General features: G+C 37.9%; 4 protein-coding genes and 1 non-coding gene across 6 annotated transcripts; 3 read left to right on the top strand and 2 right to left on the bottom strand.

Moving 5' to 3' along the window:
- Positions 1 to 10,218: 10,218 nt before the first annotated feature.
- On the bottom strand, positions 10,219 to 12,337 carry GPR25 (G protein-coupled receptor 25). Its single transcript, XM_058177705.1, has one exon. It carries the CDS (start codon positions 12,297 to 12,299, stop codon positions 11,163 to 11,165), a length of 1,137 nt encoding a protein of 378 aa, XP_058033688.1. The 5' UTR covers positions 12,300 to 12,337; the 3' UTR covers positions 10,219 to 11,162.
- Positions 12,338 to 23,970: 11,633 nt separating this feature from the next.
- TMEM167B (transmembrane protein 167B) lies at positions 23,971 to 26,593 on the top strand. Its single transcript, XM_058178128.1, has 3 exons — positions 23,971 to 24,104; positions 24,391 to 24,522; positions 25,747 to 26,593. The coding sequence occupies exons 1-3, from the start codon at positions 24,095 to 24,097 to the stop codon at positions 25,827 to 25,829; spliced, it is 225 nt and encodes a 74-aa protein (XP_058034111.1). The 5' UTR covers positions 23,971 to 24,094; the 3' UTR covers positions 25,830 to 26,593.
- Positions 26,594 to 30,410: 3,817 nt separating this feature from the next.
- LOC131196482 (small Cajal body-specific RNA 2) lies at positions 30,411 to 30,788 on the top strand. The gene has a single exon (XR_009154760.1). It is a non-coding gene; the product is annotated as a small Cajal body-specific RNA 2 (non-coding RNA).
- Positions 30,789 to 32,257: 1,469 nt separating this feature from the next.
- CFAP276 (cilia and flagella associated protein 276) lies at positions 32,258 to 39,826 on the bottom strand. The gene is made up of 5 exons (XM_058178489.1): positions 39,022 to 39,826; positions 37,642 to 37,758; positions 35,832 to 35,947; positions 34,954 to 35,081; positions 32,258 to 34,467 (listed from the first exon to the last, which is right to left on the bottom strand). The coding sequence occupies exons 1-5, from the start codon at positions 39,097 to 39,099 to the stop codon at positions 34,397 to 34,399; spliced, it is 510 nt and encodes a 169-aa protein (XP_058034472.1). The 5' UTR covers positions 39,100 to 39,826; the 3' UTR covers positions 32,258 to 34,396.
- A 198-nt stretch (positions 39,827 to 40,024) lies between these two features.
- On the top strand, positions 40,025 to 109,563 carry ELAPOR1 (endosome-lysosome associated apoptosis and autophagy regulator 1). Of its 2 annotated transcripts, XM_058178170.1 has the most exons (22): positions 40,025 to 40,247; positions 70,170 to 70,290; positions 73,924 to 74,116; positions 75,295 to 75,442; positions 76,495 to 76,575; positions 76,718 to 76,823; positions 77,301 to 77,450; positions 78,997 to 79,085; positions 80,061 to 80,238; positions 81,196 to 81,324; positions 84,391 to 84,481; positions 89,530 to 89,635; positions 89,720 to 89,857; positions 90,061 to 90,318; positions 94,439 to 94,612; positions 96,610 to 96,790; positions 97,580 to 97,676; positions 98,486 to 98,587; positions 100,724 to 100,850; positions 102,101 to 102,279; positions 104,969 to 105,134; positions 107,926 to 109,563. In XM_058178170.1, the coding sequence occupies exons 1-22, from the start codon at positions 40,077 to 40,079 to the stop codon at positions 107,992 to 107,994; spliced, it is 3,054 nt and encodes a 1,017-aa protein (XP_058034153.1). In that variant the 5' UTR covers positions 40,025 to 40,076; the 3' UTR covers positions 107,995 to 109,563. The 2 variants fall into 2 exon arrangements, with proteins under 2 accessions (XP_058034153.1, XP_058034154.1); XM_058178171.1 differs by lacking the exons at positions 100,724 to 100,850; positions 102,101 to 102,279; positions 104,969 to 105,134; positions 107,926 to 109,563 and adding an exon at positions 99,554 to 100,171.
- Positions 109,564 to 110,531: the final 968 nt, after the last annotated feature.

Below are 110,531 nucleotides of genomic sequence, written 5' to 3'. Positions count from 1 at the left end.
AGCCCCTGAGTCACCACATCCCTCTAAGACATTGATTAACTAGTATTAATCGGGAATTTACTCTAAATTAGATGGTCTGAAATCTGATCTAGCTCAATATCTAGCTTTTCCCAACAATGCTAGACACAAGTTTCAAGAAAGTCATTACATTATTTTCTTTTCTTGGTTTACAAAAAAAAATCAGTCCAGATCAACAAAATTATAAAAAATGTTACAATTAAGCAAAGATTATGTGCTAACAGAATATATTAAAATATAAATATATTACTCAAATTAACAAAGTTACTAGGCTATTAAGCTTTAATTAGCATGGTGATGGAGTAGAATCCAGTGACTCTCCTAGAGATCTAAGAGGACATTTAGCTAAAAGAAAAACTTTTCTTCATCTGAACAACCTTAACTGTGAGTTAGGAGAATGTATTAGTCAACTCAGAAAGCCATACCGTATTAAAAAAGACAGGTCAAAATCTCATGGAGAATTGTTTCTACTTCCCATTTGGTATATACACCTGGCTGGAAGTCAGTAGGCAAAGCTACTGGGATTATCGCTGAACCTCTGCAGGACAGAATTCCCCTTAAACAGAATGATATCAAGGTGCCCACACACAGACAGAAAAGGAGAATTATGTCATGTATTTCATGATATCATTGCACAAATTATATGCAAGTCATTTGTGTCATGATGCAACTGACACATTATCTAATGTATGTCATTTATGTCATATTTTTGTGACTTTGATTATTAGCCCTATGTCATCCAGTGATGGTTAGCGTAGTATCTCTCTCAGTAATTGGGTTCTCTGCTCTTACATAAGGAATTTTTTCCATTTTCCATTCTATATTAGCTTCTATACTACTTGTATAATAGTTTCTACCTTCCTGAAACATAAAGTTCTTTTTCAGAATTTGGGGACAATAGGGAAAATTTCTTGGCCTTTAGTGTGACACTCCAGCTGTTTGGAAAGTTTTGTCCTAAAACAGGGGTGTCAAACTCAAGGCCCTCAGGCCAAATCCAGCCCAGTGGGTGCTTAGATTTGGCCCACGGGGCCACCCTGAAAAAAAGCGAAGGACCGGCCTGCGACGTCTCTGCCTATAAAAATAAAGCTCAGGAGGGCCCAGCTGCAACAGCCTCCTGCAACCCTCTGCCAGCAAAAACAGAGCTTGGGAGGGCTACACACAGTCCTCCCAAGCTCCATTTTCCCTGGCACAGCACTCAAGCCACCACAGGGGCTCCCAGCATGAGGGACGTTGAGCTGGCCACATCCAACCTGGCTATGCCCTCCCAAGGTCAAACACAACCCTGATGCGGCCCTCAATTAAATCGAGTTTGACACCCCTGTCCTAAAGAATCACATTCCCTCCTGTTACTCACAATTTGTAAGAAGGATCAGCATTTGGTCTAATTTATACTGTCACTAGGTGGCACTCAATGCTAATACTCTGGGTGTTGTTGCATGTATTTTAACATAGCATTTATTTTAAAAAATTAACACACACATATTTAGGGAACCAGCTAGAATAATTGTCAACATTGGGTTTTTCCAGATCTAAAACTAAAGATCATTTCAGTTCTAAGAAATATATATTATTTCTTATAATATAAAATATATATTAATGACCCACATTAAATGCAACATTTTATTTCATACATTACATCAAAGATAGTGTGCTGGCACTTTAAGGACATCTGCAGTGGGAGGAAGATCAAACAATCAGTCATGATATTACATAGTACAACAAAAACCTTGACAGAAAGAGTAAAGCTTCATTTGTGTGGTTGCAGCTGCCATGTTAACTTTTTTAATTCTCCTTTGGAAGGCTCCAATTTCTAAATATTTGCATGTGGTTTGTGAAGTGACTCTATTGAGAAACAGGTTTAAATTATTAATACATCAGTCAAGCATTAAAATTAAAACAGATAATCTGTTGTACGATAATTTTTGACTGTCCTCAGTTAAAATTTCTCTTTCTGAACGCCCTGTGGGAGGGCATAGATTGGCTCACCACCTTCAAGAGCGAAGGGTAGGGAGCTACTCTGATCTCAGGGCTCAAGCTATTCCAGAGTGAGGGAGGGCTACCACAGAGATCTCATTCTCAAGGAGCCAGATTCTTGATCTGTCTAGGGTTAGATATCTCAGCATTCTTTCTCAATTTGCATACAAAGGAAGATATCATTGCTTCTGGATTGCAGCAGTTTTCAGAATATATAATTGGAACTGGAAGGAGTGCTTAGAATTAAATATTACATTACAAGCAGTGGTGAAATCTGAACCAGTTTGTTACTGGTTTGCGGCTGCAAATGCATGCTGAGCACCAAGCATGCACACATGCACAGTTCACACCAAAATGCGCAATATACACCAAAATGAGGCTTGGGAAGGTAAGTAGAACAGCGAGGGGAGGGGAATCAGCTGCGGTGCATGATCTTAGGAACCTTTTAAAAAACTTTTTAAAAGCATTTTTTACTACCGCATTGGAAGAAAAGGTAGTAAAAATGCTTTTAAAAAGGTTTCGATGATCACAGTGTGCTGTGCGAGCCTTTTTTAATTTTTTTAAAGCATTTTTTACTACCTATTCACCTGAACCGGTAGTAAAAAAATGCTTAAAAAGTAAAAAAAAAAAAAGTTCTGACGATCACGTGTCACTCAGCTGATCATTGGATCTTTTTTTTTTTTACATTTTTTACCACCAGTTCGGTGAACCAGTAACATTTTTTACTACCGGTTTGCAAGAATTAGCCCGAACCAGTAGCATTTCACCCCTGATTACAAGCAAGGGATTTTTTACTTAATAAAGACTGGTCCACGCTGGCATTAGTTGAAGATGGCCACTCTAGGGAAATCCATTATGAGTTTGAAACAGCATGCAAAGCTAATATTTGCCTAATAACTGCAATGTTAGTTTTTCAAGTGATCAGGGTTGATTCATTTCAGAAATGGTTGCTACTAGTTCTCAGTTTCAGTAGTCTTTTGGTTGTTCTCAGATTTAATTCACTTCAGATCAGTTCAACCTTGACATCTCTTCGACTGCCATCCACCCTGGCAGTCATTTAAGGTAGAGATCTTTGTCTCTGATGACAAATAACATTTTTTTCTTCCTAACGTTTTACCTACAAATGCAATGTTCACATTTTTCAGATTAACCAAGTGTTTGTCTATTGGTTGTGACAGGAATTGACTGACCAGCTTGTAGCTCGACTCTGATATTGTGGGCTAAGACACAGTGACTGGCCCAAAGTCATCCAGCTGGCTTTCATGCCTAAGACCTTACATTCTCCTGGTTTAACTACTAGACCAGATTGATGACAAATAACCTTCAATAGGATGGAGGGAGGAAACCTTCAGGAACATTCTGCAGAAGAGAAGGGGCGTGCATAAGCGCACAAACGTGCCTACCGTTCCTGTCCTATTGTTTTTTTCTTTTCTCCTTCCTATATATATGCTTATACCTCCTTATATTTACCCATATATGTGTTTATTTACTATATAATCTTTTTGTATGATACCTACATATATTGTTGTGACAAAATAAATAAATAAATAAGAATGCACAGCATAATTTCGACAAGTTTTTTTCTCACTGTATTATATAATTTCTTAGTTACATTCCTTTTGGAATTCTGACATTTTACTACTTGGACAATCCTTAACAAATGGCATGTCTTTTGAGCTGGATTTTGCACTTTAAATTTGGAAATCATTTGCAGTAAAGCCACAAAGCATCTCCAAAATGAACAAATTTACACAGAAACTCAGCTGACTATAGAGCCCTTTTATATGAGAGGTAGCTCCAAAAATATTTTCTATGTTAAACCCCTTGAATTTGCTGCAACAGATTAGTATGATTAGCTTAGTTAAAATTCTGGAATAAAGAGATATACATTTGAGTGATACATATCTATAACTAGAGGATGATTGAAGGTGAGATTGTAGGGAATTTACTGTTTTTAAGATTGTTTCAGTTTATAGTGGGGAGCGGGAATAGCCATCATACAGATACACACACCAGAATGGAGACACTAATTTTTATTTTTATTTTATTTCTTATTTAAGAATACCTTGAGGAATAAGAAATATTCCTCAAATGAATATCTTTTCGTTCATTCCTTTCTGTCTGTCTCTCCTTCCTTCCTTCCTTTTCTCCCTCCCTCTCCGAATATATGACTTAATGTCATATTTCCATTTTGGAGTATTTCCTTTCTTCTTTATTATTTTTACCCTTTTTCAAATGCAACTTTTACGAGCGGGAGAGCGGGAAAACCCACAAGGTTGCACTTCAAACTTGCAAGTAAAATAGATTAAATAGATTAAAATCAAATTATTCCTTACTTTGGAATAAAATTACTTTTGGGATAAATAAAAAACTCTGAGAGTTTTGAGACAGGAGCAATTTTGGCGCCAACGCTTCAAGCGCCTGGACCCCGTTTCCCTCTCTTTAGCCCACTACCTTCCTTGTTGGGTCCGCCGATATCCTCCCGCCCTAGAGCTACTTGTGTCGCACTCCCGGACGCGCTAGCTACTCCCTATTTTTGCGCAACTTTCGCAAAACTTTCCGGGCTGAGATGCGGACCTGTCGGAGCCGGCGCCAACCTGGCGTCAGAGGCTGGAGCGAGGAATGGCGGGGAGACGCCTCTGCCGGAGTAGAATTCAACCTTTATAGCAGAGGTCTTCAAACTTGGCAGCTTTAAGACTTGTGGACTTTAACTCCCAGAACTGGCTGGAGATTCTGGGAGTTAAAGTCCACAAGTCTTAAAGCTGCCAAGTTTGAAGACCTCTGCTTTATATCAAGCCCATATAAAAATACCTTGCATACAACGGAAATAATTGGCGAGCGCCAATGCTTCGATAGCTCCTTTTGGTTACGCGAAGCAGCTATCACACCGCCGTGATGAAAGGACTGCGGCTTTCTGAGATTCAGAAGTGTTTTTTTCCCCTGCGATTCATCTTTATAGTAACACCGGTTTTCTTCGATTTGAATGTGTGTCCCCCTTCCAAATCTCTAGGCTTTTCTTCCTGCTGGCTGGGCGTCCTGGGAATCGTTCTTTCAAGACGTCGGGAGGGTGTCCCGTTAGGAAAAAAACGAACACTCGAATTTAAAGAATAGAATAGAATTTTTTATCGGCCAAGTGTGATTGGACACACAAGGAATTTGTCTTGGTGCATATGCTCTCAGTGTACATAAAAGAAAAGATACCTTCATCAAGAATCATGAGGTACAATACTTAATGATAGTCATAGGGTACAAATAAGCAATCAGGAAACAATATCAATATAAATCGTAAGGATACAAGCAACAAAGTTACAGTCATACAGTCATAAGTAGAAGGCGATGGGTGATGGGAACGATGAGAAGTTTAATAATAGTGTAGATTTAGTAAATAGTTTGACAGTGTTGAGGGAATTATTTGTTTAGCAGAGTGATGACCTTCAGGAAAAAACTGTTCTTTTGTCTAAGTTGTTCTGTTGTGCAATGCTCTATAGTGTTGTTTTGAGGGTAGGAGTTGAAACAGTTTATGTCCAGGATGCGAGGGGTCTGTAAATATTTTCAAAGCCCTCTTTTTGATTCATGCAGTATACAGGGTCTCAATGGAAGGTAGGCTTCCACTGACTAATTGTTTTTTTCTGCAGTTCTAATTATCCTCTGAAGTCTTCCTGTCTTGTTGGGTTGCAGAACCAAGCCAGACAGTTATAGAGAGGTGCAGATGACAGACTCAATAATTCCTCTGTAGAACTGTATAAATGCATAAAGTACATTTATGAAGTTGGGAATTTCATCTCACCATGGTTCAATCTTCTGAAGAACAAATGAAAATATCGCAGATATTAAATGTGTGCTGCTTTGGAGGTGGTGGAATTTTTTTTAAAAAGCAGCCCTTATATATTTTAAATAAATTAATACATCTTAAGTCAAAGTTCAAGTTTTCTTTCTAAGAAATGGTTCTGTCAAGCAACTCCTACTAGAGCTTCAGATCAATTTAGGTTCAGAGCAATTCTCTGAATTAGTTAAATTATATAAATATTGACTACTGTATTGGTCATGGTACAAGAATAATCTCTTATTGTCTTTTTGACTGCTATAATTTCAAAATATCTAGAAACCACAAATTAAATATTTTTAGCCCCCCTGTTACCCAATTTCCTTTAAAACAACACTGAAAACTGATTCCAAGTATATACTTTTCCAAAACTTTCATCAAATAACCTGCAAATAATATTCAATAAATAGCAGAATTACTTTAAGAAAAAACTCCTGCTCCCTTGCATCATATTTTCTTTTTAGTTTTCTTATTTACTTGCAGCATTAATAGTTTCAAGTTCCCCTAATCATTTATCAGTAGTATTCTATTCTAATTAATTCTACTGAATATCACAGAGGGCATTCTCTAAAACTTGTAGAGTATTTCTTCCCTATATAAAGTTCTAAAATACTTAATATTATTAAATAACAATTACAATACTTATGTCTTTGCATTGGTTATTGGAACTTAACAAGCTAAGGCAAGTAAAACAAATTTTCAGAATACTTGCCAAAATGTTGAATCCCCTCTATAAGATGTGACAATAAACTAGCATAGGCATCTAAATTTGTTAAAATATCACTAAGATATAAAAATCGTTTATAATCAAAACCTACCATTGTTTAATAACACTGAATGGAAACCCATATCTCTTCATAACTTGCAGAAGAAAATTAATTTGGATCAATTATGTCTTATTTCTGCATAATTATAGGACAAAAATAATAATCTGTATTGTTGTAATATCATCTTTCTGCAACCTAAGAGTTTTTTAGATGTTTGCAGTGTTCTGTGAAATCCAGAAAAATCAAATTAGAAATCATAGTGTGTGTATGGCATTAAAGATGATATATACTATCATGATCCCTGTGAGGAAAAGAAAAGATGATTCTCCTTTTTTCTCTCGATAAAAAGTTGAAACTGCTATGTTTTCACTATAAGTATAAAGGGTACGGAGCTGTTATGAATTCCTCCATTAATCTTTCACTGCTCTTTCCTGCTCACAAAATATCCCACCGTATTCCACTAATCAGCAAGCTGGCTGGGACTATAGAAAGGCAGATGTAAGGGCCACAGTGAGTCACATAGGCCTTAACAGTGAGTCACATAGGACTTAATCTTACTATGTTCTCTCAAATTATGGTTTCTTTAGATCAGGGGTGTCAAACTCAAGTTCCAGGTGCCAGATCTGGCCCGCAGGGCCGCCTGGAAACAGCGAAGGACCAGCTCGCAATGCCTCTGCCAGCAAAAACAGAGCTCAGGAGGGCAGCATGCAGCCCCCTCGAGCTTTGTTTTTGCTGGCAGAGGGTTGCAGGAGGCTGTCACAGCCGAAAACAGAGCTCAGGAGCCTGTTTCCGCTGGCAAAGTCCTCGGGCCACCATAGGCGCCACCACCGGCACCCACAAGTTATGTTGAACTGGCCACGCCCACGCTCACCCCAACCACATCCACCCTAGTCCCCCAAGGTCAAACACAACCCTGATGTGGCCCTCAATGAAATCGAGTTTGACACCCCTGCTTTATATCATTACTAATCAGTAATGAAAATGGGGGGTGGGGGAGAACCTAGAATTTGATTAAAAGTCAATAGGTCTTCTCCTTTCCCAGAATACAATGAGTTTACTCCTTTCCCAATAGTAAGTCCAAAGGTTCCTTCATACGATATTGGTTTGGTAATTTGTTACCAAACAATTACATGAGATTACAATACTTTTTCTATAGTCTCTATAGTATAGTCCTCACGCCAAACTTATTCACATCTCTCCCATGTTGGCATGTGATTTTCTGTCACTTCCACATTTACAGATACTTTTATGTACCTTGATGTCAAGATAAAGGGGGTGCTGCTGAAGTTTCTGCTGCTACTGAAAATAATGTAGTAATTTCAGAACTGCTTGTGAAAGTCTTGACTCTGTATAATCTCTCATATCAACTCGTAAAATTAGGCAAAATTAAATTAACCCTATTTCACATTTAGGGAAACTGTGTCTGGGAGTAGCACATCTTAACCAAGACCATCTACAGTACTAATTATTTAAATGTTATGAACAGTGTTATCTATTGGGGGTTTCAACTAAGTTACAATCTCACCTGTTTCAGTGACAAAGCTTTCTTAATATTGGCATCACGATTACAATATATTTCTCCTGTTTTCTCAGAGTAATATGGATTGCACAAATTAAGTCTGAGGATTCAAGTGACTGGAACAAAACACCCCATTCGTGTAGGCAGCTCAAGCTAATGCAGTGTTTCTCAGCTCTGGCAATTTTTCAGATGTATGGACTCACAGAACTCCCCAGACAGTTATGTCTACATCTGAAAGTTGTCAAGATTTAGAAGCATGTGCTAATGTCTAATAAATATACATATACAAATATAATATAAATATAAATATACATATACAAAATGCACCAGTACCGTATATGTGGTACCTTGCTCAATAGTAGTACCTGTGAGAGGGATCTTGGAGTCCTAGTGGATAACCATCTAGATATGAGCCAGCAGTGTGCAGCAGCTGTTAAAAAAGCCAACACAGTTCTGGGCTGCATAAACAGAGGGATAGAATCAAGATCACGTGAAGTGCTAGTACCACTTTATAATGCCTTGGTAAGGCCACACTTGGAATATTGCATCCAGTTTTGGTCGCCACGATGTAAAAAAGATGTTGAGACTCTAGAAAGAGTGCAGAGAAGAGCAACAAAGATGATTAGGGGACTGGAGGATAAAACATATGAAGAACGGTTGCAGGAACTGGGTATGTCTAGTTTAACAAAAAGAAGGACTAGGGGAGACATGATAGCAGTGTTCCAATATCTCAGGGGCTGCCACAGAGAAGTGGGAGTTGGGCTGTTCTCCAGAGCACCTGAGGGTAGAACAAGAAGCAATGGGTGGAAACTGATCAAGGAAAGAAGCAACTTAGAACTAAGGAGAAATTTCCTGACAGTTAGAACAATTAATAAGTGGAACGACTTGCCTTCAGAAGTTGTGAATGCTCCAACACTGGAAATTTTTAAGAAAATGTTGGATAACCATCTGACTGAGATGGTGTAGGGTTTCCTGCCTGGGCAGGGGGTTGGACTAGAAGGCCTCCAAGGTCCCTTCCAACTCTGATGTTATGTTATGTTATGTTATGTTAAATAATAAATAAATGAAGTCTAATAATCTGCTAATAATGCAGCATGTCTCTCAAATTCTGGGATAGACCAAGGGAAAAAAGAGAACAGGGAAAATCCTCCCAAAAGAATTGGGAAAGATTTCTATAAAAATTTCCATTTATTTTTTAAAGAGCTACTCCCCATTATTTCAGTTTTTCTTGTTATCTTGAAATAGATCCAGTGTTATGACGCAAGTGATTGATATTCCACTAGGATTGGGGAGATTTCCACTGAGTCATGAGCCTCATGGAGTGACTTGAGGCAATCACTTAATCTGTTTCATTCATACAGTTGTGAAAATATAAGGGTGTGTGTGTGTGCTGAGTTTCTTGGCGAAAGAATGTGATATAAATGTAGCAAATTAGTGTATTCCAGATGTTTTGGGTTATAAAATTCATAACTTCAAACCATTTGGCTATATTGGTAAAAACATATGAAAATCCCAGTTAGGAATGTGTATAGAGCAACAGATTGCCTATTAATTATTTCTTTGTAAATAATCAAAGTACGACTGAAAAAAAGGATGATATAATGTTTCCTAAGGTCCAGGGGTGGATTAAAGCCAACTGATATCCTAGGTACAACCCAGCAATGATGCCACTTGGCATTTCCATTACTTAACTGACAAGATATTTAGACACAATAAATGCTGAAAACTAAAGTTGGTTGTGACTGTGAAAGTGTTAAAGGCATGAGTGGGGAAATCTCTGTGATGCCTCTTCCTTTGGTGCACTAAACACAGGTAATTTGGCTTAAGGGTTCTTAGTAGATTAAGATTTCAACTAGGTACATTTAGAACTCATGACTCACAATTCATGTTATTTCTCAATACCAGACAATGCAAATAAAGAAAAAGAAAACCAATAGTTTCAAAAGCTGATGTGAAATCTGAATATTTCATTGAAAGTTTTGCATTCAAAACTTTCCAAACTATTTCCATTGTTTTAATGAATAAAAATCAGACCAGAGTTTTGTAATTAAAAATTTAATCAAAATCAAGAAAACTTACAGTAATTTAAACATTAGAACCACTTTTCCCCCCAGAAATATACATCTTCAACAGCTTGAGACAGGAAGACAACAGTTTCAATTATATATTCATCCTTAATTAAATATACAAAACTTAGTTTTATTATGGATTGTGGTAGTTTTGTTTGCATGGCTTATTTTTATTTATTTATTTATTTATTAAATTTTTATACCGCCCTTCTCCCGAAGGACTCAAGGCAGTGTACAGCCAAAAATAAAATACAGAATATGTACAGTTAAAAACGAATTAAAATATAGCAAAATTACGAAAACGGCTGATAATTAAAATTAAAATTTAAAATATTTAAAATATTAATAAAACCCCAATTTAAAATCAAACTATTATGCCAGTCCCGCTTGAATAAATAAGTATGTTTTTAGCTCACGACGGAAGGTCCGAAGATCAGGCACTTATTGTGTTAAAGAATACTTGTTATCAAAAGATACTCACATATCATTTCTTTTTGTAGCCATTTAAACACATTTTCAATCATCAATCAATAGTCAAATTGTAAAAGCTACCAAAATATCTAAATAAAAAGCTAAGACAGGCAGGTAAGCTTATGACTAAACATACAGTCAAATCATCTACTTTCTAGCAAAGGATATTATAAGTACTATTACAAGTCACTCCTATTCATATATGAAATATCTCTTGGTAGTTGATAAAGCTCTTATAAATCTGTGCAAGTATTAAATCTGCATTTTTATCCTACAGATCTAGGGAAAAATTATATAAACAGAATTTTATTTTATAAATGTATAGAGTATATGTAATGCATCATAAAAAATTCATTTGACACTGGATTAGAAACCACAAAGTTTAAAAAAACACCGATCAGAAATTTTAAAAGCAACATTTTTTCTTATCAAGAAAACCAATCCTGTAAGTCATCTCCTGCCTCTCTCTTCCATAACTAACCTAGCTCAACAATTCTACTGTATGGTCTCAACAATAGCAACTATATCTGTCTTTTAGAGGCATATAAATCATCCCCGCTGCTAACTGGAACAGTTGTGGCTGGTATGAACCTCTTTTTGCTGCCAAACAGAAGGCTTGATTCTGTAGATGAAAAGAACAATGTTGAGCTCTGGACATTTTCCTTTGGGTGACAAAGACCTAGGAACTTCTTCAATACCTTCTGCCGGAATTGCTGGTCCATAAAGGCATAGATGATAGGATTAATGCAGCTGTTGGTGAAAGCCAGACAAGCACTGATAATAACTCCCTTCCTGAGAGCTTTCAATGCCTCACAAGAGAAGTCGATGTTCTGTACCACACCGTAGGTGATGACAGCTGTGAAGGTATTGAAGGGCAACCAACAGCAGATGAATGCCCCAATGATGACAAAGATGATTTTAAGTGCATGGTTTGTTTTCTTGCCTACGTTGACATGACTCTGGAGCATGGAGAAGATAGAGCAGTAGCAGAATAAGATTACACCCAAGGGTAGCAAGAAAGTCAAACAAAGTACGGTGAAGATATAGATGATAGAAGGTTCTTCATCCTGGCATGCATACCTGTCTCCCACAGGGATCAGCTTTCTGTAGAGCAAAGATGGGATTCCTAAGAGAAAGGAAAACACCCAGATGCAACTGCAGGTAATGTTGGTATTTCTCTTGGTCCCGAGAGATCTGGAATCCCAGTGCTTATTCATCACAAGGAAGCGTTCCACACTCATGCCCATCAGGAACAAGATGCTTGAGCAACGGTTCACAGAAATGGCATAGCTGCTAAATTTGCAAAGCTCTTCACCAAACCACCAGGAATCAGATGCTTCTGTCAAAGCCCAGAAAAGCAAAGTACATACAAAGACAAGGTCTGCAATGGCCAGGTTAAGGACGAACTTGTCCACAAGCCTCTGGTTGCCTCGTTTCTGCACCATCACCAGGATTACAAACAGGTTCCCAAAGAAGCCAATGAAGAAAATCATGAAGTAGATGACAGAGATAAAGATAGAGGCAAATGGTAACTTTTCCATAAAGCAGAAGTCGTCACTGGTAAATCCTAAGCCAAAAAAGTCTACAGTAGATGATTCCAAATCTCTGCTCCAATTTTTGGTTATGGCCAAGTCAGTTACCAACTCAGCAAACTTCATTTTCTATCAGAAATTCTGCAAAGAGTTTTCTGCCTACAATTGCAAGAGCTAGCCAAAGCACATATGCTCTATATTTGGCTGGGTGGTATTTAAATAAAGCAGTGGTTTGCTTGTTTTTAAGCACCTGTGGTAACTTCCTCTTGTTTTTATGAAAAAATTGATGCTGAGCACTAGATAGAAGTCCTGAAACTCTATAACAATAAAGAAAACACTTAGTAATACAGTTTGGCATGGCTGAGTAGCTACATTCTTGGTACAGTCTATTGTAAAAGTTAGAGCAGGTAGTTATTTGCAAGCTGCTTTTCTCATTGGATATTTTAAGCTCTTTCTCAGAAGGCTTTGATCAACTTGGAATTACAAGTCTTAGAATTTCAGCCAACATGGGAATAGTCATAAAATTATTGGCCATGATAAATTATTAAGGAATATTTTGTCTTTTTTCCAAAGTTTTTTTCTCAATGGGCAAAATTAAGTTGTTACTTTCCAGGTAGTGTAGAGAGACTGGTAGCATCCTTATCTTGCATGACAAAGTTGTGAGGTCCACAATGGCCAGTTCCACATTCTTTTAAGCTAATTTGTTGCATTCAAATGAGATAAAACATGCTGTCCTTTCATCATGTCAATTTAAATCTTGTTCTTCATCTCAGCTACTGAATGCCTTGAGACTTCCTTGTCTTTCACACTTAAGTGTTCAGACCATTAAACTGCAAATATTGTTACAATTACCAAGCAGTGGTTTTTTCCACACCAATCCAAAGTAGTTTATATTTAAAACTTCCATAGAGGTATATGTGAAAAAATATATTTTCTAGCAAATTATGCTAGAAAACAACGACAGCAGAAGCTAGATTATACATTTTATGAATGGAAAAAAGAAATGCACATCAAGACAGTAGAGTATATTTAAATATATAATATAAGGTAATGTTTGGCATGACACAGAAAGCACTTGATTCAGAAATCAAATAAACACACTAATAAAAGATGGCTATTTTCCTCCTTCTCTCAGTTCCAGCCCAAATTGAATACAAACGTCTAACCAGTCTAGCATCTTTTTCTTTGCCTAACATCAAAAAACAAGTTGTCTTCCACTGAGGTAATACTCAGGGCATGCAAAGAATAAGATGTGGCCAAATCATCAGTTTTATAAATTGTGAACACTAGACAATCAGAAAGGCTGAACTAAAAAATACTGATCATGAATTTGCAGTTGTTATTTTAGACACATTATGTCAAGGCAAAAGTCACTGGAGAATGCTGATGCTTGAAAAAAATAGAAGTCAAACAAAAAAGTGGCGGACTAAAGATAAGGTGGCAAGATATTATCACCAATGACTTATCAGTTTTGTAAATAAGTTTTGTAACTTTACCTTCCTGATGAAAGGGGTGAAAGCACAAAAATGTGGTCACAAAAAATGACCACAGAAGCTAAGATAAGATGGCAAGGGTATATGCACAGGGCAAGAGTGATCCTATGTTTCAGCTGGAAAGATAGCAAGTCATGAGTAATGGGATAACTTTTTTCTTGTCAAAATGTGTCAAGTACTAAATTTGACAATTTTCAAAGCAGTAGAGTACCAGGGTATGACTATATTGCCTATTTGTAGTTGTGCTAATAGTTGCTTTAATCTGGCAAGAATCTGTCTATAGATGAAGAACAATAAAGGAAGCTACTTGTAAGTAACTCCGGATTTCATTCTTGGTTCTAACTGATTAACTGAAAGCAACAACAAACTATCTTCTTAGAGATACTGAAATACAATCCCAGCTGTTGCCTCCTCCTTTGCCAGTTTCTTAAGATAGCTATTCTGATATAATGCTATATTCCAGAATCTTCAGTGCTCCAGAATGATGGAATAGGAGAATTTGAAGATCACACACCTCTATCCTTGCTGGCAGCAGAAAATGGTAGATTTTGCCTGTTTTTAGAACAGCTGAGGAAACTTTTGCAGTTTTCTAAAGTCTATTTACATTTGGATAAATAATTAAAACTTAAAATTCATTCATACGAACAGGAAAGGTGAATAATTATAACATACATTTATAGATAATATAAAGCAAGTTTAAAAAGTAAAGATACAATAGTTCATAAATATTAAAAAGTTGTAAGTCTCTGTAAAATATATAGCGAAATATAGAAAAATACGGAGATAAGATGGACTATCTCTAATAAGATGTATATAGAGATGTAGATTTTAACAGAGGCAGTTTTTTATTCACAGATTAGAAAGTCTCATGTTTAAATTTTCATCTACTATTATAGTTTGCATTAACATCTAGTCTAGACCCAGATCTGGTAAGCTGACGAAAACCAAATCCTTATTGTTTTATTCCAGGAATAGGAAGAAAGGAAATGAGAGCATAAGAATCTCTTAAAATTAGGGCAATCTTTCATGCAATCAACCAGATGTTGGGAGACACCTACCAGAATTCCCAACCAGCATGGACATTGAAGCTGAAATTCACACAGAAGGACAGTGTCATGGTTAGGAAAAGCTGCCTTAGGACAGTGTTTCTCGATTTCAACAACTAAGATGTATGTACTTCAGCTCCCAGAATTCCCTAGCCAGCCATGATAGCCAGAGATTTGGGAGTTGAAGTCCATACATCTTAATGTCACTGAGATTGAGAAACAGTTTTAGGATATGGTCCATTGGCATATTAGGATATGTCTACCTTTCCTCTATCAAGGGACTATGTTCTCATTTCCTTTCTGAGAAATTGCAGGAACTGCAATAGCTGTAAATGTTCTCACTGGGCATTTTGTTTGCTGTTCAAATGCTACTGAAATAACATGCAGCATTTTAATTTAACATTACTGCACACAAAATGAAATCATTAAGTAATGGGCAGTCTGATCCAATAGATTCATTTTGGCTGCTGAGACATACATTAAGTATGTTATTAAATTAATTACATTTAATTAATTACAGCCTACAGGACCTAAACATCCCTTTGGTGGAGATAGTTCTGCTCAAATTGCACATGTGTAGCAGTTGTGAGTCAAATGAAACCCACTTTGCCATCTCTCCTTTCATGAAACATGTCCAGTGTACTTTGTCCACTTCTCTGGGTATGCTGTGATCATTGACTTTTTGGCCAACCTGCAAGATTGACAGGGTTCCTTGAGAGCACAGTAGACTATGAACCCCAAAGGGCTCCCCAGCAGTGTGCTCTTCCTCTGTTTCATTTCTTTATATTTGTGTTTTCTCCCAAGGAACTACCACCCCTCCTGACTCCTTGGTTGTCTGTCTCCTCTGAAGACACAGGACTGAACTCACCCTGCCAGTTGTTGTGTGTTCAGTGACTGAGGCAGGCCAATCCAAGCGCAAAGAGATGACATCTTGCAATTCCAGATGAGTTCCCAAATTGTCGCCCATAAAACCCAGATGCCTGGAGTTGGAAAGAACCTAGTTCTTAAATTTGAGAAACACCCTGTAGTGTCCCACTCCTCCTCCGACGGCCGGGTCGGGGAAGTCCGTATCAAGCGTGCCTCTGCAGCTCTGCCAAAGTCCTATCAGAGTCCTCAGGGCAGGCAGGAATCCAAGGTGTGACTTCAGCAATCCAGATTAGACTTTGCCTGACTCAGAGAATGCCAGAAAGCAGATCCTTTATATAGGCCATGGGGTGTGGCTCCATGACTCAGCAGTTATCCAGGCCTGCCCCTCCCTTCCTTTTGCTGACGTCGCCTCTCCATTCTCTGGAAGCGTGGATCTATCCATTGCATCGTTTCGTCTCCAGCTGTTGGTAATCCCAGCTCATGGCTGGCTTCAGGCGCACATGCTATCGGAGGGAGGTTTGTTTGTTCGGTTTGTCCGGGCATGGTGCCAGGGCTGGGGGCTGGAGGCATGCCAGGACATTTTTCTGTACTATCAGCGTCCGGCAGGAGATAAGAGGGGCCCGGCTGCAGCAGGGGGAGCGAGTGAGGCACAACACACCCAATACCATTGCAAGTAGGTTTGTTTGCCCCCTCCCATACAAACCACAATTAATTCATGCAAAGCAAAAGGCATTTTATTAAGGGGGGGAAATCAAGTCTTTATATAGAGTGCAGAAATAAATGATGCATAAATTTGATACATGTAATGCATCAGTAACTAATCAAACAATAAAAGACATTAGATTTGAGGAAAGAAAGGTACCCTTAAAATATCTTGCATCTCCTCCTTTTCAAACTGCCCTGTTTAACACTTGTAGCACTCAAGGCCTTCAAATCACATTGTTGATTGATGGTCCCTGAAAGGGCTATTTTTTGCACAACAAAGGAAATGGTTGTGGCTCAAAGGAAAACCTAAAACTCTAGGTAACATTACTTGTTAAGTTGTCCTTTGCATTGAAAGAGTACACTAAGTGGAGATTAAACTCTGAGAAGAATAGTTACAAAGATGTATTTTTAAAAAACCCACTGAAGCTGTAAACAGCCTTGTACCCCAAAAGACTGCAGTAAACCTAGGAAATGAGGAAGCTGGTGCAAACTGGTTAGGCTTCATCATGAAAAACAAAGGAATAACCTAGGCACTAGAAATATGAGTACCCAGTATTTGCAATTACCTTGTCTTGGGAAGTAGAAATGACCTTGAGGGACAGGAGGAAGAGCCACTATCAAAATAGCAATCAGGTGAGTCCAGGGCAGAACTGGACAAATCTGAACAGGGCAGAGAAAATGTCTCAGGCAAGACTTATCACAAAGATAGACGGAGACGGGGAGAAGCATTTTAAGATTCTGTTGCTATAAAGGTAAAGGTTCCCCTTGCACATATGTGCTAGTTGTTCCCGACTGTAGGGGCCGGTGCTCATCTCCGTTTCAAAGCCGAAGAGCCAGCACTGTCCAAAGACGTTTCCGTGGTCATATAGCCAGCATGACTAAACGCCAAAGGCGCATGGAATGCTTCCCACCAAAGGTGGTCCCTATTTTTCTACATGCATTTTTTTATGTGCTTTCGAACTGCTAGGTTGGCAGAAGCTGGGACAAGTAACGGGAGCTTTAGGGATTCGAACCGCCGAACTGCCGACCTTTCAATTGACAAGCTCAGCATCTGTTCCTATAGCCATATAATAAAAGTAATATTTGTCTGCAAGACTTTGGTTTCTTAATCTGATCTATTTCAAAGGGTGGACATAACCAGAGGGGGAAAATATAAGGGAAAAAGTTCGGGGAAATAAAATAATTGGATCACAGGCTGGCATAAGTGGTTTATTTACCTTAAGTGGCTTCTTGGTAAACTCTGCAAGTAAAACTGAATTGGGATTTAAATGTAATCATTAACTTTGAATATGCTAACCCTAAAGATAACATCACAGCAAGACAATTTTTGTCCTAACCTAATCCTAACTTCAGAGCACTCAAAATACCCCATATGATAGGCTATAACTAAGCATAAAAACACAATTGAGCATCAGTTTGAAGGAAGATTAAACATGACTATTCCTATTATCTAATGATTATAGAACTGAAATTCAGTTCTCCATCTCCATATGATAAATCAAGCACCACTTGTTATGCGGAAAATTAATTCCACTTCTGCTGTTACATAACTATAACTATCAATATCAAGGAATTCCAACCCAAACCTTTGACCAAACTTTGACCTACTTTGACCAAAACCAGCAATGCATACAGTATATCTAATTCTCACCCCAGCACTCACAACTATAGGGGCTAGAACCACAGTTGTTTTTTTATCAGTAGTTTATCATAAGGTGTAGAGAGAGTGCTGGATAAGAATTTGAATAAATATTTTTATTGTCCTTAAGGAAAAGATAACTACAATGAGATAATTCATTATTTCACAATAAAACTTCCAAATGTTAAAGATATTACCATATTAAACAATGCTGTATAGTAGGGGTCTCCAACCTTGGCAACTTTAAGATTTGTGGACTTCAACTTCCAGAGTTCCTCAGCCAGGAACTCTGGGAGTTGAAGTCCACAAGTCTTAAAGTTGCCAAAGTTGATGATGGCTGCTGTATAGAATACAATGCTTGATAGTACTTTTAAACTGACAAATACCTGGCTAATTGTGAGTTAGAGGACCACAAAAATTGGTTACACCTTGTGCATACGTAATAAAGTCATATCAAAAAGATACCAGAAATTATTCTGCCTCCCAAACACAGTTTGGGATAATCATGAATTGTCTTGCAGCAACTAACAAAAACTATCAATTCTTTACACAGTTTTTTTTCTTTCAATAATAAAGCTGAAGAAATATCTAGCATAATATCTTGATTGGTATTTCCTTCATTGAATGAAAACTCTGAATTCTTTTTTTTTTTTTAAATCATCATATATCTAAATATGTTCCAATTTGATTAAATTCTCAGTACCACTTGAGGCTAGTTCCTGGCACTATTAAACTCAGTTTTCTAGGTGTTATTAAATGCCCTTAGGTAATTGCCTTTGTGAACTTTCTCTAATTTGGGGGAGAAGTTTAGTTCTTTATTTTTGAATAATATTTATTCTTAGTCTTTTAATAGCTATATTGAGGTAAACCTATTAATAACTTTGCTTAAATATTGCTAAAAGCTTAAGAATATACTGTATTAAATATATGCTCTGATTACACCCATCCTGTGAAGCTAGAGTAGCTCCAGTTAACCTCAAGGGCATAGACCACTCCCTAAACCATAATGCCATTTATTGCCGGTTGAGCAGAGAGAACGTATGAGCAGCCTGCTCTAATAAGGAAGTCCCAAATTACTCAAACATGTGATGTCATCAATTTATAATTTGCACTAAATCAAATAATACATTATTTGAACTCACATTAACCATGACCTTCTGAACCCTTGTCTAAATGTTGGTCTTTTCCTGGCAGATTTTTTTTTTTTTAAATCTTTTTCTTCTCCAGTGTAGAATTCCAAGAACCCTTGTGTAAATCAGTATTTAAATCAGTTTGTTTTTCTAACATTCAATCGTGTTCAACTCTCGGAGTCTGCCTGAACAAGTCCATGTAGTTTTCTTGGCAAGATTTTCAGAAGTGGTTTGCCATTGCACTTCCCCTGGTGGAGAGAGAAATGGCTATCCCAAGGTCAGAGCTCCTATCAAAGCAATTGTCAGATAAGGAGGGCTTCAGCCTAGGCCAAGAAAATAACATGATAAAATATCCCAAACAAGCACCTCCTTAGTTCACACTAAGATAAAGTGAGGAAGAAGGATGCATACCCAGACCTGCAAGATTCTGTTGCTATAGCTGTTACAGTAAAAGTAATCCTGACCTATTTGGCATTGGTTCCCTTAGTCTGCTCTACCTTACTGGGCTGATGCTAATTCTATATAAAGGGACAAAGGAAGCAAAGTTCTAATGGTGTACAGAGTAAGGAAGATAACCTGTTTCCTAAGCAAAAGGGGCTGAAGCATTTTTTAAGTCCAAAACAACAGGATAACATTTGGAAGTAACACAGGTAGATGCCTTCTTATTTCATTGGACTATAAGGGAAGGACAGCACAGAGTTGCAAGATTTTGTTATAATAGCCAACCTCAGTAGTAGTTTTCGTCTTCCTGCGGAGTTGATTTCCTGATCTGTTTTACTGAGTGGGAATGACAAATGCTGGGAGAGAACTATCTGGGTGGAAAATGCCTAGCAATCAAAGGAGAAGGGGTATGCCTACATCTGCAACATATACCCGACTTAGTTTTTAAAATAATAACACTAAATATGAGATAGGTCATAGGTAGTGTTGGGACATGGGGGGGAAGTGTCACATTTTTACGGTACTATTAATGACCAACGTCAGCCTGACTCCCTTGTGGATGGGAGGATGAGTAAAGATAAGGTAATAGGAACAAAGTAGGAAACTGTTGTTATTGGGTTATTACTGTGCCATGTTAAGAAGCAAATGGGAACAAGTCCTAGGACATAAAGTAGCAAGTAGTGCATGATATCAGTCATTTATATCATAAAAATTCTAAGAAGTAATCTAGTCTTCTCTTTCTTTCATTAAAACACCATATTCTTTCATTCTTTAATTTGATTTTCCTCAATAGGACATCTTCCAGATGTGTGTTACAACTACAACTTTCTTTACAAATTGTTGCCTTGTATTTTAAATGTTATTCCCTAAGTCAGAAATGGAGGCTCAAGACTGCCATCTGATGGTACAACTGCTTTTACTGTACATATTATACCCAACCAGATGAAAAAAAAAATTTATTATTGATTTGTCATCTATCTTGCTGTGGGGCTACTCTAGGCAGCTTACAATAATAAAAAGGAAGAAAATGAAAGGAGCGTAAACAGAAGTAAAATAATAGTCCCTATAAAATAAACAATGAAAAAGGAACTTTAAAACGTATGGACTTCAACAACCATGGCTGGCTGAGGAATTCTGGGAGCTGAATTCCACAAGTCTTAAAAAGTTGCCCAGTTTGAAGACCCCTGTCATAGAACATTTGATTTGTAAGAATTTGAGGACTTTTAGAGTTCAGTTAATGGTTTTTAAATTTTGTTTTATGTACTTTTTTGTGACATGTATATAAACCAGCAGGAGTCATTTTGAGATGTGTGTGCGTACATGCATGCACATTTTGATGTAAATAACAATAAATACATATTTTATTACCCAGGAACACATTTATAGATGCATTAAAATTCTAAACTTCATCAAAATACTTAGAAGAGCATAGATAAGGATAATTTAGGTTAGCCAGGGAGGTTAATTATGGTCTGGATCAATTTTACTTATAGCACTGTAAAAATATACTCTTCAATTTAGCATTAGAGCATAATGCTTCATTGTTTTTAAAAATAAAAATGAACAGCAAAGTTCTTCTGTTCTGTAAATGTTTTGCTCTTGATTTTCTTTGATTGTTGGAATTTTTGTATACTCTTCTCTTCTTCTCCTTTTTCCTTCGTTACCTTCAGCCATATTCTTTGACAATGATAGACTGCATCACCACTCTACAATAAGGTGATATCTTCTTATCCGAGAGGCACAAGATAATGCTGGAGTAGAACATCACAGTAGCATAACTAAATACAATGCAATTTGCATATACCTATATAGATCAAACAAAAATGTTTAAAGGCTTTTTGGTGTGAATACAGAATAGCTACATACCTCTCTAAGCAGCAATTCTGTGTACAGGTAATAGCCACCCTTTTCTGAAAAATACATTACATTTACTGCCAATGACAATAGGTAAATTCTTAAGAAAACAGGACTCAGAAAAGTAGTCAAAACTCTACTTTTACTACTGTACCCATCAAATTGACTACTGGTTACCAGAGATATGGAAGAAACTCATGTAACACCCAGGGTCTGCCTCACAAAGCAGAGGGCAGGCTTGAGATGATCATGTTCCTTTCCTTGGAGGTAGTTTTCCTGAAAATAGCCATGAATGATCTAGTAAATAGAGAGGAAGATGTATGCTGGCAGTTTCATACAACAACCACTTTGCCACAGCAGAGAACCCCAGAGGTCAGGCTCTTGCCAGCGTAAGTTTTTTTTAAAAAACGCACTGTTTAAGCACAACAGGAAAGCACAATTGCAATCAGCCAGGCCAGGGTTAATGTTGTCAGTTCAAACCTTCTCAATTTGACTGTGTAGATTGCCTTTGGTTAGTAGCTCATCCAGAAGAGCCCCTGGTATAAGGTATTAGTTTTCTGACCAATTAGGATTCAGACCAATTTATTATATGCCATCAAGTTGTTTTCAGCTCCTACCAATCACACAGATTTTCTCCATAGCAATTTAGCCCTAACCTGTTCTTTCAAGTGCCTTAAGTGATTGTGAGGTACTATCGATTCTCTTTCATCTTTCAAAACATTTGCTATTTTTGGCTCAGGTATCCTCAGTTTTGGATCCTTCTTCTCTAGGAATCTGCCACACTCCAGGATTCTCTGTAGGGCTGAAAACACAGCTTGGTTTTTTTAGTAAGTCTATTTTTGTAACATTTTCAACTTCTGCTCTTTCTCACCTTTAGTGTGAATTGTCTCACAGTTGCTTGAGCACATCATCTTATCTAAACCTAGCACTTCCCTTGTCTTAAGGAAGAGTATTAATTTCATTTTGGTTTGACTGCTGCAGTGCCTTAGAAGACACTGGGAGCAGGGGTGAAATCCAGTAGGTTCTGACAGGTTCTGGAGAACCGGGAGTGGAAATTTTGAGTTTGGAGAACTGGCAAATACCACTTCTGGCTGGCCCCAGAGTGAGGAGGGAATGGGGATTTTGCAGTATCCTTCCCGCCACGGCCACTAAGCCACGGCCACAGAACCGATAGTAAAAAATTTTGGATTTCACCACTGATTGGGAGCCACCAATTTGCTCATGAGTGCTGAACAACCTTATATTCACAGGTTTTTAACACTATGGCTGTTCCCAAGGTGGACTCCTTGTTCAATCTGGCCACTAGAGATGTCTTGGTTGCCACACACAGCAGTTATTACAAGGCATATCAAATCACTTCTAACCTGGAGCAGTCACAATACATACAGTTGTAATTCCTAATCCAAAGTAGAAACGATTGCAAAGAGAAGTGATGATTTCCTCTTCATTAGATGTGTTCCAAGAAAGAATGGACAGACAGTTTTTATGGAAGTTCGAATTTGTGGATGGAGATTGAACTCGCGCAACTAGCACCTCCGAATTCAGATTCTTTTTAAAGTCTCCACAGCATCAATTATTTGAAAATAATGATTTATCTTTTGTTCATCTTGCTTTATAGGATCACGTAGTGCAAGTCCATATCTACGGAGCTCACGATGCAATTTTTTTTTATTTCATTTTGTCACAACAGTATACACAAACATTGTCATAAATAAAACAACATATCATGAAGAATATATATATATATATATATATATATATATATATATATATATATATATATATATATATATATATATATATATATATATATATATGTAAAAAAATATGCATCAGCTATATTAATTTGATATAATGAAGGGAACAATAGGACAGGAATGGTAGGCACTTTTGTGCTCTTATGCATGCCACTTATAGTCCTTTTAGGAATGGGGTGAGTTCCAAAAATTAACAACTCTGTTACAGAAGTCATATTTTCTGCAATCAAGTTTGAAGCGATTGACATTAAGCTTGAATCTGTTTTTTTTTAATTATTCTAGGCTAGTCAGAAGAGAAAAATCTGAATATTAATACAATAATAAATAGATAAATAATGGTTTCTATGAGTTGCTTCAAGGAAATGAGGAAGGGGCGTGCATAAGAGCACAAAAGTGCCTACCGTTCCTGTCCTATTGTTCCCTTCATTATATTAAATTAACATAGCTGTTGCATACTTTTACATATATATATATATATATATTTCTTTCTTTCTTTCTTTCTTTCATGATGTGTTGTTTTTATTTATGACGATGTTTGTGTATACTGTTGTGACAAAATAAAAAAAAAAGCTGTTTCAGTTTTCAATTTTGATTTGGCAGTGGATAAGTCTCTCCCAAATCATTATAACCATTGACTGATAATAGTCATTAACAGTCTAACATGTATCCCATCTACGAGCCGATGTTACCACTTTTATTTTAATAAAAGACAAACGTTACTTCCGAAAACAAACGGGAAATCCGATCCACAGATTTAAAATAACAACTACTGCTCGCGGGCGGGTCGCCCGACTCATCAGTTCTATCGGCCTTTGTTTTTTGCTGCCTGGAACGACGAGTCGCGCCGTTCTAGGACTCTTGGGCGATCAAGAACGCTTGGCCTATCTGAGCTCGATTAGCCTCACTTGGCGGTTCCGGTGCCGCGCTGGCCGTTCGTTCCTCCTGGAGATGCGGTGACGAGTTGGGCTTTGGCTCGTTGGGTGGCCGTCATGGCTAATGGTGAGCAGCTGGTTCTTAGTCCGGTTTTCTCTCTCTCTCTCTCTCTCTCTCTCTCCCCCACCCACCCACCCGAAACCCTCTCCTGGCCGTTCTCTCGGGTCTATATTGGGCATTCCCCACTCGCCGGCCCACCCGAGTACTTACGCTCCCGGGAATGGGGCGGTTCTCCCGTGTCAGGGTCCCCAGACCTCTGTGCGTCAGTCCCCCTTTCATGCTCCCCCCCCCCCCAGTCCTCGAAAGCAGGAACGGTCCACGTCACCGACTTTCTTTTCCTTGTTCTTCGCAGTGTATTCCCTGGACGGGCTCTTGGTCTTCGGCTTGCTCTTCGTTTGCACCTGCGCCTATTTCCGGAAGGTGCCTCGCCTGAAAACCTGGCTTCTCTCGGAGAAGAGGGGCGTCTGGGGTGTATTTTACAAAGGTAGGAATCTCGCGCAGAGCGCTAAGGGCCGATACGGTAAAGCAGAGGAAAAACTTCAGACAAGGGGGAGGAAGACCTGTCGGAGAAGAATAGGAATAGGAAGAGTAGGAGTAGGAGTAGGAATAGGAGTAGGAATAGGATAGGAATTTTTTATTGACCAAGTGTGATTGGACACACAAGGAATTTGTCTTGGTGCATATGCTCTCAGTGTACATAAAAGAAAAGATACCTTCATCAATAATCCTAAGGTACAACACTTAATGATAGTCATGGGGTACAAATAAGCAATCAGGAAACAATCTCAATATAAATCCTAAGGATACAAGCAACAAGCAGAAGTCAAGCTGATTGCATCTTTGGCAGGAAAGACAATTTAATTTAGACCAAGGGTTTCTAAACTTTTTTTTTAAATTATTTTTGCCATCACACTTCCCTTTAGTATAGAGCCTTAGCGTATACGCCTCCATTTTAAAAAATCCGAACACAAATGAACAATGAAAATAGTACAATAAAACTTTGGAATAGGTAGATTTTATTGTGACAATGAACACAAGTCCCATTTTCCCTGGGACTCTTTCTGCACTTCTCCAAGGAAGATGCCCCTTCACAGTTTGGGGAACCTTAGGTTAGATGGAAGGTAGTTTGGTGTGTAAATCGGACCTGGGTGGATAGAAGCTAATTAAGCATCTGCTATGTTTCCCTTGTGATTTAGCTTTAAATCTCTTTGCATTTATTTGATAAAGTAAGGGTGTTGACACTTTGATATGATTGGAAATGGTAGGTGTTGCTTATATAAAGCAAACATTTCATTCAGTTTTAGCCTTGGTATAGCATATATATTGAGACCGGAGGGTTTAATCATGTTTAACCTTACGTTACTCACAAAGGTGGTAGGACAATATGCTGGTGAATATCACTTTACTCTACTCGGGCAGAGGTAGACTTCTATTGTAGTGGTCTCAGCTGTGGCTCAAAAGTGCTGGCAGTGTTATAGAAGGATTCTATGCCAGTGATAAATTAAAAAACCTTGAAGAGATTCTGTGAGCAGTATGGAGAAAATTGGCTTGAAATGTTGGACCAAAAGATTTGAAATTAGCGAGACTGGCAGTGCATTCTTAGTATGCATTGCAAGAAAGCATATTTTATTTTTCTTCATTGTCAAAGAATTATATGAAATAACGTGCTTATTAGTTTGAATAATAAATGGTCTTTTATGTTTTTCAGCGGCAGTCATTGGTACCAGACTTCATTCAGCAGTGGCAATATCCTGTATTGTCATGGCTTTTTATGTCCTCTTTGTAAAATGAATCCCACTGCTTCAGATGGACAACTGTTTAAATGAAGACACTATATGCTCTTTTGCTTCAGAGGGCTGTACCTCCTAGCAGAATTCATAAGAACCTATACAGATGGCAAGAAGAAATTCTTCTGTGGCCATGTCTTGCTTGAGACCAAGGGAATGTTGTTTAGATAGAACGTCTAAGAGAGTTTCAACAAAAATCAAAGGATTGTTTTATGTGCAGATTATTAAAACTAATATTAGTCTATACAAGAGAAATATTGCAGGTTTGTGACAAGTAGAAATGAGTGATGCTTTTTCCAGAGTTTGATATAACATGAAAGTGGAAAGGTTACTCTAGTGTTTCTTTTGTCCCCAAAATGTAGTAGCATTGAAAGGCTGTAATTTTTTTTTCTTTACTATACTTTGAACCCAAACTCATAACAGGAATAACTGAAGATGAGAAACTAGCCAATGATAGAAAAAAAACATTTGTGCGTTGTGGAATTCTTGAAGAATTGAAACATAAAGGAAACAAAATACAATTTGGTGGTGTTCACTTATCTTTTCCTATAATTAATCTTGCCACCTCATATAAATTGCTGAGTATGGTTAAAATGTCATGTTATTTTGTAGAACCCAGTTTGCAAGTAAGAATTAAAAGAACTTAAAATGTTGATATGGTATAGGAGAAAACAGTGGGGGCTTATGCTGTTACATAAGATGTGAGTTGCTAACATGTTTACATTACATATAAAGATAACATGTATATTTTGAGACGTATACATATTAGAGATTTGTTCTAGTCTTTATTTTTATTATACTTTTAAATTTTCCTCATTCCACTCCTCCTCGATAGTAACCTCCTATCACCATGTGCTTGAAGTGTAGGAGATTCTCTTCTAAAATAGGAGCATGTTTGACTTGTCTTTTTAAAGTTCATAATGTTGTAAGCATATGGCTGATTCTCAAATAGTTTCAACTATTGGCCCTAAACAATTTTAATCCATTGTTTTGTATATCAGTTCAGCCTGAGAAAGCCAAGTTTCTTTTTCAACATTGTACGTTTTGTCATAGTACTAATTACATATTTATAAATCAGCAAGAACACTAAAGCCATAATTTGGCCTTTGGTATTCCAGCAATATACGTTTGAATAAATCTGTCTTTTTTTTTTATCTTCCCTGTACTTCCTACCTGATATATATTTGAATCCTTCTCTTTTCGTTCCTGAGTGATTTCTTGCTGTTAGAAACTACAGAAATAAATTTTTTGTCAGTTTGATGTAGAAATGGGAAGAAATAATAAGGTACTGCTTTGGGTAGTGGTTTATTACTTTCAGCATTTAGAGGATTTTACTTCAAGGCATGTCTCCAATAGAAATGTTAGATTTCTTTTAACAAATTGCATAAATAGTTGACCACGTTAATGATATAACTTAGCAATCAGTAAAGCAACTTTTTAAAAAGCTTTTCTATTTGAAGATACATTTTCATGTTTGCTATGAAAGCTAATTATCTAGACTGATTGGAAGAAAATATTAGAATTAGGTTTTCTGAAAAAAATCTATTAGAGATATTGTTTTTGATTATTTGTAATTTGGGGAACCTTTCTACAGATACTTTACCAATACATAATTCTGGGAAATCATAATGCTGTCAAAGATCAATGCTAGGATTATTCCATTACTGAAGATAAAAGATATAATTTATTCTTCACTGCTTTTGACAAACTTTTAGGAGCACATGAAGGAATACTAACAAGCATTTCAATACAATGTAATGATATATATCCTATTTCCCTGATGGGATTATATGAAAATCTGTGCCATGCATAAGAAATGGCTTCGTTTTAGATCTATTATTCAAAATGCTGAAGTCTGCTTAGTTTCCAGCTATCCAGAAGATACGTCAGTGATATGTTGTCCCATGATTATATATATAGTGTAGAGTTGAACTCTTATTTAAATTTCTTTTAACCATTGGAAGTGAACGTGCTTGATCCACTAAATCTTCTCTTCATTTCCTTTCTTCACCTAAAGCTGATGACCAAGTTTTGTAATGAAGTATATAGGTTTTTTTAATCTTTATATTAAACATTTCAAAATAATATGAACAATTAATATGGCATATAAAAAGAATAAAAAGATAGTTAAGTAAACTATCTGAAATATGAAAATTATTTTTAAATATATTAATTGCCCATAAAGCTATAAAATATATCATTTTTAAAGGAAAAACTAAAATTTCTATTATTGGTTAACAAAATAAAACACTCCTTGGACAAATAGGATATAATTAGATCAACATTAGAGATCAAACTTCTCATAAAATTGAAATGCAGACTCCAGTGTAGAAAAATTTGAAGTGTAGTACAGATCTATGAAAAATGGTTTCCAGTTAGAAATTGAACTCTGCATCAAGATTTATTCTTTAAAAATGAAGTTACTTTGGACATCAAGACATATTCCTATAACTTGACAGCCATTCTTCCAAGGAAGGAATCAAACATCCGTTTCAATAAAAAATATATACTTTTTCTGCAGGTAACATATATACAACTAGTTCTGTATCTTTTGATGGAATATGCAACTTGGTAAAATTCAATAAAAATATTGCAGGTTACAAAAGGGATTAAACTTTAAACACGTTTCATTCTAATATGAATAATTTTCCAAAAAGCTTGATTGTATAAGAAAAATGATCAATCTGGTTCATTACTTTTCAAAAACATTTCAGAAAATATATACCAGTTGCAAAGCATGCAAATTTTGATCACGTGACTATGGAGATGCTGCAATAGCTATATGAAAAAGCCGTCACTTTTTTCAGTGCTGTAAAATGGTCATAAGCCACTTTTTTCAATGCTGTTGTAACTTCAAACTGCCAGCAAGCAAGTTTAATACCTGTATTCCCTCTTGTTCCTGGAGTTATTTGTATGTTATTTATCTGAAAGGATTAATCAGGTAAACTAGACCCTTGTAAGAATCTGAAAACATTTTAAGTCTTGCAACCTGGGCAAATTGTTACCTTTCCTCTGGACAAATATTTTGGCTTTCTTTGTATTAAAAAAATGAAGTGAGGAGGGAAAAACCTGGACTTACTCTTTTTCTGTATTTATCCCAAATATTAAATGCCTGTACTTATTATTGCAAGATCTCTTTTAAATTGGATAGTGAGATGGGCGGCCTATAAATTTAATAAATAGTTTAGTTATATTTGTATCAATTCATACACATATGGAAGCCATCTGGAAATGCAGTGAAGCATCTCTAGATTCTAGAACACCTAATACTGAAAACACACAATTCCAATGGAGTTTAATCAATTTAGTTTTTAGTGAGACTTGCTCTGTAATTGGTTTATTTAGCTGCAAATGAACTTTCTGCTTATAATTCTTCAATTCTTTCTTAACTTACTGTATCTTCAACTTCTTTCCGTACTTCTTGTGAATATGAGACTGCACAAAAGGAATAAAAAATGTTACTGGTATATTGTCAAGCAAAATGTGAAGCTTTAATTGCAATTCTAGCATTTTACTAAGTAGTCGAGATTACTTTCTGCTTGCTTCTGTTGAATTTTTCCACTTAATTCATTAATAAATTAAAATGACTGTTAATAGCACCATTTGAAGGGTGTGCATCCCAAAGTGCATAGCTAAATGTCTAGGAAGTCCAGTTGTCTATTGAAAAAAGCACCTTTGGGACAACCATTACCTGGATGTTTGAGAATCTCCATAGACAATTAACAGTAGTTTTATTTTTATACCTTAGACCAGCATCTCTCAGCCTCAGCAACTTTTAAGATATGTGGACTTCAACTCCCAGAATTAAGTTTCATAGTTAAAATTTGCTGAGGTTATGAAAAGCTGCTTATAGATGCTTGTCACGTGGTAACCCCAAAATTTCAAATTATAGCGATGTCACTTTCAAGGAAATTTCAACTGCGATTGTTCTCGTTAGTGTAATGCAGATGATATTTATTATGAAGTACTGTGCACACATAATTAATGCATTTTATATCAGTTTTCATTGTCGATGACTATTTGATGAACACCATAGTTAAAACGTTTAGGCACACTATAAAATGCCAATAAGAAAATCATATGTTTACTGTACATCCAGAAAGAAAACGAATAGAACATACTGTTACCCTGCTAATTGCTTACTGTGCCCACTGACGGATCTGTTCAGTTCCGGTGAGCCTTTGGAAAGTGACGTGGAAATGCAGCACACAAATAATCACGGATGCGTGGAGAAGAAGAGTAAATTCAAATGAAAAGGCAATTTAAGCGAAAAGGCAACTACTTCAAGTACTTCAACTACTCTCCCCCCCACCTCCATATATTATTTTTAAACTACTACTTACCCAGCAGCCTTAAACTCTTTTCGAAATTCCGGCCATTCGAACACCGAGTAACCAATACGGCCAATCAGGCGCCGGCTTTCTTCGCGGTTCTGACGCTCAAGCGCTCCCGCCTCCCTCGTAGGATCTCACGGAAAGCCGCAGCTCGCGCGAGCCCCGCCCAGAGATCTGTGCGATACCCAGAATGCAATGCGGAGTAGTTAAACCGCGGAGGCCCCGCCGGCCGTCTTTGTGTTGGCAGGCAGGGTGGGTGATGGTGGCGTACCTGTGAGCGGGAGCAGTGAGTGTGGGTTGGAGGCTATGCTTGAACCGCGTCTGTAGCGTGTGTGTGTGTGAGATATGTGAGGCTTCGGGAGGTGTGTGTGTGTGTGTGGCCCTGCTCTGCAACAATTACATTCCTTTTTACACGTTGATCTTATTTGATCGGGGCGAGAGGTCGCCGCTTTCTCGGCCTGAAATGAAAAGACCCGCTTCTGTGAAGCCCTTGGCGCTGTACAGAGAAGCTTAGGTTTAACGAGCGTGCGGCAGTATTGTCGGAGATGATGAATTGATCAGATAGATGAGGCTGGAGGTTGGAAAGTTCCTCTTCCTAGCCAATGTGTATCGAAGCGATTCTGATCCGGCTTCAGCCGAGGAACTTATTTGTTCTCGTGGGCCTTTTATTCTTCGGCCTAGAAGCACCGACGTCCAGTAAAGTTAGGATTCGATTTTCCTTAATCAACAGCCCTGTCCTGGCAGTTGAGTGTGTTTTCTTTAAAATTTAACAAAAGGCAATGCGCCCAAGGGGCTGGCGATGCTCTAAAGTAGAGGTGTCCAACCTTAATAACTTTAGCCTGGCGGACTTCAATTCCCAGAATTCCCCAGCCAGCTTTGCTGGGAGTTCTGGGAGTTGAAGTCTGCCAGGCTTAAAGTTGCCAAGGTTGGATACCCCTGCTCTAAAGGTCGATCTGAGTACGGTATGTGCCTTTGGAAAAAACCAATAAAATGGATTTTATCAAAGCATACGGGCGCATGGTGGATAAGGTGCTGCCTCTTAAAGCTCCAAACTAGCTTCCTCTTCAGCAACTAATGTTTGCATACAAGTTTGAGAAGTTGCTTTTTTATTTTAAAAAATGCTACTTCTAATAACCAAATTAAAATTCTAGCATTAAAGGGAATGAGAAATTCCCAGTTATCATGGTCAATACTAAGGAATCAAGGGAGTTTAAAAAGTTCCAGCAATGCCTCAGAAATATCAAAATGTGACCTCACTTGAACCTTTGTTAAGTTAATGAAATGGGTCAAACCCTATCACTAACAACCCTAGTGATATTTCTTATTTGTTGGGACAAGAAGCCAGTTGTAAATGAGATTACACCAAGATGAAGACCTTGGGTACTCTCTCTTCCATCGTCTTTAACTGACACTAGTTTAATTTCTGCTTTTTCATGTCTTGGTATGCATTCCTGGCAAATAAGAATTATGCATGTATGGAATATATTATTGGACATGATAGCAGTTAAAAGACTGAGCTTGTTTAGCCAGCAGCCTGGGTTCAAAACCTGAGTGCTGCACGACAAGTTGTCCTATCCTTACTTGCCCCAGATCCTGCTCACTTAGCAGTTTGAAAGCATGCAAGTATATAAATAGGTACTGCTTCAGTGGAAAGGTAACAAGAGTGTTCTGTGTACCTCAGCTTAGTCATGCTGGCCACATGGCCATGGAAGCATCTTCGAACAACGCTGGCTCTCAGCTAAGAAATAGAGATGAGCACCACACTCCCTACAATTGATCATGACTGGACAGAAAACTTAAGTGGAAAGCCTATACTCTGGCTTGTTAAAAAATTTCAAATTTAACGTGTGGGATCTGGCAATATACTTTTGAAATGTAGCACAATATATTATGTAGCATATTAAAATATTTAATTTTTAATGTTATTTAAGGTGCATGAGATACTCATATATTTTGTTAAAATTATGCTAGAAATAAATATTTGGGTTCAATGTTTTGGGGATGTAATCTTTCCACGATAGTAAATGCAGAGAATATACAGCAGAATTTTGGTTGCTGTGATGGAGAGAATAAGAAAATTATAGGTAAATCCAATCCCCCCCCCCCCCCGAAAGTCTGTTTTCTATGTTTAAACGCTTAAACTAGCATGAGAATAATATATGCAGAAGTCTTGGCCTTGCAAAGAGTTTGTGCTTTTTTGAGAATATAAGGAAATAACGTTCAGGGAGTAACCAGTTTGAATCCAACTTTTACATGAATGTAGTAAGTGGTCATTGTTTTTTAAAAAAATCTTATTGTAAACTATCATTTAGCATGGTGGTTCCCAACCTTTTCTATACCCCGCACCCCTAGAACACTTCCAATATATTCCCACACCCCTTGCAAAAGTAAATAGTTATATGCATATAATTATGCATATACACTACAATTTTGAAACTTCTAAACCCAAGTTTTCACACACCCTGGAATATCTGGCACCCCTTTGGGAACCCCTGATCTAGCAGGACAAGCAAGCTAATTTTAGATAGTGCTTAATTGTAGATTTTTGCAGTTGGTTGGAAAAAATGCCTAAAATATATTTAGCAATATACATTCTTTCTGTGTCTTGACTGAAATTCTCCCCAAGCAATTTAGATTGGAAATTACACATTTGTTTATCTGAAATTTAATTTTTAAAAAATTAAAAACAATATATTAGGGGTTTTTTACTCTGCTAATCATAGGAAACTTTAGGGGCAGTGCCTATCTCCATTTCTGTAACCATTAAGCAAGCACTGTGATATATTAAACCAGAAGAAATTGACTTCAGATGAATGAATTTTCAATTCAAATCAGCCAGAACTGGCTTGGGAAGTGATTATGTTCCAGATGTCCTTAAGATGTAAATATATAATGAAACCTTTAATGCTAATTACTGTAACTGAGATGATACAATGCTTAGAATGTTTATTCATGAATTGCATGATTTAATATTCATATACAAGAAAGAATATAGTTGGTTTGAAACTAAAATGTAAAACAATTATCTGGAATCTACCCAAAAAACTTTTTGTAGAAAAACAGAAAAATTTGCAGTACAGGAACCAGAAGGCAATAATGTGAAAGAAGATAGATGAAAAGATTAATTAAAATGCATATTAGAGTGGCAAAAAAAGATCAACAGAGGAGAATGAGTTGATTCTAAGGGAATGTTACTGCAGCATGGATTAGTTTAAAAAACTGCAATAGGAGGGAGTTAATACTAAATAATGAAAAAAATGGACAAAAGATAAAATCTTTAAAAGTATGGCTTTATATGTGAAGATAAAGGATCAAAAATTAAATCAATGCAGGAGACAGGAACTGAATAACCCTGAGAGGTATAGAAATTTGTCTTTTTTGGGTTTCTTATCCTTTTTCTTAGAGCAAAATTCTCACAACCCATACTTAATATAGCTAATAATCTTAACATGTTTCAAAAGTACCAGGCTTAAAACTCCAAGGGAAAATATCAGTTCAATAATGGGCTGGATTTGAGATTTGGTTGTATTGGCAAACTTCGGCTTCAGCTTGCTTTTGTTAAACTTGTCTGCACACAGCCATGGTGCTTATAAATGACATCAGATGCTTAGTCTCCTTGATCTGTTACAGTTTTTGTACTTGCAGAACTTTTTAAAAAGTTTATGTATTTTGGCATCCAGCCTTTGTTCCTGGTTGGCATTCTTTTTGATCTTGATATAATAGTTTTAATCTTCAGAAGTTGGATCACTCTGTTCTTGTGGGGACTTGTGTTCTGAAGTACTTTCTAAGTATATTAGGAATAATTTAGGAATGAAGTTATATTTGCATTTTGTGTTTGAAAAACAATTTTTTTAAAAAAATTAATGTTCATATTTTGCTTTGGAGATGTTAACTAAGATACCTTTAGCTAAGATTGTGTAAATTAATACTGTTTATGGTTCAGTAAAAGTAGTAGTTTCTTTGGAGTTGAGCTCGAAGTAGATTAGATTCTATTACTTGAGTCTTCCTAACCAAATATCTGAATTTATTAGGGCTGATATGTTTGGGACTCAGTCCATTGGCAAGAACAAGCTGCTTTTTCAAATACAGTACAGTTGAGCTTTTACTAAAATTCAGTGAAGCTGGCTGGTTTAATGGATGATCTGAAAACTAAGCATACAGTGAGCCAAGAGTTAGCATATGGGCAGCAATTAGAGACCGAAGGGAATAAAGCTGCAACATGACCCTGCAAAAATCATTAATGATAGAAGATCCCACCATTCTCTTTACGGGAATATCCACTGTTTGTGGCAGCAGTATGTGGAGATTCTGCAAAAGAAGACAAATAATTTTGTCAGCTGTCATTCACTGTTCTGAGAATTGACCCCCCCCCCATACCTACACACACACACGCACACACACACGTAAATAACTGGTATCTTGCAGTGGAACAAAGCTACAGAACTCTCAACTTTTTAATGATTCTATTTTTAAAATACTGTAAGTTATGTAGCCGGGAACGGTTTTTTTAAAGAACTATCAATTTTTATTGTATTTTAGTTTCTACTTCACTATTGGAATTTAAATATTTATAATATAAAGTTTACAACACTCTGTTATTATCCACTTTGAATGAAGAAACTTTTAACACAGAGCTGTGATTAAGGATATAATATATTGTCTTAAAAGAAAGCTGGATAAAATAATCTAAACTAATTAGAAGGGAAGGTATTTGAAAATCGATCTACTGAAAAGGTTTCTGTTCTTATTCTAGCTCCTCTTCAACAAAAAGCGGCATTTAATGGTCATGCTTACCAATGGCTCCCTCAATGTGGTGGATAGATTCTTTTACAGGATTAACCCAGTGTTTCACAGTAATACCCTTGGAGGTAGGATGCTGAACTGACGTATATGTCTTCACAGGCTCTAAACCCTTCAGTGTTCTGCCGTGCTCAAAAACAAAGGACATGCATTAGCAAGAAAGTGTTGCCGTTTGAGTAGAGATAATTGTTGAATGATAAACATTAAGGTGAATTAACGTATTTTGTAAATCTTTCAAGTAAAAGTCATAGGATAGGCCTATTTAGCTAAGGAAATAGTAGTGTGCTGTTCAAATGTCTGAGAACACTTAGAATTCTAACAGGAATTATTGACTCAGAGTTAAAAAGGGCCATTTAGGCTATGGAGTCTAATCATCTGCTTAGTAGATGATTGCCTTATACACTGTAAGCCGCCCTGAGTCTTCGGAAAAGGGCGGGATATAAATGTAAATTAAAATTAAAAAAAAAATAAAGTATGGAAAATAAATTAAACTATCCCTGGTATTCTCAAGTATATGTCTATATACATTAGTCAGGAGCCTGCAGTCTAGAGCTTGGAAACATGTTATATTTTCACACATGCATTTGTCTTTGTTCCAAATTGAAAATATTAAATACGTATTTTACATGCCTGATGCCAGTTGAAATTTACTCTGAAGAAAAGGAAATGTGGCTTATGTGGACATTTGTTTAATGTAAAAGTATAATTAATAAATATGATTGATAGGATTATGAGTATGGGCTTATTGATTACACAATGTATATCCTACTGTTGGTTTCATGACTACAAGAATTGCAGCACTATTAGAGTATGCATCCACTGGAGTCTGATGCTCATTTTTTAAATTTAGAAGAATAAAAACTTATGTTTACCCATGGTCATCCAGGAGGGTCTCTTTATGGAGGACTACTTGACACTTGTTTTTAAGCAGGTCTTCATGGTGATTGTATAGAGAACTGAGGTTAAAATCCAAACTGTCTTTAGAAATCTGCAAATGAGATTGGTAAATGGGGAGCATGTTAATTTACAAGCATAAATTAGGGATAGCGTAGTAGAAATGTTTTAAAAATGAAATAGTTTATGCAAGCTTTTCAAGAATTACCTGTGTAACAGCAAAACTGAGAAAGCAAAAATTAAGATATGTATTAGGGTTAGAACCTTGTAATAAATGTTCTCAGAATTAAGGTTGTGCAAAGTGGAACTATTTTATATTTATAAGATTAGTAGAATGTATCTATACCACAACATAGAAAAGCAAGCTGCCCTATTCAGACACGTATAATTTATATATCTATATAAGTTGCTTCATTCTACTGTGGTTTCTTTTATAGTGAAATTAATGGAAATAATAGAATTAAAAGTATATCAATAATAATGGATTTTAAAAAAAATCTATATAATAGTAATAGCTATCTACTTTGGTCATATAGATCTAGATCATACAGAAGCATACTAAAATAGTATAAATACATTTCAGAAATTAAAACACATCTCAAGAATTCACTCTTGATACATGGAGTATTCTTTTTCCCTGTATCGGCTGAATCTCATAACTGATCCCCATGTTTGTGCCAATTAGAGTAAAATGTGAGCAAACCCTACTCCCTACTAACACTGATGATGTTATCTAGTTTGATAATGAAACATCTTTAAGAAAACAACCGATCTCAGAAAGTAAAGAACTCTTCAGAAGAGTTCTTAATACAATGTAAAATTCTGTAATTTTGGAATGCTGTTTAAAATTTCATTTGTATATATAACTATATTCTCTAAAATTATATTAATGATTTGAAATCAAATGAAACTATGATAGAATACAACCAAATTATATAAAAGAACCCAGAAATATCTTACAATGCCAAAATGCCAAAATGTTTTAAGAATGAAAGTTTATTTGGAAAGTTCAGTAAACATGAACCAAGAATTTCTAGTCAAGTAACTTAATCCATATGTCACAAGTGTATTTAACATTTTTTAAAACTTAGGCCCATTGATTTTCCAAGAATTTCTTATTCCACAAATAAAATATTACTGTCCTAACTTTAATTTGTATAGGATTGAATTGTTAGGTTGTATTTCAAATTCAAACAGCTTCTATTGAACATTCTTGAACATTTAAATGTTTCTGTTTCTCTGAAGCTGCTAAACATATTTAGGCCATGTTGTTCTAATCATACATATTTAAACTGAATATACTGACAGGTAATTATATTCAAAATATAACTGCAAATCCTTAAAGTACTATTAATAATTAACCTATTCAAGGCATTGATCCCTTACTCAGCTTAGAATTTCTATTGAAACATTTCCCCCATTTTCAAATTAAGATTACTCCATATCTGTTTCTCATGTAAATCGAGTTCAAATTTTAACAGCTTCCCTGTTAATGCATCTAGAAGCTTTTAAAGTAGAAAGGTGTACATCTGCTTGATAAAAATTGACCCAAGGACTTGCCAAAATTTCCAGAGACTCACTGACTCTTTAAATATATCCCAAGGAGATAGTAAATTTTCATTCCAAACAAACATTTTATCAAAATGAAGTGTCTTTTGAAGTTCTCAAAGTCTATTTAATATACATTTCTAAGGCATTTTAAAGAAGGGATAGTAAGGGGCTAAAGAATAAAGAAAAGAGAAGGCACTTTGAAAAACATCAAAGATGACAACATCATTTCTTTTTTACCTCAGGTTCTGAGTACCAGACTTCTCTTCTAATGCTTGCCAAAGTTGCTGTTCCATGTAGCCGATTCCAGGTGTCTTGTTGCTGAGAAAGATGGGCGGACATGCCATAGGAGGTTTTCTGGATCAATAAGAATGATACTAAACTTATTCTGACTCCATAAAAAGATAAAACTGCTTAATATTTATATTAACTTCCAATATTGTCCATTGAAGTTGGGATCCAAGGACCCCAGGACATTAGAATTATCAATACATGCCAGTTGCCAAGTGTCTAAATTTTCATTACATGGTCATGGGGACACAGCAACAGTCATAAATCAGTTTTTTCAATGCTGTTGTAACTTTGGTCATGGTTGTAAGTTGAGAGAACCTATACACAGATTTTTCTAATTAGAGAAAAAGTCAACAGCAACGAATTTCAGCAGATGAATAATATCAAACCATTCTTACTTTAAAAGGAAATCTAAAATGTTATATAGAATTGCCCTTTTGTTTTTAAACTTGCAGGTTACAAAGGATTCTCAACATATTTTAGGCAGTCTTCCTCAACCTGTTACCCTCCAGAGAAGTTGGAATAAAATGCATAAACATCTTGCCTACCTATTAGCATAAAAGTCTGAGTCTTGCAGTCTAACACCTGAAGGGCATCACATTGGGGAAAACTGACTTACCTACTTGGTAACAAATCCCAAAATTGATTGCTTGACTTGGAGAAAACTGCTTGGCTTAACTCAGATTTGACCAATTAAATTTTTGGTATACAATCTGACAGAGGTTCTATTGTTACATTTTACAGTAGTTCAGTGTTTTCTCATCTTTCCATTTTTTCCTAATCCCCTTGTTTAAGGAAGTTCTCATTACCTCAGTGAAATATAAACATACCTATAATAACTGCATTGTGCTCTTTTCATGTTTTGTATTTTTATAAAGAGCATTATAGCAAGAGAAGTCAGATAATTTTGACAGTTTGGATCTCTTTTATCCTTTGCCTCCAAGTCTCTTGTTCATTGTGATTTATTAGTCTGGGTGGAAGGCCTATTTCTGTATAATTAATATGAGTCATTAAGGTACAGTAATTGTCTGAAAAGCAAGAAAAATATACATTTCCCAGATGTGCATTTTGCGCATACTAGATATATTTAGGGCTATTTTTAAAGCCAGACCTCCACATTTTATCCTGTATTAATAAACATTATAAAATGTGTATCTCAAGTTCAAAAGTAGTTTCCAGCATCATCTGTAAAACATTATTAAAAAGCTAGAGGGAGGCTGCCCTATCATTCACAGCATCTGGCTTCTAAATTTCATTAGGATAAACTAAATGCATCACAATGCAAATGCATTATATATTTTAAAGAAAAAATAAAGGGATCTCTCTTACCTGTGCATTCCTATTACCACTGTATGTATTTTCATTTTCGTATTGAGGGTATGGAAAAGAGTTCCTAGCGGGTGACATACTCCAGCCTTTCTCAGCTGTCAGCTGGGTTGCCAGCTGTCAATTGCGGATGCGGATTTCTCTCCCCTCGTGTCAGTTTTGTTTAGGATATGATGGCGGTTGCTAGGCGACGGGGTCTGTTAGAGTCTTCCGGTCACTACGTATCAAAGCGCCCTCTAATGGCTGGAAAGAAAAGCGAAGCTCTTGGGAGGCGAAAAGAAACCACAAAAACTGAGCCGGGCTGCAAAGGACAGAAGCTAGCACGTGCTTTATCCTCCAAATGAAATAAAGAAAAATCCGCTTTATGAGGATGCTTATAAAATAGAACCCCTCTTTCCTTCATGTTTACGGCCCATGGTTTAAGCGCATTGAATAGCTCTGAAAGACCATTTAACAATTCTCTCCTCTCCTAAACCCCAGCGGGATTACTCCGAAGAGTTAGTCCCAAGTGAACCGAAACATTAAGGCAGCGCCAGTCAAACACCAATATGAGAAGCGAGGCACCCCGTTTAATAGTCTCAGAACCCGAGAATAACTTGGGTTAAAAGGAGCGCGCTCCCAGGAAACCGGCAGGCGAGGGGCGAAGAGAGTCGGGTTGCTGGCCGCTCCTGAGTCGAGAACGGCTGCCCCAAAGCGCCACCCGTTACCCGGCTCAGGATTGGATCGTTTAGTACAGCGCGCGTGGCTTGAGCGACTCCGGCGAGGCCTTGCCGGGGGCCGCTGAAAGAGCGCTTCGAAAGCAAACGGCTTTTCCTTCGCCGCGCGCCACAGCAACTCGCGCGCCTCTCGAGCCTCAGGTGCTCCTCGGCCTTGGGAGGGCCGCGCGGCGGAGACAGCTGCGGTTGCTAGGCAGCGAGGTGTGGGCGGTCCGAGGGGGCGGGGCGGGCTCCTGCATCCCTTTCTGCCCCAGAGCGCGGCTACCGTCGCACCTGAGTCGGTGACTGCCTGCCCGAGGCGCAGCGCGACTACCGGCTCCTCGCTGTTTCTGCTGCGCCACGATGGCTGGGGCTGGCAGGCTCCATCCCGCTGAGGGGATAACCAGCTGCTGCTGCTGCTGCCACCCTGTTGGGATCGGCTGGAGGCGCCTGCCGCTCCTTCTGCTCTGCCTGTTGTTGCTGCTTTGGGCGGGCGCCGCTACCCAGGGGGAGAATCTCCACGCCTGCAAAGAGGTACCCGCGGAGGGACAGGATGACATCTTACTCTTTCTGCGTGGGGAGGGGGGGGGAAAGCGCGTGGGGGGGGCGCATCTGCGATCAGGTCGCGAGAGTGGAATCGCGACCTTAAAATCATTGGCGAAATATCCTTGTGTACGTCCTGCTCCACCACCACCCCCTTCCAAAAAAGCACTCTCCCATCAAAGTGGAGGGAAAGCCTCTCTAGCTGTGCCCCATTTCTTTCACTTAGGTCTAAATGAGCAAAAGCAAAAGCTTTGGCAGATTTTGATTGAGATGGGCATTGGCAAAAATTATAAACATCTGGCTCCCCTCCCCAAGTATTTTGGACAACTAAGAAATAACACCATTTAGGATCAATTTCTATTTAATGGGCTAACTGTGTGTGTGTGTGTGTGTTAAGTGTGGAAGTAAACTAACTTCATACCATTGCCTCCCTTAAAGGAGGAGACTTCAGAATGAACAAAATTTTGGACAGCAATGAATCAGCAGTGGGGCTGAGTTTCCTTAAATCATTGCCCTCTGAATTTTGTACATGCTGCCTATGAGACCTCTTTGTTATCCCCATAGAAATGGACAGGTGTTGATGCTCTCTAAAGACCCACCCATTCTACCTCAAATATAGCGGTTTATAGCATATTTATGGTGACATGGGCTTTTGCTTAAAGATGTGTTAGTCTTTAAGATGCAGCTGTGTTCCCTATCATTGAACAGTCTCGTTGGCCTAAGCAAATGTTCTAAAAGCAACAGCGATACCTGCCTTGGCTTAAAGCAAAGGAAATTGCTAGAATACAACTTGCAAAGCAGAAGAGAGAGTCTGTCTTTCAACTGCTGCTTAACTTTCTAGCGCATGAATATTTGTTTGGCTGGATCCCACACCCACTAGGTGCTGTCTGCAAATTACCTTGGGAAATTGACCAACTGTTTGCCTATTTTTTCCTTTCAGGTTACGTGGCAGGTTGTCATTGAGTCAGACATTACTAACTTCCTAGTAGGTTAATGTAGCATTACCTTAGTGTCTTCTGAGCTTGTTTTTGTTTCTTTTTGAAGGATATAAAATTTGGAAATGAAACTAAATACAGTGAAATAAAATGGGGTAAAATAATTATAGTAAAAGAGCAGCCAGGCACATGAGAGTTAATACCCTTGTATTTGCTTTTGTTATACAGGCGATTGTTGCATTCCAGAGGCTGAAATGGGTGAGGCAAGTGATACCTCTTGCCATATGGTTCACTTTTTAAAATTGCTTTGGAAATGACACTTTTCTGAATTTATTGAAAAGAGTATTTTTTTCCTATTGCAGCTTTATGAGTAGCTTCTTAGATTTTTTTCAACTCATTACACTGAAAATTGTACCACTTCAGAAGTTATTGCAATTGCCAGAAAGGACTTTCTGAAGCTGAATTTGGTAACCTTTGTCAGCCTAGTACCCTGCTGTTCTGGAACTTCAATTTCCATAATTTCCAGCCAACATGCTAACAGCTATGTCAGTTGAGAACTGTAGTCTTATCATAGCTAAAGGGTAGCTAGTTGAGGAAAGCTTATAATGAAATCTTATATATACATTATGCATATATGTATGTATAAAATATACAGATTGCTTTTTATTTGATTTCTTTGTTTTCTTTATTTATTGGCAATATAATAGTTCAAAATAAACAAACTATAAAAGTATGAAAATATGACTTCTTAAATCCTGAACATTTTAAAAATCAATACAAGAATGGGATATAACCGCAGAGCATCAATTAAATTTTCAGCAAGCTATATTATTGGTATGTTTGTGAATGTTGTAATTCCAATTCTAATGGAAACATGAGTGTAATGGATAAAATATGGAGTCCAGCTAGTAAACCGTTAACCTGTCATAGAGACAATCCAGATTTTCCTGAAGACTCACTAGGAGGCTATGAAAAAGTTACTAGTTTTTTCCTCAAAGACATATTGTTTCTGAATCAGGGATGTGTATGTATGCATTTGGTTATGGGACCAACACATGGATGAATTCATTGTGCCTTTTATAAATACGTTTCTTGTAAATATGTATGAAAATGAGACCTGCATGTAAATGTGGGTTTATTACTGGAGCTGTACATTCAATCTTTAACAATACTGTAAGCTGAAGGTAAAGGAGTATCCATGGGCAGAAGGTCACGGGTAAAAAAATCAAGATGGTAGCTGGGACCACTTGACCGAAGACCTGTCCCTTGTTTATGTGTGTTACATGGTGAATATATAAAAGGGACAGGTCTTTTGTTGTGTTATGGTTATCATTTTGCCTTTCTGACCACCAAAGACTCTTCTGTTTGAAGATGTTTGTTTGTTAGTTTGTAGTGGTGAACAGAGCAAAAAGATTACTTTGACGTGGATCGATACCCATGATGCCACAGGTGGCATGCAGCACCCTCTCTGTGGGCATGCGAGCCATCGCCCCAGTTCAGCTCTGCTGCACATGTGCATGAGCCTCCTGCCGGCCAGCTGGTCGTTGGGTCTCTGCCACACATGTGTGGGGGGCGTGGCGTGTGCAGGGGACCATGTGTGTATGCGCGGGGGGCAGGGGACATGCGCAGGGGCGCACGCGCATTGCAGTTTGGGGGTTCAGGCACACGTGCATGCTTTGGGCACTCGGTCCAGAAAAGGTTAGCCATCACTGGTCTATACAAAACAATTCCCAATGGCCTAGACGAGCTACACAGTATGCTTTTCTTATCATGTAGGCTAAGAGATTAATGTAAATCCCAGGATAATGTAGAATAATTTCAGAATGATCAGCACTATGTCTTTTTGATGGAAAAGTGTTCTTAACACTCTTTTCTCTATGCTCTCACAATTACATAAAAATAAATATTTGGTTTAACTATGGCATCAAAAATTCTTATCATTTCAATTGTCCAAAAGTTTATTTCATTAAAAGTGCTGCTTACTGAAGAAATTTAATTTCCTCAGTAACAAGTTCTAATTAAATATTAGAGATTTATTCCAAATCATTTTAGGTTCACATACAAAAATATAATGTGACTCCTGTTGAAGGTGATTCCCTTGGAAGATTAGTGGAACTTTTTCCAAAGAGAATGTGCTTTGGCTAATGGCCAGATGGTTCTATGATCAACTTGGCAATTACATTATGTACTTAGTTTTCATCTGATAAAAAGACTTTTATTAATTACTTTCTTTTTAACTGGTCAAATGAGATGATTAAAATTAAATACCAAGCAGTGCACTGCGGATTATTTTTTTTTACTTGTAAGGTCTGCATAGCTTTTGACCAACTCAGGTAATGCTACCATTATGGTAGGTACTAGGAGTTGCCAGGTTTTAATAACTGTCACAATTTTGGAATTTAGGATAGAAAAAAAGGTTTTTTAAAGCCTAGAGGGGAGCACTGCAATGCTTAGTACTCTGCAAGTCTGCCTTCTGCAGCAAACCTAGATGAAGAGAATTGGTTCTCATTACTTACCTGTGCTTAGCTTTTATTATTAATAATATCATATTAATTGTATATAAATATCTCATCAACTTCAAGCCTGAAATTGGAAATGATATAGTTGCTTTTAGTATACTGAGAAAAGGAAAATAATAATAAATACATTTAAGGACAACACATGTCATTTAAGGATTTCAAGTTATTGGCAAGATTAGTTCCGCCTAGAGATGTCCTGGAGCCATGGGAGCAGCATTTTGCAAAGGCCCTGATTTCCAGCCAGTGGAGGATTGCCACCACGTTTCAGCAGATAGACTTATATGGACCACCACAGCCATGCTGAGCATTGTGAGCCAAGAGTAGAAGATGTTTTGTCTGGCAGGTTCAGTTCAGAATAGCAGGACTTGAAAGAGTACTTCTTGAAAGCATCACTTAAGGTGGTAGAAAGAAGGTGATGAGGACAATGAAGGGCAGGCAACATTGGGGTTTTTTCCTAGCTAATTCCCAATTAGGATTGTAGCCATGGGAGAGTCTTCAGATAAGAGAAAAATAAGAGGTGGGGGAGAGAGAAAATAAGCTTCTAATCCTGTGGTTGCTGTTTGAAAAAAATAAAATCAAAGGCTTTGGGCAATATTCGCTGGGAATGTTGACAATGACATTTGGGATATATCAAATTAGAAAGTTTTAAGAACAAAACGGAAAAAAACAATGGTCTGTTCCTGTGCCTCCAACGTCTGATATATATGGAATTTCATGCTGGCCTAGAAATCAGGAGACTCTGAGTTCCAGTCTTCCTTTAGGCATGAAACGAAGCTGGAGGACTTAGAGCCAGGCATTCTCTCTCATCCTAAATTGCTTCTCAGAGTTATTGTTGTGGGGAAAATAGAAAGCAGGAGTACTAAGTATGTTCACCATCTTTTGTTGACCACAATATATAAAAGGCAGGATAAAAATATAAGAAAAATCAAGAAAAAAGAGCCAAAATCATAAGAGCAAATTGTTCAGACGACTGCAATCAAGGCCAGAATTGTTGAATTATTAAATGATTAAAAGTGCAGATTGTGCAAAGAGGCAGAAGAAACAGCAGCTCATATATGGAGCTCATGAAAGAAGATCGTACAAACTGATAATAAACAATAACATAACACAGTCACCAGAATGATTCACTGGAATATCTATAAAAGTTATCATGTGCTAGTAATAAAAAAAAATTGATGGGAACATAGATTGAAAAACTATCAAAGATGAGCAGGTTAAAATATTGTGGAATTTCCAAACACAAATTGATAAAGGTCTTGGCTCATAACAAACCAGATTTAACTGTGGTTGAAAGGAAGAAAGTGTGGATAATTGATGTGACAATACCAGGGGATATACAGTAGAATAGAAGATAAAACATTGGAGAAGATCATAAAGTGCAGATCATCCTCAATTTATGACAAAATTCCATCAATTGATTACAAAAGGCAACACTGCTTGGATCTCCACATATATTACACCTACAGATTATGATGTCCTAGGTCCTTGGGAAGAACTCGATGTGGATGAAGGCCAGCACTAGTTAAAGAAGTGACAACTGTGATTTCACATTTTGAGTAAATAATAATAGGATTACAAAATAGACAAAGTAATAGAAAATGAGGAAGCTAAAGTGCTTTAGCTTTAGAATTCCAACAGGTAAGAACTGGAGAAAATAACAAAAAATAAACCTGCAAATAGAAATAGAACAACTATGGCAAAAGAAAACAAAAATAGTACCACTAATAATAGGTGCCTTGGATTCAATCCCAAAACATCTGGAGCATCACTTGAAGACCATCCTCATTGACAAAATCACCATCAATCAATTGGAATAGCTTACATCCTATGATAGTATCTTTAACATCATCAAACATCAATATCTGCCTATTCAAAGTCCTTGGGAAGGACCCGATAGGATAAAAATGCCAAATCCTGTCTAAATATCTGGCTGATTGTGCAACCATATCATAACAGATTATTTGGATTTGTGGGTTGTAATACAATCAGTAGATGGCACGAGGACTGAAAGGTATGTTATATGCCACAACCAAATATAAGTAAAAATTAGAAGAAATTATGTTAGTATTTTAAATAAATAAATAAATAACTTATATTAACACCTTTGTACTTATAGCCTAGGCAAGTGAAAGTTAAGGCAGTTTATCAAACATTTAGAGAATCTTGATTGCATTAACTTCTGTCCTGCTCTTTACTGTTAAAGGTTTCCAGAGTAAGGCAATCCCTGTAGTCAGATTTACATCCTACAAAGGTATGACACAGAAGGAAAAATTGATTAACAGATTAACAGAGTTGGAAGGGACCTTATAGGTCATCTAGTCCAACCCCGCACTCAAGCAGGAGACCCTACACCATTTCTGACAAATGGCTGTCCAATCTTTTCTTGAAAGTCTCAAGTGATGAAACTCCCACAACTTCCGAAGGCAAGCTGTTCTATTGGTTGATTGCTCTCAGTGTCAGAAAGTTCCTCCTCATTTCTAGGTTGAATCTCTCCTTGGCCAGTTTCCATCCATTATTCCTTGTCTGGCCTTCAGGTGCTTTGGAAAACAGCTTGACCTCCTCCTCTCAGTGGCAGAACCTCAAGTATTGGGGTGGACCAAGGAAAATAAGGATCTTAGTCAACAGTTATTAATGTTTAATGGCTCTTCTAATAATTGTGATGGAACTGAAGCCCTCAGGCAAGGTTCAGAATAGATGATGATGTTCTTGCTGACAAGTCAGAGAGAGGGGAGCTGGTAGCAATCTCAGCAAGCAGAGATGTCATTCCTTTGCTGTTTTCTGCCCCCTTCAGCTTTTCTAGGAAAAAATGATAGAAGTGATGAGAAATAATAGTAAATTAACAAATAGAAATGGACATGTTTGTGTTCTTCACAAGCAGAGCAGCTACAAAGCTTACTTTCCAAAACATTCAAAGACAGACTATCCTTTTTCTGAATTAAAAATATTTTTTTTAAATATTGTGTTTGTTTCAGTAGGTTGTAGCCTTAAGCTACTTAAGCATCCTTCCTTCTGGAAATGACTTTGCAATCCCTAACGGATACATTTAAGATAAATATATAGTGATAATAAGGCATTAGGATATATTTAGTATCCTAATAAGTCTCATGATCACTGTTTTTATTATTGATATATATTGATACATTTTTCCTTTTATGGAATATATTATAATCTTGATAAGCTAAGTGTGTTATTTGGCATTAATAGTTGCAATATACATCCATTCCCAACCTGAGGGGATTAACCTAAGGGCGTTAATTTTCTCTTGCTTTTAAGAAAAAATTAATGTTTTAGGACTGTGAACATCTTTGGAATGTTGAAACAATGCCTGTCAGGTTCCAGTTAATGTACCCATCACAAATCGAACTCCGAGGCCTTTTTGCAAAATGGCTGCCACAGATACACACACACTTCATTTGCTAGATGGTGGTATGAAATTGTTCCCACAACTTTCTCTAGTCAAACTCTGTCTTTTTCAGCTTTCCATTTTTTAAAGCAAAGTATGGGATGACAGCACCTCTATTTTTTTTTCTAAGAATACCTCCATGGTTTACGAAGGGCTGAAAAGTATCTTTTGAAAAAAAAAATATGATCGTTGAATGATATATGATGGGGGTGTGATGGCTCAGTGGTTAAAGACACTGAGCTTGTCAGCTCAAAAGCTGACAGCTCCGGTTCGAAACCCAAGTATTGCATGATGGGTTGAGCTCCCATTACTTGTCTCAGCTCCTGCTCACCTAGCAGTTTGAAAGCATGGAAGTGGGAATCGATAACCTTCCCACCCAAAGTGGGAACAATGTTACAATGTTCTGTGCACCTCGGTATATAGTCATATGGCCCCATGACCACAGAAATATCTTTGGACCATGCTGGCTCCCTTGGCTAAGAAACAGGGATGAACACCACCTCAAGAGCCAGACATGAATGAACAGGGAAAACATTTACCTTTATGATGGTTCTACTTTGCTTTATGGTATTCTAGCCTTCCTTTTTATAAATAATTAAATTATACACAAACACCTCCTCTTTTTAAATTGGTCATAAACATGTAATGCTAAATCTAAATATGCTTTGTTGAGCTTTGGCTTAGAGTGTTGAGTGAAGCAACTCTTTGACTTAGAATTATATTCAAACCAGGCCATTATGATTTGTTCAAAGAATCATGACTAGAAAAAATAATGCTTTGTCATTATGTGTGGATGCTGTTATTGTATGAACTAATTCTGATTTTATCAATATTACTTCAAATTCTTGATTCATAAATCTTCATTTGCAAGATTGTAGCACATTCAGGGATCTGCAGCCATAATGGGGTTTATTAATCCTATTCCATTCATTCTGTATCCACCTACTTCCTCTTGTTTCATTAATAGATTTCTTTTTTAGAAACATATTTTCTCTGACTATTTTTTATTGGCTGCTTATCCTATGACTTCTTGGCTCTTTCTCTTTCAGCAACCTTCTGCCTTCTATAAGGTGTTTTCCTCAGTAAATTGTCATTTTACTTCCCTTGTATAATTTGTTATTGAATTAGAAGCACTGGAAGATAAATGAGGGCACTTTATCTTCAAGGTCATTCGTTTCTAGTCTAGTCTAGTATAAGTTTGAAAGTGAGTATATTTTTCTGCCTTTATATAATTTCACTATTTACATTTTTTTTGTGATAATGGATGCTTTATCTGAATCATTTAATGTTGATAAACACATTATCTAGGAATATCTCTGTGGGGGCTCCCACACTCTGGAACGAGCTTCCCCCGGGTTTACGCCAAATACCTGACCTTCGGACATTTCGTCGCGAACTCAAGACTCATCTTTTTATCCGCGCGGGGCTGGCTTAAATCGGGATTTTAATGTTAAATTTATTAATTTTAAACGGGGTTTTAGTATGGTAAATTTTAATCACTGGGCTAATTTAAATAAGTTTTTTAAATCGTATTTTAAATCTGTATATTGTATTGTCGGTTTTTATTATGCCTGTACACCGCCCTGAGTCCTTCGGGAGAAGGGCGGTATAAAAATCAAATAAAATAAATAAATAAATAAATAAATATTTCTGTGCCTCAGTTTTGATATGTAGCTTCCGAGCACAACTGGTTTGCTTTACCAAGATAAAAAAACATAGATTGAAAATCAGGGAAGGCAAAGTTCCTTAATGTATCACTTTTAACAACGAAACTGAATGATTTAATTTGCAAAACACTAAAAGCCATGCTTTTGTATTGAATTTGTGTCTATGCTTCTCTGGCATTTTCATAAAGAAGAGATCAGAAGTATTTTTTCCCGTTAACAACTGCAATTTCTTATTCTCAGTTTGGGAAAGATAGTAGTCCTAATTGTGAAAGAAAAGAATATTATTAACCACAATCTTTTATAAATTATCATTGGGCAACTAGCTTCTTCTACATGCCAGGAAGAGAGAAAAGTATCATATCTGCAGTTGATCCAACATATAGCTTTTCAAAATACTTCACATTGACATTAATAGTAGCTGGGGGTTAATATTTTCAAAGAATGGTATTAGTGTTACAAAATAAATCATAGCTAAATTAACCATAACTTGATCTGAATTTTGCACTGCGCTAAATTAACAGCCACTGTTAATTTAAAATGGCTGATACACAAATTTCTTTTTTTCTACTTTATATACTGTATGATAAAGTGGGCACAAAATTTTCAGGAGCCAATATTACTGGAAACTTGGGAAAAATTTGGGTTAGAAATGTTAAATTCACGCAGGCACAGAATTTGAGGGAAAATTTTTATAAAATTTTTTTGTAGATGGCATTTAGATCCTAAGAAATTATCGTGTATGTATCCAGATATGCAAGCAAAATGTTGGAGATGTAATTGTGATGACGCTACATATTTTCATATTTGGTGGACTTGTAAGGATATAAAGGCCTTTTGGATAAAAATTTGGTGGATTTTACAAAATGTTTTGAAAAAGAAGATAAAGTTCCTGCCGCAATTTTTTCTGTTGGGAATTATTACGGACTGTACAGTAATTGAGACTAAATTGATTTTAAATCTAATAACAGCAGCAAGATTACTAATAGGACAGTACTGGAAGAAAAAAGAAGTACCTACAATAGAAGAATGGATATTGAAAGTTGCCAATTTGGCTGAGATGGCGAAGATATCAGCCTTTTTGAAAGACAATACGCAAGAAAGATACTTAAAGGAATGGAAAAAATGGATTGACTATATTCAAAGTAGATATTAGACTAAGAGTTATCAGACTGCCTTTGAATGATTATGATGTATTATTTTTGATTGTTTTTGGGGGAAGTTAGGAATTGATGAGAATTGTAGGGGTATAATTAACTTGGGACAAAAAATTTTTAGCATATGTTTGTTTTATTTTTAACTATACCTTGTGCTCGTTCCGGGAAGTCGGGGGGGGAGGGGGGTTGTGAAGGGAGGGGAGGGAGGGGGAAAGGGGGAAAAATTTTTATAAAATTTTTTTGTAGATGGCATTTAGATCCTAAGAAATTATCGTGTATGTATCCAGATATGCAAGCAAAATGTTGGAGATGTAATTGTGATGACGCTACATATTTTCATATTTGGTGGACTTGTAAGGATATAAAGGCCTTTTGGATAAAAATTTGGTGGATTTTACAAAATGTTTTGAAAAAGAAGATAAAGTTCCTGCCGCAATTTTTTCTGTTGGGAATTATTACGGACTGTACAGTAATTGAGACTAAATTGATTTTAAATCTAATAACAGCAGCAAGATTACTAATAGGACAGTACTGGAAGGAAAAAGAAGTACCTACAATAGAAGAATGGATATTGAAAGTTGCCAATTTGGCTGAGATGGCGAAAATATCAGCCTTTTTAAAAGACAATACTCAAGAAAGATACTTAAAGGAATGGAAAAAATGGATTGACTATATTCAAAGTAGATATCAGACTAAGAGTTATCAGACTGCCTTTGAATGATTATGATGTATTATTTTTGATTGTTTTCGGGGGAAGTTAGGAATTGATGATTGTAGGGGTATAATTAAGTTGGGACGAAAATTTTTTAGCATATGTTTGTTTTATTTTTAACTATACCTTGTGCTCGTTCCGGGAAGTCGGGGAGGGGTTGTGAAGGGAGGGGAGGGGGGGGAAAGGGGGGGGAAAATTTCTATAAAACTTTTTGAATTAAAAAAAAAGTTCTTATATCATATCTGCAGTTGATCCAACATACGGCTTTTCAAAATACTTCACATTCACATTAATAGTAGCTAGGGGTTAATATTTTCAAAGAATGGTATTAGTGTTACAAAATAAATCATAGCTAAATTAACCATAACTTGATCTGAATTTTGCACTGCGCTAAATTAACAGCCACTGTTAATTTAAAATGGCTGATACACAAATTTCTCTTTTTATACTTTACTTTGGCCTTGTTCAAATCCAGTCCTTGAATCAAACTGTAATTAAGAGGAATGTTTTGATACTTGTGGTTTAATATACACTGTACATGTCATGCAAGCCTTGACAAATGGCTTAGTTAGGTTTAAGTGATTATTGGTCTTCCAACAATTGACGTGTATTATAATGCAAAAGGAACTAAAAGTAGATCCATTCCTTTCTCTGAGTCTTTAATATTATTACTTACTTTCTGGCATTTATTTCTGACATTTCCTTTGAAGACATAGTGGTATGGTGGTGCTGATCCGTTGCCCGAATATTTTTGCTAAATTCTATAAAAAATAAATCCAATCTAAAAATAAATGTTAGATATTATAAAAGTTATTAGCATACTGATGGAAAAAGAGGGGTTTGATAGGCCATGTCTGATTTGTGCTGTTAGTCGATATTCCTCCTCCTCCTCCTCCTCCTCCTCCTTCTCCTCCTCCTCCTCCTCCTCCTCCTTCCATATTTGTCATCAGACGTTGGCGATTATGTTGGTCATCCTATTTTTATCAACAGCCACATGAAAAGTGCTTCTGAGTTTTGCCCAAACCAGTCCCTTAGATTGAAGCCATGATGTTGTTCTTCTGCCTGGAACTTGTTTGCCTTCAATCTTTTCCTGGTTAAGGCTGTTGCTCTTAACCAGGCTAAATGCTAAGCAAATGTTGTCACATTGTTAAGTACAGTGTGACACGTTTCTTTCTGGAGTTCTAAAATATAACAAGCATGATCTATAAACTGGTTAAATTCATATAATATAATAAAACATAATAAATAATCACATTTTAAAAATGTGTGAATCAGGCCTTTCTCATATTTATACAGAATATGAAACTACCCATCATGAGTTAGACATATGTAGAAACCAAGCCATTATAATTTATTCAAACTATGATTAGAAATTATTCTGGCTTACGTGGAATACACAATGTTTCTAATCTTGTCGCAGCACTGCTGGAAAAGAAGCAGCAGCCGGCAAGACACATACCTGATTAATTACAGCAAATCACTCCCTCCTTACCTGTTGGCTCTGCTAGCCTGTAATTCAATGCTTCTATAAATAAGAAAAAGATACTTGCTTTGCTTTACTAATTCTGGATTATAACGCAAGAAATGTCTAATGGTTACTTATATAAGTATGTTCTTTTATTCCATACTTCACCAGATATACTGAATGTAGTCAAACTGACATATTGGTAATAATGTTGTAAGAGTTTGTAAACTGTAGAATTATAGTATTACTAGTTGGATACCCGTGCTTTGCTACGAAACTATGTGATCGGGCTTGATAAATCGACTATGTGATCGGGCTTGATAAATCGACTATGTGATCGGGCTTGATAAATCGACACTTACAGCTTGAAAATTAATGAGTAGTTACAATCGGCCTCTCCTCTCCCCTTCTCTCCTTGACCCACAGAACCCTATCCTATCCTATCCCCTTCTCTCCATCAGCCTTGCCCCACAGAAGCCTCCACTATCCTATCCCCTGGTTGCTGCTGTGAAAGTAAAACTGAAAGTGAAACTCCTCTCCTCTGCTTGTATTTTGCCTTTGGAACAGATTTGTTTTCAGGTGGGGAGGGGGAGTAGAACTCCTTAGCATCAGAGGGCTGTTTGAAAAGTGAAACAGTATTTGCTGTGTGAGCAAGAAGTAGACAGGAAGGAGCCTGGCTGTGGCTTAGCTCAAGTATTCTGTGTTAAAGCTGCTTCCTGCTGTGAAAGCAAAGCTAAAAGTGAAACTCCTCTCCTCTGTTTGTGTTTTGCATTTGGAACAGATTTCTTTTCAGAGTGTGTTTATCATAATATTGGAAATACTAATGATCTTATGGTCATTTCGAAAAATCCTTTCTTAGTGAACACGTAAAGCCAAGAGGAACATACATGGCAAATTTCAAGTGTGTAGGCTTTACAGTTCTGGAGAGTTTGTGATTATGGCATGAGTGGTTTTTGCTTTTATATATATAGAGAGAGATAATATAACAATAATGAAATATTAAAAACCATATAATAAAAACCATACTGTCATCTTAGGTTTTAATACTTTTTTGTTAAATTAATACTGTGCTTTATAATAAAGGAATTTATGACATGGAACATGTTGTTGAATAACTCCCATCAGACTTCATTATTCTTTTAGGGAATTGCTAGAAGCTATAGTCCAACAATATCTAGATTGTTCTCTGTATATGTGTGTGTGTGCGCACGCGCGTGCGTGTGTGTATATACACACACATATAATCAATGTATCAAGATTAGTAATAACATAATAAAAAGGAGAATATATATCTCCTTTTTATTATGTTATTACTAATCTTGATATATTGTCAAGATTAATACTGCCTTGCTTAGCACAGAAATTCTGGTCCCAGTTGTGGGTGTACCTTGAGGACTACCTGTTTCAGATTTATTCTTTTGAAATTTCAAAACCTTCAAAACTCTCCTTTAAAAGAAGTCAAACAAAGAGCGTTAAAATTATTCTTGTGGAAATCATGCTTCTTTTCCGTTTTTATGAAAATATAAAATAACTTCTACTTTCTGAAAATATGAAGGTTCCTGTGGAAGATGAATTGAAACCACCATGTGAATTCCCTCTAAAAAATTAGTGAACAAAGCATGCCATATCCATAATGATACCCATGAAAAAGCAATATGACAAGAACTGACAAGGGAGATATAGCTAATGACAGGGAAGGTTCCATTTTTAAAAATTCTTTAAATGTTTGACTGGTTGAAAAAAAAGCTGAATGCAATTTCTGAGCAAAACTGGAAAAACCAGAAGCATCAGTCTGTGACTTACAAAGAGACCTACTTATTTCCAAACTATCACTAAGCTTAGCAAAGACACAAAACCCCTTTTTAATCCATAAATATTCCCTAGGAGATTTAAAAATTGGGTACTGGAGCAGACTTTTATATAAAGAACTTTACCAGATATTCTTGATAAATGTTGCCTCAATAGGACTTGTCATTTTGTCAGGATATTATCCAATGATAAAGTTCAGAAGGGAGAGGTGAAGCTTTAGCAGGTATTTAGTTCAACAATAAAATATAATGTTTTGGGTGCCCTTGGTTTCATACTCTGCCTTTGGCATTTGAATCATTAAAAATGAAAGGCATATAAACCAGGGGTCTCCAACCTTGGCAACTTTAAGAGTTGCGGACTTCAACTCCCAGAGTTCCTCAGCCAGCTGGCTGAGGAACTCTGGGAGTTGAAGTCCACAACTCTTAAAGTTGCCAAGGTTGGAGAGCCCTGATATAGACTGAGCAAGAATTTAGTACCTCAAGTTGTTTATGGGAGTTGGAATACCAATTCTGAGAACCTGGGCAAGTAGAGCCAGTTCAGATTATAAACTTGTTATCATGCTAGTAGAGTTTAAAGTTTGTTGCAGAAATCTGATTTTCAGCTATAATGAAAATTGCCAGGACTATGTGGTGAACCCGAATATTGCCAAGCTGAATGAATGAATGGAGGGATAGTATCAATGCTTTTAACAAAACATTCCAATTTGGTTTCAAAAGTGCCTATTCTGCTGTATAAGAGAAGTGTTTCCAGTCTTTTTTTTATAAAGAGGTTGTCTGCCTTATTAGGTTGAATAATAAATAATTATTATTATTAATAATAATTAATAATTAAGATATGATAGACATGGTGGCTCAGTGGGTAAGATGCTGAGCTTATCGATCGAAAGGTCGGCAGTTCAGTGGTTCGAATCCCTAGTGCCACATAACAGGGTGAGCTCACATTACTTGTCCCAGCTTCTGCCAACCTAGCAGTTCAAAAGCACGTAAAATATGCAAGTAGACAAATAGGGACCACCTTTGGTGGAAAGGTAACAGCGTTCCGTGCACCTTTGACATTTAGTCATGCCAGCTACATGACCACGGAGACATCTTTGGACAGCACTGGCTCTTCGGCTTTGAAACAGAGATGAGTACTGCCCCCTAGAGTCGGGAACAACTAGCACATATGTCCAAGGGGAACCTGTACCTTTACTTTTAGACTATTAAGTATTAGTTTGAAATAATTTGGGAAACTGAAACTATATGCATTGTCATTAATGACAAACTCGCTTTTGTATTAGTAAAAGGTAAAGGTTTCCCTGTCCAGTTGTGTCCAACTCTAGGGTGTGGTGATGATCTCTGTTTCTTAGCCAAGGGAGTCATTGTTGTCCGAAGACATTTTTTGTAGTCATGTGGCCAGCATGGCTATACAACAAAAGCATACAAGATGCTGTTAACCTTCCCACTGAAGTGGTACCTATTAATCTACTTGTATTTGCATGCTTTTGAACTGCTAGGTAGACAGGAGCTGGGGTAGGAATTGGCACTCACCCCATTGCACACCCCCAAGTCTCAAACCCGGACTTCTTGTCCTTTAGCTGCTGAGCAATTGCACCCCCTTTGATATTAGTATCGGATATGAAATCTGCTAAAAATAGCAGAGACAGAAGTAAGACTCTGAGCTGGCCCCAGTACTTTCAGACCTTGGCAGGATAGCAGATTCAAGGTGCCTACAGAAGTATATGATTGGTACAGATAAGAACTACTTGTTCCTACACTGATGTTTTTTTAATAATCTGTTCCTCACAAATATCATGGACTATGAGATGAGTGAATTATTTAACTATCAATTTGGACAAGTTAGTACCATTAATAAAGCTTAGTCCAGTTTCGAGGATAATGAATTATTTCAGAAGGGTATTCTAGGTTTTCACTTCCATGTGCATGTTTGCGGTAGGTTAATCATTTGCAGTATATAGAATAGTATATACTACAGATGCATCTACTCAGAAGTTAATCCCATGGATTTTAAGGGATTTTACTGCCAACAGTGCCAAGATGTATAGGTTAAGTGTACTGTGCTGATATGAAAATTGTGCTACCTTGACAAATGATTGCTTAAGATAGATAGAAGCCAAGTATTAGGAATATAAGAAGTAGTATTTATATTATGAACAGTGGCCTATCTCAGCTTCTCCAACCTAGTACCCTACAGTTGTGTTAGGAGGACAACTCCCAAAATGTCTAACTAGCTTCATCATCAGCTCAAGGAAGTAAATTTATTTATTTATTTACATATTTAACTCAGATTTCTAGGCTACTTCAATCAGTATAGACTTTGAGCAGTATAAATGATTTTCAGTGACAGGGTTAAAAAAATATTAAATCACAGAGAAACATAGCATACTGTACTATAAAAATGTACCCACAGTAGAGGGTAGTTCTATACTCCATTCTGTCCCCAAAGGTCCTCTGAAAGAGGCTGATCCTTCAAAACTTAGCAGGGAAGAGGCAGTCCTTGTATCCAGAAGCTTATTCCAAAGGGGGGGGGTGCATTACCAAGACATCCCAAGAAAAACGTTTTGCAATTTGTTAGCATTCCTTTTCTCCTTGATCTGAATGGATGATAGATTCTACCGAAAGCAGGCAATCTCTGCGAAATTTAGGCTATAAACCATACAAGTTTTTAAGTTGAACCCAGAAGCTCACCAGCCTCCAATACTGCTCCCTCAGGAGACACGTAGCATAATCAAAACTTGGCATGCTCATAACTACTCAATTTTCTGATAGTCTTCAAGGGGTTCTGACTAGTAACAGCAACACTTGTCTGAGAAGAGTCTTTCCCTGCTTTGTTTGAGAGATGCCAGAGATGGAATTTCTGCTGTTTTTGTATGCAGAATGTATGCTGTATGACTGAGCTACAGATGATCTAAAACCACATGCTGAATCAAATTCAGGGGTCTTTTTTAAAAAAATGCCTACTATCTACCTTCTATAGATGATGGTCTTTTTTTTTTTTTGTTTGACCGTTTGTCTCCAGTTTGTTCCTAAAATATTTTAAAAATTCATATTTGTGTTTGGAAAGACATCTTATAAATACAAAATTTATTCTTCTCTGTTTTTTCTGCCTTGCATTAATCATACTCTAGAAGATTTTTTAAAAATTTATTTATTTGTCGAGTATGTATTAGATAATATATATAAGTATAAGTATGAACTGAATATATAAAATGAATACAATTAAAGGGAACATTATTTATTTATTTATTTATTTATTTATTTTTCAAATTTTTATACCGCCCTTCTCCGAAGACTCAGGGCGGTGTACAGCAAAATAAAACACCAATAATCAAAAAAATTTAAAATACAATATCTAGTTAAAAATCTAATTCAATAGCTGTATGTTAAAAATATTAAATAAAAAATTATGAAATTACAAAATAGATTAAAACCCCTATTAAAAGCCCACTAAAAATCCACAGTGTTAAAATTAATCAATCAATTAGGCCAGCCCCGCTTGGTGAAAAAAGAAGGTCTTGAGCTCACGCTTAAAGGTCTGAAGATCAGGGAGAAGACGCAGTCCCACAGGCAGATCGTTCCACAGGGCCGGAGCCCCCACAGAGAACGCTCTTCCCCTGGGGGCCGCCAGCCGACATTGGTTGGCTGACGGTACCCTGAGGAGGCCCTCCCTGTGAGAGCGCACTGGACGCACTGGACGATGGGAGGTACCTGGCGGCAGCAGGCGGTCCCGTAGGTATCCCGGTCCCATGCCATGGGATAATAATAATTAGGACAGGCACGGTAGGCACGCTGGTGCTCCTATGCACGCCCCTTACAGACCTCTTAGGAATGGGGTGAGGTCAACAGTAGCCAATCTAAGGTTAAAATTTGGGGGGTTTTGGGATGAAACCACAGAGTCAGGTAGCGTATTCCAGGTATTGACCACTCTGTTGCAGAAGTCATATTTTTTGCAATCGAGTTTGGTGCGGTTTACCTTAAGTTTGTATCTATTGTGTGTTTGTGTATTGTTGTGGTTGAAGCTGAAATAGTCATTGACAGGAGGACATTGTAGCAGATGATTTTATGAGCTATGCTTAGGTCATACCGAAGGCAGCATAGTTCTAAATTTTCTAAGCCCAAAATTTCAAGTCTAGTGGCATAAGGTATTTTGTTGCAAACAGAGGAATGGAGGACTCTTCTTGTGAAATATTTCTGGACACACTCAATTGTATTAATCTCCTATATGCAGTGCAGGTTCCAGACAGATGAGCTATATTTGAGAATTAGTCTAGCAAAAGTATTGTATGCTCTGGTTAGTAGTGTAATACAGTATTACCAGAGAAGAAGCTACACAAGATTAGATTTACAACCCTTAATGCCTTTTTGGTGATGTTGTTACAGTGGGCTTTGGCACTTAGATCATTTGATATGGGTACTCCAAGGTCCTTGACAGAGTGAGGACAAGGTCTACCAGGTCATGTCCACTCAGTTTGTATTTTGTGTATCACCAATTATATTGGTGATATACACAAAATTATATTGGTGATATTGGTCGTCACGATGTAAAGAAGTTGTTGAGACTCTAGAAAGAGTGCAGAGAAGAGCAACAAAGATAATTAGGGGACTGGAGGCTAAAACATATGAAGAACGCTTGCAGGAACTGGGTATGTCTAGTTTAATGAAAAGAAGGACTAGGGGAGCAGCGTTCCAATATCTTAGGGGTGCCACAAAGAAGAGGGAGTCAAACTATTCTCCAAAGCACCTGAGGGCAGGACAAGAAGCAATGAATTGAAACTAATCAAGGAAAGAAGCAACTTAGAACTAAGAAGAAATTTCCTGACAGTTAGAACAATTAATCAGTGGAACAACTTGCCTCAAGAAGTTGTGAATGCTGCAACACTGGAAGGTTTTAAGAAGATGTTGGATAACCATTTGTCTGAAGTGGTGTAGGGTTTCCTGTCTAAGCAGGGGTTGGACTAGAAGACCTCCAAGGTCCCTTCCAACTCTGTTATTCTATTCTAATATAGCTACCTTACATTTAGCAACTATCTCAGTTAGTGAGTATTTGTATATACAACAGTAATTGTGGTAAACAGCAGTTTAAAAAAATCATTTTCTGACCTATGCACATACTTATGCCCAAATTTCTGCACTTGAGAACAATTCACACTGGAGTGACTCGAGTAAAGCTGGCACTGCTACAGGAGAGAAGTTTATCTAAACGAGACAGCAGCAACCAGCAATCTTCCTAGTGTCTCTCATTGTCTCAGCAATGTGGTTTGCTTTAGTGATCATTTTGCTGGATATGTGCCAGATAAAGATCAATTCTGACAAGTGCCAGCAACAAATACTGTATGAATCTCTTGTTAAGAATAGCAATTTATATATAGGATTCCCATGATTATCACAGGTCTTGCTTCTTAAAGGAGGCACAGATTTCTGTGATTGCTTGAATCGAAGTAAAAATGTCTGAGATGATTTATAATGTATTCATTTTATTAAATTTATATCATAAGGTGTTAAACATGTTAAAATGTCTTATAATAACTGAAAATACAAATAAAAAGAATAAGAATGAATTTTTTTCTTTTTACGGTTTTTTATTATACCTTGGTTTTATTGTTATGAGTGGCCATACAATCTTTTATTTTGTTTGTTTGTATGTATATTGTTTTCTGTTATACAACTCACCATCATTCTAAAACTTTTCTAGTTGTTTAGACTTCCCTATCTGAAAGTCCAATGAGAAAATTCCCTTGGGATTGAAAGGAGGCATAGGAAGGCAGGAGACCTGCCAACTGCTGGACGAATGATGAGGGAATGAAACAGGAGTTTTCATGCAGAAACCCTGATCAGCCTGCAATTATATAAATACAGGTTATCTCAGTTCATCAATACTCTCTTCTCACTTGAAATAAATTTCAAAAACTTTCTCATTAAATTGAAGGAAACTGGCAGAAAAATTCAAATGATTTTTTTTGCATGGGATATTCCCTATAACCTAATTTTAAGAGATATGAATAAAACTGGACCATTGTCCTGATTTAGAGTGTTGGATTGTGTGATACCAATCTCCCTTTTTTTACCACCAACAAATTACAGCTCAACATATCATATACAAATTACCCTGCATCTGATAGAAAATGTTGAATTTTGCTCCAGGATTAAACAAAAGAATTAAACAAAATTGGCATCTTGTTAGGAACACAGTTTCCCAAACTACCAGCAATAATTAGGTACACAGTGAAACAAGAAAAGCTCTACATCCATTAAACAAATAAACTTATAAGGGTGCAACGGGGTATTTCATTCCTTATTATTAAGCATGACTGAGAATTAGACCTTTTAAAATCTTGGTACTACTGGCATGCCAAGTGAATGATAAGGAGGCTACTCTGAGTACTGGCTTCTTCTCCAAGTAGATTAGTTCTGCTGCATGATTGTGAATGTCATGTTGATCTTTCACTCAGCTTCTAGCTAGATGGGTAATTTGAGATGTATTGCTTGATTTTCTGATTGGAAAAATGCTTGTAACCCTTTGGGCTTCAACTGGAATAGTTTGGAATGTCATTTGTAAGAGAAGTGAGAAACTCCTTATTCTCAGCTTTAACAGGTGTGAGAACTTTGTATTTTGTTCCAATGACTGTAGTGAAGATTGATTTGATTTTTCTAGAATATTCAAAAATGTGTGCCAAGAAAATTGCTTGGAATTGGGCTTGGTCTGTGACCGTTATAAAGATTGAATTGAATTGCTTGGAATATTTAAATATTGCTTGGCCTGCATAACTTTTTTCAGGCAAAGACTAGCTTGCCAGGAATAGACATGAAATTGGTGGAGCCAGGGTAAATTTGATTTAATTTAATTGAATTAATAATACAATTGACCTTGTTACTCCTCATGTATTAAATTATTTCCCTTAGTATCTGACTAAAAGGACAGCTTTAGAAGACTTTGAGGACTAAAATCACAGATTAAAATTGTGCATAAACTATCAGAGAATCTGACTTGAGAATCCTAGTTTCCTATGTTGTTTACATATGACATAAATGTTTTATTAAGGGGTCACCTTTGCATTTGTGACCATAATTTCAAACACTAAATTGCCTTTTGGCAATTTTGCTGGAGAAAGTGAATCATGGAGATTTAGGGAAGTCTAGATACTGGGGAACAGTTTTTCCATCTTTGAAGGTGTTTATCCCTGAAGGAATATTTGTATTCTCTGGAGAAATACAGAGAATGATTGTATATTTTTCCAAAGCACGATATCTAGAGTGTTCTGTCACTTGAAAATGAATTTTCTTTTGAAGACTGAAAGTTGCTCAACTGAAATAAAATGTACCAAAAGAAATTGCATATAGCTGCATCTTTCTGTAGTATGGGGATCTAAATATGCTAAGAAAGATCAAGGATTTCAAAAATCATCCCTATCAAATAGACAGTATAAAATAACTGCTGACACCCTTTTCCTTTTCAGCCTATTTAAATGCTGTAACAGTGAAACTTCAAAGGGTTTTATTTTCAACTGCTATTTTGAAGAGCTAGTGTTTTACATATAATTTTTCATCAGCCTAAAAGCAAAAGTATTTCTGCACAGTAATTTGACAACTAATTTTGGGAAATGACTTAAAAAGGTCTCTTATTTGTTTAAGAAAATGTGAATGCAGTTCCAGAAATTTGAATCTGTAAGAAAGCTAAATGCAGGGGTGTTTTCAGAATGTGGTCAAGAAATATGTATATATATTACCTCCTAAGTACCTAAGATATTTGTGCATGTATTTCATCATTTAAATATGATGGTTTAACTTTAAATGACTACTGTATGCAGTGAAGATTATTTTTTTAAAAAGATCTGACATTTAAAGAATGTTAAAGTTCTTTCTGGAGTGTTGTTGTTTTGTCACTGATACACGATAAACTCAGTTCACACTGTGCTCGTTAGGCAAATAATAAAATTTAGTGCTAAAAAAGTACAGTGCCCCCAAAGAAGAGCTGCTTTTGAAGGCTGACATACTTGCTACAAACAACTACACAAGACAATAATTTCAGTGGTGCTAACAGCTGTCATGTACACTTGCCCAGGTAGTACAGGTAGTCCTCGACTTATGACCATAATTGAGCCCAATATTTCTTTTGCTAAACAAACATTTGTTAAGTTAATTTGCCCCATTTTATGACCTTTCTGCAACAGTTGTTGAGTGAATCACTGCAGTCGTTAAGTTAATAACATAGTTGTTAACTAATCTGGTTTCCCTATTGACTTCGCTTATAAGAAGGTTGCAAAAGGTGATAAATGACCCTGAACAACTGTCATAAATGTGAGTTCGTTGCCAAGTGTCTGAATTTTGATCACATGACCATGGGGATGCTGCAACAGTCATAAGTATGAAAAATGGTCATAAATCATTTTTTTTCAGTGCTGTTGTAACTTTGAATGGTCTCTAAGTAAATTTACAGGACCACCTGTACCTTGTAAAACTCTAAATAGGGGCTGGGCTATTGAGTCTCTGCCACTTCATGATGTGAAGAGGTAGCCAGCTGTATGAGAAAGTGATGTCGGTGTGTCTCTCTTCTATGGATAGCTTTAAATAGGGCTAAATATGGCTGTGAACCACACAAATTGGGCAGGAGGGGGGACTGAGAATAGATAGAGTGTAATTGTTAATTGCCTATTTCAAAATTTATCTTACTATTTGTGTTTGTGTGTATTTTGCCAATCTGAAAATGGGAAAATGCACTGTCAGTTTTCAGTGTTCGTTATCATTACCACAAGGAACTGCAAAACTTTGGCCAGGTTTGGCCACCTTAGCCCTGGACCTGTAGCCTCACCGCCCCACATAGAAAACTTAAAAACAGTGTATAAACATTGATTTGATGCTTAGGTGCCATAAGGGTGTAGACTCTATACCAGGGGTGGGCAATTAATTTTTATCAGGGGCCGCATGAGAAGCCTGAATTGTGTCAGAGGGCCACCAACTTTCTTTCATTGTAAAATACTTAAATTAAATATTTTGAATAGCTGGTACTGATAATCAGAAGAATAAAGCACTCTGTAAATATGTATATTAGGTTATGTGAAACTGTGGTCTATTGGTTAAATAAGAAAAACAATTATTGAACCAGTGCAATTTATTTTTCAAAATAAAAGTTAAAAAAAAAGTTTAATTTATGGTGTTTATGATTGGCCTCACGCGGGCCGGACAGGGACGTACAAAGGGCCGGATGTGGCCCGCGGGCCTTAATTTGCCCAGGTCTGCTCTATACAATCATATAAATGGATCTTCTCCAGGATGATCTGTCCCTAGCTTGACCCTTTGAGTCCTCCAATTGTTCCCCCATTTTTCCTTCTTTCTTTTGCAACTTTAGAGACCTCTCAAGAGAACAAGAATTGGGAACTATTGCTTCCGAAGAAAACATACACTACAATAATGATTCTTTAAGGTTACAATATTTTTTTTTTCATAAAAGGAAATGTCAGATGAGGAAGAAAGCTGAAACATATGTCAAAAAGCTACCGTATATACTCGAGTATAAGCCGAGTTTTTCAGCACGTTTTTTGTGCTGAAAAACGTCCCCTCGGCTTATACTCGAGTATATACGGCTTATACTCGAGTTTTTTTTTTTTTCTTTTTTTCACATTATACCGGCCGGCGCGAACTTGGCGGGCTTTTGCTTTAGCTGGAAGCCCTGCCGGTGCAGTGAGAGGGCGGGCGGGAGCCGCCAGCCTTCTCGGCCGAGGAGGAGGTTTCACGACCGGTAGGTGCCTCATTTCCCACCCTCGGCTTATACTCGAGTCCCCAGTTTACCCCAGTTTTTTGGGGTAAAATTGGGGACCTCGGCTTATACTCGGATCGGCTTATATTCGAGTATATACGGTATTTTAAAAAATATTGGAAGGGTTGACAAAGCATTGAAACAAAGTATAAAAACATCCAGTGAAATGTGATGCTGATAAAATGACATGTGAAGAAAAGTATCATAAAAGGTAACCAAGAATTAATTGTAATGTCATTCTCTTTTAAAAACAAGAACTAAGACTGACATATTAACCAAAAGTAGAATCAAAGCACCAAATAGAATACATTTCCCTCGTTATTTGACATTTCTTTTTATTAAAAAAAATAGAGTTCCATGACACTTTAAAGAGATGAAACTATGGAATAAGTGTTCATGGAAGGCAATAGTTTTCTTTCTATATACAGAAATATTTTTCACAATCATAAACTTTTGAAGGCTGCTTACAAGTACTAAAAGAATACATATCAAAAATACAATACAGCATTACTTTTTTCCACAATATAGTGCTAGGTAATTGAATCCATTTGGAGCCCCAAAAGTATTTAACATCTCCTGGAAGCACTGGCAGGTTCATGTCTGCCTTGGGGTTGCTTTACAAAATGAAGGCTTTTTGACATTCTGTGCCCGTGTGAGTGCCATTTTGTGAAGATATCCATGATAGTTTCAAAATTCATACTTCTCCGAAAGAACTGAGGATTTCTGCTTTAGTGTTTGCCAGCCCTCTGATGTTTGTGGTGGGCCAAGGAGTCTCCCTTAACATTTGATGAGCTTGTTGAGATCTTTTTGATGCTTCAAATAACCGGGACCCAAATGATCAAAACCGGTATTCTGAGAAATGCCCTGCCAATTAGCGTATCTGATAAAGGACTGATGTAATATGATAATGGTAAAGGAAGGATGACCCAGTTATTCAGAACCCATGGTAACTTTGACAGCACAGTTGTCTTCAAAGGTAGTTCTACAGTATTTAAAATACATTTTTGTAATTCAATATGAATAAAACTAGGGCATGCTGTAAAGCAGTATAGAGTGGTATATAAGTGCTATTGCTATTAGAACTGAACACCTACCGTATATTTCTGGAAATCTATGTAAGCTTGGGGTTTTGGGGGGGGGTTGGTTTGTTTTGCAGGTAAGGCTTCTTTTTTTATACTTCTCAGAAAGTAGATTTTCATTACTCTTTAAGGAAACTAGCCTGACATTTCAGAAATTGTAAAGTAGTCCTACTTTCTTGATTATGCTTAGAATAGTTTATATTGCAGCAATTTTCAGCAACTAACATTCTGTTCTCCATTTTCTGCATTGATCTTTTCTTAATGTTTTGAAGCTTTTGAGCTTGCAAAAACAGAATTTTCCATAATCAGTTCTGGGATGCTCAACACAATTTCTTGTTAATTATTCTTTTTAAAAAACTATCTGCATAAAGTATTATTTCAATCCAAAATGATACATTTGATTTTTCTAAGAAACTAAGGCTACCATTATTAACTTTATGAATAGTTATTGTTAGAAGGGAAAATATTGGGTTACTCCAGACCCCCTGTTTGGTTGGTGTGTTCCAGATCCCATCAGTAAATAAATGTCATATTTTAGGACCTTCCTTCTCTATCCTCTCAGACCTATGGTCTAGCATCCCCTCCCTGAATTCTGCAGAGCTTCAATCCTGTTGTCCTTGAAAAAAAAAAAAAGGCAGACCTGAGTTTTCTCAAACCTGAGACAGGGCATTTTGTGACTATGCATGGTGTATCTTTTTTTGTATTACAATATTGCAGTGATGGGATTCAATTTTTTTTACTACCGGTTCTGTAGGCATGACTTGGTGGGCGTGGCAGGGGAAGGATTCTGTTAAATCTACATTCTCCATAGTGTATCAACGAGAGGTGCTAGGATGGGTTATTCTAGACTTGTTGCTCTATGGACTGAGTTGAATTTTCTGAGGTTCTGCCTCCCTGGTGATGTTTCTCAGTTTTTTCAACTCAGTCTCAGCTTATGGATGCGTTTTTGCTTAGCTTCATTAAGCTTGTGAGCTGAGCCTTAAAATCCCAAGATCTTGTCAATTTAGTTTAATTTTAGTTTGTTTTCTTAGTTTGTGTTTGCTGGATTGTTTGCTTCACAGCTGGGGAGGGCTCTCCGTGACTACGGATCTGAGCCGGGAGGAGGGGTGGCTCACATTGTTGCCTCCCACCCCCACACCACAGACTTGATTGCCTTTGGGGGGCTGTATAGAGGGCTGAAACCCCAACCCCATTCCAGAGAAAGGTTACTGCAAAATCCCCATTTACTCCTGATCAGCTGGGACTCGGGAGGCAGAGAATAGATGGGGGTGAGGCCAGTCAGAGGTGGTATTTACTGCTTCTCTGAACTACTCAAAATTTCTACTACCTGTTCTCCAGAACTGGTCAGAACCTGCTGAATACCACCTCTGCAATATTGGTTTCCCAAGGATGTGAGCGATATTTTCTTACTGCATGTTTTAAACTTGTTTTTTTTAAACTGTAAACTGCCTAGAGTTGCCTTGGTGATTGAGAGGGTAATAAATTGAATGGATAAATTAATTAGGGCCCTACACTGAAAAACTGCCCGTTCTCCACATGTAGGTCAACTGAAGCCCTAACCAAATCCCATTTTTATAACTGTCTCAGTTCCCATAATTACTGAAAATTGTAGTCTCTTTTCTTTTCATTTTGAGACAAAATACTCAAACCTAATCTAAAGCAATAGGTTTAACTTAAATAAACAACAATTTAAAAAATCAATTTGTTAGCGTTAAATTAAACTTTAGTGTTAAACTCCAACACTTTAAAATTTTCCTCAAAAACCAAGACAAAAAATTTAGCTCATCCCATTTTGCATAATTTACTACTGTGACCCATGCATTCCTAAAAAAAATGTTAAGTATTGCTTCTAGTTCTTAAATGGTTTCAATTCTGTTATAGAACTCTATAACAGAGTTAGTGCTCTGCACTATTGGGACAATGTTGACCTCTCTCCCAACCTTCAGTTGCTTTTACTGCCTTACTGGGATATTTAAAAGCTCTGATCTCTTATCCTCTTTTCATTTTCTTAAGAGCTTGCAGGTCGAGATTTCTTGGATTCCAAAAGTACAGTGCTTGTATATTTACAGATTGCACAGATAAGGTCTTTTGTACATTTGATTCTGCACAGGTAGCCTCCTTGTGCACATATTAAGTTACAAGTGTGAGTGACAAACAGGAACAGAACCTATACCAAGTATTTAGTGAGGTCTGTAGCTCAATACAATACAGGCTATGACCTCACAAGGTTGCTTTATGAAAAATAGGAGGCAGAAGCAGTACTGGGTGTGTTCATCACCTTCAGTTATTTATAAATAATAATAAAGGAGACATAAAAAATAAAATAACATATTTAGGTTCCTGCACTTTTAGCTCCAAGCCATTTTTTTCCTTTTAAGATAAGGGTGGTGGTGATATGGAATACTTAACAATTGCCTTAAATTCCCTTTGTGTTTTGTCATACAGTTATGATCAATTTTCCAGCTGACTATATTTGCCTTCAGTGTTAGCTTTAACTCCTGCATAAACATCCCTTCCTGGCCTCTGTTGGGAAGGTATTGGTTTTCAAGGTGATTAGCTGCAGAGAACACTTCGCCCATGTAACAGCTGTTCTTCCATATGGATGTACACAGCAAGGTCCAAGAAATAAGATTAAACCAGGTTAGAAAATGTATTGGGAGACCAAAGGTGTGGGCTTGATCGATCCTCATGAAATTCACATCTTGGGGAAAATAATATTTACCTAGAGCTATCTTTTGTTGTTGTTGCTGTTTCACTTAAAACTGATTTGTGTGTTCCAAACAAACCTAGATCAATCTTTAAATTGGGAGGCCGGAGCTCCCCACTCTGTTGGCTTAGAACCAAGTGTTCTCCAGACAATATAATTCTTGTAGTGCTTTTATTTAACAAGAAATTTAAAACTTGGTTTTGATTTTATAAGAACTGTGTGGATTATTGGAAAGAGAGAGGCATTTTGGGATGGCTTTAATTAGGTTTTGGGATGTGGGGGAATCTTATTTTGGCCAGTCATCTCAAAGTCTCTCAGAGCTCAAAGGAGGCTGGAGATGGATCAGTACTAAGGGATGCTACGCGCTGTAGTTCAGTTCACATAGATTGGCTATTCCTGCCTTACAATGTGTTGCCTATAGATTTTTTTTTTTAACAGAACTAGGATCAGTCTGAAGTAAGGGTAGCTGCACAGGTGACAGATGCAGTCTTAGCATGCTTCCCATGAGGAGGCAATCGTGCATTCAGATAGCAATAGTTATTATGGCTGAAGTCATTCATTGGCACAGCTATATGTTTGCTTTCTGTTGAATCAGAACTTAGACAACTTGACCTTATAACCATTATTGTATTTGAACAAGGAAATTATTAAAACTTCCTGGATAGTGAAAGGTTTCAGTCCAATGTTAGAATTATATTAAAACATAGAATATAAAAATAGCCGGGTAACTTAACTACATCCCATCTGCAGTTACAGTAATTAAACCCCAAAGTGCTCACCATCAAACCCATTTGTACTTTTCCTCTGATTCCACCCATTGATGCAATAAAGCTTTCAGGCTATTTGTAGCTTGGTTAGCCAAGCTTAGCGTAACATGCCCACATTTTATAGTCAGAAGAAATATCATAATAAATATGCAGAACAATCTGTAAAATCTCTGTTGCAGAAATTCAGTGATAGATTTATTTAGCCAGTAAAAACATAGAAATATAGCACTTAAAAGGAATCGGCTCATTTCCTAGTCCTTTTTCTCTGTCTCCAGTTAACAATTTACAGTATGTTGGCAAGGAAGTGGAAGACATTTTTATATAGCAATAGCAATAGCATTATATACCATCCCCATGTGCTTTATAGTGCTCTCTGGGTGGTTTATGGAGTCAGCATATTGCCCCCAACAATCTGGATTCTCATTTTACCAACCTTGGAAGGATGGAAGGCTGAGTCAACCTTGAGCACTGTCAGAATCAAACTTCAGGCTGTGGGCAGAATTAGCCTGCAATACGGCATTCTAACCACTGTGCTACCAGAACTCTGCATTTATAGTGTATAATGCATCTATGCACTTGCATTGCCTTTTATGCTCAATTGAAGTTGTTTAGATCAGAATACTGTACTGTAAGACACAGATATACTTTGAGTGTTCATCCATTTAGAATACTAAAGAAATGTAGTTATTTTTCTTTCTCAGGAAAATTCCACATCTGGGTTCTCAGTTGTTTCATGAACAACTTGCTTTGTTATCTTAATCTCTATTGTGCTAGAATAAATATAATTTTGTTTGGTGAAATATTTAGGTCTTAAAAGGAGCAATTCAAATTAAAATGGTATTAAAGAGTGGCACTTACAAGAACACATGATATTAAAACAAACATTTTGGTCCTAGATCTTTGGTGTTCTCTTTTTCAAGTTGGGTTTTCATAGGTTAGAAAGTTTTCCTGTATCATCTTGAATCAGAAACTACATAACTTCCTGAATGTGTATGGGAGAAACGGAAAGCAAGTTTGGTGATAATATGCAATTAATATATTTCTTTAATTTGCCAGTAATGCCCAAATTCACAGAAACCCTTGCATGGTTGGTAGCAATTAAAAATTTGAATTTATGTTGATACTTTTACCCACACATACTGACAAATATTTACAGTACTATGCCTACTCTTTAGATGTCAGATTTGGCTTCAATTATTTTTGACATAGGGATTGGCTAGTTTGCTTGCTGTAAAATCCAGCATTACTGGAGCAAAGGTCTGAAGTTGGGCTGATTGTATTATGTCCTATTCTACTGCTACATGAGGAGATACAGAGATAGCTTTGGAATCTGGATTTCACAGTTTTGTAGTATGGTCAGTAGCACAATCTGTTGTTGTTGATTAGCAGGCATATTAGGTTAGGTAGTTGTGTGTAGTAGGACTAGAAGTCTGGTCTTCAACATCCAGAAAACCACTAGATGGCAACCACAAGTTAGTTTTCCATATCTCTTGACTAGTATAGCAGTCCTCTCCCACTCACTCCAAAAAATCCACGTTTTAGTTATAGTCTGCAAGAAAATGCCTGATAGTGATTGTGGTTTACTCTTTAAGATGCTACAAAACTGCAGTTTTCCCTGCTTTGGCTAAATGGTTACCTCTGTAGATACCATTACAGATTTAGAAGTAAGTGTTTTAGATCATGAAATGATAAGTCTCTAGAAACTAAAACTTGAAGACTGGCCCATGATTTGTTTTGTATGCTATTTTCACATCAAAAATATGATTTAAAATCTCTAGGAGAGTTGGATTCTTTTTTCCCCCCTTGCTATAGTTTATAGATTTTAAAATAATAAAGTTCTCTTATGTCCTGCAGAGAAACAATTTTCTGAAATAAGAAAAAAAACGTCTGTCATCTGGACTAAATGCACACCTTGTTATTTGGTCTCTCTCTTTTTTCTCTTCCAGTCTGAATACCATTATGAATACACAGCATGTAACAGCCTGGGCTCCAGATGGAGAGTTGCTGTGCCCCACACCCCAGGACTCTGCACTGGCCTGCCAGATCCCATCAAAGGCACAGAATGCTGTAAGTCATGATTGCTGCCACCCATCATTTTTGTTCGCCACTGATGTCTTTCTTTTGACATTTCAAACATTATCAGAAGCAGAGACAAAGGTTACTCTACGCCACAAGATACTTTGTTTACGAGCAGGGACAACACTGTCATTTCAATAGAATTATGTAACCATTTCTTTGCTTGGATGTAGTCTTATTCCCCAATTCCAATAATATGTGAAGATTCAAAAGGGAGAAATTTAAATTTGCAACTGACCTAGACTATCTTCTGTCATATTTTTCTCCTGACCAGGGATTTTTTCTGAAGAAAAAGCATTTCAGAGATTTTAAATGTTATGTTGTATACAAGGCAGCTCATCAGTAAAGAATCCCTAAATTGTGACTAAACTGTAATTAGGACTACCATGTTAGATATTAATTAATTTGTCCATAATCAAGAATTGTAAACTTGTTGTGCATGTGCTTCTAAAAATTGATAAAGGCAAATATTATATTAGAAAAGACATTCTATATCCATGATGGCGAACCTATGGCACGTGTGCCACAGTTGGCACACAGAGCCATATTTGTGGGTACGCAAGTGTTGCCCTAGCTCAGCTCCAGCACGCATGCGCTCACCAGCCAGCTGATTTTCGGGCCTTCCGGGCCCACTGGAGGTTGGAAAACAGGCCGTTTCTGGCCTCTGGAGGGCCGCCAGAGGGGTGCCGAAGGCTGTTTTTGCCCTCCCCAGGCTCCAAGAAAGCCTCTGGAGCTTGGGGAGAGTGAAAAACGGGCCTTCCGGTCCCACCAGAAGCCGGGAAACGGGCCATTTCCAGCCTCCGGGTGAGTGGGGAAGGCAGTTTTCACCCTCCCCAGGCTCCACGAAAACCTCTGGAGCCTGGGGAAGGCAAAAAACGGGTCTACCTGGCCCACTGGAAACCTTTTTGCCGTTGTGTGCCAAAAGTGAGGGGAGTGCGGGGGCGGGGGTCACGCGCACATGCATGGGGCGGCGGGATACAGGGGGGCATTGAATTATGGGTTTGGGCATGCATGTCTGTGACCCCCCCATGCTCCCCCACTTTTAACACATGACGGCAAAAAGTTTAGCCATCACTACTCTATATCCATCCACACAAGAAAATACAAGTTTTACTTGGAAGTATAATTTGATTTAAATTTAACTATAAAATTGTTTATTTTTATTTCAATGGTACAGAATTACTTATAGCACAATTATAACAAATGGGACCTAAAAATTGAAGCCAGTGTTTTGTACATAGCTCTTTTTGTTCTTTTTATTACATTCAATACATACTGTTATTCCCAATGTTACTATCAATGGTTAGAAGCAGTGGTGGGTTTCAAATCCCGGCGCTACCGGTTCACTATTGGTAGCGCACGGGCACACACAGTCGTTTTGTGAGCGTGCTGCACTTCTGCGCATGCGCAGAGTGTTTTTGATAATGTCTGGGCAGGTGGGTGGAGCCTCCTGCCGCCACCACTACCAGTTCGCCCGAACTGGATGAACTGGAAGCAACCCACCACTGATTAGAAGTAAAGTAATAGTATCTTTAGAAGCATACATCCAACTTCTAAAAGATAATTATTTCATAATGTGCCATCAAGTTGCTTCAACTGGTTTCCATCTTGAACTATCTTTGTAGTAGTAACATAGATCTGCCAAGATATTCCAGTCATCTCTTTGATCCTTTTCATCTATTTTATCTTTCCCTGTCTTCCCCTTCTTCTACTTTCTTCAATCTTGTCATGCATCATTATTTTTTATAGTCTATCATTCTATCAATCACATGCCTAAAGGGTTTCTGGAGCTAGCATATTAATGAGCAATAGCCTACTCTGGCATTGTTAACTCTGAATTTTATAAAGAAGAATAGGACATAAATGTTTAAATAACACAAAATATCAGATAGACCTTTCTGCCCATTTTTACATCATTCAATTGCTCTCTTTTTAAAGTTCATAGAGAAATGATATAAAAGGAATTAGCATGTCCAAATTTTTTTTTGTTTGTTTTTTTTGTTTACATTTATACCCCGCCCTTCTCCGAAGACTCAGGGCGGCTTACAGTGTATAAGGCAATAGTCTCATTCTATTTGTATATTTTTACAAAGTCAACTTATTGCCCCCCCAACAATCTGGGTCCTCAAAATTTCCATCTCCATTTACCTAAAGGAATTCTCCCATACTGTTTCCTGTTGTTTTCCCCATAATTTCAATAAGTTACAGGTAGCCCTCAACTTCCAACAGTTCATTTAGTGACCGTTCAAACTTACAATGGCATTGAAAAAAGTGACTTATGATCATTTTTCACAGTTAACGACCTCTGCAGCATTCCCATGATCACATGAACAAAATTCAGAGACTTGGCAACTGGTTCATATTTATGACTGTTGCTATGTCCCAGGGTCATATAATCACCTTTTGTGACCTTCTGACAAGCAAAGTCAATGGGGAAGCCAGATTCACATAACAACTAGTTTACTAACTTACCAGCTGCAGCAATTCATTTAACAACTATGGTAAGAAAGATCGTAAAATGGGGCAAAACTCACTTAAATTTCTCAATTAACAGAAATTTTGGGCTTAATTATGGTCGTAAGTCAAGGACTACCTATATTAGGGGTCTCCAACCTTGGCAACTTTAAGACTTGTGGACTTCAACTCCCAGAATTCCTCAGCCAGCAATTGGAGACCCCTGACCTATATTATGTGCTTGCATTTGTATGCACGGGGCCTTGACATTGAAATATTGTGGATATATTCTAATCACAGAAATACCCTTTACTCGTATTGAACAACAAAGATAAACTTGATTGGAAATCTTAATATTTGTAACCTTTCTTACAAAAGACAAGACTTGTATGCATGGTGCAGAATTGTTTTGTTTTCACCTATCCATTCCTGCAAAGTGTGTGTGGAGTATGGGTGTGTGTGGACAATATGTCTGGAGCTCATGGTGGACATTTAAAAAAAACCCTACCCATACTTTCCTTGACATGGTTTACACTCTTTTCTTCTTAAAAGAATATCATATGTTTTGTACAGGTACATATGAATCTAGCCTTTTTGGCTTATCTAGCAAATTGTGGTTAAAAATGCCTTGGTGTGATGCTTAAACCTATATCATAGGGGAAAAGAAGGGTTGAACTGTGTGAACATGAGATTCATTATAGTTTATTCAAGTAGTTTATTCAATATAAATACAAATAGCTTGTATTTATATAAAACAAAGTCTTACAGTACAGTTTGATATCCACTTTTTAAAAAGGCCCATTGACTTAAAAGAACTAATTTCCAGGTGTGGAAACATTTGGGTGGGATGACTGGTCATGTGGAATAGCCCTTAATGTCTTTAAATCTGTGTTTGTGTGTGTGTGTGTGCGCGTGCTTTATTTCAGTTATGTTTTGGTACTAGATATCTAATGAAAACTTGTATGCAATGAAAATATAAAATGTAGCTAACAAACATGTCTTTCATTTTATCTAACAAAAAATTAGCCTTGTCATATGTTAAACACAACTCAAAGATATTAGAAAGTGTCGTTCTATAAAGTCAGCTGTAACAGATTCACTGGAGCTACCTGTGTTGGTCTGGATTCATCTTTTACCCAGATTTTATTTTGGTGATTTTCTGTATTTCAGCATTTTCTTGCAAAGCAGGTGAATTCTTGGATATGAAAGATCAGTCTTGCAAACCATGTGCAGAGGGCAGATATTCTCTTGGGACTGGTGTCAGGTTCGATGAATGGGATGAGTTGCCCCATGGGTTTGCCAGCATAGCAACCAATTTTGAAATTGATTACAACCTCTTGGAGTCCTTGGGAAACTGCACCAAGTGAGTGAACGTGTTGTTATTAATGCTGGGATATATCTATTTTGAAAGTCAACCTATATGTCAGCGAGTGACCTTAAGACTGCAAATTCTAAAGCTTGACAGCATTTTGAGTAGGAGTGTTTATGAAACATTGCAGCTAATTTATCTCTAAGCGTGGGAGCTCAGAATAACATTATCTTCTTTGTACATTACCACCAGTGCTTTGAGCCCTCTGCTTTAGATTGGATTTCTAGATTTTGTTCAAATATTAATGCCTTCTTTACTTGAAAGTAATAGGGGAAGAAACTGAAAACTGAAGCAAGGTGACCACCTGCCAGTTCAAAGAAAGACAATGACTGGCCTAAGGTCACCCAGCTAGCTTCATGCCTAGAGTGGGACTGAAACTCATGGTCTCTTGGTTTCTAACCTGGTAATCACTACACCAAATTATCTCTCAGTAGTGATTTTCCTTTATGCTGTTTAGATGAAAAACTGGTCTAGTAGAAATTTATTTTTCTTGCTACTTCCTTGGCGGCAGTGGAGGGGTGGTGGTGGTGGCAGGGATTTTTTCTACACTTTTAAAATATTTCTTTTTCATTCTTTTTGATATATTTCTGAATTAGGTTGTTATATCTGTTTAATGTAATTAATAAAATTATTGGGGGGAGAGGAGAAGAAACTAGTCCAGGAAATACTTTAAAGCAGTTATTTTCAACTTTGTGCCTTCTAAGCATGCAGACATCTGCATCTGCCATACTTCAGAGTGGACAAAGGTTTTCCAATATAATTAGTTAAGCAAAAAGAAAGTTATCTATATCCCTTTTTCATGATTGTATTATATTGTACACACAATATGCTTTGGTCTTTAGGTGGCTCCATATACAGTAGTAGAAATGAGTGTATAGATTATATGCTGTTCATTATGAAATAAGTATAATAATCAATATGGCTCAACTACTCTAGGTATGCCGCTTTTTTGTTACATAATCTTGTTTTCAAGACCAAATTAAACTTGATACAAACAAATTACGATTAATCATAAATATTATTCCATTTTCTGTAGAAATACATGATCTGGCATTTGACTGTGTAACTTCTTAGGTCCAAATGTAACTCTCTTGTAATGTCTTGAGAATACCTGTTTGCTGCTGATGTGCAATAGTACTCTCACAACTGCTGGACTCTTTCTTCTGTTCCAGATCAACATGGATTCCTAAGGGAGATTATATTGCCTCCAACACGGATGAGTGCATAGCTACTCTGATGTACGCTGTTAACCTCAAGCAATCTGGGACCGTCTCCTTTGACTACATCTATCCAGATAGCAACATTGTCTTTGAATTCTTTGTATGTTTCTTGCAATTCAATTGAAAGATTCTATCTATGTTTTGATTATTTTATGTTATATAAGAGAAATTTCCAGAATTTGCATTCCATGTGATCTGGTATTTCCTCCCAGGTTTAATAAAACTGTTTCTATTTTACTTAAATCAGACACCACTAAAATTCATGTCCAGTATTCTGTTTGCAGTAATCTGTTAACACCTTCCATATATTCTTTCTTTCTCAAATTGCATTTGCTCATGAATTTTGGTAATGTTCTGGTGAGCTTTCAAAACAAAGTGATAGCTTTTTGTGCTCCTTGAAGAAACAACTTTCCATAATTATAATAATGTTAGAACCAAGAAGACTTTTCCAATATTTATTTCTAGTCCAGAACTTGTTGCTGGCATGTTCTTCAAAATGCACTTTTGATGACTTTGCAAGTCTAAAGTATATTGAAATACATTTAAGTGTTGCTTTAATTAATATTAATGGCTCTATTCTTCTATATTGAAAGGAGTAGTAATAGAAAAGATTCCCATGGATCAATAAAATGGGCATTAAAAGATTCCAACTTACATGTTACAATCTAAATAAAATAGTCTAGGTGTGCTAAAATCAGCCTGAATACTTTACGCAGCCTGATTTTTTTTAGTACTGTATTTAGTAATACAGAAAAACATACTGTATTTCAATGTGCAGCCTTAAATATATACATTTTTAGGGACTGTAAGTGCCAAAATGGTAACCAATATTAATTTATGTCAGATGTCAGTATGTCAAATGTTGTATTATTTCTTAATGTTCTTACACAAGATCTTGGGGAATTGTACATATTCCACAGGATTTTCAGGATTCTTTGAAAGGTATCACAGTTCTAAAAAGTTAGTCAACCTCTGGAATATCATTCGTTATACAAACTTGTAAAAAGAAGTCTCCATCTAGCATCAAAAGTAGAGCATATGTTCAAATTGTATTTAATTGTGCCACCTTAAATAGGTCCTATGGAGAATCCAATAAATCTCTATTCCTGTGAACAGAAATGGCATCCTTATCTGCATCTTAATTTATTGTAGGTTCAGAATGACCAATGTCAACCAACTGTGGAGGAGTCTCGATGGATGAGAACTACAGAGAGAGGTTGGGAAAAACACAGTGTAAGTATATAATGTTTTTAAACTTAAAACTGCAGCTAGTAGTAATTTGAGGAAGGAAAAATGTATGAACTACTGGGAACTAGCACTGTATTTCAATATACATATAATCTGAGCATTTTAACTAGATTTTTAATATCTATAGGTGGAGCTAAGTCGAGGCAACAATGTCTTGTACTGGAAAACAACAGCTTTCTCTGTTTGGTCCAAAACCCCCAAGCCTGTGTTGGTGAAAAACATTGGGATTACAGGTATGTGTTTTGTTGGTGCATGCACTGAATCTAATGAAATGGTGAGGACCAGGATTATGACAGGCTCAGATAGCTTCTCTTCTCCCCTTGAACAGAGCAAAACTCACCATCTTCTGTTCTAGAAGAAGATGATTCAGAGAGACACGAGTACTTTGAAGACTTCTCCAATCAACCATGTCTATATTCCATATTTTCTCTCCTCAGAGAGTTTTGATGTGGTCAGGGCAGAATCACAATTGCAGATGTACAGTTTTTGCTACAGATTGTGACAGATTGGTGAGGGGACTTGGGAATAGGAGATGGAACTTTATGAGAGGAACCTCGTTTGAGATTGATTGGTTGGTTATCTGTGTGAAATTAGTCTCATGGGTCAGAAAGGTATTGCCTATCTCTAGTGCAAGTTGCTGCTGGTGGCGTTCAAAGGATTATTTTGCTTGCTGCAAACATGTTTCCCTTCTTTTTTCCTATGTTCCCTAGGTGTGGCTTATACTTCTGAATGCTTTCCTTGTAAAGCAGGCACCTATACTGCCAAATCTGGTTCTTCCTTCTGTCAGCAGTGCCCAGCAAATTCTTTTTCTTCCAAAGGAGCTACTTCCTGCCAGCAGTGTGAGCCAGGAAATTACTCAGGTAATAAGTTCCATGCCTCAGCCATTTCTTTGAAGTGTAGTTGATTTTTCTGTACTTGTTAGGCAAATTATCTCACATTTCCAGCCATGATAGGTTTAGATGTATAAATTGTCATCTTACAACTGCCCCCTTTGCTTTTTAACTTCACTGCATATGCTCTGTACAAACTGAAAATCAGGTATCGTTCTCTCTTATATTTCTAATCCATATTTGTCTGTGTTTGCTATATCCTTGCCCTAAATTCTACAATATTGCAGGCTAGATTTTGTTTCAGCTTCACTTTGTTGGCACTGTCTTATTCAGCAGCAGCCACAAAGGTAGGCAGGGGACTGCCTTTTCTTCTAATAAGGTTTCTAGTAGTCGAGAGTCACAGAGATCATGGCAGTGATGTTACTGAAAGGACTATGCCTGGGATTTGAGGCCTCTTTAAATAATTTGAGTGGGGGAATGTTCTTGGGTTTAACAACAAGAGCAAAAAGAAATTATAGCCTTAACAAACCTATAATTACTTCTTGTGTTTGAAATATTGTAGAAAAACTTGCTGCTGAATTTTGATAATGTGGTCTTGGGGGACTACAGAAAAGGAACAAAGAGGCTGCAGGTGATAATTTAGCATACTTGATTTACTAGTTCCTTTCAGCGTCCTCTGGCACTTTTCAAAATTCTAAAGTTCAGAAGAAAAAGAAAAACAACAAATGTTGAAATATTTACTCTGTGCTTTTGCTAGCACAAACACTAGGATATACAGTACTGTATTGTTTGAATTCTTCCTGCCATATTGATTAAAAGACAGTAGAAACTTTGTTCAAATCATTTACAATGAATTGGTTCAGCCCTCTTTGAAACCTTGATGACAGAGAATTAGAAATTTAAGAAGACTCCATAATTTTTACAAGCTTGTTTATTTGTACTTATCCTTTTCACTGGCAATTTTGAAAGTTGGAGAAAAGAGACAAGAGGAGAAGGAAAATAAAAGGTGGACCCTCTAAATTTGGGAATGCTTTTTAAAAAGGCTTGTATTGTATGATCACTCTACACCACTCCCATAATTTAATGAGATTATAATTCGATACAAAATTCTGCTGTTTTCTATAACTGGTTCTGAAATATGACATGGTCACTCTAGGAGACGTCTATATGGAAGCATGCTGGGTCTTTTTTAGATGTGGCGGATTCTTGGAAAAAGATAGCAGATTCAGTGTGAGCTAACTTGTACCTGTATGGAATAATTTAACTCATGAGGCAAATAATTTGAAACCTAAGTTCAAGATTTGTAGCCTCAACCTCATCCCTTTAATTTTTCCTGAGCAGTAGCTAGGCTGACTAGGTATAATAATTGTAATCAAAGAACATGTGAAGACTGAGAAAATCTGTTTTATTCTCAAACATATTGTTGTTGTTAATTATGCGACATTAATCCACCAGTGATACACACACACATACAATGTATATATATAGTTTTATAATTTTTATAGCTTATTGCTGAAAATGTTCCTGAGTCTCTCATGTCTGCATGGATTTAACTGCTGTTTCTTTTGCAATAAAGAACCAGGTTCTTCTTCCTGTAAGACTCGCCCAGCCTGTACAGATAAGGATTATTTTTATACCCACACTACCTGTGATACAAATGGGGAGGTATGCAACTTCTAGAATTCCATACAGTAGTGGGATGCTGTTTTGGGGGCTTTTGAAGCACAGCCTTGATGGTCAGCATCATTCAAAATGTTTTTGTTGCAAAGTGTCATATGTATATAAATAAGGTAGGGAATAGCAAGCACTTCCTTGTGGATACAATTAGCAGAATGATTACCAAGACCTAAAATAGGTAACGATTGGTTCACATATCCCACATAGCTAGTGTTTATTTAACGTTAAGGAGAGTCAAAATATTTGTTACCTGTTCCACGAGTATTGAATCTGGGACTTCAAAGGGCTGTATGGGCCATCTAAAATTCTTGGAAGTAGCGAATAAAATCCCTTCTCTCTGTCTATCTGGGTTAAATTATGTTATCCGAGAAAAGGGGAAAATTATTAAATATATGTGGTAGGAAGAAAGGGTTAATATTTGTGTGAACAGTAATCATAACGAGTGATATATTTTTTAAAATTTAATTTATTAAATCAAAGAGAACCAAATGCCATTTTTATCATGGCTCTGCCCCTTTTTTTGGTTTTGCTTATAGGTTTTGACAGACAAGTCCCAGTTAAAGCTAAGTTCAGTCTATGGTCCTTTTTTTCTTCATACGTATTTGTATTTTTGTGTATATTTGGGAAAATAGAGTATACCATAGTATACCTGTGAAAATTGTTCTCAACAACACTGGAAGTTATAGTTCAACAACTTCTAGAGTACTGTAGGCTGTATGCATTGCTTACTGTAGATGTATGGTATCTTGCAACTCCCATTAGCCACAGTTAATATGACCAGCAACAAGGGAGTCCTGGAATTGTGAACCAAAATATCTGGATAGCCTGAAATTGTTTATATTAGTGTATAAGAAGTGACAATTATAAATCCTTTTGCATATAAAGATGCTGTAAAATGTTTTAACTATGAATGAATGATTGATTGACTGAATAGCTAAATGAGTGATACTTTTATCTTCACAGACACAGCTAATGTATAAATGGGCTGAGCCTAAGATTTGCAATGAGGACCTCCCCAAGGCAGTGAAATTACCTCCATCGGGTGTAAAGATGATGTGCCCCCCTTGTAATCCTGGTTTTTTTAAGACAAACGCCAGCACCTGTGAGCCTTGCCCATATGGAAAATACTCAAATGGGTCTGGTAATGCTATTCTGTTTTTTTCCTTCTGAATTAGATAAAACTCACATAAATGAGATTCTCTAAATGGTTTAAACTGGCACCATGTTCTTGATTACTGGGAACTGCCTCTAAAAAGCACGAACTGGGCACTTCCTGGATTCAGTAGTGGCATAAAAGAAAATTCAGTCTTTTATTATGGGAGTTTTTCTTCTCTTTTTTCCCCTTATTCATTGTTCTTTCTAAAGGCAACAGGACTATGGGACTATAAATAATACTGATAGAGAGGTAATTCCTTGGTTTACTTAGATTAACCTTCCCCAGTATGATGTTCCAAATTGTGTGCCTTCCAGTACACTATAATACAGATTTTTCTTTGATGAACCATCCACAAAGCAGGAAAAGAAGAAAGAGCCTAATGAACAAAGCTAATCTTTCTGTCAAGAATTTTAGTGATGATTTACACAGGGCATTACTGATTTATTCTTGACCTTGATATACCTGACTAATTTGGAACATGAAGAATTACTCCCTGTACAACAATTCGGTCCATTAAAACAAATGAAAAAAATCAAACCATTAAAAGGTCATTGTGACTGCTCTGCATGTCTGAAAAAATGCTGCCTGCTTTCACGAAAAATTTCAAGACATTACAAAAGAAAACTAAGCATAGTAAAACGCTAAATGCAGTGATTCTCAAACTTGGCAACTTTAGACCTTCAGCTACCAGAATTCCATAGCCAGCATTTCTCAAATTCTGGGAGTTAAAAGTCTGCATGGCTTAAAATTGCCAAGTTTGACAAATATCGGTTTAGTGGGCATTCTTAAAAGGACTTTTAAACTTTTTTAAAGGCTGCTACTATCATAGTTGTACTATATTTTACCATTGTTTCAGAAAGTGCCATTAACCACAGCACCAATTAAAGACTGTCATTAGCAGTGATTCTTAGTGTTGTTGTTTTTTTTAAATTTGGTTCTCAGGTTGTACCAATTGCCCGGTTGGCACCGAGCCTGCGCTAGGCTTTGAATACAAATGGTGGAACACACTGCCAGCTAATATGGAGACTACAGTCCTCAGTGGAATCAGTTTCGAATATAAGAGAATGGCAGGTATCCTCCCAAAATGTGTATTTTTACCTAATGCACTTGAGTAATGCAAGGGGTCCTAGTTGTGCTATGTGTCTTTATTAGGTTGCACCATCCGATAGTTCATGAACCAACTCTAAACTTGTTATTTTACTCTTATGGGAATTGATAGTTTATTTTTTTTACAGTAATTTTATTAAAGATTACAATTACAACAACAAAAACTAATATAAATTAAAAAAAGAACCAGAAAGGAAAAAAAATAGAGAAACAGAAAAGAAACAATAAGAATATAGTAAAGAAAAAGAAAAGAAATAACGAATGACTTTCACTTCATCACAACAACTATAGACAATTTTAGTAACCTATCGCCTTCTCTTAAAATACAACAAATGATCTAGTCTTTCTCTAACCTATCTCTTTTCTATAAACAAATCCATACGGCCTCATCATTGATCATATTTTTCGGAGTATAAGACGCTCCGGAGTATAAGATGCACCTTAGTTTTAGGGGAGGAAAATAAGAAAAAAAAAAATCTGCCTCTGCCTACCAGCATCCTTCAGTATTCATCCGGCTAGCGTCCTTAGCAAACAGCCTGGTCAGCTTCAGCACATTAGCCTGATTCAGCATGAGCAGCTGATTGGCGGGGGATCGGTCTCCCAAAATACCCCGAATTAGCTGTTCCCAGAGGTGAACTTTAGCAACAGGTTTGCTGGTTGTGAGCGCGCACACGCACATCATTGGGGCAGATACACAGCTTCAAAAATGCAGCTGTTCATCGCAGGGCACTCCAGTGAGTACAGCAGGGGAAGCATGGAGCCACTCCAACAAGACAACAGCTGTTCTGGGTTGTCATTATGGTCCTTGCGCCTTGCTTTTTCGCTTCCGAAAGCTCCGTTTGAAAGCTCCATTTGAGAGGCTGAGTTTGCAGCCTCCAAAAGCTCCATTTGAGAGGATAGGGGAAGGCAGAAAGTTGGGGGCCGGTGGGTGGGCAGGGCTACATTCGGTGTATAAGATGCAAAGTGTGTCTTATACTCCGAAAAATATGGTAAGTCCCAATGTTATCGAAGTCCATTAAGGATTATCAAAGATAAATACATTTCTATTTTAACCTTGATCAAAGAAATCAACTTCATAGTCACTTATGACCTTTTCTACCAGTACCCCCATTGACCTGGCTTGCAGGAAGCTGGCAGAAAAGGTCTGGCAAACTATCTGGTTGCCAAATGCCCAAATTTTGTTCGTGTGGCTATGGAGGTGCTGCCGCACCTGGAATTTCAAGAACTGGTCATAAGTTTCTTCATACAGTGCCTTTGTAACTTTGAATAATCACTGAACAAATTGGTCATAACTCAAGGACTACATGTGCTAAAGAAACTCAAAAATATGACTTTCTAGAATTCTATTTGCATTGAGTTCTAAGCACCAGAAAAGCAACCATAATTAGGAGCCATATATGTTCTAGATTTGTTTCAAGGTTATAAAGAACTTGTCTTGATAAGAAGAGATTCTTTATTTGAAACCACATTGTATTATGCAGAGTTTGCAATGTTCTGAGGATTCCTGCCTTGCCCTAGGTTTACAGAAGAAATTGTTCAAAGTCCCTTCTAACCATGTGATACTATGATGAAAATCAAATATTAAAGGAGTTGAATGAGTCCCTCAGAAATCAGCATCTCTAAATTTCCTGATTTTTCTGTTTTTAGTTTTATTTCAAGGGAAAAGAAAAAGAAAGGAAAAAAGTAAGATAAATAAGAAAAAAGAAATATATAAATGACTTTCAATCTCCCTCACTACAAGTGTAAACGAATTTAGTGACTCTTCATCGAGTTTCAGGTTACAAACCATTGTCTCTTCATCTTAGATCCCATCTCTTATCTAGAAAACCTCTTCCAGTTTGAAAACTTCCTTTTCTAAGTCATTGTCTTGGTCTCTCAGTTGTAAATTCACTTTTGATACCATCTCTATCTTATCAGATAAATTTGTTCTACATCTGTAGATAACAACTTTTGGACATAGTCTGTTCATAGAAGAAGACATCATTATCAACATTGTTGATATTGTGGCTACTCTCTTCTGATTGCATTATTCAAAAGTCTCTTGTATTTTCATTGTCATATTTTGCATCATTTTACAGGCTAGTAAATCTTTAGTCCCTCTAGTGTCCACTTTTACTTTACTTTAGTCCCTCTAGTGTCCACTTTTTGAAATTATGAAATTGCTTAACTTAGTTATGTCTTACGAAAACCAAAACAGAATCTATTTCACACGAGAAGCTATGTGTTCTTTATAATTAATTCCAAAATTTTATTGTAAAAGTTACAATATTCCAATTTCATCTGGATTCTTAATCCATTTATAGCTTTCTAAGCTCAAAACTTTTATTTAGTTTTTTGCTGTTTATTTCACATACTTTGAATTCTTAAGCTTATGATTAAAATCTTCTTCTGTTCAGAATTGAAGGCAGACTCATCCAGTGTTTTCAAAATTGTTGTTCCAAAGGTTTCTAATCATTTAAAAGTAGTTTCATGTGCAATTGGAGATAGCTGTTCTTCAGTCTCCTTGCAAAGAGCAGCCATATATCTGGATCATATATGGGCAACCTCCTGTCTTCTCCTTGTTCGGAGAGGTTTCAAAGAGCGGGCCTGTTTATGGGCTCTTTGTTTTTCACTGCAGTTGTCAACTCCACTTTCATGGAGATGTCTTCAGTTCTCCATTCCTCTCCTGGAAACCCCTTTAATATGCAATTCTCAACCAACCTCTACTACATTGCTATATGATATCATAACTTTCTATGATCCAAGTCTTCCTTCTAGATTTGTTGAGATTCCAACCTCCAGAATTCCCCAACTAGTACGGCAGCAGCCCTGATCCCTGGAAAACTTCTCAAATTGTGATCCAAGTTCTTCTAGAGAAACTAGTTTGAAAATGTTAGGGAGTGGATGGGAATAAGTTCAAAGCAATAGATTCCTTGTGTTTCTGTGAAGAGAATGTACAAAATTTCACATGAAATATGATATTACATAATGGAAAGAATAACCTTTCTTCAAATTGTGGTTAAGTGGTTAATTCTTGATTTTTATTTTCAGGGTGGGAAGTGGCAGGTGACTATATCTACACAGCTGCAGGAGCTTCTGACAATGATTTCATGATTTTAACATTGGTGATTCCTGGCTTCAGGTGAGGTCACTAGTTCAAATTAAGCTATGTATTGGAAATGCATTAGATAAAGTAATGTGAGCAGGTGCAATAAGTAAGCGGAAAATACAAATAAAATACAAATAAAGAATTAATCTAAGCTGTGTGCTTAATTTCTAGGTAATTTCTTCAGTCAACAGTAGCTTCTGGCTAACCTTGCCGGTCTTGGAAACTAAGCAGGGTCACAGTATGCTACACTGAAAAATCAATAGAAAAGGTCCAAAAGAATGTAGTGGCAAACCCCTGTTGTACTGTTATTAAGAAAGCTGCATAAACAAATTTAATTTCTCCCAGTCAGTGTTCTGCTTGCATTACTTCACAATGATTAATAACAAATGGCAGAAGGAGACAATGAAGGAAAGATTGAGCTGATTCTTAACATAATTTTAAAATGTGATCTTTAAAACCAGGCACAGATTTTATTGTTTTGTTACAACCAAATAAATGACATGCTGTACACTGAATCATACAATGCATCTATATGATTGAAATGTGATTCCATTGGAATATCTTGTTCTGAATATATTTGAAGTGGAATGTAGATATTCTGATTACCTAGTTACTAAACAGTGATAATTGAGATGTTTCATCTATATTTATTTATTTTTTATTTATTTATTTATTTATTAAATTTGTATACCGCCCTTCTCCCGTAGGACTCAGGGCGGTTCACAGCCAAGTAAAAAATACACAATAAATACAATTAAAATACAATTTAAAAACCTTATTAAATTGGCCAGAATTAAAATTTAGAACTAAAACCCATAAAAAACCCATAAACTAAAAAACTAACCCAGTCCAGCGCAGATGAATAAATGAGTTTTAAGCTCATGGCGAAAGGTTGGAGGTCCGGAAGTTGGCGAAGTCCTGGGGAGTTCGTTCCAGAGGCGGGAGCCCCACAGAGAAGGCCCTTCCCTGGGTGTCGCCAGACGACACTGTCGCGCCGACGGCACCCTGAGGAGTCCCTCTCTGTGAGAGCGCACGGTCGGTGAGAGGTATTCGGTAGCAGCAGGCGGTCCCGTAAGTAACCCGGCCCTATGCCATGGAGCGCTTTAAAGGCGTTCACCAGCACCTTGAAGCGCACCGGAAGGCCACAGGTAGCCAGTGCAGCCTCGCAGGATAGGTGTCACTCGGGAGCCACGAGGGCTCCCTCAATCACCAGCGCAGCTGCATTCTGGACTAACTGTAGCCTCGGATGCCCCTCAAGGGGAGCCCCATGTAGAGAGCATTGCAGTAATCCAGGCGAGGCGTCACAAGGGCGTGAGTGACTGTGCACAGGGCATCCCGGTCTAGAAAGGGGCGCAACTGGCGCACCAGGCGAACCTGGTGGAAAGCTCTCCTGGAGACGGCCGTCAGGTGGTCTTCAAAAGACAGCCGCTCATCCAGGAGAACGCCCAAATTGCGCACCCTCTCCATCGGGGCCAGTGACTCGCTCCCGACAGTCAGCCGCGGACTCAGCTGACTGTACCGGGATGCCGGCATCCACAGCCACTCCGTCTTGGAGGGATTGAGCTTGAGCCTGTTTCTCCCCATCCAGACCCGTACGGCTTCCAAACACCGGGACAGCACTTGATAGCTTCATTGGGGTGGCCCGTGTGAAAAGTACAGCTGGGTGTCATCAGCGTACAGCTGGTACCTCACACCGAAGCCACTGATGATCTCACCCAGCGGCTTCATATAGATGTTGAACAGAAGGGGCGAGAGAATCGACCCCTGCGGTACCCCACAAGTGAGGCGCCGCGGGGTCGACCTCTGCCCCCCCGTCAACACCGTCTGCGACCGGTCGGAGAGATAGGAGGAGAACCACCGATAAACGGTGCCTCCCACTCCCAATCCCCCCAGCCGGCGCAGCAGGATACCATGGTCGATGGTATCGAAAGCCGCTGAGAGGTCTAATAGGACCAGGGCAGAAGAACAACCCCTATCCCTGGCCCTCCAGAGATCATCCACCAACGCGACCAAAGCCGTCTCAGTGCTGTAACCGGGCCGGAAGCCGGACTGGAACGGGTCCAGATAGACAGTTTCCTCCAAGTGCAGGGGGAACTGATATGCCACCATACTCTCTACAACCTTCGCCGCGAAGCGAAGGTTGGAGACTGGACGATAATTACCTAAAACAGCCGGGTCCAGGGAAGGCTTCTTGAGGAGGGGCCTCACCACCGCCTCTTTCAAGGCGGCCGGAAAGACTCCCTCCAACAAGGAAGCACTCGTAATCCCCTGGAGCCAGCCTCGTGTCACCTCCTGAGTGGCCAGCACCAGCCAGGAGGGGCACGGGTCCAGTAAACATGTGGTGGCATTCAGTCTACCCAGCAACCTGTCCATGTCCTCGGGAGTCACAGGGTCAAACTCATCCCACACAACATCACCAAGACCGCCCTCAGACATCCCGTCCGAATCACTACAATCTTGGTCCAAGCCGTCCTTCAGCTGAACGATTTTATCGTATAGATAACCGTTAAACTCCTCAGCACGTCCCTGCAACGGGTCATCCCGCTCCCCTGGCGAAGGAGGGAGCGGGTCACCAAACAGGGCAGCTGGGCGGTTATCTGCCGATGCAATGAGGAGGAGGCGAGGAACGCCTCGCTTCCTCAGTGCCACTAGGTAGGTCCTAGTATAGGATCTAACTAGTGTCCGATCAACCTCTGAGCGGCTGGACCTCCAGGAGCTCTCTAGGCGTCTTCTCCGGCGTTTCATCCCCCTCAGCTCCTCGGAGAACCAAGGAGCCGGTTGGGATCTACGCCGGGTCAGAGGCCGCAAAGGCACGACACGGTCTAAAGCCCCAGCCGCAGCCCGTTCCCAGGCTGCAGCTAGTTCCTCCGCCGTGCCGTGAGCCAGACCCTCAGGAAATGGCCCAAGCTCCGTCCGGAACCTCTCAGGGTCCATCAGGCGCCTGGGACGGTACCAACGTAATGGTTCCGTCTCCCTGCGGTGTTGGGTAGCGGTCAGAAAGTCCAGGCGAAGGAGAGAGTGATCTGACCATGACAAAGGTTCAATGACTATTTCCTTTAAGTCCAGATCTCTCAACCACTGACCAGAGACAAAAATCAGGTCCAGTGTGCCACCCCCGATGTGAGTGGGGCCATCCACTACTTGAGTCAGGTCCAAGGCCGTCATGGAGGCCAAGAACTCCCGAGCTACCGTCGATGACAAGCCGGCAGATGGCAGGTTAAAGTCCCCCATGACTAAAAGTCTGGGGGTCTCCACCGCCACCCCGGCAAGCACCTCTAGGAGCTCGGGCAGGGCAGCTGTCACGCAGCAAGGAGCCAGGTACGCGACCAGTAAGCCCATCTGACATCTATGACCCCACCTCACACAGAGGGATTCACACCCGGCTATCTGAGGTACAGTGGTCTCCTCGGCTCTAGACTCTCTTTAATCACAACCGCCACCCCTCCACCCCTACCCTGGGCCCTCGGCTGATGGAATGCACGGAAACCCGGTGGGCACATCTCAACCAGGGGCACACCCCCTTCAATGCCCAGCCAGGTCTCCGTAACGCCTATAATATCCGCGGCACCCCCCTGAATTAGATCATGTATTAGGGGGGCTTTATTGGCCGCGGACCGTGCGTTGCATAGCATCAGACGAAGGCCCAGGCTCTGAGGGTCCTGACCATCCGGGGAACGGGTAAAGTTAAGGGGATCGGGGCACGCGATCGCCTGCATACATCGAACGCGTGACCCCCTGTGTCGATACGATCCCCCCCTTCCGCCATATCTGCCCCTCCCACTTACCGTGCCGATAGACTCACCCTCACACAAAGGAACACCCTCCCCCCCCATAACCTCCGAACCCTTTTGATAATCGCCACGAGCATGCGTTGGAACTGGTTTCCCCCCCGACGGGCTACCCCCCTCACCCGCCTTACCCCTCCCACCCCTTAAAAATACCCTGTCTAAAAACCCCCAAAGGCTCCTTCTTCTCGCATGCCACCTCTGTGGGTCCCAAGACCCGTCATTGAGGCCGGCCCTTGGTAGCGATATGGGCCATTCCTGCGAGGCGGGGGCACCTCGCAGGCGCAAGAGTTCACGTGCAGTGTAGCGCATAGGAAAGTGCGAATCGGCGAGGGATGCTAAGATGGTAAACTCCCAAAGTAACAGAAATGGTAGATCTTCCAGGCGGAGTCCAGATGGCCAAAGGACAAATGGAGCAGGAACTGGATAGCGATGACAAAACAGGAACAGACAGGCCGACAGTCTCCATGGCATGCCAATGGGGAACAGTTCTACAAGAGATCTTAATTAGGTAGATGTGGCTAGCGGTCTGTCCAAGTCCCGAGACCAGTCCAAGCTAGTCCAATCCAGTCCAATCCACTCCATCCCGCAGATGGACATGCATGACCGCCCAGTTTAGATGACCCATAGTCCGGAATAAGGGGGGGCGGAAATAGGACGGAGCAAGCCAGGCCATAAGGCCACAAAGGAAAATACGATGGAGCAAGCCAGGCCACCAAGGGCCATTCGATGACACGCGATGAAATAATGCGATAAAACAGGCCAAAGAGGGGACAAACCTCAGCCACGGTTCCGGCCTCTTCTCCCACCGAGGCCTTACCACACCCATCCTCGGTGGGGCTGCCACATCTAGGGCGCCGTTGGACGGGCGCCACGCGGACCACACAGCCTCGCTGGGCACAACCAGCGCCGATGGACCTGGCGCCGATGGAACTGGCGCCAAAGGAGCCGGCAGGCCCGCCGACAGGCAAAAACGGGCCGGGAATTCGCACCAGCTGAAACCAGGCCGAATCCACACCCCGAAGCCGTCGGAGCCAGGCCGGGATCACCGACGATCTCAAGCCGCTGAAATTCGGCCACGATCGCCGGGGTCGCCACTGGACAGGGCTCACCGCTAGGCCGCTGGGCAGGGCTCCGCTAGGCAGGGCTCCGCTAAGCAGGGTTCCGCTGGGCAGAGCTTGCTGCTGGGCCGCTGGGCAGAGCTCCGTTGGGCAGGGCTCCGCTCCGCTGGGCAGGGCGTGTGTGTCTATAGCTATTTCTAGCTCTTATTTATGAGTCCTGCTTATTCTTTTGCAGTCCACCACAATCAGTTATGGAAGACACTGAAAATAAGAAGGTAGCAGAAATCACTTTTGTCTTTGAAACCATCTGCAGTGTGAATTGTGAACTTTATTTTATGGTGGTAAGTTTTTATTCAACATCTAAAACCAAGAATTATTTAGGTGTATTGTTTATTCATAGATTTATACTATTTCATCTTTGGTAGGGTATGAATTCTAGAACCAATTCTCCTGTGGAAACCTGGTTTGGCTCCAAGGGAAAACAATCCTATACGTATGTAGTTGAGAAGAATGCTACCACAAGTTTCACGTGGGCCTTCCAGAGAACAGCATACAACGAAGCGGTAAAGACTTTGAAATCTGTTTTTTACTAGTTCTTCAAATACCTTTTTAGGGAATTCTCATCAAGAATTAGGTTTATTCTTAAAAATAGAGGCTATTAAAGTTAGGATTATGCCCACCATTTTCCTGCAATTGTCCTGCCTTCTGTATAACTGAATACTTTTCCTACACAAAGACATTTATGACATTCTATGTTTTCTTCCAGGGAAGAAAATACACAAATGATGTTGCCAGATTATACTCCATCAATGTGACCAATGTCATAGATGGTGTAGCATCTTATTGCCGGCAGTGTGCTTTGGAAACCTCTGGTTCATCCTGTACTTCCTGCCCTCATGGACACTACATTGACAAAACATCTGGTGGTTGTTCTCCATGTCCATCAAACACTTACCTGAAAGCTCACCAACCTTACGGCAATCAAGCTTGTATCCCTTGTGGTCCTGGCACAAAAAATAACAAGGTACTATATTGTCCTCTTTACTGTTCATAATTTCTGTACAGTGACAACTGGAGCTACATCATTATTTGAACAAAAGTGCAACATAAGGGGTATAAATATTGGAGCTGACAAAGGATTGTCACTTAAAATAATGAAAGCAATATCAGGATAATAAATTCCAATAAAATATTAGGTTCAGATACATTGCCAGAAAGTGGCAATTTGTCAGATTCCTGATCTCTGCTCAAAACCAAGCATGATCCTTCTCCTAACACAACTCAGAAAGTCTCTTTAGCAGAATTCACTGAGAAGAGCTGAGTTTTAAGAATGTCAGCAACTGTATTCTGTCTCCAATCAGTATGTGCCAAAGCACATTCAAGTGGAAACTTCTTTCTAATTGCCATCTATTGAATCAGGAAATGATGGCTCTTTTCTGTTATAACGAAGGAGCTTGCAACAGGCAGCTTACATAATGTTAGAAAAAATACTATTCTGTGCTTCTGACAATTTTCCAGATCGCCAAATTAGCTATCTATTATCTTATTACATAAAATATGAATTTTTATGAAATACTGTCCATTTAGTCCTTGACTTATGACCACAATTAAGTCCAAAATGTCTGCTGGTAAATAAGACAGTTCTTAAGTGAGTTTTGCCCAATTTTATGACTTTTTTGTCACATCTGTTGAGTGAATCACTGTAGTTATGTTGGTAACATGGTTGGTAAGTGAATCTGGCTTCCCCATTGACTTTGTCAGAAGGTCACAAAAGGTGATCACATGACTTGAATTTTGATCACATGACCATGGGGATGCTGCAATGGTAAGTATGAAAAATGGTCACAAGCCACTTTAATTGCCTCTGTAACTTCAAATGGTTACTAAATGAAGTGTGGCAGACTACCTGTATGTGTTTCTTGTCAGCCAACTTAATCATCCAAAGAGCCAAGCCAAGGATAGCAATCTTTGTGCATCGGCCAAATTCACCTTTGGTGGGAAGGATGGTTATATATATATTAGATAGATAGACAGGCAGGCAGACAGATACATGTGTCATTGCATGATTTTGCAAGAGTGCACAGAAGCTCAATATCTAATAAAAATTAACTTGAAAAGTCCAAACTCATTGGTAATTTTAGCTTTCTCACTCCAGGTCCTGTGAAGTTTTGAGGCTCAAGCAAGATTTTTGCCATTTATTTTTTGTATCCCCCTCAAAACACCCCATTCCTAAGAGATCTGTAAGGGGCGTGCATAAGAGCACTAACGTGCCTACCGTTCCTGTCCTATTGTTTCCTTTCGTTATATCCAATTAATATAGTTATTACATACTCATACTCATATATATGCTTATATATTGTATAATTATTTCATGCTTATGCTTATATATACTGTGTGACAAAATAAATAAATAAATAAATAAAAATAAATGGTATTTGTGTGAGAGAAGGCCCTGTGGGTGCTGGAATGCCATGTCCAAAGTCCAGTGCATAAAATAGCAAACAAAACTTGGCCTTCAGCAAAAATAACTATTCTGTTTGCTCAACAGTAGTAGGAGCTTCAGGACCATACTTCCTGATTTCTTTTGGAGCTACATTTTTTTTCTGTTCAAAAAGTTTTTATTAGTCAAAAAAGGTTTATACAAATACATATCAGGTATGGTAAATTTTCATTTTTCTTATCTAAAATAAGAATTTTACTCAAATTTTTTAACACATACAACAGCCATAAGGCAAGCAGGTGACACGAAGTAGCAAAGTTTGCAAATTTTAAATACGTAATAAAGAAGAGTCAAGAATAAACAGAATATCGTACAAAAGAGAATAAGGAAAACCAACACAATCCCAAATATCTTTATCACTTCCTAGTTTTGGATCTCAGAACTCTGGGTTCAGCCTGACCCAACTCCAGGGCCGCAACAGCGGCAGCCGCTTCAGCCCCATGATCTATAACCTCCCCTTCTTCAATTCCTGGGTCATCTGATTCCAGGAAGGCTTTGTGTTCCTCCACATAGGCCGTAGCCTCCGCAATTGTACTGATTTTTTTCGTAATGCCCTCCCGGAAAATCATCAATCCTCTGGCATCAGCCATCTGAAGCCCACTCCTTCTGGTACAATTTGCTTGACAAAAATAATATTTCTTTCTTTTTCACGTACCTGTCTGGGAATCTGCCTCAGAATGGCTATCTCCCTGCCCCTGTAAATCAGTGCCCCACTCCTATGTTTTCTAAGAATTTCATCTCTCGTCTCTCTTCTCACAAATTTGACGTGAACCTCTCTGGGAACTGCATGCGTGCGTGCATATTGCGAATTAACTCTATAAACTCGATCTACATCCCAATTCATGAAATCAACATCTCTCCCAAGAAATTCTCCCAACAATTTAGTCACAACATCTCTCAAGTCTTCTTGGTCCACTTCTTCCAAATTTTGAAACCTAAGGAAATAAGACATTTTATCCATCTGTAGTCCAAGCACAACATTGCCTGTCGTCTCCTCTCTTTTCTGCACTGCCCGCATCTCTCCCTCCAGACCTTCCACTTTCTGCTTGTTTTCTGCTGAGACTTGTTGAGTGTCCTTTAAATCCTTTTGGATAGTCACAATTTCTGCTCTTATTTCCGTTTGGCCTCTTTGCAAATCATCCAGTTTCTTGTCCATGTTGGATAACTTTTCCAGAATTCTCTCCATTCTCCAGCAGTTGGTTTCTGACCTTTTGCCATTTGAAAAAAAAAAGAATCAAAATCCTCAGGCAAGCACAGTATCCTTGTAATTTCCTCCGGATCCACCAGGGGGCACTCACAGGAGCAACGAGTCCAGAGTACAGTTAGTCAACCAGGAAGTCAAGGGAAGTGATGTCATCAAAATTCTCATAGTGAAGGCGGAAGCTGGACGCCACCACTGTTCCCCAGAAGGAGGGGCCTCAAACCTTCCCTCCTAAATTTCTCCATCACCTCTTCTCCAGAGCTCCACAAAACCGTAATCTTCTTATTTTAAGTTCTCCTCTCTCCAGAATAACTCGTGCTCCTTCCGACCGCAGGGGAGAAAAACCCCGCACTCGGAGCAGTCCACCACGCCACCGATATTCCTTCCTTCTCCTCCTCAATTCTTCTCCGTTCCCTGTTCACCACCAGGCTGCTGCAGTTATAAATCCAATGCCCCGGTGTCACCGGGCACAGCGGCCCAGGCGACGACCAAAATAATGGCCGCGGCCTGTGGCCTCCGAACCCCGCCGAGCCTAGGACGCGCCAGCATCGGTCCCCACAGTCCTGTATGTCGGCTGGGAGACCCCTGGCGAGCCGTCCGTGCGGCAGGTGTCCTTTTCGGAACACCTGGCCCCTGGGGGCCTCGGCGGCGGCCGGATTCGGGCGCTGGAGGCAGGAGAAGCCTTCCAGACGTCCGTTGCCGCTGGATACCGGAAGTCGTCTGAGGAGCTACATTTTCAGTTATACACTGTGCATACACCAAGAGCAAAATGTTCTTTGAAAACGTAATCTTTCCTTTCTTCCAGCATACAGTGCTGAGCATGGTACAATCTCTCAGTTGGCAATAAATTTACAGAATATTCTGAATCTGAAATGTTGATCCTGTTATTAAATCATTGTGATCTTTAAAAAAAAAAAAAAAAACCTCATATAGCTTTTGTGGATCTAGAGAGGCAATGACTGGAGCTGTATGAATACAATAATCAAATATGCTAAATTGGTTCATCAATCAGTGAACACAGTCTTTCAGAGAGTAAAGAGTAAAATGCTATCTGTAAGAATTGCATGATAAGTATTTTGGACTAAAATTAGATTTAACTTCATGTTTCTCAAATCATCAAATAATTTGTATGGATTTTTGTTTTATTGAATCAGTGTAGATTTCTCTTAAACACAAATAAAATTATGTTCTTTTAGAAACAGTAGTTACTTCCTGCCAAAACTGAAATAGCAGAAGAGCTGCTAAATTCTTCCTCTCCAATGTTCTGTTTTCTATAATCATCCAGGTTGTTTGGGCAAGCAAAGCTTGTCTGAGCAGAACCTTAAGGAATTCAGGAGCTGGTATTAGACATCTCAGTAACACTTGAGTGTCCTTCTACTGTTGCTGACAAAGTCAACAGTTTCTAAATTCTTCTGCTGGGGTGTGTTTTCTTTCTCTCTTTAGATACATTCTCTGTGTTACAATGACTGTCACTTCTCAATCAGCATGAAGGATAGGACTCTGGAGTATGACTTCTCCAAACTGGCTTACAGCACCTCCTTTTTAGGAGAGCCAAGCTTTACTTCAAAAGGTCTGAAGTACTTTCATCACTTCAACATCAGTCTATGCGGAAATTATGTAAGTATACTGTATGTGTATTTTCGTGAGGCAAGCATCAATGGAAGCATTGGAGATGGTGTAGTTTTAGAGCGGTGTTTCTCAACCTTGGCAACTTCTCAATTCCCAGAGTTACCCAGCTAATAGTGCCAGTTGGGGAATTCTGGGAGTTGAAGTCCAGATATCTTAAAGGTGCCAAGTTTGAGGTGAAACAGGGGGTGCAAGAGTCTTGTATTTTATTACACGATCATATCTGCATGCTCATTGACTTCCCATACCTCAGTTTGATCTACAATGGAAGAGCCTCCCAGGGCAAGAGTGGTGAGTGAGGGTGTCGGATAAGGAAGCATAGACAAAAAGTTTGGCCACAGAAAAGGTCAGAAAGTTGATATTAGCAGAAAAAGTAATACCAGCATTTTTGACTGTTTCATAATATTAAATTGAAAATAAATTCTAAACCACTAATGACAAAAAAGCCTCTTTTGCAGAGAAAACAAAAGTTTGAAAAGTTAGCGTAGCGTACCGTAGCGTACCGTAGCGTACCGTAGCGTAGTATAGCATAGCATAACAGAGTTGAAAGGGACCTTGGAGGGCTTCTAGTCCAACCCCTGCTTAGACAGGAAACCCTACACCACTTCAGACAAATGGTTATCCAACCCCTTCTTAAAAACTTCCAGTGTTGGAGCATTCACAACTTCTGGAGGCAAGTTGTTCCACTGATTAATTGTTCTAACTGTCAGGAAATTTCTCCTTAGTTCTAAGTTGTTTCTCTCCTTGATTTGTTTCCACCCATTGCTTCTTGTTCTACTGTCAGATGCTTTGACTCCTTCTACTTTGTGGCAGCCCCTGAGATAGTGGAACACTGCTATCATGTCTCCCCTAGTCCTTCTTTTCATGACATACCCAGTTCCTGCAGCGTTCTTAATATGTTTTAGCCTCCAGTCCCCTAATCAACTTTATTGCTCTTCTCTGCATTCTTTCTAGAGTCTCAACATCTTTTTTACATCGTGGCGACCAAAACTGAATGCAATATTCCAAGTGTGGCCTTACCAAGGCGTTATAAAGTGGTATTAACACTTCACGATCTTGATTCTATCCCTCTGTTTATGCAGCCTAGGACTGTGTTGACTTTTTTGACACTGCTGGCTCATATTTAAATGATTGTCCACTAGGACTCCAAGATCCCTCTTACAGTTACTACTTTTGACCAAAGTACCACATATACTGTACCTGTGCATTTTGTTTTTCTTGCCTAAATTTCATTTTGTTAGATAGCGTCCAAGTTGGAAGACAGGTCTTTTTTTTTAAAAACTATTAATTTTTATTGCATTTAAGCAAATGCAAACTTGACACTCCTTTGGACAGCTCTACTTAATGCAGGAAGAGTCACACATTCCTGGACAGAGAAATGTGTTTGTCCCTGTATATCTTTTGAAGCCCAATTCTACAACACAATGCCCATATATTTTTTATGATTACAGGTAGTCCTCAACTTGCAACCACAATTGAGCCCAAAATTTGCATCATTAAGTAAGACAGTTAAGTGAGTTTTGCCCCATTTTACAACCTTTCTTCCCACAGCTGTTAAATGAATCACTTCAGTTGTTAAGAGTATTGTGGTTGTTAAGTGAATCTTGTTTCCCCAATGACTTTATTTAATCATATTTATATACTGCCCTATCTCCCAAGGGACTTTGCTCGTCAGAAGATTTCAATAGTTGAAATTTTTCAATAGTTGATCGCATGACCTGAGGACATGGTAGCTGTCATAAATACATGCCACTTGCAACACACACCTGAATTTTTATCACATGGCTATGGGAATGCTGCAATGATTGAAAGTCATAAAAACAGTCATAAGTCATAAGTCACTTTTTTCAGTGCTGTTGTAATTTCAAACGGTCACTAAACAAATGGTTGTAATTACCTATACAATATTTCAAAAAGAGCATCTCACTTTTTAATAGCAATGAGAGACAAGGTTGCTATCAAGCCTTTCGTTTTGTTTTTTCTTGAAGGGAAAGAAGACTGCTCTCTGCATAGATAATGTCACAGATATTCATCTTTTGGACAAAGACACTAAGTTCTCCAAGTCAACTTTATCCTATGTATGCCAGTCCGTCATGATTTCTTCCGAAGTGATGGGTTACAAAACCATGGTCTCTTCTCAGCCTGTGAGCCTGGCAGATACCTTTGTAGGTGAGAGCCATTGGAAAAAAATTAGCCTCTTTACTGAACAGAAGTCAAAAGTAGTTGCCAGATGGAAGTGCCCGACAGATGATCTTTAATAGCACTGAGCCAAATCTAGACCCAGTATTGGCAGAATCACTTTTTAATCACTGGCACAGAACAAAACCATTCTGTAGAAAATATTAGGCAGGGGGATCCTTTTTCTGTTTAAAAAAAGCCCCAGGTGTCCATTCTTTGTTCGGTTTCCCATCACCTCTCAGCAATTCACAGAATTCTTCCTCTAGAGTTTCTTGAGGTTCACTAATTCCCTTTTTACCACTTCTCTCCAAATACCGTTAAAATTGTGTCACAGTCTCTGACTATTAATGGTTTAATGGGTTTTTTTAATAACAAAGGAAACCTCCTCCCAATTCAGAGACAGGGACACACACATACAACCAACCAACCCACACCCCAAGACTTCTTCCTTTTTTTAGACTAGTGTAAAAGTGAAATATACTACAAATCTTGGAACTGGCAAATAAATAGCCAAAAACCAGTGACATATTATCAGCTATGTGATATACTGTGCAAAATAAAAAGGCTTGCTGGATGCTCCAGTTCCAGTTTCAATTCCTGAGAAAACTATGGACAAAACAAATGTATTTATCAATACATTATAATTAATACAACATGGGATTTACCTTCTGATGCAGAAAACCTTTAACTTAATACATTTTGGGGAACAAAATATATTTATCCTTAAAATCTATCTTTCCTATGCGGTGGTATTCTTATTGATTGGGATTTAATCTCTAGGAGTAACAACAAAATCTACTCTGGACAACATAACTTCTCATGCTGATTATTTCTCTGCTGAAAATGGGGACTTACCTGATGTCATATTCTTTTATAGGTAAGCTAAAGAATTACCAAACAAGGGTATCAGTGGCAGGTTTCAAATTTTTTTACTACCGGTTTTGTGGTGGGCGTGGCAGGGGAAGGATACTGTAAAATCTCCATTCCCACCCCACTCCAGGGGAAGATTACTGCAAAATCCCCATTTCCTCCCGATCAGCTGGGACTCGGGAGGCAGAGAATAGATGGGGGTGGGGCAAGTCAGAGGTGGTATTTACCAGTTCTCCGAACTACTCAAAATTTCCACTACTGGTTCTCCAAAACTGGTCAGAACCTGCAGAAACCCACCTCTGAAAGGTATGGTAAAGTTTTAACCCCAACTTTTTTTTATGAAAAAAAAATGGTATATTTCTGACAAAAATGTCCTGGCAATATTTCAGAAGTTTGGAGAAGTTTGGAAAATTTATAGCTTGTGAAATCTTACTTTCCAAACCAGAACATAGTTAGAAATAATATAGCAGAAAATGCTATTGTTGCTCTAGTGTTGAATTATCTGCATTTGACAAAGTGAGGTAGCCAAGGCTGGTAGCTGATTTATGATTCATGAACTGGCAATGTTATTTTGTATGTATCCTTTGCATTTTTATTAACGAGAGGGCACTGACTATCACAAACTATGCACATGGATCTAAAGTTTGTACAGTTGTATAAGCCATGCCCATTCTGTTTGGGTCAGAGGAGGAGGGGGTCAAGGAGGAGGAGAAGCTGATCTTTGACCCCTTGGATATTGGGGGGGAGGTTAATATTGATCATTTTGGCAAACCCTGGTTTAGATTTTCTTAAAATAATGACTTTTCTGAACTGCAGATCCAACGATGTGACCCAGACATGCCGTGATGGAAGAGTAACTACCATTAGGCTGAGATGTGACCCCCTAAAATTTCAGTCTGGAACTCTCTCTTTACCAAGGTAATGTCAAGATATACTGAGTTGTTATTTTTTTCTCTCCTTCCTCTGCTTCAGGCAGATAAAATATTGTCTGAAGTGCCAAGTGTACATGCTTTAATAAAATTTAAGGAACCCATCCGTTCTTAAAAGATTGCTTGGAAGTGTGGGATTTCTTAATATTACAGTGTTCAGCTAGCTTCTGAATTTATTCCTTGAAAATGAGCCTCAACAAGTATTATACTACTGAGGGATTTTCTACAGTTATCAGCAACTACAGGTAGTCCTCAACTTACAACCAAAATTGAGCCCAAAATTTATGTTGCTAAGTGAGAAATTTGTTAAATGAGTTTTGCCCCATTTTATGACTTTTCTTGCCACATTTGTTAAGTGAATCGCCGCAGTTGTTCAATTACTAACGCAGTTGTTAAGTGAATCTGGTTTCCCCATTGCCTTTGCTTGTCAGAAGGTGGCAAAAGGTGTGACCCAGGGATCATAAATGTGAGTCAGTTGTCAAGCATCCGAATATAAATCACGTGACCATGGGCATGCTGCAATGGTGATAAGTGTGAAAAATGGTCATAATTCACTTTTTTAAGTGTCACATTTGTAACTTCAAATGGTCACTAAGTAAACTGTTGTAAGTTTAGGAGTACCTGTATAGCCTTATGAAAGATTCAGACCATTGGTTCATTAGTTTAACGTCATACTGTCAACAGTGAGTGCTAGTAGCTCTCCAGGATCTCAGACAGAAGTGTTTCCTGTTTCTGAAGTTGAAGTTGCCTATCTGGTTTGACAGTATACATTCTTGGATCAAGTTTGTTTATTCACATTTACCAGCTTGATCTCTCAAACTATTTCCAATACTACTGTAACTGTAGAAGGTATGCTATATTCTTCACAGTAGCTATATTTTTTAAAAGAGTTTTTAGAAACACTTTGACAATAAAATATATCAGAATGGTCAGATTAAACTGCTTTGTAATTCAGCAACTCTTCCATAACCTGTACATGAGGTATGATGTTGATCATTCGGTTCTGCAACCCAACAAGAAAAACACAGACTTCAGAGGATAATTAGAACTGCAGAAAAAATAATTGCTACCAACTTGCCTTCCATTGAGGACCTGTATACTGCACGAATCAAGAAGAGGGCCGTGAAAATATTTGCAGATCCCTCGCATCCTGGACATAAACTGTTTCAACTCCTACCCTCAAAACGACGCTATAGAGCACTGCACACCAGAACAACTAGACACAAGAACAGTTTTTTCCCGAAGGCCATCACTCTGCTAAACAAATAATTCCCTCAACACTGTCAGACTATTTACTGAATCTGCACTACTATTAATCGTTTCATAGTTCCCATCACCAATCTCTTTCCACTTATGACTGTATGACTATAACTTGTTGCTGGCAATCCTTATGATTTATATTGATATATTGATCATCAATTGTGTTGTAAATGTTGTACCTTGATGAACGTATCTTTTCTTTTATGTACACTGAGAGCATATGCACCAAGACAAATTCCTTGTGTGTCCAATCACACTTGGCCAATAAAATTCTATTCTATTCTATTCTAAAAGAAACTTCCTTAATCTGACTGAAAGGAGCTGCAACTTCCAGAATTCCCAACACTTCTGTGTTAGGTTGAAGCAGTGGTGGGATTCAAATAATTTAACCAGTTCTCTGCCCTAATGACCAGCTGAGTAAGTATGGCTCAGTGGTCATGTGACCGAGTGAGCATAGCCAACTCAATGTCACTCATGTCGATGGGCGCTTTGCCTTAGCTGTTACAATGTAATGAGGGTTAAGCAGAGAGGCAGTTTCTTTAAGCAGGGCAATAAAGATTAGGTTAGAAACACCACCAGAATGTTTCCCTCCTGCCTTCTTTACAGGATTAGCCCTGTAAAGTGGGAAAAAACAAAATAAGATTTCTTCCAACAACCGGCTCTCCGAACTGCTTAGAAAGTTAACAACCGGTTAAATAGGTGCGAACTGGCTGAACCCCACCACTGGGTTGAAGGGAGCTAGTTTAAGGGATACCTGCTGGAAAATTATCTTTGCTGAAACCTTCAACAGCTAGCTCTTGATCTTCTTGCACAAGTGTGTCTTTATTTGGTTCTGTTTAAGATGTTTCTTAAAATTTCAAAATAGCAAGTGTTCTGATGGAACCTGTGATGGATGCACTTTCCATTTCCTGTGGGAGTCAGTTGAAGCCTGTCCTCTCTGTTCTGCAGAAGATTACCATGCCATCATCAGTGCCTGCGTTGGAGGGATACAGGTAGATGAAAACGACAAGGGGTTATAGAAATAATGTAGACAAATATTAACCTAAGAGTGATTATATTGACACCAGCACCCAAGAAAGTCAAAAATCATTTTTTCTATTTTATTTACTATAATTCTTTTCTTTTTGCACCTCTTTTTTCTTTCTTGATTTTTTTTTAATTTTCTCAAACCTTTTCTTTCTTATCTGTGTATGTTTTAATTTCCTGTTTTTTGAAAATTGATGACTTTTTAACAAACTCAATTCAGGAATTGGAATATTCAGGTTTCTGCACTTGTGCTACTATTGCTACATTTGGGGATGAAACTCATAGGATTGTTAGTATGACTTTGGAGCAAATGCTGCATATTAATGATTAATTATTAAACTCCTAATATTCCAAATTTATGAAGACATCAAGAATTTTTAGAACCTATCCATGAGGGATAGCCAAAAAACGTAAATATATAACACTGGAAGATATATCTTTATTTGATTTGGTAATAGAGTTACCAAAGTGTTACCCTGAGGCAAGATGGGCGGCCAATAAATTTTATAAATAAACGTTATCAGACATTAGCATCCTGCCCTAGAGTCAGACATGACTGGATAGGGAAACTTTTTCCTTTACTACATTTGAATTAATCTTTCCCCCCCCCCTCCCCAAAGTTAGGAACTTTCTGCTAGTAACATGTTTGGGTCCAGGTGTTCTAAACTGTGTTTGGCACCAAATAGTTACTCATACTTTTACTTTTGTTTCATAAATAATAACCGCTTATCAGATTGAAGCTAGGACACACTGCTTTCCTCACTATACAATGTTTAAATATGCAATTAATTGATTATTGTGCTCTGCTAATCATTCAGTAAACATGCATGTAAAAACAAGTAGAGATCCCAAACTGAAAAAGGAAAGAAAAAAAAAACTGCTGGAAATCCAAACTATGTTTACTTAGAGGGCAAGTGAATTTCACCAAAATGTATAGGAGTTCAAATTATAAACCACCTGGGATGGACTGAAACATCCCTGAGGACAATGGGGAAAACGTTCTGGCACACCTGGATGCTGCCTGGTAGGGAAGGCTTCTGATACTCTATTTCAGCAACCATTTCAGTAATAAAACCCTGATATTTGTTCCTAAACATGCTTGTGTCCTTCAAGATCCCTGTAGTGTGCAAAAGTGGCACAGCTGTCACTGTTGACCTTGACTGTGTTACTGTTTATCAGACTGAAACTGTGACAGACTATGTTTTCCTCCCTATAGCGAACCACCTATGTATGGCGGAAGCCAAAGCTATGCGCTGGAGGTGTCCTGCTTCCAGAAGAAAAAGTCAGCATCTGCAAGTCCATGGACTTCTGGCTTAAGGTGGGCATCTCAGCTGGGACCTGTGCTGCTGTCCTATTGACCGTCATGACTTGCTACTTCTGGAAGAAAAATCAAAAGTAAGTTGTTTCACTCCACAGTCAGACATCAATTCTGACTGTGGCCAGAAATCTTCAGTTTAATAGACTCTTTGAGTCAGCAAACTGAAATTTCATTTAAACAATAAATGATGTCTTTTATTCATTTCCCTTATTTATGTAATGATATATTTATGCAATGGTGACTTTATATTATTTGCATAAAGTATGCAAATGATATAAACTGATGGAAATAGATATGTGGACATCATGTAATTAATATTCAGATTTAATAATGAATTGTACTTTGCCTCGAAAAAAAATGTTCATTTTATATAAAATCCATTGAACCTAGTCTCTCAAATGTAGGGTTTCCTATATTATGGTAGTTTATACAAAACTCCCATCCTAGTTAACCTTTTAAAACAATTTTGAACAACACAATAGGCAATAACAAAAGCTGCAGATCAGTTTTCAAATGTTAATATTATGCATATCTCAAGTAATTGTGTTCTCTTTGCTGACGATGTCAAACTATTTAACAACACAGACAATACTTCTATCATTCAAAATGATCTTGATCATCTAACTGCTTGGTCTAAAAATTGGCAGCTCCAAATTTCAACCAGCAAATGCTCAGTCTTACATATAGGAAAAAAGAACCCAAACACTAAGTACATACTAGATGGACATTACCTTACAGACGACCCCCATCCCGTTAAAGACCTTGGAGTTTTCATGTCAAATGATCTAAGTGCCAAAGCCCACTGCAACTACATAGCAAAAAAAGCTCTAAGAGTTGTAAACCTAATCTTGCGTAGCTTCTTTTCCAAAAACACCACACTACTAACCAGAGCATATAAAACATTTGCTAGACCAATTCTAGAATACAGCTCACCTGTTTGGAACCCTCACCACATCTCTGACATCAATACAATTGAACGTGTCCAGAAATATTTTACAAGAAGAGTTCTCCATTCCTCTGAAAACAATAAAATACCTTATCCCACCAGACTTGAAATCCTAGGCTTAGAAAACTTGGAACTCCGTCGCCTTCGACAAGACCTAAGTTTAACTCACAGAATCATCTATTGTAATGTCCTTCCTGTTAAAGACTACTTCAGCTTTAATTGCAATAATACTAGAGCAACTAATAGATTTAAACTTAATGTCAACCGCTTTAATCTAGATTGCAGAAAATATGACTTCTGTAACAGAATCATCAGTGCTTGGAATACTTTACCTGACTCTGTGGTCTCTTCTCATAATCCTAAAAGCTTTAACCAAAAACTTTCTACTATTGACCTCACCCCATTCCTAAGAGGACCATAAGGGGCGTGCATAAGCGCACAAACGTGCCTACCGTTCCTATCCTATTGTTTTTTTTCCTTTTCTTCTTCCTATATATATATATATATATGCTTATACCTCCTATATTTACTCATATATGTGTTTATATACTATATAATCTTTTTGTATAATACCTACATATATTGTTGTGACAAAATAAATAAATAAATAAATAAAATAAAATAAAATAAAATAAAATAAATAAATAAATGCATAATGGCCGTGTAAAAGTATGTAAAGTTACATGCATGTTAATAATTTGTTTTTATTTTCTATTTGCTTTTTTAATTTCAGCCATTATACACTTGTATTTAGTATAATGTATTATATGAATTATATTAGGCTATAAATTGCTTATTTATTTGAAGCAACCTAGAAAATTTATAACAAATAAATATTCCTTGGTTTTATTTTCATATTTGGTGGACTTGCAAGAAAATTAAGGTCTTTTGGATAAGAATTTGGTGGATTATTCAAAATGTACTGAAGAAGAAGATAAAGTTCCTGCCACAATTTTTCCTTTTGGGAATTATAATGGATTGTACAGGGATTGAGACTAAACTGATTTTGAACTTAATAACAGCAGCAAGACTGTTGATTGGACAATACTGGAAGAAAGAAGAGATACCTACAATAGAAGAATGGATATTGAAAGTTATTAACTTGGCTGAGATGGCTAAAATCTCAGCGTTTTTAAAAGACAATACGCAGGAAAGATATTTAATTGAATGGAAAAAATGGATTGATTATCTACAAAACAGATATCAGATTAAGAAATATCAGATTGCCTTTGAATAATTAGAAAGTTATTTTATGTAATGGGGAGGGGGTTGGGAGACGAAAAGCTTTGGATGTGGTTATTTGGATTGGACCTTACCTTGTGATTGACCCGGGAAGCCGGGGGTGGGGGAGGGAGGGGGGTGTTTTGTTTTGTTTTTTTTTTTGGGAGGGAGGGGGAAAAAAGGGGGAAAATGTTTTTGTTTTTTTTAAAACTCTTTCAATAAAAAAAAAAAAAAAAAAAAAATATTCCTTGGTTTCTCAAAAAGATTGTGTGAGAGAGATGACTTTATATTATAGTAAAGTCCCCGTTTAGCATCTGTAATACCAATTGATGCTTGTGTTGCTTTGAAATAGAGAAGCCAGCATTGTCTTCTCCAGTCTTAGTGCTTTGCAGATGCGTGGCCTTCATGTTCCATCTAACTTAGCCATTGCTGAGAATTCTGGGAATTAAAGTTCAGACATTAGGAGAATCACCTGGTTTGAGGAAGCTAGATTAGTCTAGTTTAAAAAGATAGAATAACTCAAGGATCCAAAAGAATTCAAAGTCTGCTTTACAAGTATAATCCTTCCATCTGACTCTCATATGTCTATATCTTTTTAGGTTAGAGTATAAATACTCTAAGCTGGTTATGAATGCTAGTGCCAAGGACAGTGAACTGCCTGCAGCTGACAGTTGTGCCATCATGGAGGGGGAAGACGTGGAGGACGACCTGTTATTCACAAGCAAGAATTCTTTCTTTGGGAAAATAAAGGCCTTCACTTCTAAAGTAAGCTGGGAGGGGAAGGGGGAGGGGTGGGAAAATAGCTTTTGTAAGTATCCAGAGTGAAAGTTCAAACCTTTGGTTTACTTCCCATGTTTATCTATATTTAACTTTTGAGTACACTCTGAGTTACCATTTTCTAAATTCAGCTAATGTATGAAGTATTCCCAGGATGTGCATTGTAGAAGCTATTTTTTTAACAAAACTCGTGGCTGTTTGTAATTAATTATCTTGGCTACCATAGGCTGCGTACTGTACAAGCCTCATGAATCGAGCCAATAGAATTGTTTTGAGTGTTTCTTCTCTCCCCTGCTAGTATGTCTGGCAGAGATGAGTGGCAAAAGTTAAAAGGACCTTTCCCCACCCATCCCATTAAATTAAATTAAATTAATACATTAAATTTTCTAAGATGCAACAGATAATCACCAATAATAACTCATATACTGTAGATCTGGCAAAATACTGCACTGGCATCCCTATTATTCTGGGATAAATCTGTGAGTACCATAAAACCTCAAAGCCTGTCAACATTTACTGCTATGTTTCCTATTGTTCTAACTTACATTCTAATGGTGCATTGTCATTTAATGTTTATTTTCTAATGTGGCTATTTGTTTTCCTATAGGCTTCTCTTAGGTACAGTCAGGCATGGCAGGACTCTGTGTGTAGGGCTGTTCTCAATAAACTAAGAGGAAGAATCTTCCAGGTAGATGGAGTCAAATATAGATACATGTAAAAGCTGATGGAGGGTGTGCCACAATCAAATATTACTAGACAGCTTGACAGCACGGTCTGTGGTCTCTGACTGGGACATAGAAGGCCTATATTGTGGGGAAGCCTAGTCTGTGCTTAAAATCACAGACTCTCTGTTCTTAGAGATGAATATCACAATCTCTATTTCCATTTGAGAAAATAGTGTACTTGAAGACATCTAGTAGTGCAACCTTTTCAAACTTACGCTCAGAAAGTGTTGAACTACAGCCTTCAATAACTCCCAATAAACATGACTGTTAATGTGGAATTATTGGACTTTTAATGCAGTGTAGATGGAAGGGGCAGGATAGGGAAGACTGCACAGGAGAGTTCAAACTCATATTGCAAGTAGAGGATTGCATATCTAACCCAGAAAAAAATGTGGAACCCTAGCCTATCTCTGGAAGAAGTGACTGCTTGTTACAGACCAATGAGTATTTTATGTTACCTACTGGCCTTTTGCTCAGATACCTGATCTGGGAATTAGAGCCCGGGCTCTATACTAATTTTCTGTGAAGCTAGAGAACCAAAGCAGAACCTGGAACCTGGCTCTAGATGCTTAAATTCCATGAATGCAATAAAGACACAATAATTTAATTCTACAGATGAAAAATCCTCTTCCCCAATTCCTGAGACTAGAGGGAAACTTGAGTATTTTGGGTTTGCCCCCAATGATGATTCAGAAAAAATATGCACTTAAGTATTTAGCAAGCCATTTGTGTGCATAAACAAATGTTGCCTGCTCCTCACCTCAATTTTTCTTCTCATCCATTCTGAAGTAATGACCCTACTCATGGTTATTGCATGGCACACATAACTGTGGGTGTAAAGCCCCTAGTGAGATGAATAGTAAAGAGGGGCTTCACAAAGAGTGGCATTAGTCATATCTGTGTGCAAAGATGTTTAGAAGGTCTTACATTCTTCCCATCCTAGGTGCTTCATTTGAATGCACTGAGATCCATCAGTTTGCTTCCACACAAGGGACCTTTAGCACTGCTGAGGATTGTTCCTCTGCAATCCAAGTGTAGGGTTTTCCATTCTTATTCATGGGCCATATCTAAATCTTGGTTATTCAGAAATATTATCATTCTGCATTCGCAACACCACCTAGAATTGAAGCCCTCAGTCTGCAAATACCTTCTTTTTCCTTTCAAAAGCAACTTCTGTTAAACAGTCCTTTGCTTATGTTTCTCGTTCATTTCTCTCCTCGACAGTTCTACATTGATTCTTAATTAGCTCCTATTGCTTTTTATATTTAAAGCAGTTGCTTGCTCTTTTATTTTTTATTTAAAAAATGCAATAGGGGTCATTTAAAACAGCAGAACTAGGAACTAAAAACTGAGTATTTAGAAAACAAAACATACCAAAATCTGGGGCTGACAACAGCTTCATTTTCAATATTTGTAAATATTTTTTTAAAAAATGATGTCACTCTCAAGAAAAGGGATTGTGAGAAGTATCCAGTGCTATTCACAAACAGCTAAACTGTACCTTAACTGCAAGCATCCTCAAATGGACCCTTCTTTGGCCCCCAGTGCACTGATACCTCCCAGTAGAAGCAAAATCATGTGTGGACATCTGGGGAAGAAACATCAAAAGCAAGTTTCTGGTAAGAATCAGAGAGTCTTCAGTTGCTATTGAATGTTCCTCCCATGTTGGAATATGTTCAGAAGTACATGGAGACAACTAGTAGAGAAATATTAGACTCACTACTAATGTGTTGGAATTGCATTTATTGAATTCCCAGTTTGCTAGAGCTGTGGTATGCTGCCTGGGAACTCTGGAAGATATAGTCCCTGTACATCTGAAACAGTTCCTATACACCTGAAACACTTGTTTCATCGTAAGTTCTTATGGGAGCCATTCTCATGTTCTATGAATATAAGGAGCAGGATTGCATTGTTAGCCCTTTCCGTGTCATTAAATAAAGGATTATGGCAACATTTGACCTGATTCCTATAAAAATAGGACTCTGAATGACAAAGTATACAAAATCTTCATGTATTCTAGTTTTATTCACATCTCCTTTTTGTATTATCTTTAGAGAACATCTGATGGTTTTGATTCTGTGCCCTTGAAGACCTCTTCTGGCACCACCGACATGGATCTTTAGAAGTGGTTTGCCTCTCTCATACCTTTCGTGGAGGATGCTTTGGGAGTTCTCCTTGATTAATACTGGCACTTTGATGAACTTGCCATGTGGCCTTATTGGAATATCTTTTAACTTCAGCTTCTTACTGTACCTTTTTAAGTCAAACATTTTAACATTTCTCCAAAAACAAACTGTGCCAAATATAATTGTACTTTTAAAATTATGTGTAGATGTATATTTGTATGTTTATTTGCATACATTGTGCCCTCTTTTGTGATAAAGAAAAAAACCCCACAAAAAGTTGTTTTCCACAGTAAAGCTAGTGACATTATACACATTTTCCATGAAGAGCTAATACACTGTAAAATTGATTTAGTCATGTCACTCTAAGACAAACTGCTTAGTGTCTTAGGTCTTAGTGTTAAGAATAATGTGTAGAATTGTACTTTAAAACTTTCCATCTGCTTTTTGTAGCTTGCTACAAACAATCCCTCCTAAGGAAGCTAGTATAACAACAGTTACATCAAACAATTTGCTTCTCTAAAGATTTTACTGTACTGTTAAGGACTCGTCAACAAAGCAGGCCTATCTTTCCCTGTCTGGATACCTGGCTATTCTGCAGTTCTCTCTATTTTCAGTTCTTTTATTTTAAAACAAGGAAAAAAATACCTGCATTAACTTTTTCCAAGACTTGAAAACGCTGTTATTTGCTTTGCTAATGACCTTTCAGGAAAATGCATTGTGGTCAAGGACTTGTGCTGCTGGTGCACCTAACATGACAGTAGCATATGTGAAGCTCCATGGCCTAAAAGGTTTTCTGCCACATCAAGCAACTAAATCAGATTAGGATTCCAGATTGCATTTCTAAACTCTGGGAGTTGTAAATATTATCATTGACTGCAATGATAAAGATAAACCTCTAGCATAGCAAATCAAAATCAGGGTATTATATATTTGAAAAGTTCTGCATCACATCCAAGGTTATTTTAATAGCTTTTAGAAACATGTTTCCAACTCTGAATTCAGATGCCCATTTTAAACCCATTCTCACTGTTTGTAGGGAACTATTGAGTCTGTTTAATATTTCAGGCAATTTTCCTGCCCTGATTCCACCCAGAAAAGCTCATCCTATAGGACAAGTTCCTGCCACATAAGACTCTCTTGATTTTCTTGCTGTTTTCAGTGCCTTTTAAATTTTAAAGAGCTTCTCCAATCTGGCACGCTTCGAAGATATTGGCTGACTGGGGATAATGGGGTTGTAGTTTGACATAGCTGGAAGTCATCGGATCATAGAAGCTGCCTTAAACTAAGTACTGTATGAATTATTTTGAATGAATACTTAAGGACCACAAAGGGCAATGTAGGAGACCTGAAAACAAGGCTGCCTGATATGAGTTTCAGTGTTTGTTAAATGACTCATGAGTGTTAACACAGTGAAAATGATCCAAAATAACATGAATATTTTGAGTTCAGAAGTTCTGCTGAGATTTTATCTTGATATTATTCTCTTTCAGAATTTTTCAGAGCAACTAGCTAGAGATTATGTCCTCCATTACACTTGGAAAGGACTAACAATTTGGGCTTTGGGATTCAGGCACCATCTAATACAGGGGTGTCCAAACTTGGTCCCTTTAAGACTTTTGGACTTCAACTCCCAGAGTCCCTCAGCCAGCAAAGCTGGCTGAGGAACTCTGGGAGTTGAAGTCCAAAAGTCTTAAAGGGACCAAGTTTGGACACCCCTGATCTAATAACTGGCAATTGCCAAGTTAAAATTGACTGATTTTGTTGCTTCGTTTGTTTTGGCAGGTTAGAATAACCTTCAGGGTTCTGTTTGCAGTTAAACAGAGGAATATATAAAAACGAAGTTCATTTTTTGCTAGTATACTTCTCTACCTCAGAAATAATTCCCACTGAATTCAGTAGGGCTTTCCTCCAAATAAAAGATCTCCCTTAGATTCTTTGAATGTCCAAATACACTGTAAAAGAAATGCAGTAGTTTTTCAAGTAGGTACTTAAAATACCCCTAGTTTAGATTGCTATCCACATTCCACTTTAAACATATCTTAAAAGTAGTAAATCCATTCTTATACTGTATAATGGAGCATTTGGGGAAAAAATGGTAACTAGCCACTATATGATTTTAACTGTCCATTTTTATTTTTTATTTTTGTTTTTAAAAATGTTTAATCAAGCCTTCCCAATCAAATGTTTTTTAGATGTATTGAAACTACAGCCACTATCACTCGCAGCCTGTATAGCAGGATGCTGCTGCTGACAGTAATAGGAGTTGCATTCCACCACATTGAAGGATACAATTTTGGGGAAACTTGGTTTAATCCATTTTTGCCAAATCAGTTAGCAAGACTATTATATTGTTTGAAATGGATTATATTTTTTGGGATACAGCTATACTAGTTCAAGAGAGATAACCAATATTGTTTTCAAATGAGAAAAGGTAAAATGCTTTTACTCTATAAATAAAAAAGTACCAATGCATGATAAAATTGAAAAATACTATAATCCTAAAGAACATCATACTTTGCAGTTAAAAGACCTAA

This window comes from Ahaetulla prasina, chromosome 3 (genome assembly GCF_028640845.1).
Source record: "Ahaetulla prasina isolate Xishuangbanna chromosome 3, ASM2864084v1, whole genome shotgun sequence".
Taxonomy (NCBI): domain Eukaryota; kingdom Metazoa; phylum Chordata; class Lepidosauria; order Squamata; family Colubridae; genus Ahaetulla; species Ahaetulla prasina.
The sequence above is the reverse complement of the archived record's forward strand: the minus strand, read 5'-3'. Positions and strand labels throughout refer to the sequence as shown.

Coding starts and splice junctions, on each gene's coding strand:
- GPR25 (XM_058177705.1), bottom strand. CDS start 12,299: ATGAAGTTTGCTGAGTTGGTAACTGACTTGGCCATAACCAAAAATTGG.
- TMEM167B (XM_058178128.1), top strand. Junction 24,523..25,746: donor CTGGGGTGTATTTTACAAAG/GTAGGAATCTCG, acceptor TATGTTTTTCAG/CGGCAGTCATTGGTACCAGA.
- CFAP276 (XM_058178489.1), bottom strand. CDS start 39,099: ATGTCACCCGCTAGGAACTCTTTTCCATACCCTCAATACGAAAATGAA. Junction 37,759..39,021: donor GTGGTAATAGGAATGCACAG/GTAAGAGAGATC, acceptor TTATTGATCCAG/AAAACCTCCTATGGCATGTC. Junction 35,082..35,831: donor ACCCTCCTGGATGACCATGG/GTAAACATAAGT, acceptor TGAGCACGGCAG/AACACTGAAGGGTTTAGAGC.
- ELAPOR1 (XM_058178170.1), top strand. CDS start 40,077: ATGGCTGGGGCTGGCAGGCTCCATCCCGCTGAGGGGATAACCAGCTGC. Junction 84,482..89,529: donor TTGGTGATTCCTGGCTTCAG/GTGAGGTCACTA, acceptor ATTCTTTTGCAG/TCCACCACAATCAGTTATGG. Junction 89,636..89,719: donor GTGAACTTTATTTTATGGTG/GTAAGTTTTTAT, acceptor CATCTTTGGTAG/GGTATGAATTCTAGAACCAA.